At 37.0% G+C, this 109,930-nt stretch overlaps 22 protein-coding genes, 1 long non-coding RNA gene and 2 other non-coding genes across 42 annotated transcripts; 10 read left to right on the forward strand and 15 right to left on the reverse strand.

Moving 5' to 3' along the window:
• Positions 1–4,095: 4,095 nt before the first annotated feature.
• LOC103869915 lies at positions 4,096–7,259 on the reverse strand. Its single transcript, XM_009147992.3, has 4 exons — positions 6,438–7,259; positions 6,215–6,347; positions 5,963–6,066; positions 4,096–5,875 (listed from the first exon to the last, which is right to left on the reverse strand). Exons 1-4 carry the CDS (start codon positions 6,533–6,535, stop codon positions 5,449–5,451), a joined length of 762 nt encoding a protein of 253 aa, XP_009146240.1. The 5' UTR covers positions 6,536–7,259; the 3' UTR covers positions 4,096–5,448.
• A 247-nt stretch (positions 7,260–7,506) lies between these two features.
• On the forward strand, positions 7,507–8,959 carry LOC103869916. Its single transcript, XM_009147993.3, has 3 exons — positions 7,507–7,823; positions 8,149–8,354; positions 8,439–8,959. Exons 1-3 carry the CDS (start codon positions 7,734–7,736, stop codon positions 8,668–8,670), a joined length of 528 nt encoding a protein of 175 aa, XP_009146241.1. The 5' UTR covers positions 7,507–7,733; the 3' UTR covers positions 8,671–8,959.
• A 9,496-nt stretch (positions 8,960–18,455) lies between these two features.
• LOC103870148 lies at positions 18,456–22,076 on the reverse strand. Its single transcript, XM_033292719.1, has one exon. The coding sequence runs from the start codon at positions 22,074–22,076 to the stop codon at positions 18,456–18,458; it is 3,621 nt and encodes a 1,206-aa protein (XP_033148610.1).
• A 574-nt stretch (positions 22,077–22,650) lies between these two features.
• On the forward strand, positions 22,651–26,159 carry LOC103869917 (WD repeat-containing protein 44). The gene is made up of 6 exons (XM_009147994.3): positions 22,651–24,565; positions 24,643–24,800; positions 24,899–24,950; positions 25,040–25,122; positions 25,225–25,318; positions 25,417–26,159. Exons 1-6 carry the CDS (start codon positions 22,996–22,998, stop codon positions 25,995–25,997), a joined length of 2,538 nt encoding a protein of 845 aa, XP_009146242.1. The 5' UTR covers positions 22,651–22,995; the 3' UTR covers positions 25,998–26,159.
• Positions 26,160–26,293: 134 nt separating this feature from the next.
• LOC103869918 (ribosome biogenesis protein BRX1 homolog 2) lies at positions 26,294–28,221 on the forward strand. Its single transcript, XM_009147995.3, has 8 exons — positions 26,294–26,566; positions 26,671–26,812; positions 27,037–27,115; positions 27,220–27,344; positions 27,433–27,534; positions 27,629–27,697; positions 27,778–27,876; positions 27,956–28,221. Exons 1-8 carry the CDS (start codon positions 26,358–26,360, stop codon positions 28,091–28,093), a joined length of 963 nt encoding a protein of 320 aa, XP_009146243.1. The 5' UTR covers positions 26,294–26,357; the 3' UTR covers positions 28,094–28,221.
• A 336-nt stretch (positions 28,222–28,557) lies between these two features.
• Positions 28,558–29,623, reverse strand: LOC103869919 (stem-specific protein TSJT1). Its single transcript, XM_009147996.3, has 2 exons — positions 28,978–29,623; positions 28,558–28,879 (listed from the first exon to the last, which is right to left on the reverse strand). The coding sequence occupies exons 1-2, from the start codon at positions 29,546–29,548 to the stop codon at positions 28,689–28,691; spliced, it is 762 nt and encodes a 253-aa protein (XP_009146244.2). The 5' UTR covers positions 29,549–29,623; the 3' UTR covers positions 28,558–28,688.
• A 2,401-nt stretch (positions 29,624–32,024) lies between these two features.
• Positions 32,025–34,770, reverse strand: LOC103869920 (probable E3 ubiquitin-protein ligase HERC3). The gene is made up of 7 exons (XM_009147997.3): positions 34,538–34,770; positions 33,785–34,436; positions 33,467–33,676; positions 33,285–33,395; positions 32,847–33,215; positions 32,647–32,754; positions 32,025–32,562 (listed from the first exon to the last, which is right to left on the reverse strand). Exons 2-7 carry the CDS (start codon positions 34,127–34,129, stop codon positions 32,233–32,235), a joined length of 1,473 nt encoding a protein of 490 aa, XP_009146245.1. The 5' UTR covers positions 34,130–34,436; positions 34,538–34,770; the 3' UTR covers positions 32,025–32,232.
• A 96-nt stretch (positions 34,771–34,866) lies between these two features.
• Positions 34,867–39,246, reverse strand: LOC103869921 (plant intracellular Ras-group-related LRR protein 6). Its single transcript, XM_009147998.3, has 21 exons — positions 38,896–39,246; positions 38,549–38,612; positions 38,319–38,455; positions 38,151–38,237; positions 37,982–38,057; positions 37,814–37,888; positions 37,539–37,608; positions 37,376–37,453; positions 37,229–37,289; positions 37,045–37,123; positions 36,836–36,926; positions 36,673–36,733; positions 36,504–36,571; positions 36,353–36,423; positions 36,109–36,246; positions 35,924–36,028; positions 35,694–35,824; positions 35,519–35,615; positions 35,347–35,421; positions 35,211–35,266; positions 34,867–35,110 (listed from the first exon to the last, which is right to left on the reverse strand). Exons 1-21 carry the CDS (start codon positions 38,958–38,960, stop codon positions 35,038–35,040), a joined length of 1,758 nt encoding a protein of 585 aa, XP_009146246.1. The 5' UTR covers positions 38,961–39,246; the 3' UTR covers positions 34,867–35,037.
• A 138-nt stretch (positions 39,247–39,384) lies between these two features.
• On the reverse strand, positions 39,385–40,662 carry LOC103869922 (keratin, type I cytoskeletal 10). Of its 3 annotated transcripts, none has more exons than XM_033292809.1 (2): positions 40,399–40,662; positions 39,385–40,218 (listed from the first exon to the last, which is right to left on the reverse strand). In XM_033292809.1, the coding sequence occupies exons 1-2, from the start codon at positions 40,610–40,612 to the stop codon at positions 39,518–39,520; spliced, it is 915 nt and encodes a 304-aa protein (XP_033148700.1). In that variant the 5' UTR covers positions 40,613–40,662; the 3' UTR covers positions 39,385–39,517. The 3 variants fall into 3 exon arrangements, with proteins under 3 accessions (XP_033148700.1, XP_033148699.1, XP_033148698.1); XM_033292808.1 differs by having other exon boundaries at positions 39,385–40,338; XM_033292807.1 differs by having other exon boundaries at positions 39,385–40,662.
• A 2,032-nt stretch (positions 40,663–42,694) lies between these two features.
• On the forward strand, positions 42,695–46,712 carry LOC103869924 (putative nuclear RNA export factor SDE5). 7 transcript variants are annotated; one of them, XM_009148005.3, is made up of 12 exons: positions 42,695–43,077; positions 43,669–44,250; positions 44,338–44,363; positions 45,047–45,112; positions 45,228–45,250; positions 45,331–45,572; positions 45,640–45,722; positions 45,801–45,857; positions 45,937–46,004; positions 46,123–46,244; positions 46,323–46,384; positions 46,459–46,712. In XM_009148005.3, exons 2-12 carry the CDS (start codon positions 43,680–43,682, stop codon positions 46,582–46,584), a joined length of 1,446 nt encoding a protein of 481 aa, XP_009146253.1. In that variant the 5' UTR covers positions 42,695–43,077; positions 43,669–43,679; the 3' UTR covers positions 46,585–46,712. The 7 variants fall into 7 exon arrangements, with proteins under 7 accessions (XP_009146253.1, XP_009146252.1, XP_009146251.1 ...); XM_009148004.3 differs by having other exon boundaries at positions 42,696–43,077; positions 45,328–45,572; XM_009148003.3 differs by having other exon boundaries at positions 42,698–43,077; positions 45,047–45,115.
• On the reverse strand, positions 46,637–49,992 carry LOC103869923 (choline transporter protein 1). Its single transcript, XM_009148000.3, has 9 exons — positions 49,638–49,992; positions 49,156–49,514; positions 48,942–49,087; positions 48,682–48,865; positions 48,532–48,605; positions 48,324–48,437; positions 47,389–48,015; positions 47,092–47,319; positions 46,637–47,003 (listed from the first exon to the last, which is right to left on the reverse strand). The coding sequence occupies exons 1-9, from the start codon at positions 49,817–49,819 to the stop codon at positions 46,815–46,817; spliced, it is 2,103 nt and encodes a 700-aa protein (XP_009146248.1). The 5' UTR covers positions 49,820–49,992; the 3' UTR covers positions 46,637–46,814.
• Positions 49,993–50,655: 663 nt separating this feature from the next.
• LOC103869925 (expansin-A12) lies at positions 50,656–52,974 on the reverse strand. Of its 2 annotated transcripts, none has more exons than XM_009148007.3 (3): positions 51,971–52,974; positions 51,555–51,864; positions 50,656–51,343 (listed from the first exon to the last, which is right to left on the reverse strand). In XM_009148007.3, exons 1-3 carry the CDS (start codon positions 52,101–52,103, stop codon positions 51,031–51,033), a joined length of 756 nt encoding a protein of 251 aa, XP_009146255.2. In that variant the 5' UTR covers positions 52,104–52,974; the 3' UTR covers positions 50,656–51,030. The 2 variants fall into 2 exon arrangements, with proteins under 2 accessions (XP_009146255.2, XP_033148715.1); XM_033292824.1 differs by having other exon boundaries at positions 51,555–51,876; positions 51,908–52,974.
• Positions 52,975–53,222: 248 nt separating this feature from the next.
• LOC103869926 (thioredoxin M4, chloroplastic) lies at positions 53,223–54,730 on the reverse strand. The gene is made up of 2 exons (XM_009148008.3): positions 54,362–54,730; positions 53,223–53,699 (listed from the first exon to the last, which is right to left on the reverse strand). Exons 1-2 carry the CDS (start codon positions 54,618–54,620, stop codon positions 53,380–53,382), a joined length of 579 nt encoding a protein of 192 aa, XP_009146256.1. The 5' UTR covers positions 54,621–54,730; the 3' UTR covers positions 53,223–53,379.
• A 488-nt stretch (positions 54,731–55,218) lies between these two features.
• Positions 55,219–55,858, reverse strand: LOC103869927 (histone H3.v1). The gene has a single exon (XM_009148009.3). It carries the CDS (start codon positions 55,799–55,801, stop codon positions 55,346–55,348), a length of 456 nt encoding a protein of 151 aa, XP_009146257.1. The 5' UTR covers positions 55,802–55,858; the 3' UTR covers positions 55,219–55,345.
• Positions 55,859–56,005: 147 nt separating this feature from the next.
• On the reverse strand, positions 56,006–59,843 carry LOC103869928 (probable ubiquitin-conjugating enzyme E2 25). Its single transcript, XM_009148010.3, has 6 exons — positions 58,727–59,843; positions 58,032–58,160; positions 57,265–57,954; positions 57,114–57,177; positions 56,572–57,026; positions 56,006–56,472 (listed from the first exon to the last, which is right to left on the reverse strand). Exons 1-6 carry the CDS (start codon positions 58,784–58,786, stop codon positions 56,218–56,220), a joined length of 1,653 nt encoding a protein of 550 aa, XP_009146258.1. The 5' UTR covers positions 58,787–59,843; the 3' UTR covers positions 56,006–56,217.
• A 1,003-nt stretch (positions 59,844–60,846) lies between these two features.
• Positions 60,847–62,524, forward strand: LOC103869929. Of its 4 annotated transcripts, none has more exons than XR_633329.1 (5): positions 60,847–61,118; positions 61,389–61,536; positions 61,728–61,808; positions 61,972–62,094; positions 62,172–62,524. It is a non-coding gene; the product is annotated as an uncharacterized LOC103869929 (long non-coding RNA). The 4 variants fall into 4 exon arrangements; XR_001958513.1 differs by having other exon boundaries at positions 61,972–62,069; XR_004458590.1 differs by having other exon boundaries at positions 61,389–61,808.
• A 7,532-nt stretch (positions 62,525–70,056) lies between these two features.
• On the forward strand, positions 70,057–70,892 carry LOC103869931 (metallothionein-like protein 3). Its single transcript, XM_009148011.2, has 3 exons — positions 70,057–70,314; positions 70,461–70,508; positions 70,586–70,892. The coding sequence occupies exons 1-3, from the start codon at positions 70,268–70,270 to the stop codon at positions 70,692–70,694; spliced, it is 204 nt and encodes a 67-aa protein (XP_009146259.1). The 5' UTR covers positions 70,057–70,267; the 3' UTR covers positions 70,695–70,892.
• Positions 70,893–71,018: 126 nt separating this feature from the next.
• Positions 71,019–72,908, forward strand: LOC103869934. The gene is made up of 2 exons (XM_009148014.3): positions 71,019–71,342; positions 72,215–72,908. The coding sequence occupies exons 1-2, from the start codon at positions 71,066–71,068 to the stop codon at positions 72,775–72,777; spliced, it is 840 nt and encodes a 279-aa protein (XP_009146262.2). The 5' UTR covers positions 71,019–71,065; the 3' UTR covers positions 72,778–72,908.
• Positions 72,705–73,993, reverse strand: LOC103869932. 2 transcript variants are annotated; one of them, XM_009148012.3, is made up of 2 exons: positions 73,421–73,993; positions 72,705–73,326 (listed from the first exon to the last, which is right to left on the reverse strand). In XM_009148012.3, exons 1-2 carry the CDS (start codon positions 73,424–73,426, stop codon positions 72,877–72,879), a joined length of 456 nt encoding a protein of 151 aa, XP_009146260.1. In that variant the 5' UTR covers positions 73,427–73,993; the 3' UTR covers positions 72,705–72,876. The 2 variants fall into 2 exon arrangements, with proteins under 2 accessions (XP_009146260.1, XP_009146261.1); XM_009148013.3 differs by having other exon boundaries at positions 73,425–73,913.
• A 726-nt stretch (positions 73,994–74,719) lies between these two features.
• On the reverse strand, positions 74,720–74,791 carry TRNAK-UUU. The gene has a single exon. It is a non-coding gene; the product is annotated as a tRNA-Lys (tRNA).
• A 482-nt stretch (positions 74,792–75,273) lies between these two features.
• On the forward strand, positions 75,274–76,312 carry LOC103869935 (lectin-like protein At3g16530). The gene has a single exon (XM_009148015.3). The coding sequence runs from the start codon at positions 75,302–75,304 to the stop codon at positions 76,130–76,132; it is 831 nt and encodes a 276-aa protein (XP_009146263.1). The 5' UTR covers positions 75,274–75,301; the 3' UTR covers positions 76,133–76,312.
• A 2,664-nt stretch (positions 76,313–78,976) lies between these two features.
• On the forward strand, positions 78,977–82,757 carry LOC103869936 (protein SPA1-RELATED 3). Of its 3 annotated transcripts, none has more exons than XM_009148017.3 (7): positions 79,008–80,352; positions 80,427–80,584; positions 80,654–81,536; positions 81,608–81,754; positions 81,871–82,182; positions 82,275–82,334; positions 82,420–82,757. In XM_009148017.3, the coding sequence occupies exons 1-7, from the start codon at positions 79,696–79,698 to the stop codon at positions 82,609–82,611; spliced, it is 2,409 nt and encodes an 802-aa protein (XP_009146265.1). In that variant the 5' UTR covers positions 79,008–79,695; the 3' UTR covers positions 82,612–82,757. The 3 variants fall into 3 exon arrangements, with proteins under 3 accessions (XP_018514756.1, XP_009146265.1, XP_033148654.1); XM_033292763.1 differs by having other exon boundaries at positions 80,126–80,352; positions 80,416–80,584; XM_018659240.2 differs by lacking the exons at positions 82,275–82,334; positions 82,420–82,757 and having other exon boundaries at positions 78,977–80,352; positions 81,608–81,772; positions 81,871–82,112.
• A 43-nt stretch (positions 82,758–82,800) lies between these two features.
• LOC103869937 (beta-glucuronosyltransferase GlcAT14A) lies at positions 82,801–85,576 on the reverse strand. Of its 3 annotated transcripts, none has more exons than XM_009148018.3 (6): positions 85,383–85,576; positions 85,200–85,286; positions 83,926–84,655; positions 83,775–83,850; positions 83,588–83,703; positions 83,021–83,523 (listed from the first exon to the last, which is right to left on the reverse strand). In XM_009148018.3, exons 3-6 carry the CDS (start codon positions 84,506–84,508, stop codon positions 83,021–83,023), a joined length of 1,278 nt encoding a protein of 425 aa, XP_009146266.1. In that variant the 5' UTR covers positions 84,509–84,655; positions 85,200–85,286; positions 85,383–85,576. The 3 variants fall into 3 exon arrangements, with proteins under 3 accessions (XP_033148690.1, XP_009146266.1, XP_033148689.1); XM_033292798.1 differs by having other exon boundaries at positions 85,198–85,278; positions 85,383–85,556; XM_033292799.1 differs by lacking the exons at positions 85,200–85,286; positions 85,383–85,576 and having other exon boundaries at positions 82,801–83,523; positions 83,926–84,508.
• A 5,140-nt stretch (positions 85,577–90,716) lies between these two features.
• On the reverse strand, positions 90,717–90,823 carry LOC117134563. The gene has a single exon (XR_004458747.1). It is a non-coding gene; the product is annotated as a small nucleolar RNA R71 (small nucleolar RNA).
• Positions 90,824–99,632: 8,809 nt separating this feature from the next.
• LOC103869938 (proton pump-interactor 2) lies at positions 99,633–103,265 on the forward strand. The gene is made up of 9 exons (XM_033292791.1): positions 99,633–100,327; positions 100,688–101,026; positions 101,119–101,265; positions 101,355–101,459; positions 101,553–101,595; positions 101,663–101,814; positions 101,896–101,994; positions 102,076–102,588; positions 102,673–103,265. The coding sequence occupies exons 2-9, from the start codon at positions 100,700–100,702 to the stop codon at positions 102,961–102,963; spliced, it is 1,677 nt and encodes a 558-aa protein (XP_033148682.1). The 5' UTR covers positions 99,633–100,327; positions 100,688–100,699; the 3' UTR covers positions 102,964–103,265.
• The last annotated feature ends 6,665 nt before the right edge of the window (positions 103,266–109,930 follow it).

The raw sequence follows: 109,930 nt of genomic DNA on the forward strand, positions 1-109,930 counted from the left end.
TGGTTTAAGAACACTTTGATCAGTTCCAAGATATTTTAATATGTGTATGTGGAAGTTGAAACATAAACTTGTAACTATGAAGGTTTTATTTTATTTGATATCTTGTATTCACACGTACATGATGCTGTAAATTAGGCTAATAAAGAATTAAGAAACTGGGGTTTCTTTCACTCAATAGCTTTCGTGTCACGGGGCGTCTAGTGTTAATTAACTACATTGTATAGCTGCTCTTCGAATAAACGTCTAATGGGTTGGTCAAAGTTGTTTTTAGACTTTGTTCTTCTCCTTTTCGCGATGAAGTCATGCATATATCATAACGTGTGTGTCATGCATATATCTTAATGTGGACACCCGGAAAATTAGGCTCAAAGAGAGAGAGAGAGAGAGAGAGAGTTGTATAAAAGAATTTGGTGACGTGGATTTCAACTTTTTTTTTTGATAACCAAATTTCAACCTTTTACATGTGGGTTTAAATTATGTTTGGTTGGATAAACAATGACAACACCAATATTTTGTTCATTAATTTGTCAAAAGTTTAATTACTTTTTACAGTGCTCCAGTGAAATATGAGTTGAATCTGTGATGCTACTTTACGATTTCTTTTTCTACCATATAGAACTAGCTTATCTGAAACATGATTTATGAGCTACTTCTATAATCACAATCCATGTTGTACAATAGATGACGAACCCTGATGATAAAAGCGATGAACGATCTTAATTAAATCAAATCAGCCTAATCTGATGGCTTTTTATAGCAAGTAATTATATATATATACAGCCTAATATGTCGGCGCGGTGATACTATGACTCTCTTAGGATTTTCCTGGAGTTAGAGCACCGTTTGCGGTGAAGTCTAGTCACTATAAAAAATTTACCCAAAACAGTTTAACCACACGTTTGTGGTCGGGTCAAAACTTCCGTGCATCCCTAATTGACCCGAGTTCGAATCCGCACCACATCAGATTTCTACGTGCGTGGCCACAAAGGCTTTTACATTCTTTCTTCGGAGAATAGTTTACTATTTTTTTATATAGTCTAGTTAAGCTAAACAAAGAATTTCTTAGGATTACAAGATTAAAACAACCTGTAAAATGTTCCATAATATTTTTCTACTATCATTTAAAACGTTAAATATGCTTTGACGAAAATGTTTTGGAGCTGGACCGATTTATGAAAATTGTAATCCAAAATAAATTTATAAGGTTACAAAAGCGGAAATATTGTACTGCTATCTCAGTCCATATATATCTGATATTATTTCTCTTTAGCATGTTATGCTCTTTCTAGGCTAAGGCTAGTTACAATGTAACCTTAATTAAACTTGTATGTTTATTCTTTACTAAACTGTATGACTTGAAAGAGCAATATCTATGCATTTTGTTTCTGCATTTAATAGCAAGCCTTTGTTTAAAAAAAAAAAACAGAATTAAAAACTAGTGCAGTACGCATGAATTCAGATTATTAGCCTGTGATAACAAACAACAAAGATTAATCAAAATTTTCATCTATATAGAAAAGGTAGTCCTCCGATAAGAGCATCAATAGAATATTATATGCCCTAAAAGCTAATTAATAATCTGATCAATTTGGAGATACATCTATCATAATGTGTACCAACTTGTGCATATTATACGTCTTTTCATATTCTTAAAAGAGAATAAAAACGAAAAAAGGAATTTGAAGATGAAGATGAAGATGAATATTAGGTATCAACATTATCTTATATAAAACGTGATTTAAAATAATAGTTTTTGGTAAGAAAAAAAATATACAAACGTTTATATCAGTTTTCACTAACGAATATTGTAGGGTAATGATGGTAATTTTAAAAATAATTAGTAAACCTATTATATAATGCGAATTTGTTTTGTCGGGCAACGATGTCTTTCAAAAAGAAAGAGATAGGTCTTTCAATAACATTATCTATATTGTTATTGGTTATACTAATTAATAGTGAAGGCTGTGAAGCAACGAAATCTCATGCTTACTGATATGTGTAAGCCATGTGGTGAGAACAATAGTAGCGTTGAGCTGACAAAGGACGGCCCACGTTGTTCGATAACATCGTTACGATACACATCAAAATCAAGCTGGAGACTCCTGGAAAAGTATAGATGAGAAAAAAACGAAACATAGATCTTTGACAGTTACTTTTATCAGATTCCCATTGTGGGGAGTTGGAGATTACACGTCACTTGTTTAATTTTATTTTATTAGTGTCTTCTTCGAGTTTATATTTTGTAGAATATGGGCACTTAATAATTAGCAATATATATACTCACGCCAATGACATCTCGGATGCGGTGTTTAATATTGGTTTCGGAGGTATCTATAAATTTTGAAGACCAGGAAAAATTACTTAGCCTAGTACACTTTCAGGCCTTTAGTTTGAATCACCAATTTTCAAATACAATCTATTTTATAAAAAAGTATAAAATAATATATATATATATATATCTATTTTTAATTAGTTTTTTAAAGAACTTTTATTTTTAAACTAATTCTAATCACTTCATTTATTGTTTATCTAATTAATTCGACATATTTATTACAAAGGATAAAACATAATTTACATATTTTAAGTATTCTATCACATTTTCATTTTTTCACTCTTCTTAGCTACTTCATTAATTTTATTTACTATAGTAATTAGACATCATTTATTTTATGTATTAACCATAATATTACATGTTTGAATGAAATTGATTTATTAGTGACAAGAATTTAAACCGGTTAACAAATAAATTTTTATTTGTTTAAGAATTAGTTAGATATGGGTAGCCATGTAACCATTCAAGTATGAATTTTTTTTATATCGAGTTTTTTGAGTTTTAAAATTAAAATCTATTCGAATATTATAAATTTCCAGATGGGATTCGAGTCAGATCCTTCCGGATCCTGGTGGGTTCGTATGAGTCTAAAATATCATTACACAACTTATAAAAAAAGTAAAAATCAAAATAAAAATATTCAAATAAACTATGTTTAAAAATACATTAACAACTTATAAAAAATCAAAATCTGCACGAATGCGCGGATCAAACTCTAGTTATATTTTAGATTTGAAGTTCAAACTTTTAAAGACACATTTTATTGGCATTTACATACTGCAGGTCTCTACAATTGTTATTTTATGGATGTTTTAAATAATATAAAATGATATTATACAATGTATAGTATGTAATCAATGTATAGTATGTAATGGCTCGCATGGATGGCCGTTTAATGGCTCGCTTGAGTGGCCGTTTTAGTGTTATAGTATGTAGTTACAAGTTCAAACTTATATTTCAATAGTATTGACAAACCAAATACATTTTCAACACAATAACACATATTAGATGATAACTCGCGCACATACGTGGAGTGAGTTTTTTATACTATTGTTTGTTCAGTAAATGGTTTTAACATTTTGGAACACTATAATCTTTATCGATTGCAAAATGACGATTATAAATGTTGGTATCTTAAATATACAACCGTTGCTGAAGAGTTAACGTATTACAACTTGTTTTAATTATTTTTAAGACTTCATATGCACAAAAGAAAACATGTTTTGTGGCTTGACACAAATCACCAAAACCAGATAAGCAATATCGATTGTATAGTGACGAAAAAGGCTAAGTTTTATGCTTTCTATTTGTTTACTATTGACTCTCCATAAGTTATCATCTAATATTAAGATCTCAATAATTTTCAATGCAAAATTTGAAATTAACATAGTTTTATATAGTATATAATTTAATTTAAATGATATATATATATAAGGGCAAATCTCCAAAATATCACATTTCTAAGTTTATATCACAAAAATAGCACTCAAAAACTAAAATGACCAAAATAGCATTTTATCTTTTGAAAATTTTAAATTTTTCTATTTTTCAAAATTTGAAATCTTATCCCCAAAACCTCATTTTTCAACTCTAAACCCTAAAACCTAAACTCTAAACCCTAAACCTTAAATTCTAAACCCTAAACCCCACTCCTTGAGTGCTATTTTTGTGACTTTTGGCCTTGAGTGCTAGTTTGGGAACAAAAACTTGATTTAGTGCTATTTTGGTCTTTTTCTCTATATATAATATGAATATTTATTAATGAGACTTCATATTCATACGACTTATGATCATTTGTATCTTGCTTGAACAATAAAAAATGTTAAAGCATTGATCACAAAATTTTCAATGTGAAACTTTTACCATTTTGTAATTTATAGTCGTTTAAAAAATCAAAATATAACATATAAGAAAAATCTAATTTATTATTATATGCTTAATATAATTTTTAATTTCTTTTAATAATATAAAATTAAACAAAAAAAATAGAGGATACAAAAACTGTTATCAAATACATATTATTCATAATCATTAATTGTCATATGTTAATCATATTATGTAATTTTGTAGTTTTTATTTAAGAAAATAATTATAAATAATTTTTTTGTATACTACTAAACAATACGATAGTTGTTTAATAAAAAGTAGAATATATATGTATATGGACTAATTTATTGTTTTACGGATTTTAAGAATCATTCTAATGATGACACATGTCTATGAAAACATGTTGTAATGATTCATGATTAATATATAGTAGATATGTTTCAGTATATACACACCGGATCATCAATCTTTTTAGAGGAGGTTCAACAATGAGTATTAAGAGGGGTTCTAAGAGCATCTCCAATGAAACTCTATTTTTTCCTCTATAATTTACACAAAAAATAGAGTAACTCTATTATAGTGTAAATTTTGCTCCAATGGTGTTACTCTATAATAGAGTTACTCTATTATAGAGTGTAATATAGAGAAATGTCATATTTTACTCTATATTTGGAGTGAAAAAGTGATATTTCTCTATATTTTACTTTATTATAGAGTAACACCATTAGAACAAAAGTTACACTATAATAGAGTTATTCTATTTTTGTGTAAATTATAAAAGAAAAAATAGAATCCCATTGAAGATTTGAAGATGATCTAAATATTTAAGAAAAAAAATAATGAAATAAATAGAAAAAAGACCAATAATTTTAGTCCTAGAGGTTTTACAAAACTAGAAGACACGTGTCACCATGTACGGAAAAATTAGTGATTCTGTTGGCTTAGAAAAAATCAAAAATAGTTTAATAATTATATTACTAATATTATTTTTCTTTTAGAAACTTACATGGTTTCTTATTGTTGGAATTAATCAACAATAGCCGCAAATTGTATCGGGACTCAAAGAAATCTTTCAGTTCAATAGTTTCACTCGCTATAAGAACAAAAGATGAATCTAAATATAAACAATGTATGATATCACCAGATAAGTTAAGCAAGACAAAACATACTAAATTCTAAAACTAATTAAAAATAAAAAGATTATTTTTGTTCTTTTAGTAGTTTTACTATCAACAATACATGAGTTTTAGTGGAAACATCAAAGCAAAACCACAATCACAATCAAACTTTTATCTCATGAACTTTGACCGATCTCTTTCTTGAGACTCTCCACGATCTGTATGCAGACACTTTGGATTCTCCTTCGTGGCTTTCTCTCTCCTTGCAAGCGTATCAGAATCAGCATTGCCAAGATTATTAAGTGAAGCTGAACCCACGAAAGTAATGAAGTCGGTTTGGTACTTTTGTGAAATTGCCATTATGATCTCTGGAGTAATTGCATCTTGCGGCAGAGTCGTGTCTAGAATCTTAACTATCTCCGAGCTCACTAGGTTCCCTGGACGCAAATCTACGCAATCTTTGTCAAACTTCTGCCCAAATCTTTGAACGAACAAGCTCCTTATGATTTGTAGCTCCTTAAGCTCCCCAATTCTTGATGCGGCAAATATCAGTCCGGCCATTGCTTCTTTTGTTTCATCCGGTAAGAGATGAACATCGCTGTCGAGAGAAACATAAGTGACTCAGGTTCTGGAACTATTAAACTTTAATGAAACCTTGTGGTGCAAGTTATCAAGAACCACTTACTTTTGATTAAGTAGAGGAGAAAAACTCTGCAATATAGATGTGCAGAAGTACTTGACCTGATCGTAAGCTAATAGCCTTCTCTCATCTTCATAGAACTGCTTCGCCTACGGTTTCAATTTAAAACGTCAATTACAAGATTGATTTAAGGGAAATTTTAACATACGGCAAGTAGTGATAGTCGAGATTATTCTCATATATTGTGAAATAAACAAATTTATATGGTAATTAAGATTATTTATTCTCATATAATACCTTAGGAAGTGCTTCACGAAATCGGCCGTAAGGAGCGAGTTGAGCAATATCGGACCGGGACTGTCTAACCATACACTCTGTTCGTGTTCGTTGCACCTTGACAGAACATAGCAGATTCTGGATATGGAGTTTGCTGCAAATAATACATCATATTATTAATAAGATACTTGAACAAAAATCATATAAACATTACCTTCTAACACAAGTAAACTTGGTTTCTTACCACTTTGAAGCTTTTTGCCATCTTGAAGAACGAGACCAAACAGCAAAAACATTACAATAGCATCCGAACTTCTGTTCTGTTTTCTTGGCAAACATCATTACCTTTCCTCGGTAGGAAGATGAAGCGAGCCTTTAAGAATGATCTAACAGTGAGATGTTAATATGATAACAACCGTAGTGAAAAAGATCTATTATTATATATATCCCTTAAAAAGTGGTAATTTAAAGCCATCTAGTATTATGATTTACTTATGGTATTAAGTATGGGAAAACACGTTTTTTCTTTTCCAATAGGGAATATGAAAATCCAAATGCATTAATGTACGCTATTTTAACAAGTGGATAGTATATTGATACATCAGTACTTCATAATAAAAGGAACTCAATAAGCATTTTGACGAGTTTCATCCACCACTGGCAATTAAATCGTCGTTTGTTTTTTGTTCTTAAAATTTAAGATGTCAAATCTTAAATTAGACGAATTAACGAAATCTATCAATCAAAATCTAATCAATCTATTTTCCAAAACAAACAAAACGATACAAGACTGTAAATAAGACGAGATATTTACTGTATCTTTTAAATTTATTTACTGTATCTAAATCTTACACACTTATAGAAATTAGTTACCATATAAATATATACAAATATATATTTACATAGTAAAGTTTTTTAGTTGGGACTTGGGAGGGGTAATAAAGCAAATATAAATCATTGTTTTTCAGTTTTTCTTAACTATGAAGAACAAGCCCAATTATCGTAGCAATATGGACCTTATTATAAAACTTACTAAAAAAACAAGAAGATTAATTAATGCCTAAACAATACTTAATGGTGCTTAAAATTATTAAGCAAGACAAAGATCATCATTATGCGTGCATGACTAAATTAACTGCAAAGCCATTGACCAGCAATCTTCGTTGGACTATATTTATTGGCCATTTTCTGAAAAGACAACCGACAAACCGGAAGTACCAGTTGCCGGTAAAACCGACGCGTAGTATACAGCAGTCGCCAGCTGAGGCGGGTTAGATGTAAACCACTCAAATTTGCCTTGGTGAAAAAGACTGCGACCTTTAAACTAATCCATTATTTTTCTAAAACGTTACTACTAATCTTGCCGACTTTTCATTCTCTAATCATTCTTATAACTCCTTTTTTTACTAAACAAACAACATTTATTGTCAACTGTTATCAATCTTGTTGTACCCTCAAGAGAAAGAAAGAAAGAAAGAAAGATCAACTCATCAGAAAGCTGCTTTAGAGAGAAAGAGAGTGAGCTCTGAGAAGATCACCAATGGCTTCGAAGCTTGTAGTCATAATTGTGTTCATCCTCGATCTCATCGCGGTTGGTTTAGCCATTGCCGCCGAGCAGAGAAGAAGTGTCGTAAGTCCCATACTCACTCCTCTCTGACTTCTTCCTTAGTTGATAGGTTTTGGTTTATTTCATCTTGAGAATCTGTCGACTAGGTAGTTCTTGAAACTTCGCAGCCTTGTTCGTTCTCTATTCAAGAAACTGTTGAATGTCAAGTGTGAACAAGCAGTACTATAGAATTATATCATTTTTAGATAAACTTGAAGGATACAGATGCATGATTTTTATTCATGACCTGCAGAGCTTAAATTTCTTTTTAATAGTATGTATTGGCTCTGCAGATTTTTATTTATGTTCTTTAACGCGGTTTATACAAAAGTAGGCATTGTTTTGACAGGGCAAAGTTGTAACGGACACTGAGAAGACATATGAGTACTGTGTGTACGGCACGGACATTGCTACAAGCTATGGAGCTGGTGCGTTCCTTCTCCTCTTTATAAGCCAAGTCCTTATAATGAGTGCTAGCCGTTGCTTCTGCTGTGGGAAGTCTCTTAACCCCGGCGGTTCAAGAGCTTGTGCTCTCCTTCTCTTCCTCATTTGCTGGTAACCAACAACAACTCTTCCCCATATAAGTCTTTATAATTTTCAGATTGTGGTTTGATCATTTTTATTACTATTCTCTTGCAGGGTATTCTTCCTGGTCGCTGAGGTATGTTTGCTTGCGGCATCGATCAGAAACGCGTACCACACACAATACAGAACGATGTGGAACATCGATAACCCACCAAGCTGTGAAGTTATAAGGAAAGGAGTGTTTGCAGCTGGTGCTGCTTTTACACTATTCACCGCTATCGTCTCTCAGTTCTACTACGTATGCTACTCTCGTGCTAGAGATGCTTACCAGAATCCGTCCTACTAAACATTGTCATACTTTTACAGCAAGCTATGTTTAGGCATCAAGAGTTGGAAACTATATTTTCATGTGGGCAGTGAGTTTGTTTAGTTTTTCAGTGGTACTTATCCGATGTGATGTTAAAAAATATTGATGGTGTCTTGAGGATGATACATTGAGAAGTGATTAATGTTTCTTGTGATCGTATTCGTAGGTATATTGTCGTGTGTTTCGTAGTGTATAAGGAGTAGAAAACATGCTTTGTGAATCGTTGTTTTTCTTTTGGTATGGTTAACCGTTCTGGTTTTGCTTGATATAGGAATTGAATTAGCACTGAGATTTTTCAATTGGTGGAAGTAATGAGATCATTTCATTATCAGTCAAGTCTTCGTGACTCTCAATACTCAATATTTTTCTTCTTTTAATCCGTCTTATTTAATTCACACATTTTTCCGCAATTAATCCCTTTTATATGGCTCACAGTATAAAATTCAGTAAAAACATGAAAAAGCTTTTGGTATATTTTTTCTTCGTTGATGCAATATTTATTGGTTAGCTTGTGTGTCAATAAAAACAAATCAATGCAGACTCAGAATCTCCGTAGTGGGAAGAACTATCATGATGTCATTAGTGGAAAAGTGAATAAAATGTTTCGTTTGATCTATGTAATCTTTTTCTATAAATCTCATTAATTTCAACTTTTATTTACATTTCACAAGTTTTTTTTCAGTTCCAGCTACCATTTCATACTTTGGATTCTTTTGAATTCTAGCTTTCAGTGGATGGATTTATTTCAGGTTTGTGTTGGGCTGGGCTTTTCTGCCCATAGCGACATCTCTTTGGGTGTCAAATTCGAAGATACATGCACTATTATGACCCCAACTTGTAAGAGTAATTGTTGACTATGACTACGGTTAGAGCCTGGAAAATCAAAGTCTATTTTCATTTCGTTGTTTTTGATTAAATATGAAATACCGAATATCATAGTATATAAGTATTGACAGTTTAGCAGCAAGGCGTTAGGCATTAGGATAGTATTAACTATGAGAAAAATTAAATAAAAAACAATGGGTGGCATAACAACAATAATCCAACACATGCGTCATCATAGCACATGACCACTAGTACATTGTGCTATAGGATACCAATTTACAAACAATTATCAATAACGTATATTTAATTCAATAATATGAGCGGAATGTTAATATATTTTAAAAATCTGAATTATAATGCGGGTTTAGTTAATTTTAAAAAATTTTAAATTTCAACTCTAGTTAACAAAAAGTTTGTTAAAAGAAAAGTTAACAAAAAGTAAAACCTTCTTTTGGGGGTTTTATACGTTATAACCCATGGGTTATAACCAAAATCTATACATGCTCCACGCCTCCAAGTACAAACTTAATACTTACACATGCACGTTCGCATACATATTCACATCTAATCATACAATACATTGTGTGTATTTATCGCTTGTATCCACACATTACACGTACGTAGTTACGTATGTTTGTCATGTGGGAAAATGCGTTTTGCATTTTTTTATTAGTTAAAATTTAATTTTCAGAGGATCACCAGAGAGAAACTTAATGATTGCTCACACCCATTTGTCCTTTGCTAGATCTCAGATACTTTTAAGCCACATTTTCCTCTGTACTTTCTCTTGATTTTATAATCAGTTTAACATCTTAAAAACTGACTTAAGTGTCTTCTCGTATACTTGAGTAGTCACCTCCAAGTAATTTTAAAAACGACAATGCATTACCGTGACTTGTTAATTTAATAGATAAAAAATATTATAAACAATATAGCCATCAAAAGGCCTCTTTGATGAGAACTTGAGAAGGTGTAAGCGGCATGTCGGTATATGTTTTTTTTCTCTGGATTATCTTAATAAACAAACTAGTTTAAAAAGTCTTAATAGACAGATTAATCCTGTTATCACATCTCACAGCAAACCAATCTCCCTTGTGATTTCGTCACTCGTGGCAGAAGGTCTAGCACTGCGAAAAACCATGGAACACGCATAGTTCCTAGGATTGACGAACTTGATCTTCGAAACCGATTCCAAACAACTGGTGACAGCAGTTGAAGGTTGATGTATCTTAATTATCTAAATTATTATTTATTCTGGTGTTTATCTTAATTAGTTATAATTATCTTATGTATTTTTAATAGTTTTAAGATTATTTGGTTTTCATATAAATATGCGTCTATGCCTAGAGTTGTATTCAGATTATTGATATTGATATTTTATAAAAGAGAGGTTTGAAACCCTTATTTCATTGTTACGGCTAGAACTCGAGAGTTCTCAACGAATCAAGAAGACGTTGATCCTAGGTATTCTCAGACTAAATAGGATTCATTGTGTTATCGTAGCTTCCGCTACATCAGGTGGTATCAGAGCTGCGTCTCTTTGGTTTTTCAATCGAAGAACGATTCTGGATGTCATGGTGAGTATAAGCATTTATTCTATCCTGGACGAAAGTCCTTTTGTTGTGAGAGAAGAGAACCATGAGATCTATCGAGAGATCTATGGTGATCCAATCTATGATATATATGAAGACGATGTCCTTCATATTGACTTTATTTTCAAAGAGGGTTCCATTAAAATTTCGCGTGCAAAGTTAGGGCAAAATCGTATTTGTGAAGATTTTCTGCAGAATCTTAATTATCTGTCACGTGCAAATTTTGTGCGAAAACGGATTTGTGAAGATTCAAGTTACAAACAGATCAGTGCAAAAATCGTGCAAAACATGCTATTGAAGATTCGAGGAAGAGTTTTTCTTGGAAAATGTTTTGGATTCGAAGACTACGATCAAGATTCGAGGACAAATCTTTTCCAACCCGGAGAGAATTATGTAGATAGATATTTAGAATAAATATCTTAATTATTTAGTGTTTTATTTATTATTTGAATAATTATCTTTATTGTTTTAGGGTTTTATGGTTTTCTTATATATAGCCGTTTAGGCTTAAGGTTGTATTCAGTTTATGATTTGAATTAATAAAAGTTAAGAGATTTCTCTTTTGTTTCTTGTTTTCGGTAGATCATTGGTGATCTCAACGAATTTAAGAAGACATTGATCTTAGACATTCTTAGACTAAATAAGATCTTTGTGATTATCCTAGTTTTCCGGGTATTCTAAGAATCAACGGATCTCTAGTCCTATCCTACAAAGCTTCCGCTACATCAAAGGTGTAACGAATTTCTCTGATCTCCATGAAATCGTCTCCGACATTATCTCTCTAGCAAACTCTTTCGATTATGTTTGTTTCAAATTTCGTAACCGCAGTAACTTTGCTCTCGAGGGCAGTCTCACTAAGCAAGTTTTTGGTCTAGTTGTACCAACCACATTTATTTAACTTTAATGAAGCTTTCCTTGACAAAAAAAAACAAATTAATCCTGGCTTTTTATACACAAAGCTCAAATCTCTTTTATACCCTCTAAAACTTGAGTGATTTTGCATTACTGTTTTGTGATTTTATACTGCCCATTATATACATTATACAGTAAAATTTCTATACATTAATAATGATAATATAGAGACTACACCAAAACTATATTTTTTATTAATTTATAAAGATATTAATTTATCGATATATTAATTGAACCAAAAATTCAATTTGAGACTATAAAATTATATTATTTTATAGAAATTTTTATTGTATATTAATTTGTAGAGTATTAATTTAAAAATATTATACTGTATATACTTTTATATGTTTACTGGTTTCGACATGGGTACAAATTTCAGTCATTGTAGAGGACAAGCACAATATCAAGATTCTAGATGTGATTATAAGATCACACTCGATCGCTTCAGAAATTAAAATGTTATGAACTTATGATTATATATGATAGTTAAATTGATGGATTCATCAGTTTCACACACACATATCACAATACTAAAAGGCCAATATACTCTATTGTGAGACTGCCACGTCCTCAGAAAAAATAGGCCAATGAGATTAGGCTATGTGCTATGTATTACCACGTCATTCTACTAATATTCATCCAAAAGTATTGCTTCATTGGCTAATAAATTTTGGATCGTTTCTCTTCTCATATTCTCTAACTAATAATATTGTCTCGATTCATATACTTTTGTTTTCCATCTCTCTTCGTTTTTCAACTTTGCTTTACTCCCTGAGAATCCCAACCAGCTCCCCGCCACCTTCCCCTACGATCCCTTCACTGTCACCCAAAAAATGAGCGATAATGATCGCTACATCTACGGTGAAGTTCGCGCGTGAGCTGGATCCAAATGATGTTCGACATCTTAAATCAGATATGACACGATCGCGTGTACGATTGGAGATCCAGATTGAAACAAAGGTGAAAATTGTAAATGGTGAAGATGAAGAGTCAAAGAGTAGAGATCAAAAGTAATGGAATTTTAATGGAATCAGGATTCATAATTTCATAATTAAATTTGTTTTTGTTCCGTCTGGATTTGTATTACATTTGGAATAATCCCAAAAAAAGATTTCTTTCTCAGTTTTAGTTGAAATTTGCAGAGGAGAGCCAGGAAGATAAAATATTGTTGTTAGTAGATAAGGACAGATACAGAATTCACGGCTTCTACAAGAACATCAGTGTTGTTAACCGTCCAAACACCCGCTGCGTCTCTGCGGTTTCCATACTTCTCCGTTGCGGTTGTTGGTTCCATTTTTTTGTAAGAAGTCTCCATGGTAGCTGAGTCATTTGAGTTTTGGTTTGACGACAAGAGTCCGTAAACATTTTTTTGATTTGCTAGAAGAAAAATCGTAAGAATGTTGTGTGTTGTGGCTTAACATTTACTTCTTGGTTCGATGGTTTTAGGGCTTCAAGCTTGAGCTTCACACTTCAGATTGATTCAAGTGTAACTCCGATGTCACTTGAATTTCCCCCGGAAACAGTCTTACAATAATGAGGGCAGGAGTTTAAAGTTTAAACACAGTGAGGGAAAGCAATATTATAACCAAAGAACATGCACATTATAACCATCCACCGTATATCTCTACTAAACCCAACTGTTGGTGGAAAAATAGAATTGTTAAACATCAATGCTGAAAAGAACCCTTGAAAACTACTAATTTTCCTGAAAAAAAAATTCATAAAAATAATATTTAACAAAGAACAACATATAGAAAATAATATTTAGTAGATATATCTGGTCTTCAGGACATATTTACCTCATGAAAACCATTCTATTTTTCTTAACTTTTATGAATTTTCAAAAAATATACAATAAGCAATTAATTGTGTACCTTTAATCAATGTATTTACAAAATATTTATTAAATCCAACATTTTTGAAGTTTTTTCAACAATTTTTTTTTCATGCATACTTCTAATACTTCTAGAATGATTAGTTTTATTGCTAAAACTTAAAAAAACTGCTTGCCACTAATTAAATAATACAAATCCGAAAGATAGAGGGAATGAATAAGTTAGGAAATCAAAATTTAAAATTTTGAGTTTAAACCAGATTTTTTTCTACTGTAATAATATTTTGAATAATGTAATATGTGTGTTTTATTATTGCTGACATTTACATTTTAATAATTTTAACTTCACTTTAATCATTTTTATTTGTCATTGTATCCAATATATATAAATTAAATATTCTGATAAAAATAACTTAATATCTTAAAGCAACTAACTATTTATAAAAATAAATCCGGACGTAGCCCGGGAAAAGTCTCTAGTATATATAAATGTTGAATAGAGAATGATATATCCTACTAAAAAAACAACACGATAATGACTAGAATTCGACACCTAAATCCTGATACAATATCTTATCCGATCCTAATAGTTTTTCTTGTATCAAACTAAGCTAATTAATATAGAGATGTTGAGATAAGAAAACACTATATGAAGATTTATCTTATAAATGCGAGAAAATCAAAACAACTATATCATAATAGCATGTCTTTATATACAAGAAAGTTACATGTGTGCGTCTATTTCTATCCAAACAAGAAATATATGGTCAAACCCTACTTTTGCCCCAACACAAAAAAATTATACCATAAATGGAATTATCTACATTTTTACATTCGTAGTCGATAAGAACACAAAAGGTCAATGAAATTTCGGATATTTGCATAGAGATAAGTAAAAATAAAGTACGATAATTTTTGCTTGGTCATGATTTGTCTTCCCGTTTGTTAATAGTTACGAGTGACCTCAACAATATTTGTGAAGGGCTCGCCTAGCTTTCACAAATATAGACGCATGTTGACAATATTTGCGAACGGCCTCGAGAATTCCATAGAGAACACAAGCTGCTATATATTGTTACGTGGGGAAAAATGAACATGTTTGAAATAAAGTGATTTAAAAGGAATAATGTAAATGTTGATTAATTATACTCCATATGTTTCAACTGACGACAGCGAATGAATAAAGTTATGCCAACGAGCTCTAAATAGAGATTGGTGGGTGAGAATGATTCAGACCATTTAATTCCTAACGGTTTTGCGTATCTTTACTGATAATAATTTTATTTTAATATTTTAACATAAATTAGTTAGACACCTATTTACAAATTACAAAAGATAATAATAGTTGTTGACTTTATTATCGTCTTTTCCTTTTCTTCGATAAGATGTGCCTGTAAGCTATAACCTATGTGTAGTTTTTATCCTCCGAAGCTACTTGGATAGTTGAGCCTGTTTCTTTTCCTTTAACGAGAATATTTGAACGTGGTAAGTTCAGAAGAAAAAAAAACATAGTTTGATTCTCATTCGATTTAAAAGTAGCCATAGTATAAATTTCCGTTTAAATTCAATGGAACAAACTTACCCAAATATATAATTGTTGATAACGTTATCTGCAGGAAAACAGTCGTTTATAACGTTATCTGCCGAAAACAGTCGTTTATAGCGTTACGTTATCATAAGGTAATCTCGCGCACTATAACAGACTGAATATGTTTTACTAATTAAGTTTTGACAGCTAAAAGTATTATAAGTGAGGATCAAAGACAATCAATCATATGTGATTTCGGGTTTATTTCTTTGTTTCAAAACTAGTATTATTGTAATGTAATACTCGAGGTTTGGGTTCTCTTTGATTACAAATGATCATATGTTTTTGGGTTCTTTGAAACAACTTTCAGTTACAATACAAGTATTACACAGTGGAAGAACAAAAGAATGGGGAGAGGAAGAGGGACGTGGCTGATCTAAAGACACTGACAAGGTTTACTCTCTTTTTTTTGTCATAAATATTTTTGTTACTAATTTCTTGTATCATTATAATATCACCCTAATTATTTATTTATTCATTTAATTATTTATACATGTCATACCAGTTCCCAGCTTTTGAATTTGACCCAAGGAAATGTTTCACTTTAACAACATCTATACGGTGTTAAAAAAAAAATAACAACATCTATACAAACAAACAAGAATAATATTATTATTTTTTGGTAAAACACAATCACTTAAAAATATCGCTTTTCCTTTACTTTGTTTTTTTTTCTCTTCTAATTATATATAAAATGGTGATAATGTTTCCATAATATGATGTATGGCCGAGAAGGTACTTTGTGACTGATTTGAAGTATGAAATGCTATGATTTGAATGGCTGCCGGGATGAATCCGTCATAATTACAAGTAAGATAGTTCGAGATATTATTTAAATGTTGCACCTTCTTCTTTTTTTTTTAACCACATGTTGCACATTCTATAGACTAAAAATGCTGCATCGAGAAGGTGCAAATGATTAGAACTTAGTTTTGACGAAATCATATTTTACGGACTAACCACGCTGTTTACGATGGTTTCTATCGGTTCTTGACATGCACAAATTGTAGATCAGCATATCTACAAAATTTGTAATGAATTGGTAATTAGTAGAAGTGGTAGAATTGTAGTAGTCAATAATTTTTAGCTGATTTCACTGCGATCAATGTGTACTATCAGAATTAACCCAACAGCATTCTGACTCTTACATTATCTTCTCAATGTTATGTCATTCGTTAGCTTCGAATTTTTCTGACATACCTGTATCCAATTTGCCCGTTATTTAACTAATTTATCCAAAGGTGTGGGTTACTAAATAATGTGACACAATATTGTAAATAAATGTGTTAAACCAAGGTCTGATTGGTACATAGAGTAATTCAGAATAAAAATTAAAGGTAAAATAAGTGGAAAACAAAATGGTGGAGAAGAAAAAACCACATAAAATTGATGTTATTTTAACAAAAGTGAGAATAAAACTGAATATGTTTTAGTAATAAGTAAAATAAAAATGAAAAGTTATATTCTATTTGGATGGTAAATTATTGATGAAATCCTAGTGCACTAGTTTGAGGAATTTAAAAACTAGCAATGATTTTTTCTAAAATGACCATCCATTATAATCCATGAAAAACGCAAAACATCAAAAATATATTAAAAACACAACGGTGAGAAGATCGCTCGGAGTCTTTTTGTGATTTATTGTAGCCACATTCTTCACCACTAACTTTTTTTTGGGTCTATAGTGCAACTTCACTACAAACAGAAACACTGTAATGCAACATATTAGGGTCATTAGCATAAATAAAGTTGTGAAATTTCATAAAACAATCACATGCTTCACGTCAAATCTTCATACTGTTACTAATGTGATCGTATGAAATGATTTGGTGTCACAACAAACAAAATCATTTGATGTTTATAGAACAAGATCTAAAATAAAAGTAAATCTGTTGGACACATCTTGCTAAGAAGAAAAGGAAAACTAAACTAAACTAATAAGCCAGTATGATCTAGGATTCCAATAAACTTCCACAAACAAATCTACCCTCTCTCTTTTTTGTCGTCCACAGCTAAAGTTTAAACCCATAATAGAAAAATAATAATAATTACAGCTCGTGATTTGATATTTTCATGTCTATGTGTCTTAAACATGTTTATACTCGTGGTCGGTATATCATTAGTTGTCATATGTTTTTTGGTTTCTTTTGTTAACGTTTGCTAAATGTTTAATCTCTTTGATTAGCATTCTATAAAATAAGTATTAATCAGTAAACACACAAAAAAATGGTCCCGAGAGAGAGAAGAAACGGGATGTAGTGTAAATAACGGTGGGACGGGAAGTGTAGAGTAGGGAAGGGGCATGTGATTAGCTGTCCTCTTCTCTCTGCATTTACTCTTTGTGGGCCTTAGGCCCATTTCTCTTCCCTCACTCTTGTTTTTCACTATTTTCTCATTTTAAATTATAATTTTCCAATTTATGAAAATAAATAAAGTTATATAAACCTCGTATAATCACTAAAGAAATTCAACTTTGAGCGTTGCTTATGGTTGTTATTCCATTATATATTTTTGTGGGCCTTTGAAGCGAAAGATGTATAGATTGTGTTAATCATCATCTTCTTGAAAGTATATGTGATTTGATATGTTGGATGGTTAAATCGGTTAATTGATGGTTTAGTTTTGTGATGTGATACTCACACTTTGTAAGAGCTTTATACTGTTTTGTTACACCGATTTATTCAATATTAAAAAACTCTAAAGTAACAGTCCTAAACTTGCTTCATGTAAATAATCTGTGGGCTCAAAAATAATCCACGAACCTTAACTATAATAACTTTCTGAAGAACATTTTTGACTTTTTTTTTTTTTTTCCGTCAAAGGATGATTCATTCCATTAGTTACCACAAGGGTAACAGCACCATTACAATCTAAAGCCTCAGTACACAAAAAACATAACCAAGAGGCGCTATACCAAAAGGAGGGGCTAACCCACAGCTCCCATTACTCCACTCACATAAGAACCCTACTAGCCAAATGTAGTGCTATCTAACCCAAAAAACTTAACCGGCCATCAGAGGAGTCGACTTTCATTGACAAAAAATTCAAATAACCAAGGAGGATGCCCTGCAGCCACATACGAATTAGCAAGCCCCAAATTTGTAACGCTTTGAGCAATGAAAAAAGCTCCTCTGTTTGCACTTCTGTTAACCACCGATAACTCAAACTCCTCCACACCTAAAAGTTCTCTTCGTATCTCCGTGCCCTGAAATAGAAAGGATGGCCACGCCTCTGGCCTCTGCACTGCTCCAAAAAGCTCACTAAATTCACCAGCCATGATGACCTTAGTCTGTCTGTGGCTTTTCATACTTTCTGCAGCCCACAACAGAACCTCAAATCTTGCTTCATCCTTTGTTTTGATCCCTGCAAAAGATCTTCTGCTGTGGAGTAAAACCACCCCCCTCTCGTTTCTTAAAACCCACCCACCACCTGCAATTTTTTTGTTGCCATCAAAAGTAAACCCAACGTTACACATCTTCCAACCTGGTTTGGGCGGAAACCATCGACGTTCAGGTACTGGTGGGGTTATCTTGTCCAATTCTTTCCACTCCTTCTCAATGCTCTGGGCCACAAACCATTCCTCCGCATCTCTGACTGCTTTGGCTGATACTTCTAGTGGATTATAACAGCGATTTTCAAACAAAAAACCATTCCTTCTTTTCCATATATTCCAGACAACCCAAGGCCAAACTCTACCTTCCTCGCTTTGTACATTACGAGATTTACGTATGTTGAAGAGGAATTCAAAGTTTGCAAAGACAGAAGAAGTACTGAACCCCTCTCTTGGATAAGGAATAGGGGACAACACCCACACCTGTCTCGCAAAAGGGCATAGAAAGATTAAGTGGTTAATTGATTCACCCTCATCACCACAGGTTTGGCATCTCCCATCAATCTTCATGCCTCTTCCAATGATAAGATCTGAAACCGGGAGAGCGTCACTTAAAGCTCTCCAGATGAAAATTCTCAGCTTAGGTGATGTTTGAACTTTCCAAGCTTTCTCTATCAAGCCGTTCAGGGAGGGGAGAGCAAAGGCTTGCGGGAGGGCCATTCTCATCTTCATGTCTGTCGCTAACCAGTAAGCAGATTTGACTGAAATCTGTCCACTTTTATTGAACCTCCAGGATACAAAATCCTCCTTGTTCACAACCGGCTGATTTTTCATGATAATCTCCACGTCCGCTGGAACAAAAATTTCTGCAAGTTTGTTCACATCCCACCTTCTTGATTCTACGTTAATGAGATCAGCTGCTCTCAGGTTGACATCAAACGAGTAGTTTTTAATCCATGGGGCTCTAAGTCCTTCGACAGGATCCTCGATCCATTTATCCAGCCACACCTTTGTCGCTGAACCATTTCCAACTCTGTGTCGAATTCCTTCTTGCAACAACTCCCTACCGAATAAGATGCTTCTCCAGGCATAGGAGGGCCGAGATCCCAATGTAGCTGAAAGGAAATCACCGTTGTTGAAGTATATGCTTTTGAGGAACCTTGACAGTAGACAATCAGGTGCATTTAAGATCTTCCATCCTTGTTTCGCTAACAGAGCCTGATTGAAGCATTCAAGGTCTCTAAAGCCAATGCCTCCTCGGTCTTTAGGTAAGCATAACTTGTCCCAAGCAATCCAATGAATTTTCCGTTTGTTTGAATCATCTCCCCACCAGTAATTAGCCATCATGCTAGATATCTTGGCGGTGACCGTTTTGGGCAAACGAAATACAGACATTGCAAAAACCGGCATTCCTCCAACCGTTGATTTTAACAAAATCTCTTTTCCTCCCGGAGAAATTTGCCTGAGGTACCAGCTGTCCAGCCTTGCTTGTGAGCGATCCTTAATAAATGACAACATATCTACCTTTGATCCTGAGAAACATTCCGGCAGACCGAGATATTTACTGGTTCCTCCTTCACTAACAATGCCCATGATGACTCGGACTTGCGCTCTGGTCTCTTCTCCAACCATATTCCCAAAGGAAATGGATGACTTTTGCAGATTAATGGTTTGACCAGTAGCCTTGCCGTAATATTGCAGAATTCTGTTCAGGACCGTAGCTTGATCATGTGAGGCCTTACACATGAATAGACTATCATCTGCAAAGAGGAGATGGTGGATAGAAGGGCCATCGCTAGCAAACTGCATTCCATCAAGCAAGCCATTCCTTTCCACCACATTAAGGAGATGGGTGAGACCTTCGGTGCATAGCACAAACAAGAATGGAGAAAGAGGATCTCCCTGTCTAATACCCCTCTGAGGTGTGATCAATCCAAACGGGTGGTCATTAATGAGCACCGAATATGTTACCGTTGTTACACACATCATCACCCATTGCACCACTCTGTTGTCAAACCCCAAAGCTGCCAACAGACTTCTCAAATAACTCCACTCAACTCTGTCATAGGCTTTTGACATGTCAGTTTTGACAGTCATAAACTCCTTTGAGATCTGTGGGTGGCCTTTTAAAGCATGGACAGCTTCGTGAGCTATGATAATATTATCCGAGATCACTCTATCTCTCACGAAGGCTGACTGGTTAACAGAGACTATGGAGTGGAGATGAGGTTGAAACCTCTTGACTAAAATCTTAGCCACCGCTTTGTAGAGAACCGAACACAAACTTATTGGGCGTAAGTCAGTCATGAGGTCGGGATTTGATATCTTCGGTAGGAGACAAAGGTATGTGAGATTCCATTCCCTAGGCATGGTCCCTGAACAGAAGACTTGCTGTATCTCTGAAGTAACTTGATCTCCTAGAATCCCCCAGTATTTTTGAAAGAAAGTCGCGGTCATTCCGTCAGGACCCGGTGCACTGTCTGCACATATAGAGAAAATGGCCAGGGTCACTTCGTCTTTGGAGATCTGTCTCGTTAGTTGCTCGTTCATCTCCCCTGACACTCTTGGTAGGAAGCTCTCAAACGCCGGTTCATAAGAGGTGGGATTTGAAGATTTGAAAAGCTCAGAAAAGTACTCCACTGCAACTTCCGCTTTGGCACCATCCGACCACTGATCATGGTTGTTCTTATCTTTAAGCTTAAGAAGCTGGTTCTTTGATCTGTTGGTTTTGACAGAATCATGGAAGAACTTGGAGCTCCTGTCGCCAAAAACCAACCATTTGTCCCTGCTCTTTTGCTTCCAAAACAACTCATCTTCTTTATAGGCTAGCAAGAGATCCCTTGTGATCAGATCAACCATAAAACGGCAAGGATAAGGTTTGGATTGGAACCATTCAAGTCTAAGCTGGAGAGACCTGATTTTATCTTTGGCATTGAAGTTTTCCTTCCTTTTCCAACGGCTTAAAATACTTCTGCAGTTCCTGATCTTTTGAGCTACGTTGGTCCCTGCAGCATGATGTTGATTAGACCAAACTTCACTAATTTCTTTCTCAATGTCAGGTCGTCGGAGGAACCTCTTATCAAAGCGGAAGAGACCTCGTCTGTCCTCATGAGAGTCGCACAGCTTCAACCAAACAGGCCTGTGATCGGAACCTCGTTTCTCCATGAAGGTTTGGTTGGATCCTGGAAATATTTCCAGCCAAGCTTTGTTGCCAAAACTTCTATCTAAACAGCATCTGATCCATTTTTCCCATCTCTTTCCAGCCCACGTGAATCGATCTCCTGAGCTGCTTAATTCCTCCATCTCACAACAGGTGAGCATATCTGAGAATGGAACATTTTTGACTTTAAACTTGCTTTTACGAACTATCACAGTAATTATTTTGTGATTTTAGCTGTTAATTCATTATTCTTCATTAACTGTTTACATATATTAATAAAAAATAAAATATTTGTATAAAACCAAAATAAATTATCTGAACCAGAAAACCAGCAAAACTAGTGTCGGCATTTTATCAGAAGTGCTTTCTATAAGAACACTTGCCGTATCATACATAAAAATGTAATGAAAATACAATATTAAAATTTTCTGTTAATAAATATAATAAATCGACGATCAAGGAAAATTAAATAAACTGGAACAATGGCAGTATGCTACACGCCTTTCTTTTATTAAACAGAAACTCTAAAATCAAATTCAATTTATTATGGTCTGTAAGCAAAACATATGGCCACTTAAATTATTGTCAATTTACAAATCATATACCTTCTATATTGTCGGAAATTAAAATGTAATTAAATATTGAAAATCTAATCAAAAAATTAAACAAGTTTTCAGCGCCTACAAAGTGCAAAGAGGTAACGAAATTAAAACAGAGCGAAGAGAAAAAAAAAAAGTAAAAAAAAACAAAACAAAATAAAACTTTGTTCTCTCTCTCCATTGATTTCTACACACAGCCATCTCCGAACCTCCAACACACCTCTCTCTCCTCTCTCTCTCTCTTTGCCTTTCATCGGATCTGACTTCTTCCCGAAAACCCACAATCTGATTCTTCGAATTCTTCAAAAAAACACGCTTAATCCCCACAAAAGTTTCCATCTTTGACTTCACAAATTGTTATTAACTCTCCCCCAAAAAAAGTCTGCGTCTTTCTGTTTGATCGAAATCACCGGCGGAGGAATTTTCCGATGGGAATGCCTTCGCTGGCTTCTCCAAACCTACCATGAGCAACCACCACGAGGAAGAGGAGGAAGAGGAGGAGCCCTTCCACGACTCTCTTGATCGCTTAGTCTCTTCCTCTTCTTGCTCCTGCTCCGCCTCCAACTCCGATTACGACTCCGAATCCTCCCCTCGGATCTCCTCCTCTCATGACCCCGACGGTGGTGGTGCCCCCCGCCGTCGCCACCACCCATTCCCCGTCCCTCGGTTCCCAATGGGCGCGTCAAGGTTCGACCTTTGGATCTCCGAGCCCGCCTCCGTCTCCGAGAGACGCTCTAAGCTTTTAACCGAAATGGGCCTAAACCGAGAACCGGTTCAATCCCGGTTAAAACCCGTTTCCGATTCCGGTCCGGACATTTCTCGATCGATCTCGTGTAATCAGCTGGTCCGGCGAGATCACGGAGACTGCTCTGAAACTGTCGGCGGCTGTTCTTCCTTCGTGGTGAGATCGAAGTCAGATTGTTCCGTTAGCCAATGCAGCGATCGTGACCGTCTGTATCATCCTCCTCCTCAGGGTAACTCATGTTCTTGTTTAGACTCTAAGCTTTGCAATGTGGGAACAGTCAGTGATCCCTTGCGGTTAGAAGGAAGTTCTGATTGTGTGTTAGTGGATGAGGAAGTGGAAGTGTGTACTATTAAGAATCTAGACAACGGGAAACAGTTTGTGGTGAACGAGATTCAAGAAGAGGGTAGTACATGGAAACAGGTGAAGGAAGTGGGGACCGACACGCAGATGACAATGGAGGAGTTTGAGATGTCTGTGGGACACTCTCCCATTGTTCAGGAGCTTATGAGAAGACAGAACGTGGAGGATTCTGATAACAACAACAACGCATCAACCAAAACAACAAAGGATGATGAAGAGAGTAAAGATAATAATAATAATAACACATCAAAGTCTAAGAAGAAAGGAAGCTGGTTCAAGAGCATAAAGAGCGTTGTGACTGGTTACAGCAAAGAGAGACGAAGCAGTGACGATAAAGACACGTCATCGGAGAGAGGCGGTCGGAGGTCGAGCTCAGCTACGGATGACTCTCAGGAATCTTCTTTCCACGGGCCGGAGAGAGTTAGGGTCAGACAGTACGGGAAGTCTTCCAAAGAGCTCACGGCGATGTACAAGACGCAGGAGATTCAAGCGCATAACGGCTCTATCTGGAGCATTAAGTTTAGTTTGGATGGTAAGTATCTCGCTAGCGCTGGCGAGGATTGCGTCATTCATGTTTGGCAAGTGGTTGAGGCTGAGAAGAGAGGAGAGCTGTTGCTGGATAGACCGGAGCTGTTTCTTTTGGCTAGTAGTAATGGATCTCCTGAACCGACTACCATGTCGCCGAGGAGAAGAGGGAGGAGTTCTGTGAGTAGAAAGTCGTTGAGTTTGGAGAACATATATGTTCCAGATTCTGTTTTTGGGCTCTCGGATAAACCCTTTTGTTCGTTTCATGGTCATCTGGATGATGTGCTTGACCTTGCTTGGTCCAAGTCTCAGGATTTGCTGTCTGCATCAATGGATAAGACAGTTCGTTTGTGGAGCTTGTCTACCCACACTTGTTTGAAAGTATTCTCCCACAGTGATTATGGTTAGTAGCTAATATTAATTTAATCTGTTTCTTTCTGTGCTTATCTAAATAACAGTTTACTCTACTGATTGGGACAGTGACTTGCATTCAATTTAATCCGGTTGATGATAGATACTTCATCAGCGGTTCGTTGGATGCAAAAGTTCGTGTTTGGAGCATTCCGGATCGGCAAGTAGTTGACTGGTATGATCTTCATGAGATGGTCACTTCTGCTTGCTACACTCCAGACGGCCAGGTAAACAAAATCTGCCATGTCATTATTATTTGAAGTCAGTATCTTTTGGCTTTAAACAGTTTCCTAATTTTCTTAAAAAAATCTATTGAAACTTGAAGGGAGCTTTGGTTGGTTCATACAAAGGTAGCTGTCGTCTTTACACTGCATCAGGTAAATGAATGAAGTTTGTTAATGTAATTATTGTTTTTTGCTGTTTCCTATGCGTTAACATAAGTGTTTTTTTTTCTGTTTCCTTCTAGATAACAAGCTGCAACAAAAAAGCCAGATAAATCTACAAAACAAGAAGAAGAAAGCTCATCAGAAAAAGATAACTGGTTTCCAGGTAAATGAGAGAATCACTCACTTCTTCAGGAGCAAAATCTGAGGCTTTGTTCATGAGACGGCACTAAAAGTTGCTTGCTTGTGTCTCATTTCATTACCATAGTTTGTGCCTGGAAGCTCATCTGAAGTGCTTGTCACATCTTCGGACTCTCGGATCCGCGTTGTTGATGGGACCGATCTAGTTACCAAACTCAAAGGTAAAACAAAAACAAACAAAGTTTCAAGCTTTGTCTTCTGTTACTTCATTCGCAAGCAAAAGTAATCAATCTTTTTACACCTACTATCTTATTGACAGGGTTTCGAAACACGAGCAGCCAAATCTCCGCCTCAATCACAGCAGACGGCAAATACGTAGTGTCAGCGAGCGAGGATTCAAACGTGTACATATGGAAGTACGAATCCCCTGCTTCTCGACCAAGCAAGAGCAACAGCAACAAGAACGTCACAGTCACAAACTCTTACGAGCATTTCCACAGCCAAGACGTCTCTGCAGCCATCTCATGGCCCGGGATGGCCTCAACAGAGTCTTGGGGAGCCACCCAAAACAGAGCCAACAACAACTTAGACGAAGTCTCCACAGCTAACCATCCGCCCACACCTGTAGACCAACCAGGGACAACAACTCTGGACCGACTCAACAGTCCAAGAAACGGGATCATTTCGAGCGCGACGAACGGATACTTCTTCGATAGAATGTCAGCGACTTGGCCTGAGGAGAAACTGCTGTTTGGGAGGAACAGAAGTGGGAACCGTCTGAGTTCGGATTTGTCTAACTCGGGGAACGTGTCTGCTTCTTGGGGGATGGTGATAGTCACTGCAGGTTTGAGAGGAGAGATTAGAGCGTTTCAGAACTTTGGTTTGCCCATAAGGATTTGATATTATAAAGAAAAAAAAAAGATAAAAAAGTGTACAGAGTGGTAAAGAAAAAAAAATCGAGTGAGGTTTGTAATGTTACTTAGCGAGCTTTTTTTTTCTTCATTCGATTTTTTTTAAACTGATTTGTTACACAGAGGGTATACTGATCTTTTGTAGAGTTTACAGACACGAACAGCTGGTTTTTTTTTTTGTAGTCAGACCTCAGGCCCATTAAAAAGTTAGGCCCATATTGTATTAACGAAACGTTGTCGTTTTGGTGATCGTGAAGTGAGTTAAAGGCAGCTTTGTCTTTTAGGTTTTGACTCTTGTCCTAAAACCCTAGAAAGAGTTTAGCGCTGTTTCTGTTTTAGAGAAAAAAGAATGGGGAGGAAGAGAAAGCACAGCGAGGCGGAAGCGGCGGCTCCGGTGAAGGACGATTCTGCTCCGGAGAGACCTAAGAGAACTCTTTTGGGTTGGAAAGATAAGAAAGAAGATGTGGAGGAAGCTAAGGAAGCGTCTGCTCCGTCTGCGCCTGGGTTCAGGAATAAAGAGAAGGTTCTCGTTACTTGTTCCCGTCGGATTAGTTTCAGGTGAAGCGAGTTGTGATTTGAGTTTTGAGTTTAGTTTGGTTTGATGGTGTAGAAGAATAATAAAGTATCTGTTTTTTTGTTTGTTTGTTAATTTGTTTGTGAAGGTATCGGCATCTGATGTTGAACATAGTTTCACTTCTGCCTCATTGTAAGAAAGATAGTAAGGTGGAAGCTAAGAGCAGTAAAGGCGCGACTCTTAATGAGCTTGTTGAGCTTAAGGGCTCTTCTTCCTGCTTGTTCTTCGAGGTAAAGTTTCCTTCTTTTTTGGTAGTCTGATCTTCTTTAAGAGGCTTTTATAATCAAGTTTGATACATAGAAGATGGAACAAATATTGTACTGATGATATTCCTTTGTCACTCTACTCTTAATGTCTGGTTTTGCTTGTAATTGTATGAAGTAGTAAGCTGTCAAAATCTTGATTTTCCAAAGAAACTGAAGTTGTTATGCGTTTATTTTGTTATGGACTTCAGTGTAGGAAGCATAAAGATCTTTACATGTGGATGGTCAAGTCCCCTAGTGGACCTTCTGTTAAGTTCTTGGTTAATGCTGGTAACTTCTCCAACCCCTCCTATCTTGTTTCAGAATTAGTTCTTGGTGGAGCTTATATGTTCTTGTTCGTATCTCATGTTTCAATAATTTTCTATATGGTGAAGTTCACACAATGGAGGAGCTGAAACTCACTGGAAATCATCTGAAAGGATCACGCCCTCTCTTGACGTTCTCATCTAACTTTGATAAAGATGTACACTGGAAACTCTTGAAAGAGATGTTAACACAGGTCATTCTCCCATTTTCACTCCCTTATGTTCCTTGTTAGCTTAGTTTGTACCTCATGCTAAATAGTTTTCTCTTCCTATCTCTTGCAGGTATTTGGAATCCCCAAGGAACACAGAAAGTCTAAACCTTACCATGACCATGTTTTTGCCTTCTCCATTGTCGATGACCATATCTGGTTCCGTAATTACCAGGTTGGTTGCATCTCAGAGATCAACTGTTGCTGTTACACTTTGATTCAGTGTGGTTTTTAACTTAGTCAATGTCTGTTTTTATCTTCTGTTTCAGATATCAGTACCTCATAACGAGGCAGACAAGGTTGCGCGTGGTGGTTTGGATAAAATGACCCTTGTCGAGGTTTGGCTTTACCTACTAGTAACAATCATTTGCGTAGTTGTGATTCGTTAGTGTTGATTGAAATGAAAATCTGATGACAGGTTGGTCCAAGGTTTTGTTTAAACCCGATTAAGATCTTTGGAGGAAGCTTTGGAGGTCCAACCCTTTACGAGAACCCATTCTACGTATCTCCAAACCAGGTACTGTGTTCTCTCTTCCGCTTGATGAGAACTCATTTGCTGATTCACCTGTTTGTTCCTTTTCAATGTTGTTCATCAGATCCGAGCATTGGAGAAAAGGAATAAAGCTGGGAAGTTTGCAAAGAAGATCAAAGCAAAAAGGAGGAAAAAGATGCATGAGATTTCAAACCCACTGGAGCCTGATGAGTTTGCAGACATGTGGAAGGATGATGAATGATCAAGTTTTTCTTGTTGTAAACTTCCAAATTCACACAACCATCACTTTTTTTTTTGTCTTTTTACTGTTCTCGACTCTGTTTTTATCTTTCCCTCTTATGGATCAAAAGTTGACATTTTTCTAGCAAATTAGAGAGTTTAAACAAGTAAAGAGTCCAACCAAATCTCTTTGCAAAAACTGTAGCAAAAGTATAAGCAATCAGCACCCAAAATTCTCAGAAACAATACATTTTCATGTCTTCAGTCTTCACTGTTCCTTTGGTTCTTCTCTCTTATATTATTATCAAAAGTTGAATTTTTGCAAGATGCCATAGCAATTTAGTTTCTTTATTCATATTGCATCAAGAGTCCAATTCACAGAATCATCAAACACATTCTTATGGCTCAAAAGCTTAAATGTTCTTGTTTGTTTCTTATCTATTTTTCTTGCAAACTGATAAAGTTCATCTGTAGCTCTTTGCAATGTAAGATGCAATTTAGTTTCTTTATTGATATAGCATCAAAGCCCTCTAATTACATAAAACAAAGTAAGTAAAAAGAAAATGCAACAAGACAGCAGAAAGAACAACAACTCAAAGAGTTTAAAATAAAATAAATTAACGGGAATTAGCAAGAGCCCAGTTAGCTTCACTTCCTCTCCTAGGAATCCCATTAACCTTAGAACAAGCATCCACTTTGAAATTAGCTCCACATAACACACCTTCACTATCAATCCTCGGCATCGCCTTCATCTCGTTCCTCGGATGTTCAAAGCTCTTAAGCCCCGTCTCACTGTGAAACATACACCCTGCAAACAAACACAAATCATCAAACAAACACTTCAGATCTAACTCACAAGTCACAAATGTTGTTTCTTTCATGAAAAACTTGTGCCTTTTGACTTACCAGTAGGGAAAGGAGCAAAAGATTTAGCACATCCTTGCTTTATAATCTTCACATCATCAGACATCACAACAGATCCATCGCCAGAGATCCCCCAGTAAAGACTCTCTCCTCCATCAGAGCTCAGAGCCGAGAAAACAGAGGAGGTCTGAGTATCGTAGACGACAAAGGCGAAGCTTCCTTCTAACCCCCTGAGGACTTGATCAGCAGGGTAAGGACCGCGGTCTCGGAGCGTTCGGTAAGCTTCGATCACGAACATTGCCTCGCTCGTGTTCTTCCCCGTGAGTCCGTACTGTCGGTTCAACGTGCAGAGGTTGGTTAACGCGCCGAGAAAGGTGCAGTAGATGCCGTCTATACCGCAGAAGAGCCTCTGGCGAAGAGAGCTTTGGGGGCGAGAGTAGGCTAAGACGGCGGAGTCGCCGAAGGTCATGGAGAAAGCTGTGTCTTTGTGGAGGGAGAGGAAGTCGGAGAGGGTTTCTCCGGGGAGTTTTGGGGATTTGCCGGAGGAGTGAGACGCCGGGCTGTTGAGCTCTTCCGGTGGGTGAGCGAAAGCTTTCTGGAATATAGCCAACATCTTTTGAGTTTTGTTTGAATCTTTTGTTCTTGTGCTTGTTGTTGTTGTTGTGGTGGTGAGGAGAAAGTGTTGATGTAAGAGAATATTTATAGGAGGTGATTCCACGTGATGATGACTTGGATTCTGGATTTTAGATAAGACCAATGTCCGACGTGTTCTTATCCGTTTCTTTTTTTACCATTTTGTCAAAATCTAGTCAATAAACAACTTGATTAAATCCAACTACTTGTCGTTTGTTTAGTCTATCTTTGTAATGATACGATATTTTAACGTGCCACGTTAGAAAAAGTACTAATTTCTTTTTCACTAACGCTATATAATTGTAGCATTTTTTATGGTTTCTGTAATATGTTAGTAGTATCTTTTGATATTATATATTTCTGTCAAATCTTTTGGTTCCCAGTAGTAGTGGTACATTGAGATATTTATATTTCTGTCTAAGGCAACTATATCAATATAATGTGTCTTATCGTCTATTTATTTTTTTTTATAATTATAATAATCTATATATATAAAGAAATGTTCGCCTCTCTCCCGTGAAGCCACGTCATCAATTCGTGTGTTTTGGGAGTGACATGTGTCCCATTTTATATTTAGGGCCAAAATAAATAAATGCAGTTAAAGGTAATTGAACCCAGCACTTATAGCACTGGTAATTTCTCTTAGAACCACTAGGCTAAAGTCATTTTTTATAAACATGTGGCCGCGAAAATACTTATTATCATGTCAGCTGGAAGCCCATGCTTCTTCTGCTTGTGGCGAGGGCCGACACTGAACTGACGTCAAGATGAAAATCGTGAAGTTAAAAACTTTGCTCCAAACAGTTTTGCAATGTTTCCAACCTTTATAACTTGATGCATATAATATATATCAAAATACATTTGTTGTATACGCTTTTATTAGTTTTGCTTTTAAAAGAAGGTATTTACAGTTATAAATGTTTTGTGTCAGTGAAGTAATGGTTAAAAAATCTCTATACATATGTCATTTTAAAATAACACTCAACTTTTATATATAGTCAATACATATGTGCATGTTATATTCTAGACTAAATATTTTCTTTTTTAAAAATATAGAAAACAATTTTTTTAGTTTACAAGCAAATGTTGTAGAACAAGTATGCATTATACAAAATGATATATATTTAAAATCCATACACAAAAACATAAAAGTTGTTATAGACCTCTTTCTGACACATGCACACTCCACTATGAATAAGAATTAAAAAAAACAGTATTGTCATCAAACTTTATCACAAATCCACATTTGTACATCTATAATTATGAGTTAGACAATTAGTTAATTTGATACAATACCAAAGCAAAAATAATCGAAAAACAACTATACCACCGCATACTAATAAGTAAGACATAACAGATAACCGAATTCTTGAATCTTAAAACAAATTTCAACTCGAGCATTTAGTGAATATCAAATTAACTAATATCCCGTCCGTAGGGCGGGCCGACCCTAGTATTATAATAATTTAGCGTTAAAAAAATCTATAGTAGTTCTTTCAATTTAATCGTAAGAAATTATGGATCTATTCGATGAAAACAATAACAAACTGAAAATGATAAAATTATCAAACATATTGATAAGATAAACAAGGTTGTTTATGATTTAATGTGAGATTTCTACTAATTGCATCCTCGATAACTCCCCTTTCCGATTATGTATTTCGCCTTTGTAAAGTTACCGACACGATTTATTATGAAGGGAAAGTTAGATCAACGTTAATCAATTTCTTGTGGATGTAAGGTTGGATCCACGTCATTCCCATCAATTACTCTGAGACTCTGCTCGTTGGAATTTTCCCTTTTTAACACATCCAAAGATTCCAAACAAGGAATGTCTATGAATGATACACAGCGATTAGAGCTACGAACCAAACCGAAATGATCTTCGACTATAAACATCAAACATCAACCGGTTTTGATCCGGTTCATACAAAAGCGAGCTAATTTATTTACCTATCTTGGATCAACAATGTCGACTATGAGAACGGCCATAATTCAGAAACATTCTTCTAACTCCTCAAGCAGTCATGATTAAGCTTATCTCCTAACCCAAAAAAGCGACCACGTTGAGCGATCACAATGATTTGATACAGTACAAACATGAGCTAACTTGAGAAAAATAGTGTGGTTCAATCCCCGTCCAGAGCACAACTTGGTTCTGTTTTGAACATTACTTGTGCTTGCTTGCGTTCCAAGTGAGAGACATTGTTCATCACTCTTCCTTCCCATAACCTTTTGGTGTGTGCGTGTTTTCATCAAGAATACAATAAGTCAATAACCACTAGTCCCTAAGCGGAGCATAACTCTTTCTAATGAGCTTCCAAAACACATTACAATAAAACCTAATGCACCGACGATTTTAGTAACCGACACTTTCTGTTTTAGGAAACCATCATTATTTCCAACTACCCATTTATGACATCCTCAATTATTGCACTATGTATTTCTTCTATGGAGAGATAAAGGTGGATCGACGTCATTCCCAATCAATTACAATTCATACTGAAAGTATCTTCCATACAAACAAACCGGAAATATCTTTGATACAGTCATGGACTAAGAAAAAAATCAAAGAGATACAAATCATACAAAAGACACTAACCGGTTAACCCAATCTCAAGCCGGTTCGTACAAACATGCTTGTTTTATTTACCTCTTGGATGATCAACAAAGTCGGCTACGAGAACGGCCACAATGAAGAAAGATCTCGGTAGGTTCCAAGCAGCCACGGAGCGAGTCGTGACCAAGCTGCGCTCTCTCGTTATCCCCAAATCCGAATATGCGACCACCTTGAGTCACCACAATGGTGTGATACAAACCCGTGCTTACTTGACACACACGGTGTTGTTTCAGACACTCCAACACTCTTGGCCTCAGGACCTTGTCGGAAACTCCTCTGTCAGGGAACCCTAGGCTTCCAAATCCCATCCACCCAAATCCATACAACAATCCACCTTCAACTAACACAAAAGTTTTCCTCTTTCTTGCACACACCTGCAAGCCAAAGCAGAGTCATGATAAGGACCTTCCTGACCACGTTTAGAACATGGGAGCAATCAACATATGTAAGGATCTAACCTGGACAGCGAGGCAGTTGTTGAGACTGACCAAAACTTGAGGAGTGATCTTGTCGTTTTCATCTCCATGCCCAAGAGCACCACAGTAACCTTTACCCCATGTGTATACCTAAGAGTTCAAAGAACAATCAAAACAAGATTCTTCTGCTTTCTCAAAACCAAATGGAGACATAGAGAGAGAGATGGAAACAAAGAACTTACACGGCCATTGGAATCAAGTGCCACGGCGTGTTCATCCCCTGCAGAGACACGGAGTATATGAATACCTTTTCTTTTAAAAGCCTGAATAACACGCGGCTGGTGCTCGTCCTGCTGCTCTCCATGACCAAGACAGAAACTAGAGCCAGAGCCAAACGAGTACACCGAGCCATCTTGTGTCACAGCTAAAACATAGCTCGGTCCCGTTGAGATTTGCACCACAGGGCCAACGCTTTGAAGAAACTCGACAGCTTTGGGTACTGGTCTGTCCAAGGTATCTCCATGACCAAGCTGTCCGTGTGTGTTTGATCCACATGTAAACACACGCCCTTCCCTTGATAGAAACACAGTGAAGTGAAGCCCTGCAGCAACCTGGTACAGGAGATGAGATCAGGAATGTTCTATTAACTCAATTTAGATACAGTTGGTATCAGTTTTTACCTGCTTACAAGGAGTTCCCTTCAAAGCCTCAACAAGCTTAGGCCTAAATATTGGACGGCTTATATCTAAGTGACCACAGCAATGCGATGAGTTATCCCCACATGTGAGAACCTGTGCAGGTTTTCAAGTAAGCATACATACTCAATAGGACAAGTGTTTTTATAGAAACAGAAGCAACCAACCTCTCCAGACTGCAACACAAAAGCAGAATGGTTCTGTGTGGCTGAGACTTGAGCCACTTGAGCAGAGAAGGGAAACTCCACAGGGGTAAACGCAACGCATTGAGTAGTTTCTGGTCCATGAGCAAGAACACCAGACAAACTCGACCCACAAGAGTAAACCTTTGAGTTGTTGATTAGCAACGTGTGATACCTTCCCGTTGTAACTTGCATCTGCACAAAGCATTATGAAAACAAACGCATTTGTAACTTCTAAACCAAGAACTCGCCAAATCATTCAGAGCTATACTCCTATCCTTTACTCAGTTAACGAAAACGTACATTGCCTGCAGAGGTTTCAACCATATCTGAGGACTGCTCAACAGACTGCAAGAACCTCAAAAGCCTCTTCCAGTTCCCCTCACAATTAGCGAAAAGCTCCTTCTGCGTAGCCAACCCCATTCCCACATAGACAGGATGCACAGAGCAGAGCTGAGACGCCGCGTAATCAGCCAGCGACCTGAACTTGAAAGGGTACAATCCAAAGCAGCTCCCTCCGAAAACCTTCTTCGAGGTCAGCTCCAAGCTGAGCAGATCAAACGCATTGAGCCTCCCAGATGTCAACACCTCCAAGATCAAATGACAAGGAAGATCCTCAAACGAAACAACCCAGTTTCCGCCAGCCATAACTATGAGAACAGAGTTTTCAGAATCGAACGTAAAGGACGAGACTTTATGAGAGGATTCAAGCTAAGGAAACGAAAGGTTGAGACTTTAAGGATTATAAAGGACAGATTTTGAGACGAAATCTAGAGCAGTTGAAGTAGCGTATGAAGAAGACGTTGGATGGTAAGAAGAGATAAGAGATCGAATAGGAGAAGGGAGTTTTAGATGAGAGTTTCGCAATTGGTCTATTCGAAGATCGAAAACTAATCATGAGAAGGGGTCAGATCGCTAAGGAATCAATCCCACCAGATTTCTTCAGAATTTTTACCTGCAAAAAAAAAAAAACAGAGTACCAAAACAGAGCAATCCCTAATTGATTTGATCGAGAAGAAGAGGAAGAAGAGTAATGTGAATGCGCGAGGAGCTTACCTGGAACGCAAAAGCTATTGACTTTATCGCCACTAATCAACAAAATGAAACCAAAAAGTCTAAAAGGAGCTTTGTTTTATAAGAGAATGATGAAAGACGTGTGAAGAGGAATATAAAATTCAGTGTCTTGCTTCTTAAGCTTCTTACTTTTGTGGCGATGCTTCCTCTCTGTCGTGGAGAGAGAGAGAGTTTGCAGAATCTTCTGGGGCTTTAACTAGTCCTCGTCTTCGTCCTTGTCTAGTTTGTGGTTGTAAATTAAACGCCAAAACTCTCAAAGTTTATGATGTTAGCATTTGACAATGAGGTTGGGGAAATCAATAACCAACCAGTTTGTAAAAGTCTTTTTCTATTGAAGTCACTGGAGACAAAAGCAAGATCTCTTACACAAGTGGGTCTCATCTCTCACCAATAAGAATCAATTTGGTCACACAACACACAAATGTTACAAACAGTGAAACAACATATATGAATATATTGCTATGTTCATGTTGTAGAATCTACTAAACTGGAATTCTGTCTTTCAGGTAGTTCAAGACCGCTTTTGTTCCTCTTTCTAGAATGGGTCTCCTGATGCTGTTTTCAATAATGTTGGTGAAAAGGGAAAGATAAATCAGACTTGTTGTTTGTATGATGAATGAATTTGAGTTGATTTTAAATGGAAGGAAGAAAATACCTTCTTAATGGGTTCCCATCAAGCCTTAGAACCTCAAGTGTTGGCTCAAGCAAACCCTAAGAAACAACACATGATTTTGTCATCAGAAAATTTTAATGCAATTTCTATGTTCCAGGTAGAAGGAAAGGCGGCTTACCAGTTCTGGAGGAAGACTTGAAATGTTGTTGTTGGATATGTCCAGATGTTTGAGTGAAGTCATCTTCTTGATATCCTGATTGAGAAAAAAAAAACACTTCGGTTAATTAGCTGACTGATACAATTTCCACTAAATCATAAACCACAAAGTAGACAGCTTATAGCAAACATACCTTGGGAATCGATTGAAGTGAATTCTGGCTCAAGTCAAGGATAAGCAGGTTAGATAAGTTGAGGATATCTTCAGGGACTTCAGACAGCTGGACTCGGCTGTCAAGTGAAGTAACATCTTAAACTAGCGAACAGTAACTAAATGGGCAATGGATGATGTAACGTACAATAACCAACCTCAAATAAAGCTCTTGTAGTTGTGGCATGTGCGAAAACTTGGGATGCTCTTTGATGCTCAATGAAGCTGCATTACCACTTATGTCGAGAATCTGAAGCCCAGAGACTGCTTGAAACCCATCCAGTGGAATCTTACAAGCAAATGAAAAAAGTAAGGTGATGGGTTAGCGTCTTCTAGAGTGGAAGCTATAGTCAACTCTTTAAATCTTTTCTCCACAAGCATCACCAACCTGCTTCAGGAGATTGTTATCCAACTTCAAGCACACAAGACCGGGAAGTAACTTCAAGATTTCACCGGGCCAGTCTTTAATCTTGTTCCTTGACAAAATCAAAGTCTGCAAATACAAAGATAATATGAAATCTTTAGCAACCATAACAGGTTTTGTATATAGAAAGTGTGTTTATGGAAAACTACCTGTAGGGAAACAGAAGAAGAAAGCTGAGTAGGCAATTCCTCGATAGAGTTCTTAGAAAGATTAACTTTCGTGATTTCACCAGACTCCCAAACTTGTGAAGGGACAGCAGTCAAGTTGAGACCTTCCAGAGAAAGTTCCTGGAGTTGTGTTCAGCGTCAATCGATTAAGAACATGAATTCCTGTTTTCTCTTACAAATATAGAACTCTTTTTAGGATGGTGCTGAGATCTGTGATTTCACTTACCTTTGAAGATATGGACATACGAGCTGCTGAAGCAATTACATTCTCCTTCGTCGGAGTGCTTGCACTAGTTTCTACAAATGGAAACTTCTAACAGTTAGCCACAACCTCTTAGATGGGAGAGAGAGAAAGAGTGATGGTTGGACTAATGCACCTTCACCATTAGATAGACGGCTCCTAAGATACTTTAATAGAGCAGCTGTAGGACCATTTACTAACGTGCTGAAGAGTCAAAAAACGAAAGAAATATTGGTCTCTTGAAGTAGCAATCAAACTAACACCAAGGAATCAAGAAACCAGACAATGGGAGAGTTAAAATTTACCTTCTAAGGGTTCTCAAAGGATTGCCAACAAGCACAAGCTTTTTCAGAGTAGTCATGTTTCCTACAAGAAAAGGAGAGAACAAGAATCATTATGCTAATTGCTATTTTAATGATGTCATATGTAAATTCATTAACAAGCAGGGGATGCAAAAATGGCAAGTACCGAGCTCAGGATGCAATCCTGTCAATGAATTATTTGAGAGATCAAGGTACGAGAGCTTCAATTTACATCCTCCAACTGGATATTCCTTGAGCTGAAAATCAGGAGAAATCACAAGAGTGCAGGCCATTATTTAAAAGATAGTGATTGTCACTATATAAAGGATTATATAATGACATAGAATGTCAGAAAACAAGAAATGAGCACAATACCTGATTAGAACGAAGATCAAGTGTTCCTAGACGTGACAGATCTCCAATCTCTGCTGGTAATGTCGATAGTGAGTTCATTCTGGCATAAAGTACAGAGAAGAGAATGTCAGTAGTGAAAGTCTCTAATTAGATACCATGTAGGACCAAACAAATCTTTCTTAAGAAACAGTTAGTAGAGAATGACCCCAAATAGAACTCCACAAGAGAAGAGCAACCGCCTATTGATGGTGGGATAGACGAGATTTCTGCATGAATCGAATAAGAAAATTAACTCAGCAACTACATAGAAGGAATGAGTTACAGAAACGTTATCTCCTCAGATTTGACTTACTGTTCTGATGAAGGTCAAGCCGGATAAGACGTGAAAGGCTTCCGATATTTTGTGGCAGATCAACCAACATATTCTTAGCTGCAGAGTGAAAATATATTAACGTGTGTCCCCACAATCTTTCAGTATATAAGAAAACGCAGAATAAAAAACTGAATATCATTACATGCATTAAGCTCTGTAAGCATGGTCCACGATGCTATCTGTCTCTCAGAGAGCGCAGTGAGCTTGTTTCCCTGCAACAAGCATAAATTACATTGGTAAATCATCTATCTATGAAAACCATTGCCTTCTCTTTCTTTCAGAAGGCTATACTGCCCTTGGTTATTCCATACTTGCATTCTAACTATGTATTTTCAAGATTAATAAAGTTCTAATTTCGTCGGGAAAAAAAAGGTCGACACTATAAGTTAGAGAAAGAAAAAGACACCACTCTCATACCTCCACATCCAGCTTGGATAATTTGGAACAGTTGGCCATGTCTTCATGCAAACTGGAAATTTGATTATTTGAGGCCTGTGGATTATAGTAAAAGCACAATCATTGCCATGAAAAATATGAGAGAAAGTTTTAAAAAAATCAACTGATCCAAAAATAACAGAGAACAACCTTCAAATCAGATAAGTCTAAACATCTTCCAAGAGATTCTGGAAGTTCTTTAAGCCGATTGCTTGAACAATCAAGCCTGAAACCATCACAAGAAATTTAAATCAATTATGAGCTGCGAAAGTTTAGTGAATCCAATGCCCTAATCTAATTATATGCCAGGATAACCTACTTGACAAGAGAAGTTGCAGAACCAATTTGCTCAGGAAGTTCTGAGATGGAGTTGAAGGACACATCCAACGACTTCATCGCCGTAAGCCTACGAATGAGAGAGCATTTGACCATTATTACCAAAGTGAACACAATGGAAGCTAGCAAGAAAGCTCAAGAAAACACTCACTCCCCAATGGCAGCAGGAAGTTGCGACAGTTTGTTGTGACTGACATTTAACACAACCAAACAAGCAAGGTTCTTAAGATCTTCTCTTAAAACCTCGATTTCGTTATGTGCCAAAATAAGCTTCTGCAAATCAACCGCCTACAATGTGCAAGATGGAGGAAACTTAAAACATTTCAAGAAATTTGATGACATAACAAGAATGCATTAGAGAAAATGATATAAATTGATCACCTCCCACCAGTTCTCCCCTTCTCCGGTTGTTTCCAGACATTGATAAACCTCTGTAGGTACCTCCCTGCAAAATTGAAACAACCCTCTCAAATCAATAAACAGTGGTGAAAGGAAAAGACTTTGCAGCAGCTCTCATATACAATGGGATCTCGTGACCATACAAGATCTGATCTTAAGCAACAGAGAGGATCAAAATCTTTTGAATTATAAAAGTATTTACAAGTTTAAAAAAACAAAAAAAAAAAAGAGAGACTCGTCATCTACTGGAGATGCATCTAGTCACATTCTATCCAATTTCGAAAACTTAAAAGAAAAAGAAAAAAACAATGGAAGCTAGGGGATCTAACCGGAGAGATCGATTGGAAAGGTTGAGCGAACCGGAAGTTCGAGCTGCCTTCAGAATCCGATCCATTACCAGACACAAAACACTCTCTGTGCCTGTTCTTCGTTCGTCTCCTTCGCTAATCGCTTTATGAACAAAGATGTTGAACGGCGTCGTTTCGGGAATATGGTTTAATAAAACAAAATTCACAATATTATTCGTATTTTTTTTTAATATTATAATATACAGCTTGACTGGGTTGGGTTTATGAGCCGGCCTATTAAACCAGAGAGACGATCAAAATAGTGAACAAAAAGTTACGTGAAGCCAAGTCTTTTTGTCTTGTGCTCTTTCTACGTCTTTTTTGTCATCGTTGCTGTAATGATGATTCCGAGAATGATTGATCATCATGACCATGGCACGAGCGATGATCATGTCACACTATAAATCAATATTAGGCAATTCAATTACAGTTCCAGTTAGTTGCCTGCTTCTTTACTATTTCTGGTCTTCATTTATTTAAAACTTTGTGTTGGTAACGTTGGATTATTCAACTTAATGTGACGCTTTTATCAAACCAAAATACGATATATATATCCTTATGAGTGATTTTATTATACTTTTGTGTTTCTATGGACACTGAAAGCTTAGACGAGCATCTCGTTTGAAGTGGGTGCAAGAGCTTCTTCGGTCATAGTTCCTTTGTCTGACATGTGCTTGTCTTGTCCTGAAACGAAAGGTGCACAATGGGAACAGCTTGGTGGTTGTTGGTATATAGGTGGGCGGTAGTATGGTACGCTTGGGGTGCAACCACCGGTTTGGCTTCCCCCAGAACCATAACCAGGATTAACCCTGACCCCTGGAATCATAAAACCGGGAATCTGTGCGCCTGGAACCGTTATGGGAGGGATTGATATGCTTGGGACAACTACACTTGGTACACTACCACTAGAGTCACCTCCTACGCCGATACCAATCCCTTCGCCTGAGCCACTACCTTCTCCATAGCCACTTCCATAGCCACCTTCTTCTCCATAGCCACCGCTTTCTCCATAGCCACCGCCTTCCCCATAGCCACCGCCATGTCCAAAGCCCCTACCTTCACCATACCCCATAGGCTTAACTGTTTGGTCAGGATCTTCTGGTTCACTCGCCAGGGACTGCACTTTATGATCAGGCTTTTCTTTGTGATCGAGCATAGTTTTAGGATCAGGTTCTTCTAGCTCACCCCACATGGTTTGCAGTTCATGATCAGGCATGACCTTGTCCTCAGGCTCTTCTGGTTCACCCGGCATGGACTGCAGCTTATGATCAGGCATGACCTTGTCCTCAGGCTCTTCTGGTTCACCCGGTATGGACTGCAGCTTATGATCAGGAATGACCTTGTCCTCAGGCTCTTCTGGTTCCCCGGGCATGGATTGCAGTTTATGATCAGGCATGATCTTGTCCTCAGGCTCCTCTGGTTCACCCGGCATGGATTGCATTTTGCGATCAGGCATGATCCTGTCCTCAGGCTCTTCCGGTTCACCCGGCATGGACTGCAGCTTATGGTCAGGCTTCACTATGTGCTCAGATTCTACATTGAACATCTCATGATCTTGCACGCTCAAACTAGGCTTCACAACATGGTTCATATCTAGCTTCATTGAGAGATCCTTGAGAACCCTGCGTGCCAAAGTTGAACTAAAGAGGCATAGTAACAGGAGGAGTCCAAAGCATTTGCCTTGGTGTCCCTTTGCCATTTTTTTTTGTTAATCCTATGAAATAAACTGATCCTGCTTGTACATTTTTCAAATAATGAATCCCTCATGGTTTTTATAGGAAGTGATATTCTTTAAAGAAAACACATACCGTGAAAGCAAAAAAAAAAAGAGTGATTCACAAACATAGCATGAGTCCAAGGAGAAAGGTAAGAAGGTGCTTTATTCCATAACACAAATTGTGTGTTCAAGTTTTCGAACTCGTTTTAGGATTAGTTGCCAACAAGAAAGTGCATCAAAAACCATCTTAGGAACAAGATGTTATTATATAGTGTATCCATGTAAAAATAAACACAGCACTTGGTAGATTTCAGAGAGTATTATCAGGCATCACCAGCTCTCAAACCTTCAGCCAAAGCACGTGCTCTGTTCTGGGTTTGTCTTTCTACAGCAACCACCTACAATAAATTCATAAGAAAAAAGCTTTAAAGAAAACGGATCGAAAGGTCCAAGAAGATACATTACCAACTGCACTTCCGAGTGCACAGCCCCAGAGAATCCTCATTGACCACTTATCCCTCTCGACACCATCATACTTTGCTCTGCAATAAACCCCCTTCAAAGCTATAGTTTACCAGCAAAAAGACTCAAACTAAAATTCAAAAAAATTACTCGAAATGTAGATCTATAAACTATTTGGGGAAAAAGTAGATGAGAACAACAATAGGAGTGTGAGATTACCAGAATTCAAATGAAACAAGAGGGGCTACTTTGTCAATACTAAACATAAATGTGCTTATTTGGATAAATAACAAAACTACGGAGGATTGCTCCATAATTAATAAAAACATAAAGGACTAGACTACATCCTCACATGTAATGATACTTTTTTCTTTTGACCGAATGTTTTACTTTATCGTTTTCACAAAATTATGAAATCTATATTATTAAAGTTGAAGTACACATTGAGATTGTTTGACAATATGGATAGTAGTTAAAAAATAGTATTGTTTGGAAACATGGATAGTAGTAAGTTAGAAAAAAATAATGGGCTTATGCTACTAAAAAATTGGAAGTCCATTACATTATATTAAAAAGTAATAAGTCTATGTTACTTGATAATATATATATTCAAATCAAAATAATAATTTAAAATTGATTTATATCAAAAATTCATTCAAAAATAAACATATATTCAAAATTTCATTTTTACTAACATATTTTTCAATAACTATTATAAAAATGTTTTCAATATATATAAGAAAAATACAATACAAAGCCCAATTTCAAACACCAACTTAAATTATGGTTTTTATGTTTCACATTAAATTTTAAAATATAATTTATGTGATTATTTATATCATTGTACGTATAAAATATTATTAATTATAAGAAAACTTATTTGATGGTACTTATAAAATATGATTAATTATATGATAACACATATTTTGTAACCTATGATGACACATATAAGATATATATATATATATATACAATAGTGATTAGGGGTGGGCGTTCGGGTTCGTTATCGTTTTCAGGTCTTTTTGGGATTTCGTGTTCATTTCAGATCTTTGAGGATTTGGTTCGGATTTGGATAATCAATTTAAATAGGTTTGATTTAAATATTTGGTAGAGAATTAATAATTATTAAAGTATTTTTGGAGTTTTGAGTATATTTTAACTATCTAAGATATTTACGTTTGATTATTTGTATATATTTTCAAGCATTTAAGCAAACTAAAAAGTATCATATATATTCTGGATGTTTTTATATATATAAAATCTAAAAATAATTAATGTATATATTAGTATATAAATCTATTTTGGATACCCAAAATACTTCGGTTCGGATCGGATTAGATTTCAGTTCTTCAAATACCAAAATTTTGAATAATTCGGATATTTAATCAATTCCGGTTCGGATTTAGTATTACTTATTCGGATTGGGATCGGTTCAATTCTTCGAATTTGAGGTTTTTGCCCAACCCTAAATAGTGACATAAAAATCAAATAGCATCATATTTTTTTAAAAAAATACACCCGCACAGGCGTGCGGGTCAAAATCTAGTTCAAATTATTATTCATTTCTGCAATTCGACTCTATGAAAACTCCTAAGTATCTTTTATCAGTGTATCGATTTAATATACATCTGCTCTATTAACTAAGGTCATTAAAATGTGTTGAGTCTCAAAAAAGTCTTAATATTTGATTTTTACCTTATTGGGAAACATTAAAACATCTAATGGAGAGTTAAATGTAAGTGAAGTTTCGGGGAAAACGCTTTTGACAAAACACTCCTAGTCCTGCACCGATTTACATTTGTCTACTTATAACATCGCTGGCAAAATTTATCTCTCTAGTCTTCTTCTCCGGTCCACTTCACGAAGTCTCGGTCTTAACCAATTATCAGTTTGTCGATTGAATAGCCCTCTAGGCTCTACTCCCTTACGTCTCCGGTGGCTCAAAACCTTCCTCCGACCTACATCGCTACCCTGTGTTTCCGGTGGTAAGCGATAACTATTACATTCTACTCTTTTCTCTTCGAAACGAGTTCGGATTGCTTCTCTATCAAAAAAAAAAAAAGATTCCTTTATTCCTTTCTTCTTCTTTTTTTATGCTGTTTTTAAAGGTTTCACATTCTTAGCTTTCTTCTATTTTGCGCTGTGGGTATTTTGATTATAACGAGTAAAAATCGTGTTTTTATTTATTTTTTCCTCTCTTTTGTCACTGTGCCATTGATTTGTTTCACTTGTATTACATTACAACTGCAAAAATGATTGCTTGATTGGCTTTCCTAGTGGCAACTGTGCTGTTCGCCATTACATTAAGTAAGTTTCATTTTGGTCGGAGATTATGCCTGCCAGGTGTTTGTTCAATGCTTTTTTTTTTTTGGGTAGCCAAATGTATATTCAAAGTTTTCTTCTTTTTTTCGGACATAATTACAAAACCATGTTCTGCTTTTAGTTACCCAGTCAGAGGACGGCTTTTAGTGCATATTCTATTTTGGATGTTATGTAGAGAACATTTTTACTCAGCATTCTCCAATTAGCTTCACTACCAGACTTGTTTGCTCATCGACCCATTCGTTTTTTGGTAGGAGGAGGAGACATGTCAATGATTGCAAGCTCTTCCCACAGTGATCCAGATTCGAGAAGCCTGCAAGTCCTTCTCGATGCTTTTGGCTCTCGTTTCTCTCTCGACGACATTGCTGCTGCCTACTGCCAAGCTAGCCAGAACGTCCATGAAGCTGGTGAGATTCTCTTCGCCATGACCACCAAAGAGACGCCTCAAAGTGACCAAGTGAAAACGAATGGAGCAACCTCAAAGCCAACTCATGTCTACGTTCCCAAGAAAGTTCAGCCACGAGAGAATGATAGCAACGCCGCCAAAGTATGGAGGCCGAAGAAAAGTTCTGTATCAGTTGGTACTGTTTCAAGTGTTATTGGAAAGGAGTATGCTAGAAGAAGCATGCCTGAATCAAATGCTCGCCAAGAAGCAGTTAAACCGATGAAGATAGACGCAAGGGATATTCCTGAAACTGAGATATGGAGTGAAGAAGAATTGCCAAGAAGCAGTGAGGGAAACGTAAGCAGGGCACCTACTGATGTTGAGGAGTTTATTGCTAAGATGCTCGGAGAAGGCTTTCAAGCTAGCCCTGAGGTTATTCAGCAGATTCTTGGTAAGCATTCTCTACTTTGATAATTGCTTTGACATCATTCATGATCTTAGCTGCTAAAATTTATCTTCTTTTTCACTAAACTGTCAGGCGTATGCGGATATGATGTGATGAAGGTAAGCCAGTTCCCTTAGCTCTGAAGCAAGTAGTGTATTATTTGTTTCTTTAATTTGCTTTTTGCATAAGATACCTTCGTGTTTGTCTTTAAATATTTTTATAATATGTTTTTAGCCTTTCTTGGCTGCATTATATTATACTCTCCCATACCTTGAAGCTCTCTAAATTATGACCTGTGAACTTTATAGTTGCATCACTTTTTATTTGAGCTACTTTGAGAATCCATTTCTTGTGCTTTAATACTATTTGCTGACTAAGTTTGAGATGAAATTGACTTTTCAATCTGATAAGATTTGTTATTAAACTCTTCTAACTAAGATTTTGGTGTTTTCCTTTATATTAGACTTTTTAGATTTTTTCCCCTTTTTATGTTGGATTTATTAATTAGTTTAAGATTTGTTTTTACATCAGGTTTATGATTAATGAGAGATCAACTTCCATAAATTAATCTTAATCTCTAAACTGGAGGGTTTAAAGAAAGCATAGCCTAAATCCTTTTTCTCTTTCTCGCCAGAGTCAAAAAGCGCATTCACATTCCTATTGTCTCTAATTTGTATTCACTTGATTGTTAGTGGTATCTTTATAGCTCTTGGCATTTGGCTCCTGTAAGTATTGAACAGGTCCTGCCTTATCTTTGTGCTGTAACTTGTTGATTTGGCATCCACTCTTAATGATATTGCAGAGTACGGAGAAACTGCTTGACTTGTCTGATACCAAGAAGCATGCTGATGTTGGAATCTCTAATGAAGTTGTGAGCTTTTATTATGACTTTCAGTTTGGTCGTTGTTAAAGAATATTAGAATACCGTCTTCTTATAAATCTAACTCTGCTTGGTTACTTGGTTTGTTTCCCTTCACTTAAAGACTTCACAAGTTGATCCTCAGAGGTAAGATTTTTCTAGTCCCTCCATTGCTGATCCTTTTGATATTTTTCCTCCTCAAATTTATCTCTGTGATGATGCAGCAGTGGTGAAGCAAGAACCGTAACAGGTTCACAGGACGGAGGCAAGAACAATAGTGGTCTTGAAAAGGAAGTGTTAGAAGCTTTGTTCTCTGGTGCAGAAAGATATGAGGAAGTACCAAAAGTAACTCGACGATTTGGAGAAAGGAGAGCAAGAGTTGCCGGCCGTCTTGTTTTTGAACCTCTGGAAGACACTTTTCAAGAGAGTGTTGTTACTGTGATACAATCAACAAATACATCTAAAGAAGGTAACCGTGACAGAGTCTCTCCTTTCTCAAGAGTCTGCTAAACTATCTACGTTTCTCTCTTTGATAGATGAAGATGATGAAAATGAATACACGGCACATCGTAAAGCAGTGCACGAGAATTTGCAGGAGATGAAAGAATACTACGGAGCTGTAAGTTTTTTAGATAACAAGAATGTGATTGCCATGATGTGATGGTGGCATAACTAAAAACCTCTTTCTATTTGGCAGGCTGTAGAAGCATTCTCCAAAGGAGAAACCGAGCGAGCGCACAGACTCGTGGAGAAGGTACAATTTGGATTGAAAGTGATCAGTGTCTTCTTGTGTTATATCTAATAACTATTTGATATCTTCCACAATACAATAGGGACACTTTTTCGGACAAAAAGCTAGGGATGCAGATGACAAATCCGTAGCAAAGATGCTTGAACTCAAGTCAGTTAATTTCGCAACTATTTAATTTCAGTCTTGTATTGTAGTTTTCTGCTCTTTCTTTACTCCATTGGCAAGAAGTGTTGAGAAAACTCAAAACCATGCTAATATGTTGTTATAGGGAAGACGATGGCTCGGCTTACAAGGAAGACGAGGTCGTGACAGTAAATGTGAATGAACATGAACCAAGGGAAGCTCTTCGTCTTCTCAAGCTCCAACTTAGGAACTTCTCTGGCATTCCATGTAAGGCTTTAAAATCCATCTCCCTAGAACCTATTTTTTTGCTCTAGCAGAAACGAACCTAATCTGTTTATGATTCAGCTATTAAGTACCTCAGGGTCAAATTGGGTGACAACAAGGAAGACTCCAAATGCAAACGACGGGTAAACCATCTCTGCTCATCTATCTTCATCTCTGAATAGAACTTGAACTGATTCGTTTTACTTTGTTTCCTTAGCGTACGGCAATTGCCAAGTTGCTGTCGGGAGAATCCATTGCTTGGTCTGAAGAAGATAATGGCCTCCTGATGATGATTCGCGTTGATGAGGTTATCCCCGAGAAGTTGAGTTTTGCCAAGAAATAAGAACACCCATTTGTTCTTAATCCTTTTGCTTCATTCCATTACAAATTTTGAGTGTACTGTTTCAAACACTCCATTCATTAATGTAACCAAACCATTTTGGGAAGAAATATAATATTATGGTTTCAGAATCCTCAAGCCATCTGACATTACAATATGATTATAATGTTTCTGAGAGATAACAGATACCATTCTTTAAGTAAGAAACAAAACTTATACAGTATGGATCTCTATCAGTGGGTGAGTCTCTGAACATCTTCCTCATTGTTATCTAAAGTTTCAAGTAGAAGCGACGGAGCGTGCTGAGCATTCCCTTGATTCTCCTCCGAGTCTTGACAGAAAGAGAGTATGATTGTGTCTATGGACATCTCAACCACCGCAAAGAACAGTGTAGCCACAACATACCCCAGAGCCCAGCATGCCTGTGCATAGAGAAGGGAAAGTCATAATCTACAATGTCTTTTTGAATCTACAATGAGTCTTAGAGGGAGAAGAAAAGTTTTTTTTTACCAAGACAGGTAATAGAGGGGAGGAGACTTTGTTGTGAGAATCCCTATACTTGTGAGAATCCAACATCAGAAAGCCAAAGAGAGCACTGAAGAGACTCACACAAAGCTTCCCTAGAAACAATATAACATCTCCTATTACGTTAACCTTCCCTATCCTCATAATGTTGTTCATGATCAGCTCTGTCGCCATTGCAGACGATTTGCAAAAGCTTTTCCCTGTTATAGCAATCTGAAACAAGACACCAATCTATCAAGAAATGGACTTTCACTTTGCTAAAAGGAAGAGAGTTTCTATTACCATTATGTAGGCATTGCGGTTAACCGATTTGAGAGTCCACTCAACGCTTTTGAGACACCCACGTGATGTGTAATAACCCATTCTCCCAAGCCAGTGATCAGGTGTGGTCCCTCTCACTTTTGTCCTCCGACGAATAGCTTCGAGAATGAACCGAACAGACTCCACAAAAGAGACAACGAGCGAACCAAGAGCCACTGATCCCAAGTTGTAGCGTGCAAGCCGCTTCATAGAGGCGAAAACAGGAAGAAAAGGTATCTCCGGAGACGCTGCTTCTTCCCCTTGAGCCCAATAATAAGAAGCAACAGATCCAGCAATCACCGTAGCAGAAGACGCAACGAAGAACTGTGTGGCCCAATAGCAACCAAACAGATGGAAGAATATTGCAATGGTGATGTGAGGAGTGTAACGTATGCTGTAGCCGCAACAACGGTCACAGTTCACTTTCTTTAAGACCAGATCATACGCGCAGCAGTTGGTGTTGTTGCAGTTGTTCTGAACAACTTGACCAGAGCTGAATAGATGGAGAGCTGCTGAGAGCCAGAACATGTAGAATATGGCGAGCATTGCGTATGGTATAGCTGGGAATATAATCAGCGCTTGCACTTCTCCTATTACCTTAGCAGCTACCTGGATTTCACAAGTACATATGCATATAACAAAATGACATTTCTAGCAAAAAGCCAAACTAATAACCAACTACTCCCTTTCATTTTAGTTGTAGTTTATTTACATAGATTAAAAAAATATTTAATTTTGTATATTTCCAAAATAAAAATATCATTACCTATACACCTAAGCATATTTCAACCAATAGAAAATTAAACAAGATAATATTGTTAATAAATTTTACATCGAAAATCTAAAACAATGCTTATTTTAAACGAAAATTTTACTATACAGCTACAATTAAACTGAAAGGAGGGAGTAATACTTACCTTGAGGACTGATGTAGCCATGAGGATACGGCGGATGATGGCGATTGAAGTGAGGATAGCAATAACTGAGATGAAAGTCATCAGAATGGCGACTCCTCTGACATGAGTCAGCTCCTGGGAACACAAGCAAATACAAATAAGCATGGAGAACTGAGACTAACGGTCTCATGATTTAATGTACTTGAAAGCAAATGTTGATGAAACTTACTCGACCATATACATGAAAGTATGGGTCATGCTCACCGATGATAGGTGTTACAGCATCATTCCCAATCCATCCAGCTACAAAAAAATGACACAATATTGAGTCCAAATGACTTGAAACACAGTAGATATTTGATTTTTTTCCTAAACCAACCTTTCAAGTAATAGAAGATGGTCACCGATATTAAAAGCATGTTGAAGAGGACAACAGTGATCCATGGCATGGCCGCAACAAAATGCCTAATAAGGAGAAGCCAAACAATGGATAGAAAGAGCGGGACAAGGCCTCCACACACAATCAACACTGGCCACGACTTGCCTATATCAGCCACATAACGCTGCAAGTTAAACAACCAACAAACACTTTAGAACATTCTTCAAAACCATCAGGAGCGAAGAGGATAAGTCTCTAACCTTTAGAACCGAGGCACGAGAATTCAATGACCTTCTGATGGATTTGTCTATGATCATATCCTCTTCAATACTCACACCACCCATCTGCTGCCAGTGACGAAGTGATGAGTTCGAAGCACGAGCAATATACTGACAGCTCCAATAAACTACAATAAAAACAAATCTCGTTACAAAACAGTACTAAGGAAACAAAGAAAGACTGAAACTTACTTACCATTGACACTAGGGAATATAATAGGGTAACAAGGACCCTGAAGCTGAAGAGAAGAGTTCCTCATCTCAGGAGTAAGAAACTCAAAGTAATCATAGTTCCTGTCCACCCAATCACTCATCTTGAGACGAATCTCGCCGTCAGGATAGTCACAGACCCAGTTTAGAGTATCATCCGAAGGCGCAGGACAATCCAAGAGACAGATAGTCCTAGCGTTAGCCAGCTTATGCTCCCCATCTTTCAAACCACTCTCATAAACTTGGTTTGGGTTTAGCCAATACCTAAGCTCAAGTTTAGTAAGGTCACGGTGACGGTGCTTGCTCCCACACACATTCCCTTCATAGTCCAATCCATATGTGAGTCTAGAAACATAAAGACACAACAACCCCACAAAAACAAGACATCAATCATACTTTTACTACAAAGATTCAAACTTTGGTGTGATGAAAAGGTGAAGTCTTTATACCAAAGATGGAAATTGTTACCTTAATGGGTTGCCTTGGTTGAAGCCAAAGCTGGAATTAACAATCATTGAGACCCAAAAGGCAATGAAGATGATGAGAAACGTGATGTCTCTGCACTTTCTGTTGTGTTTGATGATCCCATCCTTTTCACTCCCATCACTTGAAGTGTATCTTCCAATCACAGCTCCCAGAGGTCCTCTCATCCTCTTTCTTTCTCTTCACTGTCTGGAAACCCTTAAGATCAATGATAGAAAAAAAGAAGAATTTCGGAGAGAACAATACAGAGAGAGAGAGAGAGAGAGAGAGAGAGAGAGAGAGAGACCTTTTTACTAAAGACTAAAAGAGTGTCTTCTCTTTCTTGCTCTGTGTTCTTTGTTCAAGAAGAGTGTGAAAGCATTGGAAGGGTATTAATGTCTTTTGATGAAAAGTTAATTTCTTTTTTAATGGCTCTGTTCAATCTTATATCTATCATCCGTGGAACATGAAAAGAATCCATGTCTGGTTTCTGATGGGCTTTGCATGTTTTTGACTATTTTAAAAATCTTTGTTATTCTGCTTTTCTTGTGTAGATTTAAAACAAACTTTTTTGTTCTTATTCCACACTGTGAGATCTGCAGACTGTAATTGTAACGTCAGTCTTTTGATTAAAGAATTATTGGTTCAACTTTATTGGTAGATTATTCTTAAAAAGCTTAATTAATCTGAAGATAAAGAAAAATAACTGAAGGTGGCTAAACGGTCATACAATTATGTGAATTTTTTTGGGAATTAAATTATTATTGAACTCCCAGAAAGCATACAAGTTACAAAGAAAATGAAGGATAAACAAAAGTTGGTTTTACTGACTTTTTAACCAGAACTATTATTGATTTTGTATTTGAAAAATCAACTCATCGAAAATAGAGAAAAGTAGCAGAAAAAAGCATGGGCCGGCTCATTGTTTTTTCCAAATTCGTATCACATATTTATTTCTCTGTATGATATTTTTATTTGTTTACTTTTTATACGAAAAGAGTTATTTCTTCGTTTTTGTCAAAGGGTTGTCTTGAGTTATTTCTGTATCATCTTACATTTTACTTGCTCTTCTCGTTTGTTTTGGTGAAGGTTTCTAATTATATTTAAATTTATGAATGAATTTTTGTAGTAAAATTGGAAACCAATTAAAAATGTCCATTACTATAGACTCAGCAAAACTCTTGTAACCTTTTGAGGAATGCTCATACATAAATGACAAACCAATACAAAAAAACGTGTAATTATTTAGTAGTAATAAAAATCAAGATCAAAGGAACATTGCCCAGATAAAAACAAAGGGCTAAGCTCATAAATAAGCAAATAGTTGAAAATTAGCTCCACATTCGTTACAAAGATGAAAGAGCAACCAATAGGACACTGTCTTCACGAGGAGTTCCATTCAGAGGAACTGGCCTCGACCAGAGAAGGTTTGGCCGAACCACCAAGAAGAAGGAACAACGTTAAGAAACGTCATCGTTTTGCGGTCAAGAAGAGTAACTCTGAAGGAGAGTCTCTGTCCACGGAGATCACCGGAGCTCTGCCAGTTGGCACCCCAGTTACGAGTCATCTGACGCCAAGTCTTTCCCCTTGATCCTCTCACCGCAACCGCTTTCACCGCGCCACTGCCGCCAACGTTTGAGAGTATTACCATGTTGAAATTCCCTTGACCCCTCATCGTGAACCTCACACCTCCTCTTCTTTTGCACCCAACTCTATAATAATTGCAATAAAAGAACAAAATCATTAAGATGTCGATATATTATTAGACATATAATATATTACATGATGCTATATTGTTTACGTTTTATATGTTGTGAATATTATTTGATATTTAGATACAAACACAACATTATAATTTATAAAACATTAATAATTTAATTATTTTAAAAAAAACTCAAAGCGAAATATAACAAAATATATTACCGGCGGTAGAAAACGGGGACGATGCCTTCGTTGCCGCGGCGAGCTATGCGGAAGAAAGCGGGCATGGACATGTCAAAGTGGTGGCGAGGGAGATTGCACCAACCTCCATTATTGTTCGATGGACAGAAGTTTGTCGCCGTCACCGTCACAGCGGCTCCTCGGAGACACCACTTAGGATCAGCCCAATAGTCGCACCTCACTTGGTAGCAACCACCGCATGACTCGCCGTTTCTGAATAGCGCACCGCTTAGCGCCGCCGTATGGGCTCCGAATCCAGCGTGGTACGGATTGTCATACCCACAAGCTCCTCCTATACATCGAAGTGAAGTTGTTTAGAGGAAAAGGCTTTTGATATACAAAAAATTTAAAGTAACAAACAAAAGTATTAAAACTATGGTATATAATGGACTCTTTACCAAGTGAAGCAGGGCTATCATTAACACCATAATACGTTGCATGCGCCCTAATCCAACCATTGGAACACATCCCCACACTTAACGTACCAACCAATAAAATAACCGTAACCAAATATTTTCCCTTCATTTCCATGTATATTTTAGTAGATTGAGACGAAGAGAGATCGAAAGAAAGTGTTAGTTCAGAAGTGATTGCTTGATGGAGAAGGAAGCCTTTTGGACTCGTTTTATAAGGGGTCGATTGAAAACTAACGCGTTTTGTCGGTGATTATTACGACTTATTTCACTTACATGCACCTCAATCTCATGCATGTGTTCGTTATCTTTCTTAGTTGGATACTTATTTTTAATTATATTACTCTTGAAAATTCTCTAATAATTGAATGTAGGTCTAAACGCATGACAAACAATGCTTCTTCTTATAAAGAAAGCTATAATTCTGTATACTGTGGTTAGTTTTTGCTTATCTTGGTGAAATAAGTTGATAACGTACGTTGATATGTTCATAATTACACTGTATGTAACAATTTTTTTAGTTTTTACTACAAGATACCAATCAGCGTAACACTACAATATGTAGAAAAGATTGGCACAGTTGGTAAGGATCTTTCAGAAAAGAGAAAAACATGTGTTTATGGAATTAAGATTAGCATAGTTGACGATTATATAGGAGATCTAGCTAGCTGTATATTTAGATATTTTCAGGATTTGTCAACTGCTATCAGAGTTTTTCATATCTAATTGTTTAATTCAAAATATATTTTCCAACGTTTTAGTCTATTATTTCAATTAATGCAAGTTCGCGAAAATCTGGACTTAGATGATATATTGACATGTAATATCCAAAAGATTAGATGCGATCATCCAGTTGATATAATCAGAAAACAAACGCGTTTTATCATCACCGTTTACTATATAAAAATACATGTCATGGCACAAAGTATACAGACTTACATAATTGGACTAGAAATCGAAAGTCGAACACAGATAATATATGGACATAAACCCGCGTGGCATTACTATAATGTCCTATGCAGTACACACAGAATGAAACAGTACGGAATCATCACATACTCAAAAAAGTTATGTATGTATATAGGTTGTACGGTGAATTAGAGCTTATGGAGTGTGTATGTATATAGGTTGTACTCAAAAAAAGTTATGTATGTATATAGGTTGTACTCAAAAAAGAACAATGGCATGTGGTTCCACATGGAGTTGTGCTTCTCATCCGTTAATGGCGTCGGTGGAGTTATTATTGTTCGTTATTCTTTTTTTTTATAATACTAAACAATACATAGTGGACGCATGGAAACATAAATAGTCAAAAGAGACCTTACGATGAATTATACAACACATAAGACATGCTGGTTGAGTGATAAAGAGTCAAATTTTGTTTTTTTGTTTCATTACTCGACCACGAATCTTTCTATAGTTTTCTCCAACGTCTCTTTAGGGACAGCTCCGATGATACTGTCTTTCTTCTCACCGTCTTTGAATATGATCACGGTAGGAACGCTGCGTATCCCGTAACGGTTGGCTGTGTTCGGGCTCTCGTCGGTGTTGATTTTGTAGAATTTGAACTTACCAGCGAAGTCCTTGGCCAGTTGGTCAACAATGGGGTGAATCATACGGCAAGGTCCACACCAAGGTGCCCAAAACTCGACCAATACTGGTACATCTGACTCGAGAACCTGTGTTTGCCATTCTGAATCAGAGATGTTTGGAACTGCATCATTAAAAACAACAAACCGGTTAAGTTAGATTTCTCTCAAAAAGACAACTGCTATTTGCCAATACTGCGCTCTTTATTGCATCACCCTCAAGGAACCGTATGCTGAAAGGATGTCATAAGTAAAACATTGTCCTAGACCATCTCCAATGGCTTACTCTATTTTTTACTTTAAAATAGAGTAATTTTATAATAGAGTTTGAGTTTGCTCTAATAATACTTTATTTTAGAGTAGAAAATAAAGTGATGAACAAAAAAAACAAATTACTCTATATTTGGAGTAAACCTATTTTTCACTCTATTATAGAGTGAAAAATAGAGTACCATTGAAGCATTCTTTACTCTAAACTCTATTTTAGAACGAATAATAGAGTAGGATTAGAGATGCTCTTACAGCTCTCAAACAAAATTTTATTAAAATTTTTATTAATTATTTATAGCCTCCCAAATCTAATTAATTTTTTATATAGTCCAAAATCTCAGGAGAGCCATGGATCTAGTCAAGTGTTTGAAGAAGTTCAACTAGTTCGTGTATGATGGGATAACTATATTAACGTAACGGTTATAGATTCACCATCAGTTTATTACCAGTCAGCTTCAGATATATAACAAACGGTGAATTTATTTTTTCACAGAAGGTTAAAAGTTAAGTTGTATACCTTCGACGGCGGCGGCAGTGGTGTCCTGAGCCTCGCAGACGATTCTACCACCACGAGCGAATCGGGATCCGAGACTCGTACCAAGACTCGCTGACTGAGTCACCGAACTCTTCTGGGAAGCTTTCAAACCTCTGAATTCCGGAACGGGAGAGATCCGCCGGGCAGAGACTGACGGAACCTTTGAAGCAGGTGAAATCGAGGAAGTGATGGGAAGAGAAAACACGCGGGTGACGGTTACGGAATCGAGAAAGGAAGCCATTGAAAGCAGCGAGAGAGAGAGAGAGAGAGAGAGAGATTTTGAGTGGTAGAGCGAGAGATGTTTGGTTTTGGTTGGCTGTTTGATATGAATGTCCCGAGAAACCGATAGATAGCACACACATATGCCATGTGTTGTTCTGGATAAATTCTTTTTCGATTTATTTTTTTCCGCCACGTTATTCTTCGTCCTATGCTATAACGGCACCGTTTTTATAGGACTAAACCGATTCCGGTTAAAACAGCATGTACCAACCCGGTTTAGGCATGAGCTTCATAAAGCAGGTTTCTACTGCTTTCGCATCGGCCGATTATCACAACTTTGTTACCCACCAAAAATCTCCTAATTAATTTTCCGAAGATGCTAAAAGAAACGATGGAACGAATAAGCGAAGTAATAGATGTTCGTAATCGTAGCCAACCAAGAACTATGAAGTTGAATGATGTCATATCAGCAGCAGCAGCAGCAGCTGGTTCGAACCATGAATAAACCTCGTTTTCTTCTTAGCACTAAGAGCATTTAACATCTCAAAGACCGTACTTTGTTATAGTAGTTTCCGGTTAGCAACACACAAACAAAAACAGAGAACATGGCATCACAGTAGAAGAAATCGTTATTTTAAAACAGGAAATCTTTATTTCATCAAGAATATGTGATCATGTCTAAGTCAAACACATTAATCTCATGAAAAAGAAACAGATAAGCATTTTGCAAAGAATTGAGAGTTTTTACTTCTTCTTCTTCTTCACTATCTGCTCGTCCTCCTCCTCCTCATCCTCATCTTCTTCCTCGTCGGTATCGTCAAACTCTACATCATCGTCCATATCAATATCATCAAACTCTTCCTCATCAAAATCAGTCTCCTCCTCCTCCTCCTCCGAGGAAGAGCTGCCCTCGTTGTTAACCACTCGCTTTCCCTGACCCGCCTCCATTTTCCCTCTTCTCTCCGACACAGCCTCCTCCTGAATGTAACACGGACCTAAACCGGGTTGCATAACCGGAAATGTTTCAGAGAAAACCGGGTATTGACTAGGCACCACCGTCTGGTTTAACAGAAGCAGAGACCGAATGGCCGGTCCAGTGTTCTCCGTGAGATTGGCGGCACGTCCACGGAAGAGTAAACTCGCCACTGATCTCCCGTCGCGGATGAGTAACCTCGCCGCCGATGATGAAGCTGAAGCCATATTTGATCGTATAGTGTTCGTGTGTGTGTGTGACAGTGACGGCTAGTAATATACCCAGAGGGAGTAGGGTTTTTCGTTAGAGTACACGTGTATGGGTCTGATGAAGCTGATCCAGAAAATTATTTGCGTATACTACCACGTGAACATACACGTGTCTAGTATAAAAAACCTTCTATAGTTAACTTTTTAAACTCAAGCTAGCTCTGAAAACTCTGAGCAAGGCAAAACTGTACAAATGAGAGGACTAATGTCATATTTAAGTGAAAAAAAAAAGAGGATCAACCAAGTCCTCTTCTGTTCTTCAGAGAGATTAATGTCAAGAAATTTTTTTTTTTTTTTTTAAATAAGAAGAGAAGGAAGCAATGAAGTTCAATTTGAAGAAACTACACTCTATTAGGTCTGCTAATCTCAGAGGGTTAGTCTTCTTCATTTTCTTCCGGTTCGAGACCAAGGACGCCTAGAAGAATGAACTCCTTCAATAAAAGCGTGTCCACAAAGACACCCACATCTTTCTTGAACGACTCCGAGCATCTCTCGCTACTCTCTTCCCCTCCTTTAACATTTCCCCTCACCAAAGACGCCACTGGAGCTCCGTTTCTATAAGCATTACACGCTTTCAACACGTCGTGCGCAGAGCTGAGGAAATGCCCATACGCGAAGTCTTTAAAATACTGACATATTGAAATTCAAAACCCACCAGAACAATTAATCTCAAGTTTTGTTGTTTCAAAATAATGTAAATGGATGAGGTTTTAGGTTTTGTTGTTTACCTTGGGTGGTCTCCTCATGTTGTAAACCATCGTCTTGAGAGAAAGTAAGAATATCTTCTCGCTGTAAGCATTAGATTGGCCCTCCCCGGATGGAGAACCCGCCAGTCTCTCGTACCCAGGTTCGTTGAAGAAAGGCTTTTGGTTCAAGATTAGTCCTTGGATTGAGACAAGAACCTGCAGCATTGTAGACTCGTTGGGGATCCACTTCTCCGTCTGGACACCACTCCAAGTCCCGAGAAGACTCAGACACACTTTCCCACTATTGTACAGATTCGGGTTGATTCTTAGCCCACCCGAGTGGTAATGAACCATCGGTGGGCCAGAAGGGTATGTATCAGGGAAGAAGATATCGAAAAAGAAGAGACCGTCATGGTAGGGAGTTCCATCGGCTCCAACAATTACAGCCCTCAAAAGATCCATCCTCGACTCATACGCTCTCACAAATATCGTCTGCTCTGTTGTAGTAAGAAACAAAAAGAGACAATGTAAGGAAGTTGCTAACATCAAGAACTATAATATAGTGTGTATATTAATACACTAACCTGGCAAATCCTTCTCAAGAATTTTCCACTCTTCTTGGATCCTTTTGGTCCATTCCTTTGAATGCTGAAGAAAGTAGGACAACGTAATAAGACTCAGTTCTTGAAATTAAAAAAAAAACATTCTCAAGAATAATAGTTAACTTATTGCAACCTGTTTGGAAGCTGTTCCCTTGGCAGCATAATGGTGGTCCACAAGATCTTCCACAATGTCAAACTTCTTGAAAAACAAATACTTGCCAAGATAATCCTCCACGTTTCTCTTAACTGTGTAAGTACTTGGAGCTGAGATAACCTCTTCCACGTGAGGCCGAGTGCTAGCAAAACCCAAATATCCTGGATTTTTTTTGGACATCTGAAGCGATAAACCAGAAGAAGCTGGAGCTGGAGCCTCCATCACGGTACCAGGATCAGTCTTAGGCCCAAGATGAGTGGAAGAATACTTCAAAGCTGGTCCAGAGTAATGGAAACCATGGATTTTTTGTGGCAATGCGTAAGCATTGTTTGGAGTTAAATAGATTCCACTTCCTGTTGTTGCTTTCTTGGAGCTGCTGCTGCTGCTGCTGCTTCCACTTGGTTTAGCAGTTTCCGAACTTGGAAGCCAATCCATGGCCACCTCCACACCAGCTGGGATTTCCTTCTCCTTGGCATCAAAAAGGGCTTGATACTCGGAGACGTAATCATCTGCATGATCATCCTCGATCTCATCCTCTATCTCATAGGCATAATGATCAGAATAGTCATCGTCGTCTTCATATACCAAAGAGTCAGGGTCTAGCAAACTATCTGACAGTGGAGTGGATCCATTGTTATTCGTTGCGTCATAAGAATCGCTAGCAGATCCCTAAAGTTTAAACAATGTCAGCATTTAGGAGTTAGCACATTAATTAATAACATGGAAAAGAATCAAAAACAACTTACCTCAAGCTGCTCATCGTCAGATGGTGATTCCAATTGTATAGCCTTCCCTTTGTTCTTATTATCAACAACACCACCACCGTTTTGCATTTCATATTGCTCCTCCACACCATTAGCATCTGAAGTTGGTGCCTACAAGATAATGAATTATCCACGAAGAATCTCTAGTAAGATAACATAATATTTAAATGAGTATGAACATTAACCACACAGAAATTACCAAGTAAAAGTTGAGCAAAAAAAATATACCAAGTAAAAGAAAAAAAGAAGCTCAAGCTTTACAATACATACGAGTATGGACCACTAACTATGCATATGAAAAAAAAAAGCGAACAGAGAAGGGATCTTAGAAGTTAGAACCGAACACAAGTGTCACATTGCATAACAACAACTTAATAAACTTCACAGAAGTGAATTACGGTTACTTATAAGTGATCAGAACAAGAAAACGACAAAACACGATCCTTCAAAACAAAACCCTCAAAATCAACGATCAGAACCAATCCTCGTGATCACTTTAGAAAACCCTAAGGCGATGATGATCGCACGTCACCCAGAGAGAGAATAGACAATAACCCAAATCAATTCAACTTGTTTGGGCATGTGAGTGAATTTGGGGGTAACACGGTTAAAACAGATTTTACTGTCAAGACAACCCAGATAAATCGGTGAAAATTCAATTTGATAAAAGCATTCACCTTGTTCGGCGTTAGAGTTATCGAGCACGAAGCAACAGGATGAGCGATCTCGGGCTCCATTGAACACAATTGAACTTGCCTCGAGAAGAAAAAACGGAAAACGAGAGAGAATTATCCTCGAACTTAGTGAAGAAGAAAGCGATCAGAGAGAAAAAAAAAGAGTTTTTACCTTGGCGCCGTATTATATACCAACACAAGTCGGATTTGCTCTCTCAACACTTGCCAATCTTAATTAAAAAAAGACCTAATTAAAAGCCTTTTTTAATTGCTTATTTATTGTACGTTTTTTATTTTTCAACAAGTCAATCTGTAAAGTCTACGAAGATGGGGCCCAGTTTTTACCGGACGGTTATAATATTATTTTATAATGACGTGGCGATATTAACAGTGATAATGACGACGGTTATGGGATAGTAGTCTCTTGTGTAGTAGTGGAAATGAACCGAGATTACACAACACAACACGGTTACACGGTTGATGACTTGGACCAAGGCTATGAATTTACGGTCGTGGGATGTAAGGAAAAAAAGAGAAGCTTTGGGTAAATCCAACGGACAGGAACTCTTCTACTGTTTTCCAACTTTTTGGTCCAATAACAGAATAATCACTATTATTAATCATAGCAAATCAAATGAGAAGATTTAATAGTAGTAAATATTTTGGAAAGAAATCATAATCTAGAGCTCTAGTCTTCTAGATACATGAAAATAAACTAATTTATCGGATCATTATTTTTAAAGTTATAAAGTATATACTTATTTTAGTTTTAGAAAAGAAGTAAGATAAATACTAGTATCATTAATTTCATTTTTCAAAAATAATAAAACCATTAAATAATCTTAATTGATAAAACCACTAATAGAAAGTTGTGATAAATGATATAATATACTATTAATTAAAAATATTAATGTTTGTATGTCATGTCATTTTCTAAGTTTAAATTGAATTTATGTGTATTTAGATCATAACATCTCTTAAATAATAATTATAATAAATTTGGAATAGATTTCACTGATCAGAAAAAGGTAAAACTAAATTTTGATAAAAACTTTTTTTTTGTCAAGCAAATTTTGATTAAAACTAATTTATGATTTCTTTGAAAAGAAAAAAGAAAATTCAAAAAACTAAGATTTTTATTGGGCTTTTGAAAAGGAGTTGAGCCTGAATATATTACTTTTATTTTATTGATAATCTAACGACGATCAGAAACGATGAGGCCCATTTATGAAGGATCTCATAAGAGCAGGATTATCGGGGTATCTTAAGGTGGGTATTTAGTATTTTTAGGATTTAAAGAAAAAGAAAATTATGCATTAACTGAACAAACGTCTCTTAATTAGGGCACTTAAGAGCAGGTTTAATGCAGTAGCTTAAGGCTGTTGCTTAAGGTTAATTACAATTTAAAAAAAAAGAAAAAAGAAAAAAAAACGAACAGACGTTGCTTAATTAAGCACGGGAAGCGTCGTCCCTAAACGAGCACGTGTCGCTAAGGAATTGGCTTGAGGAGAGGTGTCGTTGGCTTCCGTCGCGTTTCTTCTTTTCTTTCTCTCTCTCTCTCTCTCTCTTTCTCTCTGTGGCGAAAGGCGATATCTCTTGCGATCGGTGGCTCTGTTCGTTGAAACGGCGGCGTCTCTCTCGTTTGCTGTCGTCGTCGAAGGCGAACGACGTCCCCTGTATCTGTTGCTCTCCTCCACGAAGGAACACGGCGAGATCTCTCTCTGGTTCTTTCCTCTCCGAGGCGAAAGGCGAGATTTTTCCCGATCGGTGGCTCTGTGTAGATTGCTAATTGGATGAATCATTGCTAATTGGATGAATCATTGCTAATTATATTTTCTGAGTGTTGTATTATTTCTCAAGAGAGTGGAGAGGTCACGAGTTGAGAGTGGAGAGTTATATAACTAGAGATCACACTTGTAGTATCTCTCTCTTGTAAACGTTCTATCATTCTCATGTTCTCTTGCACTCATAATATCAATTTTCATCACTCATAATTTCAATTCTCATCACACTTGTAGTATCTCAATTTTTATTGTTAAGCACCTTAAGTCAAGCAACTACCAATAAACCCCTACAATTAAGTGTTTCTTAAGATTATCTCTTAGCTAAATTTTAATACTTAAAAATTCATTAACAACCACTTAAGCAACACTAAAGGTTGCTAGCAATAAACATGCTCTAAGACACGTCTCTTATGAGACACGTGTCTGTCAAACTGCGTCCCCTTCTCTCTCGAGACGAACATGTCTACAGCCAATGTCAGTGGCTCTGGTCGTCGCCGGATTTCATCTCCTTCCGCCTCTCTGTTTGCGCCGTCGCCGATCTGATCCCACATGTCAGTTCTCTAGACTCTCTGTTTGCGCCGTCGCCACACAACCGGCACCATCTTATCCTGGTAACAAAAAAATATTCTCACTTTATGCTCTCTTGTTTGTGAAAGTTCGATTCTTTGAATAGACCGTTCTCTTAGTTTGGGATTCAGATTGTTTCTCGTTTGTAGGCAAGACTAGTTGATAGTTTTTTTTGGCTTCTCATTGTCTTGTCGCCTTCTTCTTGAAGGTATGGGATCAATAGGAATTTCTCAATGCATCCACTGTTTACATAGCAAATAAAATGATTGAAAAAAAGAAGATTCATGAACCAAAGTATAGTTCTGTAATTACAGGTTCTAATAAACCAACCTGAGAGGAAGAAGATATTGGGGAACGGGGAACCGAGTTGCTCCTCTGTTGCAATCTCCCTTAGCTTGCTCAGTGCAGGCAACAGAACGGTAGCAAGATCAGGGCTGTCCCTTTTCCGCAGCTCACAGCACGGTAAAGCACGTGTTTACTCTCTGTCTCTTGTTGGAAACCGTTTGGTTGTGGCAACAGCAGGAAGGCATGTCAACATCAGACGAGATGTGTTCATATATTGCTTTATTTGGTTGTTGGCAACATCCAGAGTTGCTAGTTTTTTTTTTCTTTTTCTCTATTCCAAAGATTGATATATTTAAACTTGTTCTCAGATATGCTTTCAAATGTCATCGGAAATCAGAGGCTGGAAGAGACATTGTTTACCTTGTAAATGTCATTGCCTTTTATCCAATGTGAGTTCTTATCTCAGCAGGATTGTAACTGTTTCTTAGATCATATCTACTACTTACAAGCTTTCACTATAATCATGTAATATCAGTTATCCTTTCATTTTTTGGTTTAGTGGGTGACAACTATAACAACACCTAGTGACTACCTGTGTGCTTTGATGTTCAGGTTTAGGCCTAGAGTTCTTGTTGATGTGAGCAAAATAGATACGTCTACAAGCATATTGGGTTACCCTATCTCAGCTCCAAAGATGAAGAACTTTGAAGGTTTATTTTCAACTGAACTCCAACCGTAGAGCTTTCAATAAAGGCTCATGTAGAACATAACCTTTACCTGTGGTTGACGTGATAACTTTTTTTTTTTCTCAGAGTGAAGGTTCAGGGATTGAAGCCGTGGCCTCTCGTGCACTTGATGCTTCCTTTAGTTGGAAGGGAGTGAAGGTTCAGTGTTGATGTCATCATCTCTTGCATTAACTTTGCAGTAGCAGTAGCCCTCCTAAAATTCTCTAGAAGGGTATGATGGTAGTGTGTCTGCATTGCTTATCTTTCTAATGTCTAGAGTTTTGTTGTTGTTTATAATGTTTTTAAAAACCCCAAAAATAAGAGACTTGCATTGGAGGTGCTAATTGTAGGAGTCTCTTAGTTATGTCTCTTAATCTCACTTTAACTACTTAAAAGTATTAAAAAAATATTAAGAGACCCAAGAAGGGGCTTTAGGATAATTATGCTCTAAGGGGCTTTAGGATAATCATGCTCTAACCTAATAGGAATAGCGGAGGTTCTTCTTTTGGATCACAAATAAATATGAGATGGTCTAATGTGCTTTTCAAATCCAGTTGGAATTTCTAATCTTGTTTTACCTTTAAAAGAAAACTCTTAAACTATCTTATTGTTCATGTATCATTAGATAAATCGACCTCTAATGATTGTATTTAGGTACTGTTGGGGAAAGTTGAATTTGGGGAAAAGGTATATAGAACACTCATGAGTAGAGATGACAATTGGGCTCATCCGCAATCCATTTGTCCCGCCCCGCTGTGGTACCATTTTCAGTTGGGTCTTTGCGGATCGTACCGCTGCGGGACACGGGCCCTGAACCCTATTACCAATCCCGACCCGCACTATAGCAGTGGGTATGCGGGTCGGCCCGCGGGCCCATATCTTCAAAGCTTGACCAATCCTGTGAACCAGAAAGAAGAAGAGACATCAATGAGTTATCAGGTTGATCAAATCTATTAAGTTACAAATATTGTCCCAGCTCTCGTTTGTAGCATAAGACAATGTACCCATTGGTGTTTTCCAGAAACAGCAATTTGTCCTACTACAATTTTGTTGATATATATATATATATATATATATATATATATATATATATATATATGTATACAAGTTTAAAAAAAATTACCAAAGAGACGAAAAAAAGATCACTAAGTAAATTCAAGTTTTGTGTATATAAAAAGAATGTTTAGACAACTCACATTCGAGAGAATGATGATTAAGTTTCCAGAAAAATAACAATAAAAAAAACAAGTTTTGTGTACAATTTCTTGTCTCCACTCACACTCACTTCAAAAAAAAAAAACCCCTTTTCCCTACGATGAGTTACAAAGAAAGTGAACGAGTTCTGGTCAACATTGCAAAGCTTGAAGAGAAAAGATGATTCCTTGATTTAAAACGAACTGGAAGAGGCACAACTGAAGTAAATGAGTTTAGGTCACCAGTGGAGGAAATGAGAATCGCCATCATCATCTTCGGTTTACTCTAAGCTCTTGTCGATGTTACCAAAGAGACGAAATGAAAAAATTCAAGCGGGCCACTCAATTGTCCCGCATCCGCTTTGGCCTAACCCGCTTTGGCCCAATACAATTGTGGGTATAACCTGCCAGACCCGCTAACAAACGGACAGTAAAATCTGTGCCCAATCCCGCCCTGCATCGGGTCTTTACGGACCAGGCCCGCGGACAAGCCTCCATTTTGCCATCTCTACTCATGAGCACCACTTTCAAACCATACACATATCCTTTTGGAATCTTTCTTTTTCGAATATTTCAACTAGACGATACTGATTAACTTGGACTCCAACTAAGTAGCTGATGAATTCATGTAGCTGTTCTACAACGCAAGCTAAATTATTGTATTAAAAAACAATGTTTGATAGCTGGATGTGTTCCTTTATACATTACAAATCAAATAGTAAAACCCTTTAACATTCAACCACGACTTACTGAAGTACTGATTTGATTACCTTTTCATTCGCCAGCTCGGTCAACTAACTAGTTGAAGCTAGAAATATTAAAATGGGGTTGAAGCCTGCGGACTAAACGAGCCTAGTATAAAAGTGTTGACTCGTGGCTCGTTTACATGATAATAAAAAGGGCCACGATCAACAATTTTAGAGGATAAGTATAAATCTATACAATTACACATGTATCTTGGGAGTATCTATTTACATTCCGTGATCATAGGAAGTAGAAAGTAATCAGTTATATCCCGTGTATATCGCAATATCTTTAACTTCTCATATCATTTACTCGTTCCAACTTCCAATTCATGCAGTGAAGCACTAGATTCTCTACAGCAACATACAGTAAGACTGAAATATTTTAGTTTGATTATTTGCTAATCCATTATTCCTGTTGGAACTGTTTTTTGGACAAATGGCTATGGCCAATATTCCGGTAAATTTTTCGAGCAATTTGATTGTCGAAATGACCGGATTGTGGAATCGTAGGATTCATTGTTATGAGCACTATGGTATAGTGTAATCATATATCAAAAACGAAGTTCGTTTGAATGAGAAATGAAAGTCTAAAATAGATTATTTGTAAAATATCTATATTAGAATTGTGAGGTAAGAAACCTCTTGTGTTTAAAATGGAGAAGTTATAACAAAGTTATAAAAAAACTTTATAGACACTTTGGTGTATTATAAAAAGAGATATTTGGGCTGGATCAAGTTTTGGAATTAATCAAATAAGATTAATCTTGTTAGCCCAAATTCATTTGCTAATTATTTAAATAAATAATACAAGCATATTATCTCTTGGTGTAGAGAATGATTCTCACGTTTTTGACCAAGGCTCTTCATTACTACTTGACTAAATCTTTGACCAATGTCAAGTTGATTTTGTGAATTTATTTTCGTAACATATGAAAATCAATCACCTCTTAATAGTCATTATGAAGGAATCAAAAACCACCATCTCCATTTAGTGCTCGCAGTAGCACACGTTAGACTTTATATTCTATATAAAGGTCATGCTCTTCTCATTCTCATCATATACATCCAATACAAACAAAACCACTTTCTCCTACTTCTTTTGTTTTGTGTCTGAGAGTATAACATAGAAATAGGTTCGACAGGCTTTGGTTCTCAAGTGCTGTGAGACTGAAGATATAGGCAGTTGTATCCTGGGATTCTTAAACGTATCAAACCGGCACACTACGGGCGTTTAAAGGATTAAGGAAAGAGATCTAATCTCGACTCTGCTTCAACCTAGTTCTTTTTCAACTTTGGTATTATATTATTATATTTTTATTCATGTTATTTGTAAATTTTTTGCTTTACATATCAAATTTGCCTATCTAGTAAATTTGGTGCCTACAGTCTTAATCCTTTAAAATTTCATATTGCCTTGTTGCGCTAATGAAATATTTGATTGTGAAGCAATTACATTTAACGGTGCCGTGGAGAAAGCTTAACGCTTTGGATATGCTTTGATTTAACAACTCTGTTTTGCAGGACATGAGCGTTTTGCATATTATATTCTTAATATTATTTTCTGCAGAATTTGATTCGTTTATTGTTCTCCGCTCGTGATTCTAATGTTTTAGTTAATTTGCTCATGCATTCGTTCTGTTACCGTATTGATTTATTACGTCTGCTGCTGTTATTTCAAACAAATTTTCATTAGATAATAGTTCATCTATAGAAAATGATTTGGTTGGTAATCGTTTAGTTGACTTGTTCAATAGTTCATATTGTTTATGTTTATTGGTTAAGCAGATTTGTTAGATTCATTATTTTCCTTGCACGAACTTTTTAGTCTCGTCTGCGGGATTATATAATTTTTTTTTTCTTCCTATTTACCTTCAATCTTTATTTTGGTTAAGGTTTTTTGGAAAGAAGGAAAAAAAAAAACAGAAATCGATTTGTTCTTTAATTAAATTAAAACTGCATCGGTTTAGAATCATGGTTTGATTAATAATAGGGAATTTCTTACCGTTCTTGTCGAATTGATGTATACGGTTTATTTGAATTTATAATCGAATCTGTTGACCTGCTGCTACTCGTTAAAATATGGAAATATGATTTAAATATTCAATTGTTTTTAACGTTAGTGAGCTTGATTAGTTTGACTAGTAAATTTGTTTCAATCCGGTTGATAATTGCTAGATTCATTTTAATATTTTTTATAACGTTTTCTATTTATTAGAAAGAATATTGATAAACGTTAATGTCGCTTGATTCTCGTAACTGATTATGTTTTAATATTGTCTTTGCATTTACCGGATAGTACCGTTTCAGTTTTAATACTGATCTACTATTAATATATTTATTCTCATAATTTATATATTGCAACTGAACTTCTATTTATTGGTTTTAAAATTAGTATATTAATTCATTTTGTTTTTGTAAACAGATTTGAATTCAATATGACTAACGACAACCAAACTTCGATCGATGGGCAAAACAAAAGTGCGATCGATGCTGCAACCGTTGGTGGTGGAAATGGTTCAAGTGAGTCGATGCTCCAAACTCAGTTTGGAAGTGGTCTTCCACATGGAAACCAATCAGTACCTGGCGCTGCAAGCGTAGGACTGTTGCCCGAAAAGTTCGGTGGGAATGGGTTCAAAACTTGGCATCAAAAGATGCAATTCTTTTTGACCAATTTGAATTTGGATAAGTGTCTCAAAGAAGATCCACCCATTCTTCCATCTGGAAACACAGATCCCATGGTTTTTGCCAGTGTGGATTCGTGGAACCATTCGGACTTTGTGTGCAAAGGTTGGATTTTAAGCCGCTTGATTGACCCGCTGTACGCTGTATACTGTGAGGTGAAAACTTCCAAGCAGCTTTGGACTGCTTTGGCAAAGAAATACAAGTCCGAGGATGCTGGCTGTCAGAAATATGCTACGGCAAAATTTCACAACTTCAAAATGGTGGATTCAAAACCCATCATGGAACAAGTTGAAGCCTTCCAATTGATTACGCATGAGATAGCGGCTGAAGGGATGTCGATTTGTGAAATTTTCACGGTCAATTCCTTCATTGAGAAGCTCCCTCCTAGTTGGTTGGACTTCAAGAACTATCTCACACATAAGCGTAAGGCAATTTCCCTCGAGGACTTGATTGTCAAGCTGCGAGTTGAATCCAGAAACCGTGAAGCCGATGCTGTTCTCATTCGCAAGAATGATGTAAACTTGGCTGAGCACAAGAATAAGGGGAAAGGAAAAGTTCCTCCAAAAAGCACCACAAGCTTTAAGAAGCCAATGGAACATGTGAAGTTCACTGGAACTTGTCGCAAGTGTGGCAAGGTGGGCCATAAAGCTCATGTTTGCCGGAGCAAGGCTGGTCCAAGCTATGACAAGGGGAAGTCTCAAGCTAATTTGACTGAAGATGACATGTGTGCTGTGGTCACTGAAGTCAACAATGTTGAGGACAACCCAAGAACTTGGTGGTATGACACAGGTGCCACCATTCATGTGTGCATTGATAAGGACATGTTTTCCACTTATCAAAAATGCAATGGTGAGGAGCGACTCTTAATGGGTAACACTGGCTCGTCCAAGATTGAAGGCAAAGGTGAAGTGAAGCTTCAGATGACCTCAGGAAAAGAGATAACTCTTAAGAATGTGAAGCATGTACCAGATATGCGGAAGAATCTGATTTCCGGTTCACTTTTGAGCAAAGCTGGATTTGCTATAACCTTTGATTCTGATAAGGTTGTACTCAAGAAACATGGGGTTTACTTGGGAAAGGGGTTTGTTCAAGGTGGACTTGTCAAAATGTGTGTTAAGACAGTCCTACCTTAAAAATATGTAAGGGATGTTTTTCATTTGTTTTTTCCATTTCAATTCAATAAAGAATAATGCAGTTTTTTCTTATTTGATTGAATTTTTTCTACAATTGTTTGTTCATGGAAAAACATTGTGTATGAAAAAAAAAACAAATGTATAAAGAAAAAGAAAAACCCCCATCGACCTCTCTTGGAGAGAAAACGAACATTTTGAATTAAATCACTATATTTGTGTGCTTTAAAATATGTTCAAAATATGAGACTTGGAAAATATAATTTCTAAGTTAATTCAGAAAATGTGGGGGTGAGTAAATCTTACCACACAAGTAATTCAGTTAAATAAATACTGAAAAGCTATAACTATAGTATTAAGTTATGTACTTAAAAGTTATGGGCTGCTTCCAACAATTGATCTCGACTAATATCAAGAGATTATGTTCACTATGATGACAACCTAGGATCCTTTTATTATAGGTGTGTCATGAGATCAAATTGTTATATCATCAAAAGGAATGGGTCGCCTGTGAATTAAGATGAGGTTTCGCGGTAACTCTACCTAACTGACTGGAGATCCCAAGAAATAGGTTCAAGGAGACAACTAAGTGAAACTAAGTCTGCCCAAAGCACTGTAAGACTTCGGTCTATACCCAGTTCCTATGATGATTAAACAGTGCTACATGTAAGGAATACAGGATAAGCATTAGCTTTTAATGATTTGTGTCCATAGCTTTGAGATATGAATGGAGTAGTACATGATACTCCTCTAAACAAAGTTAATGGCAAATCACCTTGTGAGTGTGAAATGGGGCCGTTTCTAGGAGAATGAAGGAAAGGCTATATTCTCCAAGTTCACTCATGATTACCAGGACTGTTCACGGCCAAAATGAACACAATAGAGAACCTAATCTATGAAAAAATGAAGCTGTGTTTTGGCTATTGTCTAGGTTTACACCAAAGCCCGGGAGGTTCAAGACATCATGGCCACCTCCTGGCCGAGTAAATCCGATAGTTATTAACAATGACTGGTTCAAGGCTGAAAAATTGCTACCAACTCATCATGCAGTGGATTTTTTGTTTATACTCTCAATAGTTGTTTTTATCGAGTCTTTTTGAGTCTTGTCGAGTCTTGTCTAGGTAGTCAAGTCTGTCAAGTCTATCGAGTCGTCTAGTGTCTAGAGTCATTTCTATTCATGTGGGGGATTGTTGGAACTGTTTTTTGGACAAATGGCTATGGCCAATATTCCGGTAAATTTTTCGAGCAATTTGATTGTCGAAATGACCGGATTGTGGAATCGTAGGATTCATTGTTATGAGCACTATGGTATAGTGTAATCATATATCAAAAACGAAGTTCGTTTGAATGAGAAATGAAAGTCTAAAATAGATTATTTGTAAAATATCTATATTAGAATTGTGAGGTAAGAAACCTCTTGTGTTTAAAATGGAGAAGTTATAACAAAGTTATAAAAAAACTTTATAGACACTTTGGTGTATTATAAAAAGAGATATTTGGGCTGGATCAAGTTTTGGAATTAATCAAATAAGATTAATCTTGTTAGCCCAAATTCATTTGCTAATTATTTAAATAAATAATACAAGCATATTATCTCTTGGTGTAGAGAATGATTCTCACGTTTTTGACCAAGGCTCTTCATTACTACTTGACTAAATCTTTGACCAATGTCAAGTTGATTTTGTGAATTTATTTTCGTAACATATGAAAATCAATCACCTCTTAATAGTCATTATGAAGGAATCAAAAACCACCATCTCCATTTAGTGCTCGCAGTAGCACACGTTAGACTTTATATTCTATATAAAGGTCATGCTCTTCTCATTCTCATCATATACATCCAATACAAACAAAACCACTTTCTCCTACTTCTTTTGTTTTGTGTCTGAGAGTATAACATAGAAATAGGTTCGACAGGCTTTGGTTCTCAAGTGCTGTGAGACTGAAGATATAGGCAGTTGTATCCTGGGATTCTTAAACGTATCAAACCGGCACACTACGGGCGTTTAAAGGATTAAGGAAAGAGATCTAATCTCGACTCTGCTTCAACCTAGTTCTTTTTCAACTTTGGTATTATATTATTATATTTTTATTCATGTTATTTGTAAATTTTTTGCTTTACATATCAAATTTGCCTATCTAGTAAATTTGGTGCCTACAATTCCAAATATGTTAAATTAAAAAATGGAGGAATAATGGAATATATATAGTGGGGAAAAGAGTGAAATGGACACGAGAGGTTGGCAAAGAAAGGCTTCTCTTCTCCGTAACCCATAAAGATTCTGCTTTCACCATAACTGGCATAGATTCTCCACTCTCTATCCATCTATAAATCACATAGCAACCAAAGCTCTATAATCACAAAGCAAAACAACAAAACACACACAAGAAAAGAACTCAAAAACCTTTCAAGCCTTTTTCAAGATCAAATCATGTCTTCGTGCGGAAACTGCGACTGTGCTGACAAGACCCAGTGCGTGTAAGTTTTCTCTCTTTCTTCACGTCTCGAAAGTAGAAAACTCTCAATATTTGTTTTAATATTTTGTGTTATCTTATGTTTTGTTATTATGGTCTAGAACTCTAGATAAATGATTGACATATGTTTTCTATTTCTTTGAACTTCAGTAAGAAGGGAACCAGCTACACCTTGGACATCGTCGAGACTCAGGAGAGGTAATTGTAGATGAAAGTTAAGGTTATGGACTTTTGGTGATGGTTATGTTGATGATGATTTTAATTTTGTGTTGCAGCTACAAGGAAGCCATGATCATGGAAGTTAATGGTGCAGAAGAGAACGGGTGCCAATGCAAGTGTGGCTCTAGCTGCAGCTGCGTCAACTGCACTTGCTGCCCCAATTAAAAAAAGCTCCTACATACACATTTTAAAAGGGGCCATTTCTCTTTTCTTTTCCTCCTAAATGTAATATGAATAAAAGTTGATGTGAGTTCATCTATTGAGCTCATGTCTCTTATTACTCTCTAGCATGGTGTGTGATGTAATGGTTTTATGGTCCCTTATCCTCTAATACATCATATTATCTACATATTAGTTTCAGTTGTCTTGCCTCCATCCCAAATAATCTTTTCATTTTAAAAGGTTTGGTGACTTGATTATCAGTTCATTACTAAAAAGCTCCATAAATATTTAAGAGTAGAGATGGCATCTTGGGCATTTATGAACAAAAATTGAGGTTGGCTCGTGTATGAGCTATTACAACTTCTCTTGTCTCTATGATGTCATGTAATGGTTTTAGCCTTTTTCCTCTTATACATCACATTGATCTATTAGTAACGTATCTCTCCCTTCTTCACAAAAATATTTACATGACAAGGCACACACACAAGCATCAAACTGAGTTATGGACCCATGTTCTTGGTCTAAATGGGCCAGGCCGATTATATAAGTTTCAAGAGCGATCACAGCGAAGAAAAGGTCATCCCATTAATGGCGGGGATGCGGCGGCTAAGGTGGTGGTGAGTCTGGTGACACCATCTCGTATGAGAATCGGTGTGATTAGGCCTGGGCATTCGGGGTCTCAATCGGGTTTCGGTTTTATCCATTCGGGTTTCGGTTTTTCGGGTTTATCAAAATCAGCCCCATTCGGATTATATGAAAGTTCGGTTCGGGACCGGTTCGGGTTCTATCGGGTTCGGGTCGGGGTTAGTAAATCTTCAAAGAACCGGCACAACCCAATATACTTTCGGGTTCGGGTCCCAATCGATTTTTCGGTTTAAAAGTACCTGATTTTTACCTATTTTAGAACTAAAACATGAGTAAAATCGGTTCTTCAATTTTAAAATATCTGATTTGTACCTATTTTGTAACCAAAAGTTAAGTAAAATCGATTCAAAAATAAGGAACATCAACCTTGATCATTCAAAATCAAACGAAAAGTAAACATATTTACTGATAAAAAGAAAACCAAATAAATAAAAGCATAAAACGAAAACCAAGTTCTCATGAAATGAGAAACATTGTTTAACGAAAACAAAATCTAAATCTAAATACTTAAAGATTCAACGGCCAACTTTAACCATCAACCTTCATGCAATAGAACCACCAACATTCATGTAATAGAACCATCAACCTTCATGTAATAGATAAGTATTTTAGATGTTCAATATTTCTTAGTGTATTTTGGATACATATTAGGAATTGAGATCATGTTTGGTATAAGATCTTTTCGAGGTTTTAAATGTTTCGGGTTCTATCGGATATCCATTTAGATTCGGGTTCGGTTCGGATAATACCCATAACCCAAAATACCACAAAACAAGATCCATTCGGTATTTACATCGGGTTCGGATCGGTTCGGATTCATTTTTATCGGATCGGATTCGGTTCGGGTTATCGGATTCGGTTTATTTGCCCAGGCCTAGGTGTGATGTTTTCTTCCCTTGTTCCTCTGCAACTTCCATCTCGGATGCAAACTCATCTCTGGTACATATTACCAAATGAAGTGAAGAGCGAATCTCTTCTAAAACACGGAAAGCCTGAAGTAGATTGGGAGGTTGATACTACTACTAATTATCCTAAACTGAAGCTCAACATCTCACACACGGATTCATTGATAGCCTGTGGAGTAACAGTAAACGTTCCGGTTGGTATTGACGTTGAAGACAAGACAAGGAAGCTGAGACACAATGTGATATCACTTGCAAAGAGGTTTTACTCGTCTCAAGAAGTCAAGTTTCTGTCAAGTATAGCAGACATGGAAGCTGAGAGTAAGGAGTTTATAAAGCTATGGACTCTCAAAGAAGCTTATGTGAAAGCATTAGGGAAAGGCTTCTCTGCTTCACCTTTTAATACTTTCTCAATCATCCGGTCTGAGGCTGGAAGCTATAGTCTAAACAGCGAGGCAGAGGAGAGAGTTGGAGAATGGAAGTTTCACAACAAATTATTTACAAAGACGAATACAGAATCCAACTTTTCACACTTTTGATCTTCTGAAAAAAAAAAACTATGAAACCAACAATGGTTTTGATCTAAAAGATTTCACTAACCACTTTGTATCAAAGCCCACAAAAGAAAAAAACATCAATCAATCATACTTCTCTCTCCAATTATAAACAAGGAAGAAAACCCAAGAGACAGCCAAAGCAATATCACCAAGAGCTTGCTTGGGACACTCAAAGGCGAGATCTTCAATCTTCCACTCAAACATAACTCTCCATAACGCCATAAGCACATAGAGAATCACAGACCCTCCGGCGAAGAAGCTATGAAAGTCTCTGTCTTTGACAAACGACACCATGAAAAGCACCAAACCGATCGCAAAGAGAAGCAAACCGGAGAAAGACTGAGAGATCTGGATGAGGAGCTCGTCGTGAGGCGTTGAGCCTTTGAGCTTGTTGGCTATGTCGCTGCCGTGGCCAAAGATGGAGGCTTTCTCTGTGTAGAACATCATCAGGGTTCCGCTCGTGAGCGCGATTACGGAGTGGAGGATGCAGATTACGCGGAAGAGATGTGAATTCATCGGAGTTTTTTGAGCCTGTGGAGATTAGTCAAACGAAATAATAAGACAAAAAAAAAAATTGAATCTTTTTTTTTTAAGATAGGGAAGAGCAGAAAGGAACACGCTTCACTTGCATATAAAGGGTTTAAGCTTTGTCGGAAAATCAGTAGAGGAGAGATACGGGTCTTGTTAGAGAGAGGGAGATTTGTCTGAATCAGAGATATTAGGTTCTTCAACAGTTAGGGAGCTTCTGGGGGGTTGTGTTTACGATAAACCCTAATTTTGTGATGATGCAAAAAGAAGATGATTGACTTTGGATCTTCTTTTTGGCAGCTTCTTTTCTGTTCAACAGAGAAATTCAAACCCGCCGTTTAAAGATTGCTTTCCGGTTTTAAATGGGAGATTATTATTTTAATTTAATTCCTTTTCAAGAATTGCCAGCGATACAACATAACTAGATAGACAATTGAATTAATCAATTTTTGATCAGCTAATTAATTAATATTTTTTTTATAAATGTATGATTTGATTTCAGAGAGTATGGATTCTGTAAATTAATAGATCATTTTTTTTTAAAAAAATAGTCATATTGAAAATAATTTGTTTGTTAGAATATGATACAGATAAATCCTAGCTATTATGAATCTTATGAAATATAGAAAGATATATGTTGAAGATTTATCATTATAATAATTATTTTAAAAAAGTTATAAAAAAATACTTCAGATTGCCAAAAGAAACAATATAATCAAATACTTTGTCAATAATTTCACTCGTAACTTTATGAGAAACGTTATCCATGACTCTTTCTGGTAAAACTTGAACAATCTAGAATCAACATCCTTGAACAAACAATAAAATATCATTTATGTGATTTAAATCATAATCAAGGATAGTGACTTCTTAACATAAAAGAAACTATGGATATTTTTTTCTTTCAACATTACAACATTGTTCTCTTTTTTTTGGTATTAATGTCAAGAGCATTGTTCTACTTAGCTTACTGTTTGTATTTTAACGTCACAGACGATCTGATGATCCCTGAAGGAATGCTATCAGCAAGAGAGCCAAGTTCGGATAAATAGAGTATTCTCCTTTGCTAAGCTCTGCAGTTTTTTTATTCAAATTCCATTTTCTTTTCATCTACACAGTCACAAGTAGACCCTTTTCTCATGGGACTAATAGTAAGTTACATCATTCCTTAAAAAGGTAGCAAAATCGTAGAGAAGACAAACCTTTCTATAGCATTGTATATGCACAACATGAAAAGGGACTGCAGCAAAAAGGTCAGCTCATAAGGGTATCATCCACTGATCCACATGGGTTGACACGTCGAACAAACTTCCAGAACCACAGGTTTGGTTGAGCTCCCCTTCATCATAGAATCGAAAAGGAGAAGGAACACTAGTGTCTTGGTTAAAACATCCACCGCCGTCTGTGGGGATCGAACCCACGGCCACGGGATTAAAAGTCACGCGCTCTACCACTGAGCTAAGACGGCATCGGATGATTAGTGTTTCTTGTTAAACTTTCATAACACCTAAATAACTCATGTATCCACGTACTGGAAAAAGACACAGCAAACATCAATCAAACAGGCGAAGAGTAATGATCAAGAGATGTCAATATCTCAGGTTTATACATGAGTCATGAATTCACACAATGTTTCGTATTGAAAGGCGACAAGAAACTACGTAATAGAATCAATCAATTATTACTAAAAAAACAATTACTACAATTAGCAAAATGATAAGGATGGTTCATTGATTGAAAGGCATCTTAGTAGTAGGTCCAATATCACTGCTAGGCCCTAGTGGCGGCTTCTGTAACGCACCAACACGTCCACTTGGCTTAATTTATTTGACCATTTTCGAACATTGCTTTCTCCAAGTTTGAATAATCAAACTCGATGGCTTACGTAAACTCTTATATAAACACATTACCACCCTGAGATCTTTCATCATCATCAATCAATCTTCTCACACTTCAGTCACATACAAAAAAACACACAATGCAGATTCACAAACTCTGTTTCCTTGCTCTGTTCTTAGCTCAAGCAGCCTTTGCCGTCAAGTTCAACTTCAAAACCTTTAATGGAGACAACTTGTTCTTCCTCGGAGACGCAGAGCTTGGTCCTTCCTCCGACGGTTTAGACCGATCCGGAGCTTGGTCCATGACCCGTGACGAAACCCCATTCTCTCACGGTCAAGGTCTCTACATCAACCCCATCCCATTCAAACCCTCCAACGATTCTGCTCCTTACTCATTCCAGACCTCTTTCACTTTCTCCATCACTCCCCGCACCAAGCCAAACTCCGGCCAAGGCCTCGCCTTCATCGTCGTCCCCACCGTCGACAACTCCGGCGCTTCCGGCGGCGGGTTCCTCGGAATCCTCAACAAAACCAACAACGGTAAACCGGAGAACAACCTCTTTGCCGTTGAGTTCGACACTTTCCAGAACAAGGAGTTCCAAGACATAAGTGGTAACCACGTCGGGCTCAACATCAACTCCATGACTTCGAACGTAGCGGAGAAAGCTGGTTACTGGGTTCAGACAAGAGTCGGGAAGAGGAAGGTTTGGTCGTTCAAAGATGTGAACCTGAGCAGTGGAGAGAGGTTCACGGCTTGGATTGAGTTTAGAAACAAAGACAATAGGATTACCATTACGCTCGCGCCTGAGAACGTGAAGAAGCCTAAGAGACCTTTGATACAAGGTCCGAGAGAGCTCAATGATGTTATTCTACAAAACAGTTACGTCGGTTTTGCTGGTTCCATGGGACGTGCCGCTGAGCGTCACGATATCTGGAGCTGGTCTTTCGAAAATGCCGCCAAGAACAACTAAACCGGTTTGGTTAAGTCCGGCTTGCTTTATTTATGCTCGTTCGAGTGAATAATTAAAGTTTAAAACTTTAAACAAATAAAAAAGCCAGATATGTGGCTTACTTTGTATTGTATTTTCAAATTTTCATGTTCTTTTGTATTCTGAGATTGACAATAAAATAAACTTTTTTTTTTAAACTAATTTGTGTATAACTTGATATTGCTTGAAGCCTATATATATAGTACCGGTTCTAGGGAGTGGCAAACATGGCATATGCCATGCGTTCATCTTAAAATTATCTAAATTTAATGATAAGAACGGTCCATATTTATTTTTGTTTTTTCACAACAAGAATCTATATTATTATACTTAACTAATTATAATACATATAACATAAATTGTCCAAAGGTCCAATATAGTTTTTAAGCCGTCCTATATATCACCCTCAAAGTTCTTTAACACAGCGTTTTTAGGGATGAATTGTATTTGTATACCTTTTTGCTAAATGGTAAATATCATTAAGAAGATAATGAAGATCCGGTTACAAGTTAATGAAATCAAGAGCTGCTTTTCAGCCAATCAGATTTAAGGAGTTGCAAAAAGTTTAAAAAAAACCCAAAAAACCTACAGAATTAACATCATGCAACCCAGACAATGGTTTACATGAAGTTAATACAACATTACAGCACAAAGACAACATTTTGGGTTCCCATACCAAAGCGCTTCTTGTTCATCTGTAACAAAACAGAGAACAAGAGAATAACCTGAAGGCGAGATTGATCGAGCCTCACCGAAGTGGCTCCTACCAGACATCGACGGAAGCGTCTGGCTCACGCCCCGGAGCTCCGCAGGAGGAGAACGTCAACAAAGCAAGCCCAAGCTAACGCAGAAGTTCGCTAGAATGTAAACCTGCTTGCTACACCGCTGAAGATGAAGAACGCGGTCGAGCGCAGTCGGTCGTTATGATCTCATTCTGCTGCGCGACACAGAAGATGCAGCGAAGACAGCAAGGTTACAAAACAGCAATCTATCGGGAGCTTTGGAATGGGAGATGAAGCACAGAAGGAGCACGGAACTCCTTGAAATAGGTGACCTGAAGGCGAAGGAAAGCATAGCCCTATCCGCAAGAGACGTCGACGTCGAGGGTAGTCCTCAAGACCCTTTTGAAGACGATGAGAGCGGGGAAGAGGAGACAACCCTTCGCTGAGGAACACCATGGAAGCCGCCTTTTGAGCTAAGGAACAGAGGTCCTCGGTGGTGCGCCTCACAACCACCCTACACTCAGAGAGAGGAGGAGCTCTACGCAAACCCTAGAAACTAACCGCTAGAATAGATCGACTGGGGCGAGACGGCGGAGCAGAGGCGTGGACGGTCACGACACGTCGAAGCTTCTGGCGGATCTCGGATCTCGGATCTGACCCAGATCCGAGCGCAATCGGCGTCTAACAGTAGATCCAGGGCCCCCAAGGCCATCACAGACCCGTCTTGCCTCGCTGATGGTCCGGAGAAAGCAAAGACCCTTTGATTTCAGTTAAATCCGGCGAAGAAGATTTCATCGGACTCAGACACATCAAGCAAGGAGGAGAGACAAGGAGAAGATAGCAGAAGGCGAAGGCGATGAAATGAAAACCGGTAGACAGAGGAGGGAAACCGACGGCGAGAGGTGCCGTCGGCCGCCTAAACGGGCAGATAAAGCGGCGGTAACCTAAAGTTTACGGTGGGAGAAAGGAGAGACTAAAGAGAGGGTTTCACTTTTCTCTCCTCTCTCTTGATGGCTAGTCAAATTGAGCTTGACACGTTTTTGTATTTGTATACCATGTATGCTTGAAGCCATATATTTGAAATAAAATATAAATAAACGTCTAAATATATAATATGCTTTTCGACGCAGAGACTACAAACTTGGAATGTCTTAGGGTTATACAGGAGATATGAATTTTAAAAAATGTTCAACTAAAAAATGGGACAATAAATTGATAACGAGATCAGTTATATTACTCCAATTCAATTATTGAGAAAATACGAATAAAATAAACCACGTCCCCTGAAACACAGTAGGTCCATTTCTTAGCAAGCCTTGGAGCCAGTGTCGTACGAAGAGTTTTAGGGGCCTAAGACAAGCTTTAAAAATAAATTTATATACAATTATAAAGAAAATAATTTTCTAATTCGATATATCACTTTTGCCAAATACATAAGTTTAACACTTACAAAAATAAGTTTATTACGTAAATATGCTATATTATGTCCTATAAGAAAAAAATATATGGATTCAGAAATTGAATTATTCGAGTCTCGTGGAAAGTTTTTTTAGAAATAAGTTTAAGCAACTAGACTAGAAATTATTTTAAATTTTGGAGCCTTAAAAAACGAATGTCTTTTTCAATACACCGTAGACACGCCTCTGCCTGGAGCTAGTAACTGGCGCCTGTAAACTGGCAATTCGTTTTCTTTTTGTTCTTTGACAATTCGAGTTCGATGTCTTGCTCTCGAACAATGCAAATTTACAAGACCCTGTTTCATTACTCTGTTTTGAAGTTATGTTCCTCTTTCAGACCATACCACCCATTAAATTCAACGTCATGACCCTCGATAACTCGAACCTCTTTACAAAACCAACAGCTAAACCGGTTCGGAACGGTGTTATTGTTTAAGAAAGAAAGTGATAAACCGAGGCATTTATTTATTGTCTCTTTTTTTTTTAGGTCTCATAGCTATTTATTGTCTTTGGAGAGATTCATTGCTCTTGAAAAGAATCTGGTCATTTTGTGTGTTATTCATAAGAAATGTTTCTTTATTCCAGAGCAAAAGTTTTAAGATTTGACCCCCAATGTTTGCCTATATTTTATACATTCCCCCTCAAGTAAATGTTCTCCTTTTTTTTCTGTTATGGTGATTTGTAAGGCCGTAGAGCAACCACGTTGCTTGCGTGCAAAGAGAGGATTATCAAAATCGAAAGAAAACCTGAACTAAGAGAGAGATATCCCCATTAAAATATAAATTAAACAACGACTCGTCGACAGTGAATCGTTTCTTTCAGCAGTCGTTTTTGTTTTGTTTTTATACTAAAAGGCCGAGATTTTATTATGAGGCTGAGAGAGTGTATAGTGTGGCTGCTTCTGCTTTTTCCAAGTTAAAAACAGGAGGAAGAAATAAAAACTGTGTTCTGTATTGTATGTGTGGTTCTGTTTCAATCTCGAAAAGATCATTTCTGGTTGGTTGGCCTCTCTCAGGTCCTTCTTATCTTCTCCCTCTCACTTTAGCTTTGCGGTACAGAAGCTTCCTTCCTTTTTTTGGCTCTTTTTTTTTTTCATATATGATCAAAGTTTGCATTTTTATTTGGGCATTTATATCTTTTGGATGGTTTCCTCAAATGGGTTGAATGTTCTTCCTTTTCTAGCCTAAGGGTTTCCTTTTGTGTGGTTGGGATCACTCCAAAGGGGCTTTTTACATTCTGAGTGTCTTTAAGTTCTTAAAGCAATGAGCTGCTGAATCCGACATGGTTCCAGTTAGAGCTGAGAATCCAGAGAACTCATTGCCTACTTATTGGTGGTTTCTAGTTAGTAGCCTTTTGCGGATGATCGATGGAAGGCTCTTCAAACTCCAACTCTAGAGGGTTCTTCAACACCTCTGGCGTTTCAGACAGGAACACTGAGAGAGTCACTGCTCGCTCGAAGCCTTCTTTATCTCATGTTGATGAGTATGTCAGAAGCGTGTTTGGTAGCAGCACACGCAAATCCTTCGAAGAAGGTTCTTTAGGGACTGATGACCCTTTTGTTAGATCCTTGGAATGGGGTGATGTCAGCTTGAGACAGTGGCTGGACAAGCCTGAACGGTCTGTAGATGTCTTTGAGTGCTTGCACGTTTTCAGACAAATCGTGGAGATTGTGAATGTGGCTCACTCTCAAGGCATTGTTGTTCATAACGTTAGACCTTCTTGCTTCGTCATGTCTTCGTTTAACCATGTTTCATTCATTGAGTCCGCTTCTTGCTCCGACTCGGGGTCTGCTGATTCCTTGGAGGACGATCCAGTTAGCCATAAGAAAAGAGAGGACGCTGGATCCTATAACAAGATCTTGGAGAGGCAAGTAGAGAAGCTAGAGGAAGAGAAGAAGCAGCCGTTTCCGATGAAACATGTGTTAGCGATGGAGACAAGTTGGTATACAAGCCCTGAAGAGGAGTTTGGTTCTCCGAGTACTTGTGCTTCTGATGTCTACCGTCTTGGTGTTCTTCTTTTCGAGGTTTGTGATGAATAAATTTGACATTTTTTTGTTTGTTTTTTCTTGTAATTAGATGAAAGTTAGTCCTTTTGCAGCTGTTCTGTCCTGTGCCTTCAAGAGAAGAGAAGTCAAGAACTATGTCTAGTTTAAGACATCGTGTGCTTCCGCCTCAGATACTACTCAAATGTCCTAAAGAAGCTTCTTTCTGCTTGTGGCTACTGCATCCAGAGCCAAGCTGTCGACCATCAATGAGGTTTGTTTTAAGCATTGTTCATCTTTTACTTAATGGAACTAAACGAGAAGTTTGTCTTTAATGGTGCAGTGACTTGCTGCAAAGCGAGTTTATGACCGAACCAAGAGATAATCTGGAAGAACGTGAAGCAGCAATAGAGCTTAGGGACAAAATCGAGGAACAAGAGTCGTTACTCGAGTTCTTGTTGATGATTCAACAGAGAAAGCAGGAGTCTGCTTATAGATTGAGGGATACAGTTTCACTTCTTTCTTCAGACATAGAGCAAGTTGCGAAGAGACAGTTAGTTTTGAAGCAAAAGGGAAGCTCATTCTCTGATCTCAGCTTCCCTGAAGAGCCTTCAACATTATTGGCTTCAAGAAAACGGTTTAGACAAGTGATTCCCCCAGAGGAAACCAATGATGAGGAGAGCCTGTTTCTTGAAAGCTCCAGGTTGATGAGAAACTTCAAGATGCTAGAAACCGTCTACTTTCTAACAAGGCGCAGGCAACTGAAAGCTTCTGCTTCAGGGAAGTCGTTAACTAGACATTCACAGTTAAGCAGCGAAAACGGAAGAGGTTCGGAGAAAAGCTCAGTAAGCAACTCTGCAGCACCCAAAGATCTTTCCCAAAATGATTCAAGACAAGGAGGGTGGATAGACCCTTTCCTTGAGGGTTTGTGCAAGTACTTATCATTCAGTAAGCTCAGAGTGAAAGCAGATTTAAAACAAGGAGACTTGTTGAACTCTTCTAACCTTGTTTGCTCCCTTGCGTTTGACCGTGATGGAGAGTTTTTCGCCACTGCTGGTGTCAACAAGAAGATCAAGATCTTCGAGTGTGACTCAATTGTTAACAATAACCGGGACATTCACTATCCGGTTGTGGAGTTGGCTAGCCGGTCAAAGCTGAGCAGTGCGTGTTGGAACAGTTACATAAAGAGTCAGATTGCATCAAGTAACTTTGAAGGCGTGGTTCAGGTTAGTCTTTAGATTCTGCTTATTGTTGTTATAAGAACTTCAAGATTTATATACATTTGTGGTTGTTTTAGATATGGGATGTTTCAAGAAGCCAGTTGGTTACAGAGATGAAGGAGCACAAGAAGAGAGTATGGTCCATCGATATTTCATCAGCAGACCCTACTTTGCTGGCTAGTGGAAGCGATGATGGAACCGTTAAGCTATGGAGTATCAATCAGGCAATTCTAATTTGAAATGTCGGCTATTGAAAACTGCTCCAAATTTGCAGACATGTTAAGCCTCAGGATGTATGATTTTAAGAGTTTTTTTTTGGTTTTGTAAAACGTTTTTTCAGGGAGCTACCATTGGAACCATCAAGACAAAGGCTAATGTATGTTGTGTCCAGTTTCCATCAGACTCTGGCCGGTCTTTAGCATTTGGTTCTGCAGATCACAAAGTGTATTACTATGATCTTAGGAATCCCAAGATTCCTCTGAGCACAATGATTGGTCATAGTAAGACAGTGAGTTATGTCAAGTTTGTGGATTCGTCTACTCTTGTGTCTTCTTCTACTGATAACACGCTGAAGCTTTGGGACTTATCCATGTCTGCCTCTGGTGTTAACGAAACTCCTCTTCATTCATTTGCTGGACACACTAATCTAAAGGTAAACATTTATTCAGAAATCTGCTTTGTATATACTCTCGTAAAGTCTCCAGTTTCTGAGAACACATGGTATGTTCTTGGTTTTGTTTGTAGAACTTTGTCGGCTTATCGGTCTCTGATGGGTATATAGCTACAGGCTCAGAGACTAACGAGGTAAATGGTTTATACAGAAAAAGGAGTTGTCACTTTAAACTTGATTGTCTGAGATTCTTTCTTTCTTGTTGTGGTTACACTACAGGTTTTCGTGTTCCACAAGGCATTCCCAATGCCGGTTATGTCGTACATGTTCAGCAACACTGACTCTACATCTGGTCTAGAAGTTGATGATGCCTCACAGTTCATATCTTCCATCTGCTGGCGAGGACAGTCATCTACCTTAGTCGCTGCTAACTCCAATGGCAACATCAAGATTCTGGAAATGGTGGCATGATGGTAGTTTCTTCTTGGCAAGAGATCTGTTTTGTTTGGAGTGCTATAGGATAAAACAATTGTTACCAAAAAAGAATAGGATTGTGTATAGAAAAGGGAGGATACAAATATTGAATCTTTGTATTTGTATACTATGTTTATACATTGTTTTTTGAAAGAATAACTATGTTTATACATTGAAACATCTCAATAGGAAAAAAGAGATTATAATTTTTATTTAGTTTGTGAAATGGCTTCAAACAAGGAAAAAAACTAATCTCCAATATGAGACTAGTAAGTGTCGTGGTATACAAGGCATCTAACTCAATCAAAACAATGTCTAAATAGTGTCTCTCTAAGCCCTATATGTATATATATTATATATGGTAAGAAACAGTCTCACTCTCCCTCCCTGGATTCGATTCCTCAATCTATTTACACTGATTAACTCCTGTTTTAGCCTCGTTGACTAACCTGTCCACTAGTCCCTGAAGCCTCTGAGCTCCAGCACCAGGCTTAATGTTAGCCACATCACCAACCTGAGAGCACTTTGGTTTCCCACTGCACCACCCACCAGGAGTAAAACCATCACCATTCTTCCGTCTAAGCAGCTCCTTATCGATCATATCAAGCACTTGGTCGTCTCTTTTGAACTTCCTAGCGAACGCAGCACCGCTGGATATCATCTGCGACGTGTCGTTGAGGGACAACACGTGAGGGTGCTGCTGCGGCGGAGTGTCCCATGAGATGTAGTGAAGGTCATGGTTGAGCGGGGTTTTTGAGAACTCGGGGACGTTGCAGATCACAGTCTGGAAGTAACCTTCTGGCGATGAAACAAAGTTGGTGTAGTACATTAGGAGAGTTCGTGGTAAGTTGTCCCATCCCCATATGCAGTACTCTACAAAGGGACGTGACAGAGCCATCCAAGCAGATCCTGTGGCAACAAGAAGAGTTAAAAATCTACAGCAGTAATGGAGCTTCAAAGAGGACTGACTAACCAGTGAATAGTTTAAACGCAGTTGGCAAACTTCGACGAGGTGTGACCCAGTATATATCTGATTTGTTCAACATGTATAGTCCAGGATCAATCATTACTGGCATTGCTCTCTTCTCCCTAAAAAACAAGAACTCAGAAAACAAAGAGAAAAGATTCAACTCAAGAACTTGAGGGAAAAAAAAACTTACTCTTTCCAACCGAGATCACTTGTGTGTTCGATAAAGTTTAGGTTCCGGTCAAGAGTCGAAAACGTGTGAAGCAGATCTTTAAATACAGAGAAAAGCGTCAGTAAGTTAATCAAACACAAGATATAAGACCAAAGCTTGTTTTGTTAATTACCATCTTGTGTCACCAGGGGATAGTCTGAAGCACTAAGATTAATAAACCAATCCCAGTTAGCGCTTCTCTTAAGCAAAACAGCACAAGCGTGAAGTGTATTAGCCACCATCGTCGGTCCTCTATACGTGACAAGATTAGCCTTTGTTATCATATAGACATTCCCGGTTTTAGCATACATAGGATCCTTATTAATCCGAGAAGCCAGCTGTAATCTCTCATCCACGGGAGACTCGAGGTCCAAGTGAACAACGTACTGGTTTCTCGGATGGTACACTGCTCTAAGCGTCCTCCAGAGCTTCTCCACGTCTCCTTTGGACCCGGAGACGAGGTACGCGAAACGGGGAAGCTTGTCTTCGTGAGGAGGAAGGGTTTGTTGCTTAGCGACTTTGGACTCGGCGAAGTCGAGCTTGGTGGTTTGGTTTCTGGAGAGAGGGGAAGGGATGATGGAGAAAATGCCGTTGATTTTGCGGAGGGAGGAGACGAGGCCCATGTTGAAAGAGGTTGCGAGGAGGAAAACGCAGACGAGAGATGTGATGACGAGAGGGAATACCCATCTCTTCTCCACGTTTACTACATACCCCATTGCTGTGAAGCAGTGATCATGAGACGAGAAAACAAACAAAGCCTTTCTGGAAGAAAACCGTCAAGTGTATGTATATTTGATTCACAGCTCTTCTTGAATCTTTTAGGATAAGCAAACAATCTCGAGTTCAGGCTCTCGATCAGACACCTATCAGACAGAGACAGTGAGAAACCTTAGTAGGAGTTTTGAGAGCCACAAGAAGATTACTAAAACACGCACATTTAAGTTGCCAGATTCTCACGCAACATCAAAGCTTGAAAATTACGAAACATAGTAGATAATTCAATTAAGACAACAACGCTCTCTTCTCCATAAAAAACATCTTCGGACCAGGATTCATCATCAACCAATCAATCAATAGGACATCTCAGCAGCTAGATTAACCTCATATTAAGCAGCTCTTAAAACCTCTCAAAAGGGACATTACCGATTACAAAAAAAAAGGAATATTTTAAAAAACCCTTGTCGTAGATTATCCCTAGGATCAAGTTTTTATTATCGATCAAATATAAAAACGATTGTCACAAACCACCGACACCATCAGAATCTCGAAGCTGCGATTTAGATCTACCGCACTGGAGAACATACTAATCTTATCCCACCAATAACAAGAAACAAATCTAGAGATTTAGAAAAAGAGATCGAGAAACGAAAGCTTGAAAGACGATAGAGATTAATGAGATGAAGAAACCTGGTTCGTTGCGTATATAACTTTTTTGAATGCGCTTTCTTGATGCTATACTTTGTGCTCAAGAACACGGGGAACACTCCTGTGTGTCTGAGAGTAGTAAAGTTATATAGAAGAGATGAAGAAGAGAGACAGTGAGATCTCAATAAACAAAATAGAAAATTCAAACTTCACGATTTTTCTAACCTGGAAATTCGATGAGCGTGTGTGATACTCCCAATTCGTTGAAATTTTCTATTTTTATATATTGAAACAAAGAAATTTTTTATTCATTCAGCACTTTACTTCTGTCTCTCTGTTCCTTTATTACAGGAATCTACACGATTTTTGGTTTTAAATTTTTTGATTAATTTAAAACGCAGAAGACAAAGAAAAACTCTTTAATTATTCTCTACAGTTTACACTAAGACCGTACAAGTAAGCTAATCAGAGGCCGACACGTAACCAGACCCGCCAGCCAATTGATGAATCAGATAGTATCTGTGGATGTGAGTGTAGAGGATTAGAACTCTTACCCTTTTTATGACAAAACATATATTTATTGCGTAGCCAGTGTAACAGACACGTATGGTAATGTGAATGTGATAGCAACTCTCGCTTTCATTATTTACTTGAGTGTGTATCTACTATCTTTTTCTTTTCCATCAAATTTTTGTTTTAATAAAGAGAACGGGCCAAGCCCAACGGCCGAAACCCAAATACAAAAACTCACAATACTAACGGGCTAACAAAACCAACCAAAAGCTAAAACCCAATAAACTAAAACGGCCCAAAACCCAAACCTTCGAACTCAGCACCGACAAGCTCGGATACGCGTGCGTCGAGGAAGCTGAAGCGAGACACGTGTGGAAATTCTGACTGTCAGTGTGTATCTACTATCTAGTAACGAATTAATTAGATATTTACATATTTAACGCAATTATTTTCACTTGGTCTGATAAAGTTTTTTTGCCTTAGAAGTGGATTTTTTCATTAAATATTTACCAATGTAAGACAATTTAAATAAATTAGTGTAATTTAAAAAGAAATAATTGTAAACACAAGAATAGTTATTTTTTTAAGTAGGGACCAGAGCAAGAGTCTCCAGAAGTTTTTGCTTTCACATGTGAATGTAGCTGAGTAATTTTTATTTTTGGCATTAGAATGCGACTTTCTACAATAAAAAGTTAATGTATGTTTGTTGCGCCGATTACGTGGTAACAAGTAACGCGCTTAACTAAGATCGACAGGCGCGTGGAGTAGTCACGAGATCATCGTTAAGTCGCAATGGGCTTCTAGTAACTTAGAATCTATTATACATCTCAATGTGGACTAAAGCCCATCTGTTCAAATCAATCGAGCCTTTATTTTCAATCCATATTTTACGGGGGTTTCTTTTTGTAAACCTGACGGGACATTTTTTTTAACAACGGGATTGATCCGAAGGAATTGTAGCTTTATATTTTTGTTTTAGAAATAAAACTGTAGATTTTTTTCGAAGTGGATGTAGATAATTTTGCTATAGAATATTATCCGTAGGTTTAAAAAGATTCAATGACTTACATATAAATTTTCAAAAGCAACTAAAAATAAATAAAAAAGAAAAAAAAAATCTGTAGCTTTAAAAAATCTTTACAAAGCATAATTAACAAAATTTTGGGATGTAGAAATAGTTTAGGATGTAGAGAGATCTTACAGCATTTGCCAATCAACCCCTAAGACATTATAATCTATGATTCTATTATATATAATGATCAATTACCTATAACCAGTGATAGACTCGGCATTAAAATTTACCAGAGTCAAAATATATTATATAAATGTAAAAAGTAGATCTAAAAGCTGTTGGAGGAATTGAACCCGAGTTTTGTGGGTTTAGTGGTTCAGTTACACACCAATTTTGTTGTTGATAACTAATGAACAAAGCTTACAAATCAAATTTATATAAATTTACTGTTGTCAACCGACCCCACATTCTTTCGAAAGGTCTGCCCATCCCTGCAACATATGCTATATCGATGAAATCACTACACGGACAAGGATTCCACGATGAAGTTTTCTCCATGACAGATCGACGGACGGTTATTCATTTACGACATCTTCGATGGACAGGTTCTCTCCGCAGCAGCAGACGACCACAACGAACAGCTCTGCATACAGTACTCTGAAACTTTCGATAAGCTTTGTACATGGGTGTAGAAGCCTTTAAACAGATGTTTCTACTGTATAGAGAGGTTGAGATTTTAAATTAAATCCAAAGTCTTTAAAATCAAATAATTATCAATCAAACCTTAGAATTTCTAAAGACTTTAAAGCATTCCTAAAAATTCTCAAAGCCACAATAACTGAATTTACTCTTCACATAAATTGTTACGTAAAAGGTGTGACGTAAAAGTTTTTTAAAAACAACAATTATGGTTTTAGGCCATGTTAGAAATTGCGCTAGGCGCGAGTCGGACGGCGACGTCGGACCTAGCGAGTTTTCAAAAAAGCAGTAATTAATCGGAGTGTAATTTTTAATAATTAATATTTATATATATATATTAGTTCATAAATTTATAACATAAAGCTTATATATTATAAATTTATAACATAGAACTTATACTCCAAAATATATTGAAATTTCTTCTAATCCACATCGAGTTCAAAAAAACAAATGCTAATTTCTATACACGGGATACGCCAAAAAGATATTGTCTTGCTCTTAAGAATATACAAAAAGTTAGTTCTAATCTTCAAAGATCAAGTTATTACCGTGTAATAGAAAGATGTGTTAGAATATCTTGTACGTTACACCTGCAAAGAAAAATAAAACAATGTCAGCTTGACTTTGAAAGCAAAAACAAACAAAGACAAAAACATAACTTGAGAACAAAACATCACGTTCCTCACATTAAGCTCGAGTCGTGACGAAACAAGAACCCAAAAACTAATTGAAATCAAGTAAAAATAAAGTAACATAGAAAGAAATCAAGTGAAAAGAGATATCCAATACTTGATTTGGTCTTAGATTTAAACACTCGATTTTCTTAGCTCATGATATTAGGGTTTCTTCGACAAATAAAATCTCAAACTCAACTCAGTATTTAAAGAAAGATCAGAGAACTGATAAATGGCCTTATTTCGTACCCTTCGCTCAATGAGAACATGGGTCAGATTCTATAGGATCAAACCCAATTCTACAGAAATAGAAAAAATAAGTATTTGGGTTTGTGTTGTTATTATACAGAAAATGAATATATGGCCCAATTAGACCTACTCGGATCAAACAATTACACGGCGATTTTCGTATTACGCGGTCAACACACGAGAATAAATCGTTGACCGCCTAGACCAGTGATATCTTGCATATTTACATTGTTTTATCCATTCATTCATAAACATTTTCATCATATAGATTAGGATTTAGACATGTTTAGGTTGCATTTTGCATACATATGTCTCTATCAGGTATTTGAGTACCACATGGAGTTTCTGGAGACATTTGGGTGCATTTGGAGCTCAAAAAGGAGTGTTTAGAGTGGTCATTGGGCGAGCAAGGCATGGAGCGACCAGTCCGGAGCGACACCACCAAGTCGCTCTGACTTCCCTATTGGAGCGACCTTACCAGAGCGACAGGGAGAAGTCGCTCGCGGTTTCATCACTCGGAGACGCGAGAACGAGCCCGGAGCGACCTCCCGGAGCGACACCACGAAGTCGCTCGCATCTCACACCCCTCTCGGAGCGACCTCCCAAAGCGACACCCCGAGGTCGCTCGCGTCTTTATGGAGAGACGACACGAAGCGAAGCCTGGAGCGACCTCTCAGAGCGACCTACCAAGGTCGCTCCCGATCCAGAGCGACCCGTTGGAGCGACACACCAAAGTCGCTCGCGACCTCTCGCCCGGAGACACCAAAAATCGGCCCTGGAGCGACTTCCCGGAGCGACACCTGCAAGTCGCTCCGCGTTATTTTGCTGCCGAAAATCATGATTTCTTAAGGACCTTTTTGCAATTTATTTTGGACGTTTTGCACTTGGAAAAACCTATGTTTTTAAACATCTTTTGTAGCCACCAGTGGCAGATTATCTTTTATCTTTTGATCTATTGAGAAATACACAAGAACTCTCTTGAGAAGTTCATCTCTTGGATTTTGATTTGTTATGTTCTTGTGTTGATTTCTTATCTATTTCTTTACATGATTAATCTGAAATCCAATATGGGTTTAAGAGGAATCATGGAGATTAGTGAGTAATCACCTTTTGAATTCATGGGTTAGGGAGATTAAGGGTGATTAGGTTAGTTCTAGGATGTTTTAGTGTAGATCATTCATATTTCCTTGCTAGTAGAGTAATCATAATGCATCTTCTGAGTTGGCCACTCAGTTGTTGATCCTTAGGCATTTCTCACCCGAAAGGTGTTCGATGAAATGCCCGAGACAACTCTCCTAGGCTTTTAGTATACTTTGCCAAAGACATTTGTTGTTAAAGGTGCTAAGATAGCTAATAGACTTGTTAGTAATGATTGCTTTCATATTATTCAACCAAAGACATTTGATGTTTGAGATGTGTTAGCAAATGAGCATTCATCTAGACATAGAGCTTGCTTAGAATTGTGTCTAGGCTTAAGGTTGATAGTTTGATTGATCATTTGCCATCCTTAGTTCGATACTTGATCACCCAAGGTCTAATCCCTATGCCCATGAGTTCTCTTTTCCCTTAGTCAAGAAAGTATCATTTGTTATTCTTTTAATTAGTCATAGTTTAAAACCCATCTAAATCATTGGTTGCACTTAGATTAAGTGAGTACTTGCATTCTCAGTGCTTTGATATCCCTCAGAACTGGTTCGACAATCATTTATACTACAACATTTGTCTTAGGAGCCTTGAAAACTCCTAACATCAAATTGGCGCCGTTGCCAAATTCTGAGTAGATTTGAACATTGAGATTTAGTCACTTGCTTGAGACTAAGTCATTTTTATTTTCTTTTGTTACTGATTCTCTTTCTTCACCTCCCTTTAATCTACAGGTGTATGAACTTGAGGAGCAGGGGTCCATCAAACCTAGTTCCAATAGCTGCAGACATCAGAGCTTTAGAGAGAGAGTGTGCTAGAAATAGAAGAGAAGAAGAGCAACAGGCTCACTTGCAGAGATTGAGTACTGATATGGGAGACATACCTCAAAACCAACAGCGAGCAGCTCGACCCATTGGCACTTACGACCGCCCCAACATTCATGGTCATAGATTGGGAATCCGAGCACCCGCTGTGGCAGCCAACAACTTTGAGATCAAATCAGGACTCCTCAACGTGATCGAGAACAACAAGTATCATGGCTTGGCTCTAGAGGATCCATTTGATCACTTGGACAGGTTCGACAGCTACTGTGGGTTGTCAAAAACCAATGGTGTGTCCGAAGATGCCTTAAAGCTCAAGCTATTCCCTTTCTCTTTGGGGGATAAGGCGCGTCAGTGGGAGAAGTCTCTACCCAGTGACTCCATCACTACTTGGGATGACTGCAAGAAAGCATTCTTGGAGAAGTTCTTCTCTACTTCAAGAACTGCTAAGCTGAGAAACGAGATTTCCAGCTTCCAACAGAAGAACTTGGAAGGCTTCAGTGAAGCCTGGGAGAGATTCAAGGGCTACCAAGCTCAATGCCCACACCATGGCTTTTCTAAGGAGAGCTTACTGAGCACATTTTACCGTGGTGCTCTTCCTAAGTACAGAGCCAGACTGGATACAGCTAGCAATGGGTTCTTCTTGGGGAGAACTGAGGAAGATGCAGAGGAGCTGGTTGACAACATGGTAAAGAGTGATGCAGTCTACAGTGGAGACCACGACAGAGGCAGTAGAACAGATGATAAGCAGACGAGGAAAGAGATCAAAGCTTTGGAAGACAAGATCGACCTACTCATTGCTGAAAAAGCAACCCAAGAGCAGCTGAAGTTTGTTGGTAACTCCAAGCAGGAAGATCCACTTGCTGTCAATGAGGTTGAGGGTTTGGAAGGTCAAGAGGAGTTGTGTTTCATCAACAACAATGGTAGCTGGTACAAAAAGGAGCCCAACTTTCAGTACAACAACTACCAACAGAAATCCTATCCCAACAACCAACAGAGTGGTTATCCGCCTAGAAACAGCCAGCAAGGCAGCTATCAGCCTCAGCAAAACCCCTCGTCTGGTTCCTCTGCTCCTCAAGAGAGCAGCACTGATACCTTAATGAAACAAATCTTGGAGTCTCAGACTAGAAGTGAGAAGCATGTTGGTTATGAGTTGAAGAACCTTCATACCAAGATTGATGGGAGCTACAATGAGCTCAACAACAAATTCTCACACCTTGCTTCTACAGTCAGGAATTTAGAGAATCAGTTTGCTTCCATGAACACTCACCAGAATCGCCAGCAAGGATCTCTACCTGGAAAGTCTGACCAAAACCCAAGGAGGCCAAAGCTATCACCCTTAGGAGTGGTAAGCAGTTACCTCCTAAACCCTCACCAAGGATGCTGAGAAACTAGGTGAGGGGGTTGCCATCAACATAGATGATGAAGTGGTGATTGTTGATGAGAAGATCAATGACGAGATCTTGGAGAAGATAGTGGAAGCCAAAGGTAAAGGAAAGGTTGGAGAAGAGAAGAAGACAGTAAAGGATGGTGAAGTTGTTACTCCAGCAAGTGAAAGTTCTTTTGTTCCTCCTCCTATGAACCCAAACTTCCATTCCCTGGTAGATTCAAGAAGCAGCTGCTAGAGAAGTACAAGGCTCTGTTTGAGAAGCAAATGAGTGAAGCTCAGGTTGCAATGCCCATCATCGATGCTTTCATGTTGATTCCTCAATACAACAATTTCCTGAAAGATGTTGTAGCTGCAAAGAAGAAGGAGATGGAAGGCATGATGATTCTTACCCATGAGTGCAATGCCATCATCCAGAGGCTTGATGTTCCAGAGAAATTAGAGGATCCAGGAAGCTTCACACTACCTTGTGCTCTTGGACCTATGGTATTTGAGAAAAGTCTCTGCGATTTGGGAGCTAGTGTCAGCTTGATGCCTTTGTCTGTTGCAAAGAAGCTTGGATTCACTCAGTACAAGAAGTGTAGACTCTCTCTGGTGTTAGCTGATCGTTCAGTGAAGTATCCTGTGGGCATCTTAGAGGACCTCCCTGTGAAGATTGGAAGGTATGAGATACCTACAGATTTTGTGGTGCTTGAGATGGGTGAGGAGGCTCAAGATCCATTGATTCTAGGAAGGCCATTCTTAGCTACAGCAGGAGCTATTGTTAATGTGAAGGAGGGCACGATTGATCTCCATTTGGGTAAAGAGAACATCCTCCACTTTGACATCAAGAGGAAAATGAGGAAACCAACTGTGTTCGGGCAAGCCTTCTACATTGAAGAGATGGGCACTCCTGCTGATGAGCACCTTGAAGAGTTACCACCTGAGGACGACGAGGAGGGAGCATCTCCCTCTACTCATTCCCTATAGAAGGTAACCCACCACACTCCCTTGTATATACCATTTCATTTTTGCATATTAGTCTTCTTTTCGGTATCTCTCTCTCTACTTGACGACACAGAGACTGTGTAACTCAAGTTTGGGGGAGGTACCAAGTATTTGATCATGTTTGCTTTGATGTTGTTTCATTGAGTCATGCATGGCATACCTATTTGCATAGATAAAAAAAAAAATCAATCATTTAGTTTGCATCATTTGCATTTTTAGGAGAGTCTAGAGCATATAGGTTGCATTCACTTGCATTGGGAGCAATGATTTGAATGCCTTGTAAAGAACACTACGTTGCACTTGACTAGCTTTTGCACCTCTCAAAAAGACTTGTATGTTTCGAGCCTTGAAAACTCTTCCTGAAACTTGTTGATTGCTGAAACTCAGTCTTTGAAGCCAACTACAACCTTATTTGAACTGAACGAACTTAATGCTTCTTGCTCATGGTCCCTTGTGTACTGAGTCATGGCTATACACACTTGAGTTGTCACATCTTTTATACCAATCTTTTTTGACAAACTCTAGTGGTAGACCACTCCCAAAACCTTTTCCTCCTTTTAAGCTTTCATTGTTTGATGAGTGAGGCCTTTTTCGGAAAGTCTTACATGTGCATAATGTTGAGAGTATCGGGAACGACAATGCTTGATCTTCATTCTTGCTAGATTGGACACTCTATTGTCTAGCTATAGGTGGGGGTGAGTGTTGTGATTATGATTTGGGAGAAATGAAAAAGGAAAAGAATAGACTCTTTGTGCTTAAGTGAATTGTTTTATTGGGACCAGTATAGAAGCCTCTAGCTCAAGTTTTGAAAAGTCTTGGCCCCCAGCCTAAAAAAAAAAAAAAAAAAGGAAAAAGAAAAACGAAAAAAAAAGAAAAAAAAAAAAAAAAAGAAAAAGAAAAGAAAAAGGGGGGCTAGCAAAGTTGTTAGGAGCTAAGAAATGTTTTGAGGTTGTGAAAAATCCCTTGTAGATTTCAAAGAGAAGGAGTTAAAGTTCTTAGGATCTTTTGGTGAGAGATGTGAGTTGGGTTTGACATTTGGGAATGATTGTGTAATTGTATGTTTGGGAAAAGGGTAGAACAATGGAGATTGAGCATTGTATGCATGAGTTGGTCCCTTTCTTAGATATATTATGTGCAATGTCAAGGCTACTTGTTTTGAGAGTAAACCACCTTAAAGATCATATGTTTTGAACCTCTTGAATCACTTGAATAAAAGCCTTCCCTTACCCAACCAAATGACTTGGACCAACTGACCATTTGCAAGAATTCACCTGATGTTTTGTGCTTAATGAATGTGAGAGTTGGTTGATTTGAATGTGTGGATGCTTGATGATGAGTGTAAGAACAAAAGAGTTAAGATAGGCCTAGAGAAGCTAGAGTGTAATAAGAGAGTGTGCTAGTTGTGTTTCTTTTGGCTATGTGCTCCCTCCTTCAACCTCTCTCCCTATGAGTTCTAGAAAGTTCACTTGTGGACAAGTAAAAGAACAAGTTTGGGGGAGTTGATATCTTGCATATTTACATTGTTTTATCCATTCATTCATAAACATTTTCATCATATAGATTAGGATTTAGACATGTTTAGGTTGCATTTTGCATACATATGTCTCTATCAGGTATTTGAGTACCACATGGAGTTTCTGGAGACATTTGGGTGCATTTGGAGCTCAAAAAGGAGTGTTTAGAGTGGTCATTGGGCGAGCAAGGCATGGAGCGACCAGTCCGGAGCGACACCACCAAGTCGCTCTGACTTCCCTATTGGAGCGACCTTACCAGAGCGACAGGGAGAAGTCGCTCGCGGTTTCATCACTCGGAGACGCGAGAACGAGCCCGGAGCGACCTCCCGGAGCGACACCACGAAGTCGCTCGCATCTCACACCCCTCTCGGAGCGACCTCCCAAAGCGACACCCCGAGGTCGCTCGCGTCTTTATGGAGAGACGACACGAAGCGAAGCCTGGAGCGACCTCTCAGAGCGACCTACCAAGGTCGCTCCCGATCCAGAGCGACCCGTTGGAGCGACACACCAAAGTCGCTCGCGACCTCTCGCCCGGAGACACCAAAAATCGGCCCTGGAGCGACTTCCCGGAGCGACACCTGCAAGTCGCTCCGCGTTATTTTGCTGCCGAAAATCATGATTTCTTAAGGACCTTTTTGCAATTTATTTTGGACGTTTTGCACTTGGAAAAACCTATGTTTTAAACATCTTTTGTAGCCACCAGTGGCAGATTATCTTTTATCTTTTGATCTATTGAGAAATACACAAGAACTCTCTTGAGAAGTTCATCTCTTGGATTTTGATTTGTTATGTTCTTGTGTTGATTTCTTATCTATTTCTTTACATGATTAATCTGAAATCCAATATGGGTTTAAGAGGAATCATGGAGATTAGTGAGTAATCACCTTTTGAATTCATGGGTTAGGGAGATTAAGGGTGATTAGGTTAGTTCTAGGATGTTTTAGTGTAGATCATTCATATTTCCTTGCTAGTAGAGTAATCATAATGCATCTTCTGAGTTGGCCACTCAGTTGTTGATCCTTAGGCATTTCTCACCCGAAAGGTGTTCGATGAAATGCCCGAGACAACTCTCCTAGGCTTTTAGTATACTTTGCCAAAGACATTTGTTGTTAAAGGTGCTAAGATAGCTAATAGACTTGTTAGTAATGATTGCTTTCATATTATTCAACCAAAGACATTTGATGTTTGAGATGTGTTAGCAAATGAGCATTCATCTAGACATAGAGCTTGCTTAGAATTGTGTCTAGGCTTAAGGTTGATAGTTTGATTGATCATTTGCCATCCTTAGTTCGATACTTGATCACCCAAGGTCTAATCCCTATGCCCATGAGTTCTCTTTTCCCTTAGTCAAGAAAGTATCATTTAGTTATTCCTTTTAATTAGTCATAGTTTTAAAACCCATCTAAATCATTGGTTGCACTTAGATTAAGTGAGTACTTGCATTCTCAGTGCTTTGATATCCCTCAGAACTGGTTCGACAATCATTTATACTACAACATTTGTCTTAGGAGCCTTGAAAACTCCTAACATCAACCAGTCGAATTGGGTGTTTTCTCTACGGCAAAGCGAGTACTCGACCGAGTAATCGACAACTCAAATGCGAACATGGTAGGTGTTTTCTAAAGTCACATTCAGTTTTTAATGACTAAAGTTTGTAAAAAAAAAAAATTGTAAAGTCCAAGGCATCACAGTTGCAAACAATCGGATCCTGAATAGTTTGAGTTGGTTCATCCACTAGAAATTATTTTTTATTAGTAAATAAAAGCACGTGTTTAATCTTAAATATTGATAAAAATGAAATCTATAATATATATTATGAATCGGTTAGTTTCCGGAAAATGCATATTTTTTCGTTTATGGCTCCAAAAAGATTTTGATCCCTTTCAGTTTGTGGCTCCGAAAAGATGGTTGTGTTGTTTTTGTTGGTTTATGTATTTCCGATCAAATTATTATATAATCTAATAAATGAAATCTAAAATAGATATTATGAATCGGTTAGATTCCGGAAAGTGCGTGTTTTCTTCGTTTATGGCTCCAAAAATATTTTGATCCGTGTCAGTTTGTGGCTCCGGACAGACGGTTGTGTTGTTTTTGTTGGCTTATGTACTTCCAATCAATTTATTATATAATCTAATAAATGAAATCTAAAATAGATATTGTGAATCGATTACTTTCCGGAAAGTGCGTATTTTTTTGTTTATGGCTCCAAAAAGATTTCGATCCCTTTCAGTTTGTGGCTCCGGAAAGATGGTTGTGTTTTTTTGTTGCCTTATGTATTTTCCATCAAGTTATTATATAATCTAATAAATGAAATCTAAAATAGATATTATGAATCGATTACTTTCCAGAAAGTGCGTGGTTTTTGTTTATGGCTCCAAAATTTTTTTGATCCCTTTCAGTTTGTGGCTCCGGAAAGATGGTTGTGTTTTTTTTGTTGGCTTATGTATTTTCCATCAAGTTATTATATAATCTAATAAATGAAATCTAAAATAGATATTATGAATCGGTTAGTTTCCGAAAAGTGCGTGTTTTTTTCGTTTATGGATCCAAAAATATTTTGATCCCTGTCAGTTTGCGGCTCCGGAAAGACGGTTGTGTTGTTTTTGTTGGCTTATGTATTTCCAATCAATTTATTATATAATCTAATAAATGAAATCTAAAATATATATTATGAATCTGTTAGTTTCTGGAAAGTGCGTGTTTTTTTCGTTTATGTCTTCAAAAATATTTTGATCCCTGTCAGTTTGTGGCTCCGGAAAGACGGTTGTGTTTTTTTTGTTGGCTTATCTATTTCTGATCAAGTTATTATATAATATAATAAATGAAATCTAAAATAGATATTATGAATCGATTAGTTTCCGGAAAGTGAGTGTTTTTTGTTTATGGCTCCAAAAAGATTTTGATCCCTCTCAGTTTGTGGCTCCGAAAAGATGGTTGTGTTGTTTTTGTTGGCTTATGTATTTTCGATCAAGTTATTATATAATCTAATAAATGAAATCTAAAATAGATATTATGAATCGGCTAGTTTCCGAAAAGTGCGTGTTTTTTCGTGTATGGCTCCAATTTGTTTTTGATCCGTGTCAGTTTGTGGCTACGGAAAGACGGTTGTGTTGTTTTTGTTGGCTTATGTATTTCCGATCAAGTCATTATATAATCTAATAAATGAAATCTAAAATAGATATTATGAATCAGTTAGTTTCCGGAAAGGGCATGCTTTTTTCGTTTATGGCTCCAAAATGATTTTGATCCCTATCAGTTTGTGGCTCCGGAAAGACGGTTGTGTTGTTTTTGTTGGCTTATGTATTTCCCGTCAAGTTATTATATAATCTAATAAATGAAATCTAAAATAGATATTACGAATCGGTTACTTTCCGGAAAATGCATGTTTTTTTGTTTATGGCTCCAAAAAGATTTCAATCCCTGTCAGTTTGTGGCTCCGGAAAGACGGTTGAATTGTTTTTGTTGGCTTATGTATTTCCGATCAAGTTGGCTTATTGTTCGTGGTTTGTTATCAATTTATTCTTTTGAACAAAAAAAAATCTAAACTATAGTAGAATAATTTGTTTATACGTTAAATAAATAAAAATTGGTATATTTATACTTTCTAAAAAATGATATATTTATAGAAATATTTATAGTTTTTTTACTTTATATACATGATATGAATGAAAACATTTCATTGTTTCTTTTTGATGTTATCTCATATTGATTTAAAACATATGATACTATTTATAAAAAAGAAAAAAAAATTATTTTGGAATTCTAACTACCTAAGGTTTTCTAAAATTCATATGCAAAATTTAAATAACTAAAATAAATAAATAATTATCAAATAAATTATAAATAATTAGTAAAAAAAATTATAGTTGCAGGTAGTTCACAAGTAGAGAGTAATAAGACAGGAGTAAGTAATTTGCAAGTACATCATTTTTAGCAAGTATTTGAAATTGTAAATCCCGATTTATATTACTCGAATAAGCGAAACCAATTACCAAATATATCAAAAATGGCAATTACTTGGCTTGTCTCAATCCCTATTTGTTTCCATGCAAAATTGATGGAGGATGTTTGTTTTGTTGGAATGAAGATGAAAAAACTATGTGTGAGATAGGATCCGCGAATTTCTCCAAATGAAAAGATGACGCAGCTCAGAGAGACACTTATATACAAATGTCTACAGTTGTTGTCGTTTGTATCAGCTTGTAAAAAAGCGAATTCAAAGTACATGGACGTGAAAACGCGCAGTTATAAGGCAATTGTGTTGACTCGTCCTTGTTCGTCTTATTAGATGAGCATAAGATTAATATATAGAGATATCTTATTCTAAACATGAATTCTTTTTTTAAATGATATATTTAAAATTTATGATTATTCATCTTTAGTTAAAAAATTGTGATTATTGGAGAATTTTAATGGGTTATAATACTAGTCCGACATGTTTCGTTTTATAGCGTTACTTAACTTCTTTACGTAACGTATGTATAATTGTCCACTAAAAAAAGATTGTAACCGATGAGTAAAGACCACATAATTAAAGGCTTAAAACTCTTTTTGTTTCGTCCTTAATCCAAATACTATTAAATACTGTAATTAATATAGCAAATGGGATTTTGTCTTTGCCTATGCATCCCATCAATAGAATAAGGACCACGAGATTGATTTATCAACATTACTTACAATTTCAATATGAATTTTTGAATTCAACTATAAGCATTGAAAACATTACTGGTTTTGTAAGCGTCTGTTCCCATTTTCCATGTGTTTGCGGGAATATGACGTGGTCTTGTCCTGATTTATGAATGCTTCTTTCAAAAAAAAAAAAAACATTACTGGTTTTGGTATGCCTATTCAACTATAAGCATTGAAAACATTACTGGTTTTGGTATGCCTATTCAACTATAAGCATTGAAAACATTACTGGTTTTGGTATGCGATAAGGCAAGCAACCCTCCTCATACTGACCGGTTAATGTTCTTTACTTGAATGGATTTTAGGAGACGTGAATAAACCCAATCACGTTAATGTAGTGAGTCAGAAAACATTGAATATAAGACCATCCTATATATGTCAAGCAAAGAAAGTTGACTTTTTATTAATATAAAACAATTTCCTTTGGTTTCACACATTATTAGTGTAAAGATTTTATTTATGCTTTTATAAAAGGTGTCCTGTTATATTTTGTAGCCATGCTTTGTTAGTATTTAGATTTATAATCCATAAGTTATTAGTGTCGGTAAATTATTTTCTAAGTAAAATAAATACTGCTCCGTAAAGAATGTTATCTGAGATTTTCACACATATTGAAAAATTATTTAAAAGGACAGTGTTACTCTTTATTTATGCACTATATATGTTTCTCTAATTAACTAAAAAATAGAAAAGTTTTATAAAAACAGAAATTCTTCAATTTAATTGTGTGAAACAGAAGGAACAAATTTTATATTAATATAAAAATCAACTTTCTTTCTTTTTTCTTGCCAAATTCTCATTGCATACATGCAATATAAAGGGACCTGAAAAGAATTAATGCCATATAAACTAGTCAATAGTCAACTTATATAATAAAAGTTGACTTCGACTATCCAAAATCCTAACCACTATTGGGACAGATTCTTCTCTCTCTCTCTCTCTTTTCTTCTTGTCATTAACATTACTAAACTGCCGGTCGAGAACAAATCAATTTAGTAAATTAATAATAGTGATAATAACTAGCCGTGTTTTATTCAAGAACTTTGTTTTTTTTTGTCATCATAACATTGTTAATCATAAAAAAATTTAAAAAGAAATATGAAAAGGTCTAAAAACATTAAACGTTTGACAAAATTGGTTAAAAATAAAAAAAAATAAAAAAAAAAAGAATATAAATATAAGAGAATCTATCGACATTTCCTTATTAAAATGAGATTAATAGGATGAACAAGAAAATCTTTTTTTTTTTTTTTGTCAAACAGAAAATCTTTATTTAAAAAGAAGTATTAAGATAGAGTTTTGAAAGAAATAGCGAAAAAAGAGATATCTGTCTGATCTTCTTCTCTCTCCATTGACGACAGACAAAAGAAACAGAAGGAGGGTTGTCTCTTCTCTCCCTAAAAACCCGATCTTTTTTTCCTCTTCAGCCAAAACCCTGAGATTTTCTCGAGAATCTGTTTTACACTGGTTTCATTTTCTAAGGTAAATCCCCAAAACCTTTTTCCGTTAAAGTGTAAAAGGTTGAATTTTTCTTTAAAATAGTCTTAAATATTTTTCCTCAATTCTACGTTTTTTTAAAAAAAATATCCGAGCTCAATAATAATTTTGTCGAAATCTGATTTAGAGGACATATATCTTTGTTGTTGATTGGTGATTCACATCCTTTTTGTTCTTTATCAGATTCTCGCATGTTCTTAAATCTTCTTTATTTGCTGACCGTGTATTCAATTTATCTGACATATACTTCTTGAACAGTTTTTGTCTTGACATGAGTTTACGTTTAATTGACAATGTCACCACTTCTTCTTCTTATAGTGATGTTCCTCTCTTCTTTTCTTTAAGGAACAAAAACAAATGGGTGCTCAAATTATATACTGTGATGGCTTCGAGGTGGTTCCTCCTCCGCCGGAGATGAACGACCTTATATTCTTCGGAAGCGACCAATCCGGCGGCGGCTCAAACTGCGGTGAATCGACTGTAACCACCGAAGAAGACGCTACTGTTTTCTCCGGCGATAGTTCACCGGGATGGCGTGAAACCAAGCTTTTCTCCTTCTACTTCGCTAAGCAGCCTGCTTACGATGATCACGACATCAAATCCAAGATCGATGCAGCTGATTTCGAGATTTATCACTGGAATAAACGGAGAATTGATATCTACAGTGCTCAGAAGTCCCAAAGGGTAAAAAGCCTTTTTTTTTGTTTTATGTGATGATTACTGTTTCCAAAGTTTTGATTTTTTTTTTTTTGGGTTTGTTGTTGTTGGTTGGTTAGGCTGAGTTGTTGTCTTTGTATGCTCTAATGGAGAGTTTGGTTGCTAAATCGCACGGACGTAAAGTGGTTTTGGAAGATAAGAAGGTGGAGTTTGATTCTCTGCAGGAACGTCTACGGTGCTCTAGCAGTGATGAACTTGACCATCTTGTAACGCAAACTATTTTTTTTTTTTTCTAAACCCATTTCTTGTATAGTGAAGGTTTAAAGTGGCTGATTGTTTCATTTTGTGGATGCAGATATACACAGAAGATTGGCTGCTTCAAGGGACCGAGAAGCCTGGTGGGATGGCTCTAAGTGATGACTCTCTTGCGCAGAAAGAAGCTTCGGTACACAGTCTCAAGGTAGGCTCTACTGAAGCTAATGAACTTTAAGGGCTTTTACTATATATATTGTAATGATGTGTGGTTTCTTTTTTGTTTGCATGGAACATTCAGTTAATGGCTGTGGAAATGAATGAAGTAAAGAAGGAGCTTGATGATGGAACATTCAGCAGTTGTCAGAACAAGGTCAGAAGGAAATGTCTACATACTTGAAGCTAGAGAGACAAATGCATGGAACATTCAGCAGTTGAGTGACAAAGTAGGACAGACTCAGAACAAGGTCATGGTTCTGGAAGCAGAAATGTCATACATACTTGAGCAGAGAGACAAATCATATGAAAGGATTAAGATGCTGAGGATAGAGCGAGACAAAGGGGTAAAAGTTATTTTGTCTCTATGTTAGTTTTGCTTATCGATCTCAAAGATCTAATAGCATTTTGGTTTTGCTGTTTGTTAGAACGCTGCGTTTTACCACAGCATTGCTGTTATGAAGAGAGCCAAAGAACTGGCTGCTTCTGGAAACGTTAGAGACCTTGAAGTGTACTCTAGCTCTGAGGTTTGTTTGTTCTCGTCCCGTCTAATTGCAGGATTGATTGAGATTCGAAAGAATCTAATCCTGAGCCTATCTTTTTAATAGGTTGATAGGTTCATGGCTCGTTGGAACAATGACAAGTCTTATAGAGAGGACTACGTGAAGAGAATCTCGCATTCACTCTGTGAAAGACAGCTGAGCCGAGATGGGAGGATTAGAGATACTGAAGGTGAAGCTCAAGCTGTTTGGGAGAAGCTGGTTAAGACAAGAAAGGAAGGTATGGCGGTTCACAAGATGAACAGAGAAGAAGATTCCAGCTCAAACTCTTCTCAAGATGGGAATGTAATCACTGAAAAGCAAAAGAAAGAAGTGAGGAAGAAGGCGATGGAGTTCAACAGGTCAAGTGCTGAGGAGAGTGATGTTATAGACTTGGAGTTCCCGGTGTATGAGAATCCGAAAAAAGAAGGAGAGGTTGATGAAGAAACATTGAAGGAGAAGAAAAGAGAAGAGCAGCTAGAGAAAGCTCAGTTAGCTATGGAAAGGAAGAGGAAGCTACAAGAGAAAGCTACTGCTAAAGCTGCTATAAGAGCTCAAAAGGAAGCCGAAAAGAAACTCAAGGCAAGTTACTTACTAATGCTCTTTGTGTCATTATCACTTTCTTATTCATTGTTGTGTTTCTAAATTATTTATTTTGTTTTTCAGGAGTGTGAGAAGAAGGCGAAGAAGAAAGCTGCATCAAACTCTTCTCTTATCAAATCACAAGAAGCAATCAATGAGCTTGAAAAGGTGAGTACTATAGCAGTCTCGGGGAAAGAGAAACAGAGATCAGTGTTTCCAAAGAGGAGTTTCAGGTACAAACACCGTGCAAGAGGAACCGAAGCTCTTCCTAAAGCTATCCTAAACCGTAGAAAGGCTCAGAGGTATTGGGTTTGGGGACTCTCCTCTGCTGCACTTGCTCTAGTGCTCTTCCTTGTGTTTTTACTATTACGGTGAAAATGAGGAAGGAAAGAGACGGTAAAAAAAAAAGGTTTTTTGACTTTACCTAATTGGAGAAAGAGAGGTATAGTCAGTGAAGGAGAAGCTGATTCAGGACTTCCAAATTTATCTTATAGTTCTTTGGAGTTCTTCATAACCTTAGATGGTAGTTAAATATGTTTCTGTTTGTTTAGAGAGCTGTCTGAAAAAAATAAAAAAAATATCATAATTTTCAGTAGGAGCTTGTGAGAGTCCATGGAGACCTCCAGCTGTCTTTTAAATGAATGGTTGTGGACTGAATCCACTTTAGAGTCTCACTATTACATCCCGGATAAACAGTAAACAATCTCAGCAAAACTCAATTTAACATCTGTCAGCAAAGCTAAATCAAGTCTTCGAATCAAATATATTCCGAACTTTCAAAAGTATAGATAAATGATGAAAATTTTGAAAAGGCAGAAACCAATATCTATTTGCTTTGAAGGGATCCTTTTATCAACAAACAACCTAACCCCAAGAGGCCAAGAGGCAAGTGTTATATGGTGAGGTGGTAAATCTTTAGTTGGACACTTCAAAATTAAGTTAGACTAGTAGATCGGGCTAATAGGCCCCGAGGCCCTTGACAAAAGAAAAGGACGAGCGAATCATGAGGTGTATTGGAGAGACCTTTACTTATTTTATTTTTGTAACACTGGAAGTATTATCGAGCCTTCGAGGCCATGAGTTCAAAATGTAGCAGCAGGGATAAAGGAAACAAACTTCAGAGAATATACGAGGAAGCTTTAGGACTTCTGATGTTGTACATTCTAAGATGAGGAAGAGATGAGGCATATTTTGCTTCCGTGAAATTTATTTATTAGCTAAATGGTTTGGATCTTTAATTCAAAACTAGATCTTGATCCACGTAACCGTGCGGGTGTTCTAAACATTTTGCTTTCACTGTTAAATTGTATATATATCATAATAATCGATTTGGCATCAATGTTTTTAATGTTTTTGTTTTCACACAACTGCGCGAGTGTTTTATTTCTTTTATATATATATATATATAAACATTTTATTTTCATTGCTAAATTAGTATATATATTATAATAATCATTTTGGCTAATGTTTTTAATGTTTTTGTCTCTAACGATAAGAATCAGTTTTTGCAAATATACAAACATAGATGTTCCCTTTATTTCGATTACCACTTGATAACAAGTAAATCCAATACGATAAAAGATTGTTTACATCAATTATTTTATACTTAACTAAAAATTTAGCTTTAACCGACCAAAGAGAAATAGCATGAGACCTCAAAACATAACTATTAATATATTTTGTAAATATATAAATTTAAAATAAATAAATTACCTAATAAATAAAATCACCATAATAATTTTAGATAATTTTAAGAAAGTACATAAAATTAGGTATGATTTAACGAAAAGACAATTTCTTAAGAGTCTATGCAATTTTGAAAATGAAAATACACTTGTTTACACATTTTGACTACCTATTCAAAACTAATGAAATTTTCCTGTTTATATGTATTTCTCAAATATCTTTAGTGATCTTTGAATAATATCTCTCTCTTTTCTAATCTATTTTTGAATGTTGTAATTTCTGGTTTGTCATTTCTTATTTCTTTACTAAGCTTTGCAATGGTTGACAGTCAAATATTGTGAGGATGAGCTAATTGTTGCAATGGTTAGTATCAAAAGTTGCAATTGCTTATCATTAAATGCTACAATTACAAAAATGACAACGGTTTATCACTATATATTGCAATGATTCATCATTAAAAATTAAATGATTACATTTATTCACCTAAATGGTTATATAGATTCACTTTAATCTCCAGCTATCTTTCTCTATATGAGTGTAACAATAGAATTACAAATAATAATACATATATCAAACTCATACATGATATCTCATGTTTTATAGATTTTTAGCATCTCATTTTAATTATTTTGATCTCATTAGATTGCACAATAGGTCTATATATTGCGAAGTGTTCATTTGCATATCACAAGGTTTGGATTGTACATTAAAGTAGTTTTGGGCGAAAATCGAGGGTCAATCTGTAAGTTTTAAGACTTTGGGGCTAAACTGAAAAGAAGCAAAAGACAACGCACCATTCTGCAAATACACGGAGGGCCAAATTGTAAAATTAAAAGTATGGGGTTTAACTCAGGAGGTTCTTTCTGTAAAATCGAAAGTATGGGGCCATTTTGCAATTATCCGAACGTTCAAGGGCTAAATGGCAAATATTCTCAAATCCACCATTGGAGAGAACGATGCTTTCTCTTCGCCGAATCTGAGGCTGATTCCGACGATGGTGATGGCTGAGAGTATGAAGGAGAGTTGAGAAGGCCTGGACGAGAAATCTCGTGGTAGATGGCTTCGACTCAATGACGATGGAATCTTGTCTTGGTGATTTCGCGGTGAGAGAGGAGAGTCGGTCACGGCGGAGGAGCAGGGCAGGACCAAGAGCACGACGGAGGAACAGACCAAACCGGGTAAAATATGATTAGGTTTTGTTTATTAAATGTTTAGACCAAACCGGATGAATATTTTAAAAATGTTCGGTTCGATGGTTGTGTATTACAGGTTAAGCACATTTCATGAGACAGATTGTAATTCAATAACGATGAATAAAATCTATGTTGGTTAACCAAACCGAAATTGTAGGCTTAGGTGTGTCATTATAGTACGAATATATGGAGTGTTTTAGTAACTCATAATAATGATATAATTAGAGGATAAATGAAATATGACTTTTTAGGATAGATCCAACAAAAAAATTACTCATAAATTGAGGTGATTTCTATTTTAATAGAATAGATTAGTTGTCATCTTGATCAATATGATTTTTTTAAATGGTACATAAGCTTATGAAAATATATATTTTGTGTAATGACGACTTTTAATTGAATTTCTTAACCGCAGAAGATATTTTCTATGGCTAATGTTTCTCAAGTCTTTGTAGAAAGACAAAACAAACATATAACTGTGGCATAACATATCACATTTATTGGTTAATTAATATTGTCTTTAGTCAGAAAATATCGTTAATCTTCTCTGATGGAAGCATGTGTGGTTTAAATAAGGGCTTATTTGTGATATAACTATAAAAAAGCTAAATTAGTTTTGTAAAAAGAGGTTAGAGAAAGATAGGAAGAAAGAAGAGGAGAGAGAGGATGATTTTGGTTATATAATGAATTAGAGGTTTTTGTTTGGTTATACCACCTAATTTCCCTTTAAATAATCGCAGAATTTTTGTTTTGAAGAAAATCTTAACCGTGGAGAAATCTGGTCACGAAATCAACACCATCAGATTTTTCTCCAAGTTACTTTTCTCAGTTCTCACTTAGAGAATACTATAGGACATTCTACTGTAGTTCTGTGAACTTGAGAAGTCAAGCAGTTCATGCATGAGTTGTCTCACACCGAAATCTATGCAAACCTCTCACGTTTGGTGATGGCAGATGTGCCACGAAACTCGGTCAGAGTCACATGCCCATCAAGCTTGCTTGCATAAGTTCGCGACCAAGAGTACATTCTAATGTTTTCAGTCAACGTGTCGTTCATTTCTCTCTTCCACAAATTCATTGCTTCACTTGAAGCATTACGTTGACTAGTTGCTGAATGTTGACCGGTGGCCTCCGAGGAGCCAGTGTACATTCCGTCGAGCATATGCGATCAATAATAACTCTTAAAAACATAAAGAATTTTTCGTTATTTCAAAGAAAAATATACGATGTGCTCTGTTAAACTGTTCCAAGACAATACGCACATGATATCTTGTAACCTATACCTGACAGTCTATTTGCCTATAGCTTCAGCCTCATGTTCTCTCAAATTATTTATTATTTCCACACTGAATTTAATTATCAATAGTAGTATAAACGAGAAATAGAAGGGGTTATCATCCACTTTTCATTGGGTTTATATTGGCCTAAAATGAAACAACTTGCACTTTCAAAGAAACCAAGCTTATACAAACAATTGCTTAATCGTATATCTTTTAAATATGAGTATATATGCAAGAAGTTGTTTTGCTTAATTGCTTTTCATTTTTTTTTGCTTAATCGTTTTTTTAACACGCTTAATCGCTTTTTTCTTGATGTTTGAACTTTAATTGACGAAACCTATGCAGCTCTTGGCCATGGGTTAAATCCGACTGTGAGTTCTGAGTTTTTAACATGTTCTCGTTTGTCTCCTCTATTTCATTACATTAGACCATTTTCAGCCCATATTTATTTTTTCCTTTATAATTCCCATAAAAATAGAACAACTCTATTATATTAAGTTTTGCTCCAATAGTTTACATTATAATAAAGCTACTATATAATATAGAAGAAAATAGAGGGATTTCACTTTTTCACTATGTATTTGGAGTGAAAAAGTGAAATCTATATATTTTTTCCTCTATAATAGAATACTCTATTATATAATAAACCATTGGATAAAACTTACTCTATAATAGAATTGCTCTATTTTTGTGAAAATTATAAAAGAAAAAATAAGTATGAGTTAGAGATGCCCTTAGTATTTTCGTGTGGAAAAAGTAACTATATAATTTATCGATTGTTTTACTTGTGTATAAAGACTTTTTTAAAAAACTTTACTGTCAAAGACTTGCAGCCGATTAAAATTGGTGGTAGCCACTTGTGTTTGGATCCTTTTTATGCTGTGGACGCTGGTTAATTATTAGTTAAATATCATGAAACATCTATCAGTCCCAAAAAGAAGATCCAAATCATTTATATTGATAATGAAACTTGGATGTTATTCTTTTGCAGCAGAATTCAGGTACGTGAACATGTGGTTTGAATAAAAATGTGAGGATGGTTTAACCTAGCCTGAAAATATGCTTAATTAGGTAGAATCTAACTACTTAGTGATAATGACAATAAAGCATTTCTTAGCCACTAATATAAGCATCGTTAGCTTACCATGAAAACTTTGAATTTTTCCTTTTCAGTTAATGGTGGATGAATGGTTAATTAATATAGTTAATAGTACAAAATTCAATTTGAAGTAGTATGAATATATTCCAAAGCACATTAGCAACCAAAATAAGTAAAAGGAACGAAAGTAGGAACCGACTGTGGGTTTGGCAGTAAAGATACATCATCTTCTTTAATGTTTAGTTATTTACATGAGCTCCTTTCTCGCTTTCATAGATAATCACTAATTAATAGTCTTTTGTCCCACCATCAAATTATTGCAATTGACTTTCAACCACAGCTATGATGAAATATGATTTGCCTACATTAACCAAGAATGTATCAATATAACTCCAAATCTCGTTTAAACTGATTAGTTAAGTACGCAGACTAGAGAAGAGAAAAAGCTTTATTGAAAATGAACCAAACCGGTATATCGCAATATCTGTACTTCTACGAATTAAAGTTTAGCCCAAACACGGTATATGTACTACTATTTTCCATAAACATATATTATGCTTTTTATGGACACAATTATATACTAGTAAATTAAATTTGGACCGGCCAAACCAACCAAGGTTAATTAAAGGTAGTAGAAGTAGACTAATGGGATGGGAGTATTAGCTCGTTCAACCAAGAGAAACAAACCAATCTTTGGCATTACAAGTGTCCCGACGGTCAGGTGACTTTTAATTTATATATTATCATTAGGGTTTGCGGCTCAATACATGCACGCCTGTCGCATCTTTCTTTTTCCTCCGTTTCTATAAAAAGGCCAGTCTAAATTGAAACTTGCACAAAATATTTTTGTTAGAATTAGGAAAGAAATGTTGAGTAGACTGATTCTAATTGAAATGAACAAGAAATTTTCTCTAAATTAGCCAAAAGTCTACTTATGTGAACGAGTCGTAGAAGAAGAAAACAAAATCCAAATAATTGTGCCTGAAAGCTTTAACAAAGCTTGAAGCAAAATGAAGAAGATAACTTTGAACAGTTTTATTTCTTTCTTTTTTTGATCGATATTACAAAGCTTAACTTATATATAAGAGTAGTGTGCTCAGATAGGGACAAACACGTCACCACTTAACCTGTGACAGCACACAATCTTAAGGTATCAAATCGGTTATGTAGCTGGACGTCCTTGTTTGCAGAGCTCGTACAACGACTGCTTTTTGACGCCACTTGATCTGATCCTTTGTTACCGTTACACGAGAGCACAATGGGCTTGACAGAAGACTGGGCTTTGACAGATAGCAAGGCCTTGTTCTGAAATGAAGTGTCCTTGCTTATACACCCCCTCAAACTTGTGGCGGGAGGCATCACGACACCCAGTTTGTCACGCAATGCGCAGAACGGTTGCTGGGCCAGTGACTTCGTGAAGATGTCTGCTAGCTGTTGAGCTGACGGAATTTGACTGACCACCAAAGCACCAAGCGCAACTCTCTCACGTACATAATGGAAATCAGTATCAAAATGTTTGGACCTGTTATGGAGCGCAGGATTGGCGGTGAGGTAGACAGCAGAAAGATTATCACAAAACAATTCAGGAGGATCAGGTAACGATATTCCCATTTCACCAAGCAATGAAGCCAACCATTTAAGCTCAGTAGCTGTGAGGGATAGAGTTCGATACTCTGCTTCAGTAGATGACCGTGAGACAGTAGGATGCCTTTTAGCCGACCACGAGATGATGTTTGATCCGAGGAATGTACACAAGCCACCAGTGGAGCGACGAGTTTCACGACACCCTGCCCAATCACTGTCACTGAAGCCATATAACAGAAACCCTGTCTTTGCATTGATGTTTAACCCAAGACTGCTTGTACCCTTTAAATATCTCAGGATACGCTTGAGGTTTGAGAAATCTGCCGTTGTTGGGGCATGCATCTTCTGACAAACATAGTTTACTGCAAACTGAATGTCAGGTCTAGTCAAGGTGAGGTATTGAAGTTTACCTGCTAGGCTTCGAAAATAAGTTGGATCAGGGAAGATCTCGTCTTGACCAACTACTCTGTCTAACTGAAGAGGTAACGGAGTGGACATTG

The sequence above is a fragment of the Brassica rapa genome, chromosome A05 (assembly GCF_000309985.2).
Source record: "Brassica rapa cultivar Chiifu-401-42 chromosome A05, CAAS_Brap_v3.01, whole genome shotgun sequence".
NCBI classification, from domain to species: domain Eukaryota; kingdom Viridiplantae; phylum Streptophyta; class Magnoliopsida; order Brassicales; family Brassicaceae; genus Brassica; species Brassica rapa.

Excerpts from the sequence above, each read along its gene's own strand:
- LOC103869919 (XM_009147996.3), bottom strand. The coding sequence starts at position 29,548 with ATGTTGGCTATATTCCAGAAAGCTTTCGCTCACCCACCGGAAGAGCTC. Across the intron at positions 28,880-28,977 it reads TTTTGCTCCTTTCCCTACTG|GGTGTATGTTTCACAGTGAG; the intron begins GTAAGTCAAAAG and ends GTTTGTTTGCAG.
- LOC103869926 (XM_009148008.3), bottom strand. The coding sequence starts at position 54,620 with ATGGCTTCCTTTCTCGATTCCGTAACCGTCACCCGCGTGTTTTCTCTT. Across the intron at positions 53,700-54,361 it reads CACTGCCGCCGCCGTCGAAG|TTCCAAACATCTCTGATTCA; the intron begins GTATACAACTTA and ends TTAATGATGCAG.
- LOC103869935 (XM_009148015.3), top strand. The coding sequence starts at position 75,302 with ATGCAGATTCACAAACTCTGTTTCCTTGCTCTGTTCTTAGCTCAAGCA.
- LOC103869918 (XM_009147995.3), top strand. The coding sequence starts at position 26,358 with ATGGGGAGGAAGAGAAAGCACAGCGAGGCGGAAGCGGCGGCTCCGGTG. Across the intron at positions 27,345-27,432 it reads TGAAAGAGATGTTAACACAG|GTATTTGGAATCCCCAAGGA; the intron begins GTCATTCTCCCA and ends TATCTCTTGCAG. Across the intron at positions 27,877-27,955 it reads TCTACGTATCTCCAAACCAG|ATCCGAGCATTGGAGAAAAG; the intron begins GTACTGTGTTCT and ends GTTGTTCATCAG.
- LOC103870148 (XM_033292719.1), bottom strand. The coding sequence starts at position 22,076 with ATGGAGGAATTAAGCAGCTCAGGAGATCGATTCACGTGGGCTGGAAAG.
- LOC103869931 (XM_009148011.2), top strand. The coding sequence starts at position 70,268 with ATGTCTTCGTGCGGAAACTGCGACTGTGCTGACAAGACCCAGTGCGT. Across the intron at positions 70,315-70,460 it reads GCTGACAAGACCCAGTGCGT|TAAGAAGGGAACCAGCTACA; the intron begins GTAAGTTTTCTC and ends TTTGAACTTCAG. Across the intron at positions 70,509-70,585 it reads ATCGTCGAGACTCAGGAGAG|CTACAAGGAAGCCATGATCA; the intron begins GTAATTGTAGAT and ends TTTGTGTTGCAG.
- LOC103869922 (XM_033292807.1), bottom strand. The coding sequence starts at position 40,612 with ATGGCAAAGGGACACCAAGGCAAATGCTTTGGACTCCTCCTGTTACTA.
- LOC103869920 (XM_009147997.3), bottom strand. The coding sequence starts at position 34,129 with ATGGCTGGCGGAAACTGGGTTGTTTCGTTTGAGGATCTTCCTTGTCAT. Across the intron at positions 33,677-33,784 it reads TTGAAACCTCTGCAGGCAAT|ATGCAAGTTACAACGGGAAG; the intron begins GTACGTTTTCGT and ends TGCTTTGTGCAG. Across the intron at positions 32,563-32,646 it reads ACAACTGCCTCGCTGTCCAG|GTGTGTGCAAGAAAGAGGAA; the intron begins GTTAGATCCTTA and ends TTTGGCTTGCAG.
- LOC103869927 (XM_009148009.3), bottom strand. The coding sequence starts at position 55,801 with ATGGCTTCAGCTTCATCATCGGCGGCGAGGTTACTCATCCGCGACGGG.
- LOC103869938 (XM_033292791.1), top strand. The coding sequence starts at position 100,700 with ATGGGTGCTCAAATTATATACTGTGATGGCTTCGAGGTGGTTCCTCCT. Across the intron at positions 101,460-101,552 it reads CTTCGGTACACAGTCTCAAG|TTAATGGCTGTGGAAATGAA; the intron begins GTAGGCTCTACT and ends TGGAACATTCAG. Across the intron at positions 101,995-102,075 it reads AAGTGTACTCTAGCTCTGAG|GTTGATAGGTTCATGGCTCG; the intron begins GTTTGTTTGTTC and ends TCTTTTTAATAG.
- LOC103869923 (XM_009148000.3), bottom strand. The coding sequence starts at position 49,819 with ATGAGAGGACCTCTGGGAGCTGTGATTGGAAGATACACTTCAAGTGAT. Across the intron at positions 49,515-49,637 it reads AACCAAGGCAACCCATTAAG|ACTCACATATGGATTGGACT; the intron begins GTAACAATTTCC and ends TTATGTTTCTAG. Across the intron at positions 48,866-48,941 it reads CTCGTGCCTCGGTTCTAAAG|CGTTATGTGGCTGATATAGG; the intron begins GTTAGAGACTTA and ends TTTAACTTGCAG.
- LOC103869925 (XM_033292824.1), bottom strand. The coding sequence starts at position 52,103 with ATGGAAATGAAGGGAAAATATTTGGTTACGGTTATTTTATTGGTTGGT. Across the intron at positions 51,877-51,907 it reads TTACTTTAAATTTTTTGTAT|TTCGATGTATAGGAGGAGCT; the intron begins ATCAAAAGCCTT and ends AAACAACTTCAC. Across the intron at positions 51,344-51,554 it reads GTCCCCGTTTTCTACCGCCG|AGTTGGGTGCAAAAGAAGAG; the intron begins GTAATATATTTT and ends CAATTATTATAG.
- LOC103869915 (XM_009147992.3), bottom strand. The coding sequence starts at position 6,535 with ATGATGTTTGCCAAGAAAACAGAACAGAAGTTCGGATGCTATTGTAAT. Across the intron at positions 6,067-6,214 it reads TTCGTGAAGCACTTCCTAAG|GCGAAGCAGTTCTATGAAGA; the intron begins GTATTATATGAG and ends TTGAAACCGTAG. Across the intron at positions 5,876-5,962 it reads TCTCCTCTACTTAATCAAAA|CGATGTTCATCTCTTACCGG; the intron begins GTAAGTGGTTCT and ends TTCTCTCGACAG.
- LOC103869917 (XM_009147994.3), top strand. The coding sequence starts at position 22,996 with ATGAGCAACCACCACGAGGAAGAGGAGGAAGAGGAGGAGCCCTTCCAC. Across the intron at positions 24,801-24,898 it reads GCTACACTCCAGACGGCCAG|GGAGCTTTGGTTGGTTCATA; the intron begins GTAAACAAAATC and ends TGAAACTTGAAG. Across the intron at positions 24,951-25,039 it reads TCGTCTTTACACTGCATCAG|ATAACAAGCTGCAACAAAAA; the intron begins GTAAATGAATGA and ends GTTTCCTTCTAG.
- LOC103869928 (XM_009148010.3), bottom strand. The coding sequence starts at position 58,786 with ATGGAGCCCGAGATCGCTCATCCTGTTGCTTCGTGCTCGATAACTCTA. Across the intron at positions 58,161-58,726 it reads TAACTCTAACGCCGAACAAG|GCACCAACTTCAGATGCTAA; the intron begins GTGAATGCTTTT and ends ATTATCTTGTAG. Across the intron at positions 56,473-56,571 it reads ACATGAGGAGACCACCCAAG|TATTTTAAAGACTTCGCGTA; the intron begins GTAAACAACAAA and ends TCAATATGTCAG.
- LOC103869924 (XM_009148002.3), top strand. The coding sequence starts at position 43,680 with ATGTCAATGATTGCAAGCTCTTCCCACAGTGATCCAGATTCGAGAAGC. Across the intron at positions 44,251-44,337 it reads GGTTATTCAGCAGATTCTTG|GCGTATGCGGATATGATGTG; the intron begins GTAAGCATTCTC and ends CTAAACTGTCAG. Across the intron at positions 46,245-46,322 it reads GAACTTCTCTGGCATTCCAT|CTATTAAGTACCTCAGGGTC; the intron begins GTAAGGCTTTAA and ends TTTATGATTCAG.
- LOC103869921 (XM_009147998.3), bottom strand. The coding sequence starts at position 38,960 with ATGGATCGGATTCTGAAGGCAGCTCGAACTTCCGGTTCGCTCAACCTT. Across the intron at positions 38,456-38,548 it reads AAGGGGAGAACTGGTGGGAG|GCGGTTGATTTGCAGAAGCT; the intron begins GTGATCAATTTA and ends TGCACATTGTAG. Across the intron at positions 36,424-36,503 it reads CCGTCTATCTAATGGTGAAG|AAACTAGTGCAAGCACTCCG; the intron begins GTGCATTAGTCC and ends TTCCATTTGTAG.
- LOC103869934 (XM_009148014.3), top strand. The coding sequence starts at position 71,066 with ATGATGTCATGTAATGGTTTTAGCCTTTTTCCTCTTATACATCACATT. Across the intron at positions 71,343-72,214 it reads ACCATCTCGTATGAGAATCG|GTGTGATGTTTTCTTCCCTT; the intron begins GTGTGATTAGGC and ends GCCCAGGCCTAG.
- LOC103869936 (XM_009148017.3), top strand. The coding sequence starts at position 79,696 with ATGGAAGGCTCTTCAAACTCCAACTCTAGAGGGTTCTTCAACACCTCT. Across the intron at positions 81,537-81,607 it reads ACTTTGAAGGCGTGGTTCAG|ATATGGGATGTTTCAAGAAG; the intron begins GTTAGTCTTTAG and ends TGGTTGTTTTAG. Across the intron at positions 82,183-82,274 it reads CTGGACACACTAATCTAAAG|AACTTTGTCGGCTTATCGGT; the intron begins GTAAACATTTAT and ends TTTTGTTTGTAG.
- LOC103869916 (XM_009147993.3), top strand. The coding sequence starts at position 7,734 with ATGGCTTCGAAGCTTGTAGTCATAATTGTGTTCATCCTCGATCTCATC. Across the intron at positions 7,824-8,148 it reads CCGAGCAGAGAAGAAGTGTC|GGCAAAGTTGTAACGGACAC; the intron begins GTAAGTCCCATA and ends TTGTTTTGACAG. Across the intron at positions 8,355-8,438 it reads CTTCTCTTCCTCATTTGCTG|GGTATTCTTCCTGGTCGCTG; the intron begins GTAACCAACAAC and ends ATTCTCTTGCAG.
- LOC103869937 (XM_033292799.1), bottom strand. The coding sequence starts at position 84,508 with ATGGGGTATGTAGTAAACGTGGAGAAGAGATGGGTATTCCCTCTCGTC. Across the intron at positions 83,704-83,774 it reads AGTGATCTCGGTTGGAAAGA|GGAGAAGAGAGCAATGCCAG; the intron begins GTAAGTTTTTTT and ends CTTGTTTTTTAG. Across the intron at positions 83,524-83,587 it reads TGCGTTTAAACTATTCACTG|GATCTGCTTGGATGGCTCTG; the intron begins GTTAGTCAGTCC and ends TTGTTGCCACAG.